At 40.1% G+C, this 144,179-nt stretch overlaps 2 protein-coding genes across 9 annotated transcripts; both read left to right on the forward strand.

Moving 5' to 3' along the window:
- Window positions 1-1,202: 1,202 nt before the first annotated feature.
- ECPAS (Ecm29 proteasome adaptor and scaffold) lies at window positions 1,203-103,067 on the forward strand. 8 transcript variants are annotated; one of them, XM_055301645.1, is made up of 51 exons: window positions 2,379-2,394; window positions 9,596-9,699; window positions 13,238-13,349; window positions 27,285-27,415; window positions 33,093-33,209; window positions 34,670-34,788; window positions 36,257-36,406; window positions 40,196-40,364; window positions 42,992-43,131; window positions 46,331-46,412; window positions 49,086-49,205; window positions 51,948-52,033; window positions 52,279-52,357; window positions 54,152-54,201; window positions 55,222-55,288; window positions 55,383-55,505; window positions 57,673-57,776; window positions 58,189-58,312; window positions 59,780-59,860; window positions 61,332-61,557; window positions 61,991-62,082; window positions 63,916-64,050; window positions 64,800-64,962; window positions 65,410-65,582; window positions 66,929-67,030; window positions 71,475-71,598; window positions 72,255-72,400; window positions 72,820-72,874; window positions 73,987-74,101; window positions 74,810-74,878; window positions 77,866-77,983; window positions 78,479-78,646; window positions 81,145-81,224; window positions 81,832-81,937; window positions 82,899-82,946; window positions 83,797-83,918; window positions 86,112-86,262; window positions 87,945-88,010; window positions 89,650-89,739; window positions 90,810-90,876; window positions 91,461-91,552; window positions 91,634-91,700; window positions 92,472-92,663; window positions 93,219-93,427; window positions 94,265-94,308; window positions 94,436-94,628; window positions 96,242-96,380; window positions 98,332-98,437; window positions 98,653-98,741; window positions 101,161-101,232; window positions 102,784-103,067. In XM_055301645.1, the coding sequence occupies exons 3-51, from the start codon at window positions 13,337-13,339 to the stop codon at window positions 102,921-102,923; spliced, it is 5,514 nt and encodes a 1,837-aa protein (XP_055157620.1). In that variant the 5' UTR covers window positions 2,379-2,394; window positions 9,596-9,699; window positions 13,238-13,336; the 3' UTR covers window positions 102,924-103,067. The 8 variants fall into 8 exon arrangements, with proteins under 8 accessions (XP_055157619.1, XP_055157615.1, XP_055157616.1 ...); XM_055301646.1 differs by lacking the exon at window positions 2,379-2,394 and adding an exon at window positions 6,648-7,247; XM_055301641.1 differs by lacking the exons at window positions 2,379-2,394; window positions 13,238-13,349 and adding an exon at window positions 1,839-1,906.
- An 18,496-nt stretch (window positions 103,068-121,563) lies between these two features.
- On the forward strand, window positions 121,564-122,520 carry LOC129495072 (olfactory receptor 2K2). Its single transcript, XM_055302417.1, has one exon. It carries the CDS (start codon window positions 121,570-121,572, stop codon window positions 122,518-122,520), a length of 951 nt encoding a protein of 316 aa, XP_055158392.1. The 5' UTR covers window positions 121,564-121,569.
- The last annotated feature ends 21,659 nt before the right edge of the window (window positions 122,521-144,179 follow it).

The following is a 144,179-nucleotide window of genomic DNA, read 5'->3' on the forward strand; positions in this document are numbered from 1 at the left end:
GCTATGTGTGCGGACGAGGCCTCAGAGAATACACACTCGGCAGTACCTGTCCACCACATTTGTCTCTGGGGAGTGGGGTGGTGAGAGTGGAAGGCCTTTTGCTTTTAATTCTGCGATATCCGGAATCATTTGAAAAATTCCCCAAAAATCACGTATAATTTCCGTATTAAAGCAATAAAGGAAAATGCAAGTACCTCGTCCGTCTAAGTTACATCTGGAATAACAATATATTCATTTTGTGAGACATTAACCAGGGCTTTACCGAGCTCTTTTAGGAATAAGTGCAATTTCAATCCATGTAGGGCCTTGATTTCTTGCTCTCATACCAAAAAAAAAAAAAAAAAAAAAAAAAACAAAAACAAAAAACAAAACAAAAACCCAAAAAAACAAAAAACAGAAAAAACAAAAAAGGCATCTGATCTATCTAACTTGTTGTGACGGTGCCATCCCTTAAAGGTACAGCGTGATGCAACCCCTTCATTTGAATTCCATTTTGCAAGGGCTTTGCAGGGACGCGACCTCATGGACGAACTTAAGCCGTAAAGTTGAATTCGGTCTGTGGAAACGATTGGCTCGGGGTGCCCGAAAAGAACGTGGGTATCACAAAAAAACAATGGCAATAATAATAAAAAAGCCCATATAAGCTTACACAGGTGTGCATACATATTCAAATATATTGAGATTCGAGGACATATACATAAATGTGCGTATATACTTGAACTCTGGGTCTCTGGGTTCCCGCAACTTTTCGGGAGGGCTTCGGGGCCCTCCGCGCCCGGCAGGCCCGCTCGGGCGAGCGCGGGGACCAGGCTGGGCCGCGGCCGCCAGCGAGGCCGGGAGCCGGGAGCCGGGAGCCGGGAGCCGGGAGCCGGGAGCCGGGAGCCGGGCCGCCGGGCCGCCGGGTCGCGGCGTCGGGCGCGCGGGGCCGAGAAGTTCGCGGGAGGCGCAGGGCGGGGCTTCCTCCCGCCGCCCGCGAGCCCGGCTCGACTTCTCCGAGTCCACGTCTCTTCCTCCGGACAGGCGTGTTCCCTGAGGTCGGCGGCGGCCGACGTGACAGCCGCGGCCCTCGCACACGGGGGCTCGGGCCCCGCCTGGACGCCGCGCCCGGCTCGGGGCAGCGCGCGCCGGCCGGCCGGGCCCTCCGGGGCGAAGCGCCCGCCCCCGCCCGCCCCCGCCCCCCCGGGCCGCCCGCCCGCCCGCCCGCCCGCCGCCTCGCCTCCGGCGCCCACCTCGCGGCGCCGCGCGCAGCATCCCCGGCAATGGAGACCGGCTCGGACTCAGGTCAGAGGCCCGCGCGTCCCTGTGGCTGCTCCGGCGCGGCGGGGCGGGGCGGGGAGGCCAGGCCGGGCCGCCCGCGCAGGCCGCCGCGTGCCGGGTCCGCGCGGGGAGCGCTCGCGGGGCGGGCGGCGGCAGGTGGGCAGGACGAGCCGCGAGCGAGGGAGCGAGCGAGGGAGCGAGCGCGGGCGGGCGGGCGGGCGGGCGCGCGAGGGGCCCGGCGGGGGGGCCGCTGGGAGGATGGCTCAGCTCTTTCTAAATATAAAAGCGGCGTGAGTTGGGCGAGCGCGGCGCGGAGCCGCAGAGCCGCCGCGCGGGCCGGGCGCCCCGGGACTCGGCCGACAGACGGCGGCGGCGGCCCCGCAGAGGCGCGCGGCGGTGGGAGCGCCCGGGCCGCGGGCTCGCGGGGGACCGCGGGAGCGCCGCGCGCGGCGAGGGGGACGCAGGCGGCGGCGGCGGCGGCGGGCGGGCCTCGTGGGCGCCGCGCGACCGGAGGCGGCTCCCGGCCCCTGCCGCACCGCGAGCGGCGAGCCCCCCGCGCCGCCCGTCCGCGCCCTCCCGCTCGGCCCCTCCCTCCCTCCCTGGCGCAACATGGCTGCGGCCGCCGCCTCCGCCTCCCAGGACGAGCTGAGTAAGTGCCACCGGCAGCCGCGGCCGCGAGTCGGAGCCGGCGCAGCGCAGGGGCCCGGGGCGGCGGCCGGGGCCGGGCGGGCGGGCGGCGGCGGCGGCGGCGGCGGCGGCGGGCGGGGGGCGGGGGGCTGAGGCGCTCGGGCCTGGCGGGCGGGGCGCCGGCGCCTGTAGGCCTCAGGTTTGCACCGTCACGTTGCGAAATTGAAACCGGAGCCCCGGGCGGAGCCACCTCTGGCCGCGATCCGCCCCGGGCCGGCGGCGGGGGCCCCGTGGCGCTCGGGTGGCGGCCCGGCCGGGGGCCTCCCCCCTCCCCCCCAGAGGGTGACGGGCTGCGCGGGCCCGTCCCGCCGACCCCGCGGTGGCCCCGGGTCCCGACTGTGTGAGGGGCGGGCGGGGGGGGGCAGGTCTGGAAACGGAGCTCTGGGGGCAGGGGAGAAGGTGACCCCCCGGAACTGAGCGGAAAGGTCAAGATCAGGCGGTGACCCTCAGGTGGAGGAGGAAGGGCGGGAGGGCCGGGCGCGGGCCGCCGAGCCAGGCGGGGCGGGGGGGGGGGGCTGACAGCGCCCGCGCACCCTCGCCGGTCCGCGCCGCAGCCTTTCGGGGGACAGCGGTGGGCGCCCCGAGCCCCCGGCCGCCGCGCCCGCCGCCCCGGTTCACCTCGATGCTTTGTGGGAAGTGTAGTTCCGGGGCGCCGCAGGCCCGCGCTGGGGTCCTGGAGAAATGGGATTTTCGTGTAGGACGCGTGGGGTGACTTCTGATCGCGTCTGGGGTGGTTAGACGCCCAGGCTCAGCTTAAAGCTTTTGTTTGCTTGTTTCCTCAGGGGCTGCCCTTCGGTTCTCGACAAAACACCCCCCTCCCACAAAAAAAAAAAAAAAAAAAAAAGATGTTAGAGACGATGGGAGTTTGTAAGTGGAACGAGGCAGGGGTGAGGTGTCGCAAGCCTTGGGAAGTTGTTGTTGGTGTGATCCCTCCCGAATTTCCATACGAAAGTAGTTTTAAACGTAGTAAAATTTCTGTTTTACTTTGGTGTTTGGCAGTTTGAAGCTGCTTTTATATATAGGTGATCTCACTCTTGCGCCCTCGTAACCTTGTAAGGCAGGTAGGTAGGTAGGAATTATCCTTGTTTTAAAGAGGAGGCAGGTTTAGAGAGGTGAAGCTCCTCGCTGCTTCCACAGAAAACTGGTGTGGCAAGAGTGGTGTTTGCTCATTTTGGAGCTGAAATAAACCGTGTGACCCTGGGCGGGATGGAGAGTCTGAGTGGACGCAGGGCCCATGGTGTGTTGAGAGAGAGAGACCTGGTGTGAGGGCCCCAGAGTTGATTGCTTCTCTGTCAGGCCCAAGCTGGAGCACCCTACCAGGCCTTCTGGGGAGATCCGTTCCCTCATTTGTTCCATTTTTTTTTTTTTTGTTACTGTAAAATACACATAACATGATTTACTCTCATAGCCATTTTTTTTTTAAATTTTTATTTATTTATGATAGTCACACAGAATGAGAGAGAGAGGCAGAGACATAGGCAGAGGGAGAAGCAGGCTCCATGCACCGGGAGCCCGACGTGGGATTCGATCCCGGGTCTCCAGGATCGCGCCCTGGGCCAAAGGCAGGCGCTAAACCGCTGCGCCACCCAGGGATCCCTCTCATAGCCATTTTTAAGTGTATATAGTTCAGTGGTGGTAAGTACCTGTTGTGCAACCACCACCACCACCACCACCACCACCACCACCCATTTCCAGAACTCTTCATCTTGCACAAGTGGAACTCTATACCCATTAAACCTGAACTCCCTCTCCCAGCCCCCTCCCCCTCCAGCAGTTGGCAACCACCATCCTGCTCTATGATTTTGACTGTTCTAGGTATCTCATAGAAGTGGAATCATACCTGGTTTGTCTTTCTGTGACTGCCTTATTTTACTTGGCCTAATGCTTTCAGAGTTCATCCGTGTTGTAGCATGAGACAGTATTTTCTTTGTTTTTAAGGCTGAATGATATTCCATTGTGTGTCTATATCACATTTTCTCATCCATTTGTCTGTTGATGGACACTTGGGTTGTTTGCACATCTTAACCTGTTGTGAGTAATGCTGCTGTGAACATGGGTGTACAAGTATCTCTTGCTTCCAGTCCTTTTGGGTATATGTGCAGAAGTGGGATTGTTTAGTCATATGGTAATTCTGTTTTTAATTTTTTGGGAGACCACCATACTGTTTTCCACAGTGGCTATATGGTTTTGTGTTCCTGCCAACAGTACACAAGGGTTCCAGTTTTTCTACGTTCCCACCAACACTGGTTCTTTTCTGTATTTTTGAAAGTAGCCATCGCAATGGGTTTGAGGTGGTCTGTTTAAATTGTTTTACTGTATGATATCTGAATTCTTGTAGTGCCACTAAGCACTTTAAAGTCGGAATTACCAGTTGGAATGGGGAAAAAAAAAACTAGAGGAAAATTGGATATCATTAATCATTTTTTTAAAGATTTTATTGTGTATTTATTAGAGCATGAGCACAGGGAGGGGCTGAGGGAGAAGCAGACTCCCCGCTGAGCATGGAGCCAGGCTAACAGGGCTCCATCCCAGCACCCCAGGATCATGACCTGAGCCCAAGACAGATGATTGACTGAGCCACCCAGGCGTCCCAAATTGGGTATTGTTCTAAAGTGGCTGACGTATTTGTGTATATGCAGCATGCTCCTGTACATCAGGTACCTGGTAAAGTGCTGGTAGTACTTCTGGTAATACTTTAATAGTACTTCTGGAACATACGGCTTCAGCAGCTACTGAAAAAGTTAGGAACAAGTAATTCCAATCCTTGCTTTTCCATTGTTTTGGTTGGTCAAGTCATCAATCATCGACCACAAATATCTCTTGACTTGGTTTCTGTGTTTCTTCAGAAGAGATTAAATGATTGGCAGCCGATACCTTAATTTAACTTGAAATCACCTACATAAGTACTGGCTAAGAAGTTTCAAAGAAGCCACTTTTAGTTTTAGAATGGCTATAATAAAAGGAGAGATGGCTGATAAAAAGATGCTTTGTAAAAAAATTTTTTTTTTGCTTTATAAAAATTTTTAAAAAAGAAGCCAAGAATCTGAATATTTGCTGGCTATTGTTTTTCACAAGTAGTGATAATAAAAACGAACTACTGGATGCCAGCATTGTTTTTTTCCCTAATATATATATATATATATTTTTTGAATATTTTATTTATTTATTCATGAGAGAGACAGAGAGAGGCAGAGACATAGGCAGAGGGAGAAGCAGTCTCCATGTGGGGAGCCCGATGCGGGACTTGATCCCAGGAACTGGGGATCATGCCCTGAGCCAAATGCAGACGCACAACTGCTGAGCCACCCAGGCGTCCCATTCCCTAATATTTTGTTGTAAAAATCTTCAAAAATACGGAAAAGTTGAAAGTGATTATTCATATGCCCATTACTTAGATCCTGCATTTGATATTTTACCAGCTTTATCACATCTGTCCATCTTTCCACCCACCTTTTACAATTTTATTTTTTAATTAAAAAAAAAACTAGTAAAATACACATAGTGAAACTCCTCGTCTTAATGATTTTTTAATCATGGTTCAGTGGCACTAAGTACTCAAAACCCATCCTTTTTTGATGCATTTCAAAGTAAATTGGAGACATCTGTAAATGTTCCCCTCGCTATTTCAGGACTAGCATTAAGTGTTTTGCATATATTTTATTTGTCAAGGTAATCCTAAGAGGTGGGTAAAATTATGTTTGCCGTTTTATGGAATGGAAAACAGACTTTTTCGGTGGCCAAGGTCCTGCAACAAGTGAGTGGTGGAGTCAGATCCCAGGTGTCTCAGACTCCGGCGTGCACTCAGCCAGGCTTTGGGCTGTTACCTCTGAGTACCAAAGTCAAGGGGTTCGTGCTCATGGAAAGATCTAGTCAGAGAGGCTGCTGACTTCTTAACTAGATGTTACCTTAGTCCAGCTATTTGATTGCTGTTTAACATGCTGTGAGGTGCAAAAGAAACACCATAGTCCACCAACAGAATTGCAATACTGCTGAGAGGAAAGAGGAAGCATATGTGTAAACAAATATGTAGGACCAAAGTGTGTGATTATGTAATAGAGGTAATGCTAAAATAATATTATCTGTGGTTCCCACATTTGCTGTTTAGGGATGTATAGCTGGTAACACTGGGTTTCTGTCGATTTCAGATCTTTGTATTTGAGGGGATACACATGCCATACATTTAAGTTAAATCTGCAGTTGCTGTCACTGGTGTGTGCCACCCCGCCTTGTGGGAGCCCCGAGGGGCAGAGCCGTTAGGTTTCTCTTGTATTTCATTTTTTATTGGTTGACTGATTGAGTAGTATCGTCGACACAGGGAAGTTGCCAGAAGGTAAGCAGGAAAGTCTTGGGGTGGGATTTTTTAGAATTTGTTATCCTTTCACAAATCTCATGTAATTGTCGCTTTGGGTCAGGTGATTTATAAAGCTAATGTTTATTGAAAGCTGTCTGTGTGTTCTAGTCACTCAGGACGTGTTACTGACCAAATCCTTACAACGCCTCTGTGAGTGTGTGTGGTACTCTCACTGTCTCAGCGGTGGAACTTTCTTGATGTTACAGAGTCTCTGATTCCACGGTCGATGTTAATATTAATACTGCTGTATTACTGTCTCTGAAAGAGAAAATGTACACTTTATAACAAGAGCAGCATGTCCCTCCCCGCCCCACCCCCCCATGTCTTACTGGCCTCCAGAAGAAATCTCCTGTAGTGTACAGAAAGTGGCAGTATTCTGCTATTCATTGAATAGAAGTAGAATTAGATTTTTGGGTGAGATGCCACATTAGAGACCAGTTAGTTTCGTCAAAGATAATTCTGGAATCTGGGTTTGTAAGTTACTTAAGCTCCTAAGTCTGTAGTTTTCTTCCTTTATATTTAGGGTGCTATAACTGTTTGGAATGGAATGGAATTCAGTGCAGGGCATGTGGGCTAGTTTTTCTTCTAATATTATCCTCTGCCAGTTCATGGAAAAGTTGACATTGTGGTTATGTTTCAGCAGTGGACAGGGAGATTTCTGACAGAGGGAAGGAAGCATTTGAGACTTTTCACCTGGTCAGCTGTTCAGTGGTTTCATATTCTGGGCTTTATAATTATAAGGCATCCTTAGCATCTGATCTTTATTGGGATAGAGACAAGCCAGGAAGGAGTACGGCCTGTAATCTTCAAGCACATTGACTCTGTTCAGTTTGACCATTTGACATAACCATGGGGAACTTCACTTGTAAAAGTTGGCCAGATCATCAACGTGTCAAATACCTTCTGAGAGACTCTCTGCCAGTGCCAGGAAGCAGAGCGGCTCCTCTGGAGGGTGAGATGTGGGAAGCTGTGTAGGTGAACGTGATTCTGCTGCCTACTGAAATAGCCCCAGAGACAGCTACCCGTGCAGCTGAGCCCATCTTTGTAGGAAGGCTAAATCAAGCCTGTACCGTTCAAATTTTGGTTACTTAGTCAAAACGGAAAGTTAAAATGGGAAATAATATTTCTGCTTTTTATCAACTTCGAATTCTTCACTTTTACCCCATTCTGTTTTGAATTATGCTTTCAATAAACTGAAATATTTAATAAAGGCCAGTGTCAGAATAGTTGGCACTGGGGCATTCGACCTTGTTCGGAAGATAGATGTTAAAATTACTGGCACCGCCAGTGTACTCAGATGGTCTGATCCACGTTTCTGGTCTCTGGTTTCAGGCCTGGCCAGTCTCTGCCTTGATGCTTGCTGTCTTATATGGCTTATTTCCCCTGCACACTTTCCAAAAGTTGAGTGACTAACTTTTGATCCCATCCTCACAGGGCTTATAATTCACAGTAGATACAGGTTTCTACACAAATAGGAAGAACTAATATGAAACATAATATGAAAAATGCCTCCCACCGTTCTTTGGACACTTCAAGTGAGAATAGCTTGAGCTAAGATATAGAGGTTGGAAAGTATCCTGCATTTTAAGGGTAAATTTCAGTCTGATATGCTGGAATAGGGGTGCTATGGCTGTGAGAAATATTGGGAAAGGAGATAAAATTTGGAGTTTGATACTTGACCCTTTCTGCCTTTTATGTTCTTTTTATAATTTGGGATCTTTAGCAAATTATTTTACATTTCTAGGTCTCGGTTTCTTTCTCACAAAATTGGGATAATACAAAATATTCAGTGTTGTTATGATTAGTGTATGTGAAAAAGCACTGTATGAACAATTAAGCTCTATGTAAGTTATTATTATTATGTAGTTGGGGGGTGCAGTAGGAGATGAAGCTGGGAAGATAGGTTGGGACCAACTTGTGTGGGAATGCCAACACAACCAGTTTGGACTTTGTTCTGTAGACAGAAGAGGACCATCAAAGGCTTTTAAGCTGGAGTGTAACATGAGTAGATCTGTTTTATGAGGATAACAGGTGGCAGTGGTGTAACACTGATTGCATGGATCCAGAGACCAAGAACAGCAATACTAATTGGGAGGCCAAGTGAAAGAAACCTAAGGTCTGAAGTGGGACAGTAGAAGTGGATTTGTCAAGGAGGTGATGCTATAACTTAGAGTCCCTAAAATAGGCAGAAATTATGGGCCAAGTAGATGAGTGTTGTTCAAGAGAGGGAGGAGTTAGAGATGATCCCAGGAATCTCACTGAGAGGTTAGCGGGGGTGGGGGGCGGGTGGGGGGGGTGGGGGGGGTGGGGGGGTAGAGAGTGTAGTCTCTAGACAGATTTAGGGAGGTGGAAGTAGAGAGAAAACAGGTTTATGTTCAACAGATAAATTGTTGAGTGAATGAGTTGAATTATTGAGACACCCAAGTTGTGTTGTTTAGGGAGACTGGAATAGTAGCTGCAATGTCCTGTGGAGTCAGAAATGGTTTTGAATCCTGGCCCTGCTGCTTTTTGATTAATATCCTTGAATGAGGGACCTAACTTCTGGGGTTTGGTTTTCTCTTCTGTTAAGTGGGATAATAACCAAACCTATTTCACAGAGTTGTTAATAAGAGTGGGAAGAGATAATGCATATTAAAAACTTGGCATAATGCTAGACGTGTGGCTTTCTGGGTGTGGGAACTTGTTCTGAAACTTGGGAGAGCGTGGGGGTGATGGTAGAGTCAGGGGAATGGGCAGATTGTTCAGGGGACAGCTGTCTGGGGGCTGTGCATATGTGGGGTGAGAAGACGACCAAGAAGAACCAGGAAAGGTCAGGAGTGTTGAGAGAGGACACAGGTTCCCAGGGTTATGAATGTTAACCATTTGCGTTCTCAGTTGTAATGTACGATAACGTGTACCCACCTACTAATACTCTTCTTATTAAAACTGTTATGTAATTATGTTTCCTCCTAATTTTCATGTAAGGCTTTGTATGTTTATGATTTATATGTATATGTACACATATACATATATGATAAAATCTATGTTGTATTGGTATTTCAGTTTTTTAGTCTTTGGTGAATAATTTTAAAGTATTAGCCTGTTACTTCTATACAGTAAATTTTATTTGTGGGCATACTCCTTACTCTTTCTCCAATATGATAATCACTCTAATTTTTTCCTCCTCATTCTGAATTTGCAAAAAGCAGGGCATCAAATTAGAGCTTAGCATAGAAATGAAAAGTGCTTTTTTGATTTCTTAATGGTAGCAATGAGTATAAATCTTTTAATTGTTTTTTTTCCTGGTGTTCTAAATAATAGATTCTTTATACAATTGCATATGTACGAGTGGATGAACCTACCATTGGTGATCCAGAGGATTTTTGTCAAGACTGGATAAACCATGTATCACATTGATTGTAGAGGTTAGTAGTTCCTTAGTTCCTTAGGATGTGTGCATTTTTTTTTGTAGTAGCATTTAAAAATGCATAGGTTATCAAGTAGCAAGTGATTTTCAACCAAGATCTTCATGGGTTTTTCTCCTTTTCTAGCTATCCCAAGAGAGTTAGTGAAGTGCATGTTAGTGTATATATTCCTGAAGCCTCTATTCTCTGTCTTTGCATAAACATAATTCTAAAAAAATTAGCAAGAGAGAGAAAAAGATAAAACTTGAAGACATTACTTACCAGTGTGCACAAGGAAAAGACTGCGAGTGTTAGTTTACAAGTAGTATTATTGTTTGCTACAACCACAAAAAATGATTTTACATGCTCCAGGAATGTCATCTTGGAGTTGTTTTATTTGTAAAAATTAAAAAAAAAAAAAGGCATTGAAAGAGGCATCATCATAGTAATTGGATATTCCTAATTTTGCCTTTTTGACATGTACTATGATGGAAAAGCCACTAAATTCTGCTTCATTCTGGGGCTGAATAAGACTGGTGTTAGTGTCATTCTTGGGTGATACTGGATGGTCCTTTGATTGAAACTCTGTAAATTCAGATCGCAATTCTCTGATACCATGAACTCAATATCCAGTGAGTACCTGGGATGTTGTGGCTTCAATCCAAAGGTGCATCTGTTGCTTTCTTCTAATTTAATTATTGCTTTCCCCTTCCCCCAGTGCATTCTGTTTTTCAGTGCGTATATTGCTGATGATGGTGTGATTGCTTAACTCAGGTGGAATTTTGAGGGATAGAGTGAATGGAATATTTCATAAATCAAAGCTCAACTTTAGCATAAACTTTGGTTTATTTTTACTATCTCGCATATCTTCATTCCATTATAGAGAAATGGAAAACTGGGAGGTTGGAGGAATTGTTTAGAAGAGAAATGAGAACATTGTTTATTTGCTCCTAGATTCTTTCTCAGTGCTTTTGGGCCTGTGACAGATGTGTTCATGAAATTTTGATATACTGATGGCAAACAGGTCAAACCACAAATGCTGAAATTTAAATAGTTAAATAAAGAATTTTCTAGAGGTTACACATTGAAATGAGCATTGTCCTAAGTAATTAGCTGCTTTGAGCGCATCTTAACTATCATACGTTTGACTTTTATGCAGTGTGAACTCTTGCATAGTATGTATTGTCCTCTAAGCTGGCTTTCATAAGCTGAACTAATCTTTCTGCTCATCAGTTTATTAACACTGATTTCTAACTGGGCACCTGCCAGCTGCTGTCTCTGGGGGAAAGGGCTTCCTTGGGAGGTGGGAGTGTTTGTGGCACTCAGTGCATCTGGAGTCTGGCACTTATTCATTATATCTAGGGTACAGATGAGGCCTTTCTGTCTCACCACTTGGCCCAGCCCTGCCAAGCTAACCCTATGACTTCTTCCTTTCCTCCCTGCTTGTGTGTGTGTGTGTGTGTGTGTGTGTGTGTGTAAGGGGGCTGTGGGGGGGTGTGTGTGTGAGCAGGAGAGAGAGGGTAGTCTTGCTTGGGGCTAGGCTGGGTTGGGAGAGGGCTTAAAGTAGCCTGACCTCATATCCAGGTGGCTAGGACTTTGGAAGTGGCAGGAGAAGAAACACTCCTTTCCTCCTCCCTGCTCAGAGTCAAGAGCGCATCCCGGTGCATAGGTTTCCATATTGGAGTATCCGCCTGGGTCCTGGGGGTAAGATGGTGGGCTAGAGGACAGGAAGTTGGTCTGTCTGGTTGCCTTAATTTTGGGAGTAAGGGGTACCAGCAGCGACTGTGTCAGCAAGAGCCTCCTGCTCCAAATCTCATTTCTTGCAGAGGTTCTTATCTGTCTCCCCTCTGGGCAACCCTGGCTGGGGGGAGGCAGCTCCTGCAGAGCCATGATGGAATGGGTCCTCTCCTCACCCCTGGCCTATGTTGATGTTTACTACTGGACTTCCTGATGTTATTTATTTATTTATTTATTTAATGATTTTATTTATTTATTTGAGAGAGCGAGAGGGAGCGCCAGAGCACAAGCAGGGGGAGGGGCAGAAGGAAAGGGACAAGCAGACTCCCCATTGAGGGAGCTGGTGCCGCTTGATCCTATGATCCTGCAGCCATGACCTGAGCTGAAGGCAGACACTTAACAGAGTCACCCAGGTACCCCCTTGATGTTCTCTTTTTGAGTATGTTTGTACTTAATACTTTATTTTTTTAAGGTGGGGAGTGGGGGCAAACATCTGTTTAAAAACCTGGGAATAGAAATAAAAATTGAAAGCATTAATTCCTGAAGAAGTATCTTGCTGGCCTCATTTGGATTTTTGTTAAGTATTAGACTGGCATTTAATGAATCTAAATGGCATATAGAACTCAAAAGATAATGTGGACTTTACTTTAACATTGGTTAGTATCTGGTTAGATTGATAGTTCACAGGATTGATCTACCAGGAAGGATTATTATGTATAAAATCTAGATGGCGGGCAGTCCAGGTGGCTCAGCGGTTTAGCCCTGCCTTTGGCCCAGGGTGTGATCCTAGGGACTTGGGATTGAGTCCCACGTCGGGCTCCCTGTGTGGAGCCTGCTTCTCCCTCTGCCTGTGTCTCTGTCTCTCTCTCTCTGTCTCTCTCTCTCTCTCTCTGTGTGTGTGTCTCTCATGAATAAATAAATAAAATCTTAAAAAAAAAGTCTAGATGGCAGCGAGGCCTTCCTTACTCTTTGTAGTTTCAGCCTCACACTCCTAATCACAGAGATTGTCAAAGTCCAGAGGTGGTCATCTCTCCATCACTCTCCCTCCCCCATCACATCTTGTTTTTGTGAATTTCCTAGAATTTAGTTTACTTATGCTTTTCTTAGGTGTTAGGTTCCCATTTCTGAAAATGGTATTTTGGTGCCACTCATGTCAGTTTGGACATGAAAACCCACTTGTTTCACTGGTTTAAATACGTACACACTCCACTTTCAAGCGTTTCAGTAATTTAGTTAACTCTGGAAGATGTGAGTCATGAGGAAGGGCTTGGCATAGAGTGTTTGACTTTCTATTCTTTCATTGGTCTATCCTCTTTCTCCATCTTTTTGTTTTCTCCTCTGCACTTTGATAGTTTGTTTTTTTTTTAATTTTTTTTTATTTATGATAGTCACAGAGAGAGAGAGAGAGGCAGAGACACAGGCAGAGGGAGAAGCAGGCTCCATGCACCGGGAGCCCGATGTGGGATTCGATCCCGGGTCTCCAGGATCGCGCCCTGGGCCAAAAGTAGGCGCCAAACCACTGCGCCACCCAGGGATCCCTCCTCTGCACTTTGTAGTAACCACTGTATCCCTTCTGATTTGAAGCAGACTAGTTCTGCCACACAATCAGACCTTCTAGAATTCCTCCCACTTTTTTTTTTTTAACCCTAAGTATTTGTCACAGTAATAAAATACATGCTGTAGACCCTTTTCCAAGAGATTCTGATGTTAGGTATTATAAATTGTGGCCAGTCCCCTCCTTTCCCTTGCTACAGATGTTAAGTGTATAAACTTCTAAATAACTTTTCTAATGCAGGAAATTAATATTTCATATATTCAACAGGTACTTGAGCAACTACTCTCTGCATGGGACTGAATTAAGTGCTGGGATACCAAGACACTTAAGTCACAGTTTCTCAACCTGAGGAGCTCTTTTAGAAGGATGGAGTGTACAAGTGGGTATTAGGTGGAATCAGATTGAGATCATGCCTCAGAGAACTGCTTTGGTCTAGGAAGAGAAGATCGGGCAGTTACATAATGTGTAGCAAAACACAGTGAGTGCCAGGAGAGATGCAGAAGAGGTCTATGGGAGTTTGTAAGGCCCAGATGGGATGTGTAAGTGTGCCGTAGGTAATATCTGAGCTGGACCTTGGGTGGGAGGACTTGGCTGTGTAGAGATGGAGAGGTAGGAGAGCTTGGGAGAGTATTCCCGGTTGGGATACTTGGCTGACTAAATAATTGAGCAGGGAAAACATGGCATGCTTAAGTGATTACAGTTTGGATCACTGTTGCCGGAGTAATGGGGGGCCTTGGTTGAGAAGATTCCTTTGGGGCTAGATTGGTCCATATTTAGGAAGGACTCCTTCTCTGATCTGATAATTCACCCTAGGCATGTGCTAGCTGCTTATTATTATTTTTTTTAATGTACTTTTATAGAGGTCCTTCTTTTTTTATCCCCTTTGGCCAAGACCATCTGTTTGTATTTGGACCCAGTTGTAAGCCGGCTTAAGCAAAAACAGGGCACTTATTTTGGGGAGTTTTATGGAAGCAGGAGGGGCCTTAAAGAACTAGAAATCATCCAGTTTTTCTAGCTGCTCTCTTTGCCTTTGTGCCCATTCTTTCTTCAGGCCAGCTTCTTCTGATTTTGTGTACCCTAGAGTAGGCTAAAGATGACCATGTCCTATCCACTGGCTTTATTCTTCTGGGTCCGGGCACTCAAGGGGGCTTGACTTTCTGGTCCCACTTCTGAATTGCTGAGGAAGGTATGAATTGAGTCAGGACCCATCCTGACCCATTGACTGTGGCCAGGGTACAGAGTCATATGTTGTATGTTGTTGTCCAGCAAGCCTTCGTATCATTGCCACTCCCTTTCTCTGCTTCCACAGTACTGCAATTTAGCATGCTGGAAGGAGCATTGGGTTTGGGGTTGAACTGGCCTGGAGTTTGAACCTAGCCCTGACACTTTCTACCTTGTAGTCTTGATCAACATTCTTGTTTGTTTGTTTTCATTCTTAATTCTAGGTCTGTTTCTTCATCTGTAAGTTGGAGCTAATATTACCTGACTTCCTTAAATACTATTTTTGAAGGAGGTACTGCATTCTAATATGTTCTTGGCTCAACTTAAAATTAGTCTTACTAGCTTGGTGACCTTTGGCAAATCAGATCTCTGGCCTGTTTTTCATCTGTAAATGCAGACAGTTAGTTGCCCCCTTGATGTGTTTTGAGGCTCAAAAGACCATATGAAACTGCTTTATGACTGTAGTGTGTATGTATGTATGAATCAGAAGAAAGTAAATACCATGAGGGAGAGTATTTCCTTGTGACGTTATTCCATTATAGTTTGGTGTATTTCTATGGTAACTTGACAGATCTTTCTCAAAATATCTTGCAGCTTTAGATTATTAATTGATTTATGATACAGTGGGTCGGTCTAGGTATTTTCAGCTTTCCATTTCAGTCTCAGCATCCACTTAAGCTCTAACCTGATTTGCAATTTACAATTTATAATTTAAAATATTCAGAAAAAATAATGTTCCTTTTAGAAAACTTAAGCAGCCTTAAAAACTTTCCTAAACCTGTTACCCTGAAATAACTGTTTTCTCTCTCTCTCTCTTTTTTTAAAGAATTATTTATTTATTTATTTATTATTTATTTATTTATTTATTATTATGATAGACATAGAATGAGAGAGAGAGAGAGAGAGAGAGAGAGAGAGAGAGAGGCAGAGTGTGTCACAGGCAGAGGGAGAAGCAGGCTCCATGCAGGGAGACCGATGTGGGACTCCATCCCGGGACTCCAGGATTGGGCCCTGGGCCAAAGGCAGGCACTAAACCGCTGAGCCACCCAGGGATCCCCTGTTTTCTCTTTTTAATTAAAACAAGTAATTTATGCTCATGAAGCAAATTAGTAATGACATAAAATTAAACAAGCCAAAAAATAATCCTCTGAAAATCTACCACATGGAGATAACCAGTACCTTAAATTTAGTGACTTTTCCTTTTTTTTTTTTTTTTGATGGTATATCTTTGCATTGCATGCTTTGTAAGGAATGTTTTTTTTTTTTGTAAGGGATGTTTTTATGTTCAAGTTGTTATGAAAAGATGATACATCTGATGAAATGGATATATTGCTTCTTCTTTCTTTGTTCTTTGTTTCTTTGTTTCTTTCTTTCTTCTTTCAACTTTTTCTGTAGAAGTGATGATGTGAGTGAAAAACCAGTGCTTGCTTTTTCTAATACTGTGAAAAAATAGCCTTTCCTCCTTAACTCAGAAGTCAAAGTTGTATTTTCTTGGAGTGATCTGAAGGATGAGTGATTTATGTGGACAGTTTTATTTGTCAGGAATAGTTACGTGTTTTCAGAAATATCAGTGGTTAATGGATAATGCTGAAGTGAGTGAAGTCCTTGAACCTTTACTGGTTATTTCTTCCTTGCGAGGGGTAGAGGGAAGGAATGTCCCTTCTTTGTCTTTACATAGAGAAACTAAAGACAGGTGAATAATATGAATTATAGAAATACTTAATGGAAGTAAATGAATATATTTATTTTTAGTAGGATTTTTTTTCCTATGTGAATATAATAGTTGACATAGTTAAACTGGAAATTTTTTTTTGTTTTGGGGATTGAAGAATTTCAGTGTTTTGATATATTTTTTTTGAGACCTAAGTTTTTTTTTTTTTTTAAGATTTATTTATTTTAGAGAGTGCGTGCACACAGGAGTGGGGAGGGTACAGAAGGAGAGGGGGAGAGAGAGAATCTTTTTTTTTTTTTTTTTTTTGAGAGAGAGAGAATCTTAAGCAGACTCCATGCCCAGTGCAGAACCCAATGCAGGGCTCATCTCACAATTCTTTTTTTTTTTTTAATGGTTTCTTTTTTTTTTTTAATTTTTATTTATTTTATGATAGTCACAGAGAGAGAGAGAGAGAGAGAGAGAGAGAGAGAGGCGCAGAGACATAGGCAGAGGGAGAAGCAGGCTCCATGCACCGGGAGCCCGATGTGGGATTCGATCCTGGGTCTCCAGGATCGCGCGCTGGGCCAAAGGCAGGCGCCAAACCACTGCGCCACCCAGGGATCCCTCATCTCACGATTCTGAGATCATGATCTGAGCTGAAATCAAGAGTTGGATGTTCAACAAACTGAGCCACCAGGTGCCCCTGAGACTAAGTTTTTTTTTTTTTTTAAGACTTTGCTTTTTTTTTTTAGTATTTATTTATTTATTTATGAGAGAGAGAGAGAGAGAGAGAGAGAGAGAGAGAAAGAGGCAGAGACACAGGAGGAGGGAGAAGCAGGCTCCATGCTCTGAGCCCGACGTGGGACTCGATCCTGTGCCAAAGGCAGGCCTAAACCGCTGAGCCACCCAGTGATCCCCAGACTATCTTTTTTAAGAGTGGTTTTAGATTTACAACAAAATTGAGACGGCACAGAGATTTCCCATGTGATCCTGTGCTTCACTCCCGCAACTCCCTACCACTGCACGGAATCCCCCATCTAACATCACTCACCAGCATGGAACCTTTTTTAACTGAGGATAAACTACACTGACATATAATCACCTGAAGTCCATAGTTTTTGGTTTTTTTTTTTAAGATTTTATTTATTTTATCATGAGAGACACAGAGAGAAAGGCAGAGACAGAGGGAGAAGCAGGCTCCCTGTGGGAAGCCCAGTCAATGCAGGGCTTGATCCCAGGACCCTGGGATAATGCCCTGAGCTGCCGAAGGTGGATGCTCAACTGCTGAGCCAACAGTAGTCCCTGAAATCCATAGTTTGTATTACAATTCACTCTTGGTGTTCTGTATTGTATGGGTTTGGACTTATACCCATCTTTATAATATACAGAGTATTTTCACTGACCTGGAAATCCTGTGTTCTCCTCTTTGTTCATCCCTCCTTCCCCATTCGTTTCTGGCAACCACTGATCTTTTTACTGCCTCCACAGTTATGCCTTCTCTAGAATATTATACATTTGGAATCAGACGGTAGATTGGCCTCTCTCACTTAGTAGTTTGCCTTTAAGGTTCCTTCATGTCTTTCTATGACTTGAAAGCTCATTTCTATTTGGCACTGAAAAATATTCTGTTGTTTGTATGTGCCAGTTTATTTATCCACTCACCTACTGAAGGGTATCTTGGTTGCTTCCAAGAGTTGGCAATTATGAATAAAGCTGCTCTAAACATCCCTGTCCAGGTCTTGGTGTGGACATAAGTTTTCAGCTCCTTTGGGTAAATACCAAGGAGTGCAATTGCTGGATCATATGGTGAAACTTTTTAGTTTTGTAAGGGACCTCCAAACTGTCTTCCAAAGACTATGCCATTTTGCATCCTCACCAGTAATATTCTTATTTTTGTTCTTCCATATTCTTTAAGGCTCCTCTTCAGCTATAAAATTCTGTGATTTAAATTTATTTCTTTATCCTTGAAACATAACTTCTTTCAAAATTTTTTTGTAAAAAAATGTATTTTTACTGAAGAATATTTGAAAAGTACATGAAAGTATAAAGAAGAAAAATTACTGCTATATTTTCTTCCTCCTTTTATATAGTTGTATCATAAAATAAAATTAGTTTGGTGTATATATTCTTTTAAAATAATGAAATCTTTCTAGTATGAAGAAAATATAGAGATTAATCTTAGAAACACTTCTGTATGTCCCACCATCTTTGTAAAATCTTTATTTTTTTCTGCTCTTAGCAAAAAACTTTTTTCTTAAAAGAAATATATATTAGAGATATATATACAGTTCAAGCCCCCTGTGCTACCCCTTACAAATGTTTTTTTCATTCTTTTTTTTTCTTCTCTCCCCTTTTACTTCTTCCTTCCTTCCTTCCTTCTAGCTCAGAGGTTGTCATTTCTGTGTTGTATGTATATTCTATACGACATATTTACATTGCATTTAAAAACTTCACATAGGGGATCCCTGGGTGGCTCAGCAGTTTAGCACCTGCCTTTGGCCCAGGGTGTGATCCTGGAGTCCCAGGATTGAGTCCCGCATCGGGCTCCCAGCATGGAGCCTGCTTCTCCCTCTGCCTGTGTCTCTACCTCTCTCTCTCTCTCTCTCTCTCTCTCTCTCTCTCTATGTCTATCATGAATAATAAATAAAATCTTAAAAAAATAAAAAAATAAAAACTTCACATAAGTAGAATCAAACTGTACACATCCTTCTGTACTTGCTTTCTTTGATCTTAGGTTTTTAGATATTGTCTTGTTGGTCCATGTGACATTTAACTCTTTTTTATTTTCGCTGTCATATGACCCTGCCACAATTTCTTTATCCATTTTCCTGTTGACTGACATTTATTTATTTAAAAGAGTTTGTTATTTATTTTTTGATGAGAGACACAGAGAGAGAGGCAGAGACACAGGCAGAGGGAGAAGCAGGCTTCCTGCAGGGACTTGACCCCAGGATCACGCCCTGAGCCGAAGGCAGACGCTCAGCCACTCAGCCTCCTAGGTGTCCCGTTGACTGACATTTAGGTCGTTTCCATGATTTTGCTTTTACAGATCCTGAGTGTATGATCAGTTTCTTACAGGTGTTCTTGTGCTGCTTGTCATTCCCTAGGAGAGTTTTTCTCCAGGACAAGGTTACATGAAACGTGGTCTGAGGACGGGAGAATTACTTTTTGCAAATTGGGGGAACTGTGAAAGAATCATTGTTAATTTAACTTTTCTTACCCTAGTAGGACTTTTTCAACGAAGGAAGAGTGTTCCTTATCTTTTTCTGACTTCTAGTTTGCAGCTGGGTTACTTTGAACAGCACTGCTTTTAGGGTATGTTACCCTGGAGTAGCATTGCTTCAGATTTGTTTTCAGAGATTGTATGGGTTTGCACTCCATCAGCAGTGAACTCAGGTAATCTCTTGGTTTGTTTCCAGTCTTTGCCAACAATTGGTAGTTAGATTTGCAGTTTTTCTGATGTGAAAGGTGCAGTATTGTAGCTTATCGTGTTAATTTTGCATACTCTTGACCAGTGTGATTGAGCATCTTTTTATGTGTTATTTACTATATGAGTCTCATCTTTGAATTGCCTGCTTCTGACCTTTTTAATTAAAATTTTGGATTAATTTGCTTTTTCTTGATTTGCAGAAATGTTTAAAGTATCCTGTGTTCAAGTCTTTTTCATTAAAAACATTGCTATTTATAACTTTTTATTTTATGGTGTGCTTTATGATATTTTTAACTCTTAACCCATTAGTCTTTTATGTTTTGTGCTTGAGTTTTAATTTTCCTTTCTCAGTTTTATTTTAAAATCTTTAAAATTCTGCTTTTTACATATGTCATTAACCTACTTGCAAGGGATTTTTAGGTATTTCTTTTCTATGTGGGGAAATAAAAATTTTTTTTTTCCAGCTTTGACTAGTTTGTTTTTTCTTTCTCTAGTTCTTCTGACGTCATACTCAGTTTTTCTTCCTATTTTTGTACACTATCATTTCCTTTTTTGAATTCTTCTTCCTTTATCCTTAAATGCTGTTGTCTTGAGCAGTCTGTCTCTGGCCTTCTGTTACTTTCTTTCAGCTTACGACTAGCATATACAAGTGCTGCAAACCTGTGCCACATCCTTGCCTCTTCCTTCTTCACTCTGTGATCTGTGACCACCAAGCTCTGACACAGTGAGGTTTCAGTAAATACCTGAAGGAGTACATGAGTGACCCAGCTAGGGAAGTTACTGCTTCACAGTGGAAGTAGGAGGGTACCTGGCCTTGCAGGAGGAGAGAATTTAGATGAACAGGGAGGAGGTGGAAGGATGAGTTGCAACTTGACACATTTGGTGTTAGCTCTGGATTTGTCTTAGCTGTCCCTTGAATGAGACAAAGTCACGTGATCTTTTGGTGATGCTCTCAAACAGGGCTCCTGTGTGTGATGTGGTATGGGTAGCATAGTGCCCTATAGAAGATGGGATGATTGTTGCAGACAGTTGCACAGGGTAGGCAAGGTTTCTTAGACTGAAGGTCAGAAGGCTCCGTTCTAGTTCTTGCACTGCTGCTAATTACCTCTTTGAACTTAGGCGGGTCCCTGAAATGCACTGTTTTTTATGTTGAACAGTCTTTCAGTCCTTTCCAGCTGTGAGTTCAGTAGAAGTCTTTGTAGTACAGGTTTCAAAAATTTTTTTCTTGGATAGTAGGTTCATGGGTGTTTATAATAATTCATGAAACTGCACACTTATATTTTGTGCCCTTTGGAAATGTTTTATTTCAGAATGAAAAAGATGATTTTATTTTATTTTATTTTTTTGAAAAAGATTTTTAAAACCCGCAAAAGACTGGGTTTCTTACATCTACATGGCACACCCCCTTCCGTTCCCCGAAATTCCAACTAGATTAAAGACTTGAATGCAGAAAGCAAAATCATAAGAGCAAGAAGAAAGATAAATCTGTAGATAACAGCAGGGATCTCCAGGGCCCACCCCCAGGTTCAGTGATTTGTTAGGAGAATTTACAGGACTCAACATATATTTGTACTCATGTCTAAGATTTATTATCATGAAAGGATAAAGAGCAAAATCAGCAAAGGGAAAAGGCACATGGAGCAAAGTCCAGAGGAAACCAGGTACAAGCTTCCAAAAGTCTTCTCCCAGTGGAGTCACACGGAGCATGCTTTAATTCCTCTAGCAATGAGCTCTGACAACACGTGTGACATCTTGTCTACCAGAGATGCTCATTAGAGACTCTGCCGAGGGCTTTTAATCAGTGCCGGTCATGTTGGCATCTTCTGTCTAACACGCGCCAAAATTCCAGGTTCTGAGAAGGAAAGCAGGTGTTCAGCATAAACCATATTATTGGACAAAGGGCTTAGGCACAGTGCCACTATTACCAGTTCTGAGAGTGGGGGGATCTCTCCTGAAATCCATCTCCATATGCCAGCCAATGGCCAGCCTGGCAGGCAGACATTTCTAAGGATAGCAGTCTCAGGCCTGCTATGTTAACTCTTTTCTGTAGAATATACAGTTTTTTGTTTTGTTTTGTTTTGTTTTTTGTTTTGTTTTACTTTGTAATCTTAGAGTAAGAAAGGCATTTCTAAGCATGACTAGAAGCTCTGAAGCCATAAAAGGAAGGAAGGGTAAATTTATATTTTAAAAACTTAATATGAAAAGAAAGTGCTGTAATCACAAGGCATACTAGGAAAAAAGTATTTATGATGTGTGGGAGAATAGAGGCAGATATTTTTCCCCAATATATAAAAGCTCTTACAAGTCAGCAATTCAAAAGAATAATGAGTAATTTGCTGGAGAAGATATTTCAAAGAACCAATAAATATTTGAGAAAATACTTTACCTCAGTGATAGGTATAAAGTAAGACAACAGTGTGATCCCTTTTCATCTATCATATTCAGCTAAGATTGCTTACAATCTTTATAAAATTGATTACTCAGAGTAGGAATGGGTATGGGGAAATTGCTACTTACATACACTGCTGGTGGTATGAATTAGCACAGACTTTTCTTTTTTAATTAAGTTTTTAATTTTAACTCCAGTATAGTTAACATACGGTTTTATACTGATTTCAGGTATACAGTATAGTGATTCAACACTCTGTACATTATTCAGTAGCACAGACTTTTTGAGGTATTTTTCCAAAATCTGTTAAACTTGATGACACACCTACCCTTTGACTCAGCAGTTCCATTTCTAGGGTTTTAACTTACAGAAACCCATGTAAGTGCATGGGTGCATGGATAAGAATGTTCTTTGAAGCATTGTTTGTGGTACTATAAAACTAGTAATAACAGGAATAGAGGATTAGGATAGACAAAGTTTCCAGGTAGCCATTAACGATTGGATTTTTATTTAGTACTATGGGAATATATTTAAGATTTTATATGTACCCAGACATTTTAGTGTTCTTTATTTGGTATTTAAAACCTGACCTGAATGGATATGTGGTTCTTTATAATCTTTGATTGTCCCACTTAGTGTGAGTGTCCATATGTTTTATTACAGAAATAGGAATGTATTTGATTACAGGTACTACTCTAGAACCAATTGGATGGATAGGGTTATTTGAAATACACAGTAAATACACCATGTTATCATTCTAAAAATTAAAACGTTCTGAGACATATATTGCTCCAAAGGTTTCCGATAAAGGATTTGTGTTCAAAGGAAAAAAAGAAAGGCAAACTGTAAAATACTCTATGTCATATTCCAGTTTTTAGGTTAAAATAATGTTAGTTTTATGAACAGGAAATCATAGCTCAGAATATATTCTCCACATATAACAGTAATTGTCTGAGGTTATTGCAATGTCTTTTTTCGTAAGTGAAAATAACTTGATAAGAGTTTGTATACAATAAAGGTCAGAATTGTAGAGAGGATGAAACTTGCTTCTGACTCTGAAGTGGTGTTTGTCATCACAACAGTATCTGGAGGATCTCTTCTTACAACTAAAAACGGAGTCTGTGTGAAAGATGAATTTGAGTGTTGGATTTTTTTTGAATTTTCAGAACTTTTGGTTACAGTCCTTTTTCTCACTATACACTTTTGGGGTCCTAGGCCTAATTTGCCTTGTCACTTTGATGAGGTTGTTTCCTGGGTTGGGTAAGGGCATAGAGTTCAGATTTAGATTATTTTTTTAAAAGATTTTATTTATTTATTCATGAGAGACACAGAGAGAGAGGCAGAGACACACAGGCAGGGGGAGAAGTAGGTTTCCTGCGGGGAGCCCAACACAGGCCCTGACCCCAGGATCACAGGATCATGTGCTGAGCTGAAGGCAGACACTCAACTGCTGAGCTGCCCAGGCGTCCCAGATTCTTTTATTTATTTATTTATTTATTTATTTATTTATTTATTTATTTATTTATTTATTTATTTATTTATTTATTTATTTATTTACGATAGTCATACAGAGAGAGAGAGAGAGGCAGAGACACAGGCAGAGGGAGAAGCAGGCTCCATGCACCGGGAGCCCGATGTGGGATTCGATCCCGGGTCTCCAGGATCGCGCCCTGGGCCAAAGGCAGGTGCCAAACCGCTGCGCCACCCAGGGATCCCCCAGATTCTTTTTTTTTTTTTTAATTTTTTCAAATTTTTATTTATTTATGATAGTCACAGAGAGAGAGAGAGGGAGAGAGGCAGAGACATAGGCAGAGGGAGAAGCAGGCTCCATGCACCGGGAGCCTGACGTGGGACTCGATCCTGGATCTCCAGGATCACGCCCTGGGCCAAAGGCAGGCGCTAAACCACTGCACCACCCAGGGATCCCCAGATTCTTTTTTTTAAGATTTTATTTATTATTTCGAGAGAGAGCAAGAGCTTAAGTGGGGGTGGGGTGGGGGAGGCAGAGGGAGAAGCAGACTCCCCGCTGAGGAGGGAGGCAGTAAGTAGGGCTCAATCCCAGAACCCACGAGCTCATGACCTGAGTTGAAGGCAGCCACTTAACTGACTGAGCCACCCAGGCGCCCCAGAGTTGAGATTCTTTCTGTGCCTCTAAAAAACAGGATTCAGGGACCATACTTGGCTAAATCTTTACTTTTTATTTTGTTGGCTTTGACAGGTTGATAAATTTAGCACTTGATTATATCAGCACTTATTTACATTTCTTTTCATAAAGCTTGAACATGATTAATTACCTTTTATTTAAAATATGATGTGTATCTAAAGATGGCATTAGAGTGTTACACTGTTCCTCAAAGAGTGTAGCAAGCTTGCACTCTTCCTCAGGTACAGTTGATTTGTTTTAGAGGGACCCCACCTGATGATGTTTGGTGCCCTTTTGGCATTCCCATATTCCCATCATAAATAATTTTATTGGATTTAGAATGCTACATTTTCTTGTCTAGAGAGTGAGAAAGTTTAGCACTATACTGGGGATACATGGGAAGAAACCGAATGGTTGTATGAAAAATGAAAGAGACATGCTTCACTTGTTTTTTTAAGCCTTTAGTACAAATTCTCTAGGTCAGTTTGTTATGAAGAATTTAACTTTCTGCTGTCTTCCACAGAACAATTCTTCCGTAGTTTCTTTTCTTTCCCCTAAAGATTTTATTATTTTTTATTTGAGAGAGAATGAGCAGTGGGGAGGGGTAGAGGGAGAGAGAAAGAGAGAGGGAGAGAGATGTAGACTCCCACTGAGCAGGAAGCCCAATGCAGAGTTCAGTCCCAGGACCCAGAGATCAGGATCTGAGCCCAAGGCCAGTGCTTAACCAACTGAGCCACCCAGGCGCCCCCTTCCATAGTGTCTGTAGCTAAAATCCCTGGGCAGTTTTTACTGCCGAAGATCTGTGAGGCACTAGGGCAGAGCCTCCTGTAACTGGCACAGATATTGTGGATTGATTTCCTAGCGACCACGTAGAATCATCTGGTCTGCTAATCTCACAGCCATCCTGCCTGCCTTTCCTCTTCCTCCTTCTTTTCTTCATTATTAATTTTAAAAGCTAAACTTTATTTGGATTTCACCACTTTTTCCCATTATGTCCTCTTTTTGTTCCAGAATCCATCCCAGGGCACCATGCTGCGGTTAGTTGTCCGGTTTCCCCCATCTCTTCTGGTCTGTGACAGTTTCTTAGCCTTTCCTTGCTTTTCATGATCTTGAAAGTCTTGAACGGTACTGGCCGAGTATCCTGTAGAAGGTCTTCCAATTTGGGTTTTTCTAGTTGTTTTACTGATAATTAGATAGGGGGTGTGGGGCTTTATGAAAAAACACCACAGAGGTGCAGTGCCCTTCTTGTCACATCCTATCAGGGATCGTGATATCCATGTGACATCAGTCATGGTGTTAGCTTTGATCACCTGGTTAAGAAATAGTATTTATCTGGATCCCTGGGTGGCGCAGCGGTTTAGCGCCGGTCTTTGGCCCAGGGCGCGATCCTGGAGACCAGGGATCGAATCCCACGTCAGGCTCCCGGTGCATGGAGCCTGCTTCTCCCTCTGCCTGTGTCTCTGCCTCTCTCTCTCTCTGTGTGACTGTGTGACTATCATAAATAAATAAAAATTAAAAAAAAAAAAGAAATAGTATTTATCAAATGTCTCCAATGTAGGGTTAACATTTTTCTCTTTTTATCTTTGGAGGCAAGTCACTAAATCTAGTCTACTTTCTCTAAGAGGGTGGAGGTAAAAATGAAGCTGTACCTTCAGCAGGGGGAGGTATCTACATATATTATTTGAAATTCTTTTATAAGAAAATGCTTTTCCCCAGGGATTTTAATCATTTAATCACTTATTTACATCAGCATGGATTCATGTAGATATATTGTATACTTTGGGTTATAATTCAATTCTGCGTTATTTATTTTCTCCTTCAAATTATTCTGGTCTTGTCCATGTTGAGACTCTTTCAGGTGGCTCCTGTAGACCTTTGACATGTTCCAGGCCCCATTTTCTTTTAGCATTCCAGATCCTTCAGATTCATCTTGCTTATTTTCACTGCCCCAGCTCCAGAATCAGTCATTTTTTTCAAGTCAGTACCATTGGAGAATGGTATTTCAAAACCAAGATTTGGGTGCAGGGTGTGCTTGTTGCTACCAGAATGTCTTGCCACTATGTTCTCGCAGTGTGTGTGTGTGTGTGTGTGTGTGTGTGTGTGTGTGTATGTGCACGTGTGCCTATGTGTGTCTTTAAAAAATTATGGAAAATTTCAAGTATACGCAGAAGTATAAATTCTTTGTATCTAACATGCAACTTGAATATTTATCTATTGGTGGCCAATCTTAGTTTCATTTATACGGCCTCCTCCGATTCCTCACCCTTCTGCACCTGATTATGATTTTTTATGAGGACCGACATGAGTCTCCTTATTTACTTATATTAAAAAAATAAAAATTGTACATATTTAAGGTGTACGGTGTGATGATTTGATATACATGTACATGTGGGATTATTACTGTAGTCAAGCTAATTAACATATCTTCTCACATAGTTACCTTTTGTGTGTGTGTGTGTGTGTGTGTGTGTGGTGAGAACATCCAAAATATACTCTCTTAGCTAATTTCTAGTACACTTTTGGTTATTTCAAATAAATCCTAGGAACCGAATTATTTCACCTTTAGATATTTCAATCTTGATCTCTGAAAAATAAAGACTCTCTTAAATAAAATTTTAAATTGAGGTATAACTGGATAGAAAGTATGAAAGTGTAGAGCTTGATGAATTTTTATCAAGATATAGATCTCTGTAACCATCACCCAGAACAAGATACAGGTCCCATCTAGCCCCCTAGAAGTCTCCTTAATCACCAGTGATAATCACCTTTAAAAACCAACATAAACCACAATATCATTATTATACCTAAAAAATTAACAGTAATTCCTTAAAAGAAAATGCCCAGTTGTTTGCAATTGGTAGGTTCCCCTGTCACTACCCCTCCCGTCCCTCATAATGTCCTGGTTACTTGTTCTGTACTTTGTCACAGTCTGGGTTTTACAGAGAACATCATGGTGGTGGTGGTGAACATGTTTCTCTCATAGCAGCTTTCTTGGTTGAGACTGGTCTCTCACATTTTGCTTAGGTGATCCCAGTATGATTAGTGGGCAGTGGTTCTGTCTTTGGAGAAACTTCTTCAGTAGGATGGCTTCACCAAGTATATATTGTCCTTGGTGTCTGATTAAAGTTCTCCTTCCTCTGCTATCTAGATCTAGATTTCTTCCAAAACTTTGTATTCTTTTCAGTATACAAATCCTTTGGAAGAAAGAAATAACTATATGTAGGAGAGAATTTTGATATTCTTGGCTTTCTTTTCCTCTCTTCTAGGGGCTAATTGACCAGGGCAGTTGTAAAAAAGTATAGTTAGCTAGTAAACCTTTTTAGTGTTGTTACCTAGTGTGTCAGAGTCATCTGCCTACAGGGCTAGTTGTGGTTAATCATGACAGATCTGCAGTACAGAAAAAGGATTATGCTATAAAAATACTTAGTTTTGGTTGTGTTTGATTTGTTAAGTTCTTCTTTTTTTCTTCTTATATTATAGATCAGCTTGAACGGGTCTTTTTACGACTTGGCCATGCTGAAACAGATGAACAGTTACAGAATATTATATCTAAATTCCTTCCTCCTGTTTTGCTCAAGCTGTCCAGCACCCAAGAAGGAGTACGCAAAAAGGTAAGCATGTTGGGACAGTTGAGGGAATTAAATGGTGAGAGTAAATGGATATATATTATGAAGTGAGTTTTCTCTTCTCTTTATTGAAATCTAGGTTTATGATCTCATTATGGCCTTTCAAAATGGAGAGTAAGTCTGGGACCAGCTTACATGATTTAAAAGTAGCTTTTGTATGCTTAGCACAGCTGCATTTAGTACCAACTGTACACTTGGCATCAGTGCCAGATGATATAATTGAGATAATTATTCTGAATATGTGGAGGCTTTTTTTTTTTTTTTGAATATGTGGAGGCTTGATCAAAAATCCATGCCCTTGATTCCAGTGTGAAAGTCAGGTGGTAATGGGGCAAAATTATTCTTTAGCATTAGATGACTGTGAATACAACCTTCATTAAAATTAAGCAAAATAAATTTTTTTTAAAGCAAGATATTGTACAGCTCCTGTCTTAGGATTCTGTAAAGTACTGTCACCAAAAGTTAGATAACTGTCACATCAAGATCGATTCTCCTTTCTCCTTTCCTTTCTCCTTTCCTTTCTGCTTTCCTTTCTGCTTTTTCCTTTCCTTTCCTTTCCTTTCCTTTTCCTTTCCTTTCCTTTCCTTTCCTTTCCTTTCGATTTTATTTATTTGAGAGAGAGAGAGCACAAGTGGAGAGGAAGGACAGAGAGAGAGGGACAAGCAGACTCCTTGCTGAGCAGGGAGGGTTCTATCCCAGGATTCTGGGATCATGACCTGAGCTGAAGGCACATGCTTAACTCACTCAGGCGCCCCAGGATCTTTCCTTTCCCTTTCCTTTTCTTTGGATTTTATTTTTAAGTAATTTCTACAACCACTCTGGGGCTCGAACTTAGAATCCTGATAAGAGTTGTGTGCTTTACCAACTGAGCCAGCTAGGCACTCCTCAAGATTTTCTTTTTAATCTAAATGTTCTACAGGGAACATTTGTCCCCTTCATTTTTTTTTTTTTTTATTTATTTATGATAGTCACACAGAGAGAGAGAGAGAGAGAGAGAGAGGCAGAGACACAGGCAGAGGGAGAAGCAGGCTCCATGCACCGGGAGCCCGATGTGGGATTCGATCCCGGGTCTCCAGGATCGCGCCCTGGGCCAAAGGCAGGCGCCAAACCTCTGCGCCACCCAGGGATCCCTGTCCCCTTCATTTTTAAAATCGTTCATTAGTCTTACTGGTGTATTTATACTAGACCTTCAGGTCTTAGAGCTGTCATCATGTTTCATCCCTTGGGCCATGCTGATTGGTTGACAATGGCTCCTTGGAGGTCTGCCCTGAGAGGGATTCTGAGGCCCAATTTGGGTTCATTGAACAAAAAACATCCTTAAGAATGTCTGTTATGTTTGCAGGAAGAGACAGGACATTCTTGTCCGGTATTTGACATGCCTGTTGTTAACACTGCCTTGCTGAATACATATTTATTTGATCTTGTCACTGTCCTATTTAAAACTCTTCTGTGGCCTTCCATTACCCTCAGGAGAGCAAGGTATAATAAAGAGCCATGGTGGTTTCTGGTTACTTATTTAGCTTCTTCAGTCTCATCACTCGTTTGGCAAATACTAAATGCTTTCTACTGTATTCCAGGTCTTAGGGACAGTGCTTTCTACTGTATTTGCCAGGTGTTAGGGGTACGCTGGTGAATGAAAGAAACATGTAGTTGGGAAGACTGGTATTAAAGAAATCAGGCAAATAGTATCCAGATATAAATTGTAATAAATGCCAAGATAGAAAACAATTCTATGAAAGAATATATTTGAGGACTTGCTTTAAACTGAATGTGGGGCATAAGGAAGGCCTCTGTGGTGTGTAGGAAGTAGCCAGAGACATGCAGAGACCATAGAAGACACAGAAGGCCCCATGCAGATGTTTTGAGTTGGAACAGCTGGTGACGCCTTCACGGAGCTGAAGGGCAGACGTGCACCCAGTGATAGGAGTGATAGGTCAGACATTGGGCAGAAGAAACAGGGATTCCAGTGGGCAGCTATTTGAAAGCTCACATGTAAATAATTTCAAGATGTGAAATTTTGTGATTGATGAAAATTTGCATTGATTTTTTTCAGTTGTGTAATTTTGGGTTCCTAACTATCAATGTCATGATGTACATTAGACTTAACCAAGATATCCCTCAAGGTAGCTGGTGATTTGTGGATAAATTGAGTGAAAGAAATAAAAGTTTCAGATTTCTCATGACATATCATTAGAGTACATTTGCTGTTTTAAGGAAAATGAGGTTTGTTATGTATAATTCTACCTTATAGCCAACTTTAAATTTAGGCTGTCATTAGAATAGCTAAAAATTAAAGACTGACCATTCCAAGTACTAACAAGGTTGGACGGGAACTCTCACAGACTGCTGGTTAGGAGTGTAAATTAGCATAACCACTTTGGAAAACTTCTTGGAAATTCTCTAAAGTGTATCATATGCATACTCCATGACGAAGCACATCCAGTCCTGAGTTTATATAAAACAAATACTGTATATGTGTGCACTAAAAGCCTACCTAAGAATGTTCATAGCAGCATTATTGGTAATAGCCCAAACTGGAAATAATCTCATGTCTATCAGTAGGAGAGTGGATAAATTGTGGTATTTTCTTACTAGAGCAGTGAAAGTGAACTGCCAGCTATGAGCAACAACATGGATGAATCTCAGTTATGTCGAGGAAAATGTTCAGATATAAGTTACAAAAATTTAAACATGGTGTTCGAAGTCAGGATAGTAGTTACTTTGGCAAAGAAATATAGTGAGTTGCGGGGGGGGGGCATGAGGTGCAGGGCTTTTGTGGTTCTAGTGTATTTACTTTATGAAAATTTATTGAGCCATACACTGAATTGTGCACTTTAGCTATGTGTTATACTTTCAATTCAAAAAGCTTATTAATGAATAAATGAATATAAATGCATGAGTATTAAGAACTGATATGGACAAGATACTATATACCCAAGGCTAGTGATTCTGTAGTTTACTGATAGGTTAATAGTTACCTAGTTGTCCATGGAGGAGGTTGGTTCAGTTGAAAAAAATTTTTTTTAAAGATTTTATTTATTTATGAGAGACATAGAGAGAGAGGCAGAGACACAGGCAGAGGGAGAAGCAGGCTCCATGCAGGGAGCCTGACATGGGACTTGATCCTAGGACACTCCAGGATCATGCACTGGGCTGAAGGGAGGCGTTCAACTGCTGAACCACCCAGGCATCCCAAGTTGAAAAAATTTTTTTATATTTATGGGTTTATAGAGGGTTTCAGAAGGTGGATAACCAAACTTAGGAAATTAATATTTAATATAATATTGTTCGAAGAAAACTAAGTCATTAATTTATTTAAAGTAAAAAAAAAGATTAAAAAAAAGTGTATGACTATGAGCATGATTGTCTTATTAATAATGATTTCCCATTGAGTCCTTCCAGGACTCAGCCTCGATTAGATAGATTGTCAGAAGAGGACTGTTTCCTTGAGCCTCGTTCCTCCTCATTCTTTCCCTGTCAGTCAGCTGGATCTTAGGTCTGCACAGTGAGGAAGTTGAGATGAAAATATGTGTGTAAGTTTTAATGCAAGTTTCTAGGTCTCTGTAAGGTATCAGTGGTTCCGAGAATGTCTCATGGTGACAGACAGACACTTCAGATGAATTGAACTCAACTATCAGTGTTGGAAAGGTTTAAAGGATGGGCTCTGGAGTCAGATCTTGGCTATGCTACCTAGTGGCTCAGTGTCCTCGGACAGGTTACTTCAGTTCTCTGGGCCTCTGTTTCCTTACCTATGAAATGGGAATGCCGTTCTACCTCTCTGGTTGTTGTGAGAATCAGATAGGAAATACAGAATGCTATGCAGAAGTGTGTTCTGCACAGAAACTGTTGATAAATGTCAGCAATTTCATTATGATTCATTAAACAGATTATAGATTTGTTATTCTTAAAATTCACATTTCATTATTGTTCTAGGTTCATTTGAACTTCTGTTGTCAGAAATTGTCTTACAACTTACTTTCTTTATTTTTTAAAGATTTATTTATTTATTTTAGAGAGACTGAGAGACCTTGAGCATACATGTGAGTGGGGGGGAGGGGCAAAGGGAATGGGATGAGAGGAGTCCTGGCTGAGGGCAGAGCCCCACATGGGGCTTAATCCCATGGCCCTGAGATCATGACCTGAGCAGAAATCAAGAGTCGGACGCTTAACCAGCTGAGCCACCTGGGCGCCCCACTACAACTCTCTTTAGTACTTGCTTTGAGGGTAGAGTGTACATTTCGGAAATGATGGTACATTTCCCACAGTGTAGACCTGGCCCTCCAGAGCAGATACCTCAAATCTGAGTCTTTCTCAGGTGAGGCTTTCTACAAATGTTATTTTTCAGTGCTCCATTTCTTCTCTTTGAGCAAGATAATCTCACTCTTAGAGTAAGAGCGGGGCCATCTGACATAAGCCTCTGGATTTTGCTTTCCACCCACAGGAATTACTGACTTGCAGATCTCTCTTTCTGTTCTCTCTTCCCACTTGAAAGACAGGAAGCTTGTTATTACTTAAAGCTCTTTAGTAGAATCAGATGATCTTCAGCATAAAGTAAAATTTCTCTAGCATTTTACCTGTGTCCTTTTGTAACCTGGGCCCTGCTGTTATCTCTTATCACTCTGCGTGTCAGTCACATGCAGTGTGTCACATTAGAACTCATTCCTTCTTGTAACCGATTCTCTGCTTGGAAATTCATCTGGTTGTCAGGATTTAGTGTTCCTGTCACTTCCTAAGTCCTCCTTGATCTGGCAGTCTTTCTGTTCTGGAAACCCACAGAGTCTTGTATGTTTCCCTTTTTGTTGTGTTCACAGTGTACCTTAGCCTGTTTGGGCTGCTGTAACAGAAGGCCACAGACTGGGTGACTTAAACAGCACTTGATTTCTCGTAGTTTCGGAGGCTGGGAGTCCAAGGTCAGGGTGCCAGCACGTTGGATTCCTAGTGGAGGGACCTTCCTGGTTGCTAGAGGGGAGCCTTCTTGTTGCTTTCTCACAAGAGGAAGAGAGACAGGACTCTGATCCTGTCATCCCCTTACTAGGACATCAATCTCATCATGGGGGCTCTACTCCCATGATGTTAGCCAAAACTAAGTACCTCCTAAAGCCATCAAACTGGAGGTTAGGGCTTCAACAGATGAGTTTTGGGGAGACACAAACATTCCACCTGTGGCCCGGTGTGCTGCAGTTATTTATTCACAGGGGCTCTGGGGGCTGTGCCTCAGTATAAGCTCATACGGGATCCTGGCTTTGGGGAACACAGCATTTTGGAGTAAGACCCTGATTTTTTAAATTCCCTTTCTGGGATGTCACATTTATGTCCTTGAAAAGCACAAAGTAGCTGCTACTTATCACATTAAGTCACAGTTGAGAAATGAATTTGTTTTAAAGGTATTAATAGGGATCCCTGGGTGGCGCAGCGGTTTGGCGCCTGCCTTTGGCCCAGGGCGTGATCCTGGAGACCCGGGATCGAATCCCACATCGGGCTCCCGGTGCATGGAGCCTGCTTCTCCCTCTGCCTGTGTCTCTGCCTCTCTCTCTCTCTTTCTCTCTCTCTCTTTCCTCTCTCTCCCTCTCTCTCTCTCTCTGTGTGTGACTATCATAAATAAATAAAAATTAAAAAAAATAAAGGTATCAATAATTTCAGTGCATATCTTTTTGTATCTTAGGTAATGGAACTGCTGGTCCATCTGAATAAGCGTATAAAAAGCCGCCCTAAGATACAGCTCCCGGTAGAGACACTACTGGTTCAATACCAGGACCCGGCTGCAGTTTCCTTTGTCACAGTGAGTGTTCCTTTGGACTACTTTCTGACTTACAGTGAGTTTTCTCTCCTAACATTTATTAGATGTCGTCAATACATGGGCAAGTTTAGGATTTCACTTTAGACTAATTTTAAATGAAACATGAGAGGTTTTTCTTCAAATGACACACTGTTTTTCCACTGAAGTGGTAGGAGCAGGATATAAGGCATGGACGTTTCTGCTGGGCAAAGGAAGGTTGGTGAAATGACTTGTCAGGTATGCAGATATACAAAGGAGTGATTTGATTCTTAGTCAAAGGTTGTATGAGGAGAGAGAAGAAAGGGTTGTGCAACATAGGCATGGATAAGCAATAATAGAAGAAGGAAAAGAAAGGGTAAGTGGCAAGGATAGGAAGCTGAATTTTAAAATCTGTTAAAATTTCTGTTTCTCATATATTTAGAAAGATATCCTTTTTAAAAGTGAAGTAAACTGAGGCTGGTAAGAAATGTTCCCATTGAATTGTCGTGTTCATGAAAAGTAAATGTATAAAGATGTTGATGCCTTGTGAAGTCAGATGATCTTTTTGTGGCCCTAGCATTGAGGCTGAATCTATCGAGTTCTATCTGACATCTGGATTCCAAACCTTTGGAGCCACCTACTGGTCCAGACATCTCTCTTTACCTACTCTGGACATATAGCTTCATTACAGATGTTCCTTTCTTCAAGCAAATAGAAACATTGTGTGTCAGTAAAACTGCCAAATAGAATGTCTTCCAAAGAATAACCTTATGAAGGCTGTTCTAAAGTGAAGAGTCCTTCAGAAAAGCAAATCTTTATCTTATGCATAGTTCCGGATATACATTTATGAGTTTGCTTAAAATGCAGTGTTCATATGGATTCTAGGGATACAAACATACCTACAGCACTCCATTTCCCTTGGTTCATCATCCATTGGTCAGTTATCAGTGAGGAACCAGAGTGCTGCCTTGTACCAAGGTGGCTGTAGTGACTGACCAGTTGGGAAACAGTGGCCAAGGCTTTCACAGGGGGTCTCCCCTTTGCTTGGAAGGATTAATGCAACATGCCGGGAGCTCTGGTGCTAACATGTGGTATATAGGTGCAGATAGGCCAAATGCTTACTTTTTCTTCTCAGTGAAAATTGCGTATTTGCATGCTTTATCCTCCCCCCAACTTTGAGGCATAATTGACAAAATTGTATGTATTTAAAATGAAAAAACATGATGCTTGATACATGTGTGAGTGCTTCAGATTAGGTCATGCTCCCTTACATGAGCACATCTTAAAGCAAGCATTTTTAGTAAGTAGGGCTAGCATTCTTCCTGATATGTAATAGTTGATCAAGCTGTAGTAAACATGTGATAAGCATATGGAGAAAGAAGGTGATTTCTTTGCTATAACTCCCTGAGTTATCAACCTTGTGTTTTCATTGAAATCCTAGAGCATTTCCTTCACACTCACTTGCTTTTCTCTCATTGCATTAGAATTTTACGATAATTTATGTTAAGATGGGCTATCCTCGCCTACCAGTGGAAAAACAATGTGAACTGGCCCCTACGCTTCTTACTGCCATGGAAGGGAAGCCTCAGCCACAGCAGGATAGGTATGGTTTCCTCAGTTATCTTATCTCCCACCTGCATGAGTCAACAGCTACCTTTCATAAATAGAGTCACACATTTGGTTTTACTTGGGCCAGTGTGAAGGCTTGAGCTCTTTCAGCTGACAAGTGATTGAATTTTTTTTTTTTTTAAGATTTTATTTATCTATTCATGAGAGAGAGAGAGAGAGGCAGAGACACAGGCAGAGGGAGAAGCAGGCTCCATGCAGGGAGCCTGACGTGGGACTGGATCCCGGGTCTCCAGGATCACGCCCTGGGCTGAAGGTGGCACTAAACCACTGAGCCACCCAGGCTGCCCTGATTGAATTTTTTGTGTTACCTCAACATTACTGTTTTGGTAATTATCAAATTTCTTGATGTGAGCATATTGAAAGGTATGCAGAACTAACAACATGTTTCTCACTCTAGATGCATTTATTTTGCCAATTATTTTGAAGAAGCTAATTTCACGTGATTGCACAAATTAGTTATAAAGTGCTTTTCATCAAAACATTTCTATCTTGGAGTATATGAAGTTTTAGAGCAGTTTTCTTAAAGGAACAGATCACTTGTTTCTATTAATATGGGAATTGGAGGGGTGAAAGATTTGCATAACACTCTTAGTTTCAGATTTGGCTCTAAGTACTGTAGTGTAGCTTGGTCAGCATCATCAGGAAGAGCGCAGAAACTGGAGGCAAAGTGGAGTTAAATGATGGTTTACTTTGCCTTTTAGAGGACATGTATTTTTAAAAGAGAGACTGTAATATGGATATTTACAAATAAAATTAATAAACAGTACAAGCACTCTTTGAAGTTTTCATGTGTAATGAAAGAAGGAATTTCTGTTATATAAGTTCACACGTTGGAAATTTTCATATTCAAAATAGTACCATGATCGGTTTTTATTTTTATTTTTTTTATTTTTTTTTTTTATTTTTACGATAGTCATACAGAGAGAGAGAGAGGCAGAGACACAGGCAGAGGGAGAAGCAGGCTCCATGCACAGGGAGCCTGACGTGGGATTCGATCCCCGGTCTCCAGGATCACTCCCTGGGCCAAAGGCAGGCGCCAAACCGCTGCGCCACCCAGGGATCCCATGATCGGTTTTTAATTTCTTTAGATTTAGAATAACTTTAACTGTAGAAAAGAAAAAATTTATTGAAGGAACATATTATAAGTTGAACTATACCTAAAGTTTAATAGAAAATCTCTTTTGGTAACTTTAGATACTAACACTGAGGGCATATTATAAACATTTTTTCCCAGTGTGTTTGGTGATGACCCAGATTGATAAAATGGCAAAGAAACAAAGCTAGGCCAGCTCCTAAATTAGGACTTTGTAAGTTGGTGGTTTTGAAAGTGCAGGGCCCTTACACTTGCCACTTTTTGTTAGTGATTTTTGTTTTGTCTGTTATGTGCATGTATAAAAGACTTATTTTTAAAGTAGTTGCAATAAATGTAATTGTTTTTTCAGCTTAATGCATCTTTTAATACCAACCCTTTTTCACATGAAATACCCTGTTGAATCATCAAAATCAGCTTCTCCGTTTAATCTTGCTGAGAAACCAAAGACTGTGCAGCTGCTTTTGGACTTCATGCTAGATGTCCTTCTGATGCCTTATGGGTAGGTTAAAAAAGAAAAACATAGCAACCTTGTTATTGACTGCTTTCACTGTGTAGGGTTAAGTACTATTTTATTTTATTTTATTTTTTTTTAAATTTTTATTTATTTATGATAGTCACATAGAATGAGAGAGAGAGAGAGGCAGAGACACAGGCAGAGGGAGAAGCAGGCTCCATGCACCGGGAGCCCGGCATGGGATTTGATCCCGGGTCTCCAGGATCGCGCCCTGGGCCAAAGGCAGGCGCCAAACCGCTGCGCCACCCAGGGATCCCTTAAGTACTATTTTAAATGGTTCAGCTTTCACTTGAAAATGTCTGTGTCTCAGGTTTTCATTTTTGCTGTAGCCCTGACCTCTTCTAAACCCCAGCCTCACCACTTGTTGACCTTATAGGTGTGGAGCTGCTTTAGGATTTCAGACTCAACCTGTCCCAGCTGAAATCAGTCTTTCCCCATAAAAATAGTTCCTTTTCTTTAATTGCTGTCAGTGCTGTGATGGTTCTCTTAGCCTCGTTGGTGTGCAGTTAAAAAACGCCTCCAGCCCTCCTTTTTCTTGTTGCTAATACCAGCCCCCTGATACCCCTTCCCTGCTAACTGACTCGTCCCAGAACCACTCTCACCACTGCCCACTGCGGGCTAGCTTCATTCCTGCTCAGCTCTCTTCATGACTTTCTCACCAGCTGCTTTTCTCTAAAACTCTATTCCTGCCAAAGGGATCCCTGACTTTATTTTTTATTTTTGTAAAGATGATTTATTTGATAATTTACTATACTATCAGGATCTAATAAGCCTACTCATGCTTGAGTGGGAGAGAGGGGTAGAGGGAGAGGGACAGACAGACTCCTCTAGGGGGTGGGACTCCATCTCATGACCCTGAGATTAGGACTTGAGCAGAAATTGCTAGGTATCCCTGATTTTTAAAACACACATCTTACCAGGTCATACCTTTAAAATCCTTGGGGTATTATTTTCCAGTTGTTATATACACACATGCAGTTCATGTATTCTCCTGTGTCCTTGCCTTTCATGTTTTAAGAGAATACAGTTCTCTGCTTAGAATGCCCATCAGAAAAGAAGGGAAGAAAGAAAGAAAACAACAGCCAGAACAACCACTTTGTAAAAGCATCTCAGACTAGCTTATAGGTGTCAGGTGTGTGTGTCTCTGTCATAAATTTCCTGTCCTGGGCAGAGGATGCTATTTTCCGGGTCCTTTTTATACTAACCATACATCTGTATTGCCATGTTGTGTGTGTGTTTTTTTTTTTTAAGATTTTATTTATTTATTTATGAGAGAGAGGGAGAGAGAGAGAGAGAGAGAGAGAGAGAGAGAGAAAGGGGGAGAAAGGGAGAGAGGCAGAGACACAGGCCAAGGGAAAAGCAGGCTCCATGCAGAAGCTGGACATGGGACTTGATCCCAGGACTCTAGGATCACACCCCGGGCTGAAGGCAGGTGCTAAACCACTGAGCCACCCAGGAATCCCCTCGTGTTGTGTTTGTATCGTATTGCTGACAAGTCCATCTTCCCTAATATACTTGGGGACTCCTTGAAGTCAGAGCTCTGGTCCCTTCAGTGGCCCAGGTTGTGATCTGCTTCTAGGCTACTGATTCTCTAGGTTGTTTTGCTTGAAGAGATATTTATCTAAAATGCTGCTTTCATTGTGTTTCTTCCCTAGTCATAAGTGTACTATAAGCTTAGCGTGTGGAGCCTCATATCCTCTGTACCCCCATCCAGACACAGGAGGGCTCATGCTGTATAATTTCTTTCCTTTCCGGTTTGCTCCCCTTCTACCTCTAGTGTGGTGGTTTTATTTTTCAGACCTTAAAACACTTCCACTACCTCTGCCTGTTCACTTTTAGTACCTGTCATATCATTTCTTATTTCTTGGTAGTTTCTTTGTCATGTGATAACATGTCAAAGCTGTCATATGTGTTGCTATTATCCCAACCTGCTCCAGATGGCAGAGACTCAAACTTCCTGGTATTCTTCTGTCTCGTGCTTAGAATGGTGTTTTGCATAATGTTAGCTGTTCAGTAATTACTGATTCATTTACTTACTGCCACCAGTCTTGGTTTAACTGAGAAATAAATGAAAACCTCCTTTTTATAGTTGTTAAATCAGGACGCAGCCAGAATTGGCAGGTGATGATGGCTTTGGTAAATAAACTTTGAAATCCAAATTTAACTTAGGCACACAATGTCCTCAATCCAGTTTTTCTTAACAAATCCAAATTTAACTTAGGCATATAATGTATTCAATCCAGTTTTTCTTACAGTGGGAATTTGCCTTTTTTTTTTAATTTTTTTTTTTAATTTATTTATGATAGTCACAGAGAGAGAGAGAGAGAGAGAGACAGAGACACAGGCAGAGGGAGAAGCAGGCTCCATGCACCGGGAGCCCGATGTGGGATTCGATCCCGGATCTCCAGGATCGCGCCCTGGGCCAAAGGCAGGCGCCAAACCGCTGCGCCACCCAGGGATCCCAAAAAGCAATTTCTTAATCCTTTATTTATTTTTATTTTTATTTTTTTTATTTATGATAGTCACACACACACAGAGAGAGGCAGAGACACAGGCAGAGGGAGAAGCAGGCTCCATGCACTGGGAGCCCGGAATTTGCCTTGTTTTTATAAAAATATTAAAATGATTCCTTAACACGTTTTTTTAAAAATAGACTTAGGATTGAATGGATATAGCATATAAGTAATGTGGAATAATTTACTATACCATCAGGATCTAATAAGTGTTTTAATTTTTATTATAGCAGATATTTCATTTTCACATCCAGTCTGATAATTCATCAGCATAGAAATTTATTAGGGTTTGAAGGGACTTGAATCAAAATTTTTTTCAAAGTTTTCCTTTGTAGATGAGAAATACCAGTTTAACTGAATCAAAACAAATTTACCAGAAATCTTATTTTTAATCCATAGAAGCTAAAAATGAAAATAGAATGGTAAATTAATAAGCAAGTGGCTGCAGAGGGCTTTGAGCATACAATGGGAAAATCTAATTGTTATGGCTTTTCCTCTTCTAGTACTTTTGAATTTCTTTTCCTTTTGGGGGCATTTTGTGCTTGTGTAGTAAGTGGTTTGGAGGTTTCAGTGGATTTTCTAATGCAGGGATATAAGGAGAACTAAAGGTGAATTGCAACTTAACAAAAATGGGAATGACTAAAAATGTTCTGTGCTTCAGGTACAGAATAATGTTTTTTTTTTTTTTTTTAAATCCTTCTTATCATCAACTAACCTTTCTCTGTATCTGTCAACCCAAAACTCAAAATGCAGTAGGTCCATAGTAGCTCTTGAAAAGTTGTTTATAAATTGAAAGCAAAATATATTTTTTTAAAAGATTGTATTTATTTATTCATGAGGGACACACACACACAGAGAAGCAGAGACACAGGCAGAGGGAGAAACAGGCTCCATGCAGGGAGCCCGATGTGGGACTCAATCCTGGGTCTCCAGGATCACACCCTGGGCTGAAGGCAGGTGCTAAACTGCTGAGCCACCCAGGGATTCCCAAAAGCAAAATATTTATATTCATTGTTGGTAACTGTAATAGTTCATTTGTAACCAAGATGAACAGATGGACGACTGTTATGGTTAATTTGCCAAAGGTGTAAATACCTTTTTTTAGATACCTTCAGAATTTTTCTTTATGGTGAAATTTTAATTTCAGGTATTCTAGAAAAATTCTCTGGGGGAAAAGTATACGATTGAATATATTAAATGTGCATGTACATGTTTATGTAGGTGTTTTAATAAGGAGATTAAGTGTCTCTTTCCTTTTCAGATATGTGTTAAATGAATCCCAGAGTCGCCAAAATTCATCTTCAGGACAGGGTTCTTCTTCAAATAGTGGGGGAGGTTCTGGAATACCACAACCTCCCCCAGGAATGAGTTTTTATGCAGCTAAGCGAGTTATTGGTGATAACCCATGGACACCTGAACAATTGGAACAGGTATCACTTCTTGTTCATAATGGAACTTCACCCCACATGCTCGCCCCTAGGAAGTCCATGGAAGGATGTGTAACATAATTCCCATGCCTTCAGTCTCTCTAAAGAAACATCTTGGCAAGGACTGATGACCTAATGTGTTCTCTTCATTGTGTCAGTTATTTGGTACAGCCCCAGAGACAGGGAGGAGTGGGAAGTGCTCTTTAGTTTTTCCACCATTATGTACATAGTTCAAGGGTGAAATACAGCCCACTTAGAAACTGAGTATGTTTAACTTCTTTCATTTTAGCTTTTAATTATGGGTTTAATAGTCACCCGGGCTATTTTGGTACAGTTAAAATGCAGTTTATCTTAGATGGTTCAGCTTTTTAGGGCTGTGTATTTTAGGTAAAGTGAAGAACTCCTATATTCACATGTGACAGTATGGGAGAAAAGCATGACTCCCTTTTCTCTTTCTTCCTGGGAATTGAAAAATTGGCATTAAGCATTTTATTCTGAATTTAAACAGGACACAGATGTTCTCTGAGCAGCTTTTATAAAAGACTGGTGCTCTCCAGAGAAGTTGCCTCAGTGTGTCTGTGTCACCAGGCACCTCAGGGAAGAACAGATGAGCTCAGTATGTAATTATTTTGGAATTCAAGCAACGTGGGTCAGTCTTCCAGTCCTCCCTTTCTCTCTCCGTGGCAGTCTAAATGATTGGATATTTTTTCTTTTTGGGAATGTAAGTGACCGCTGATCAAAAAAAGTGTTCCCCAGGAGAGGGAAAAGGCAGGTGGGGCATTGCAGCCACTCACAGATTTACAGAATGATTTGTTCAGTGAGGGTTATGCTTGATTAGATTTGTATTTTATAGATTTTTTTTCTCCCTCCTCAAACCATGATATAAGTAAGAAAGGTAAATGGTAGTAGCAGCTTCTCTTTATTGAGTTTGAGCTATGTGACCGGTACTATGCTGAGCACGTGGAATACAATTGTCTTGTTTAATCCTTAAAACAACCTAAACCTAGCTGAGATAAGAGAAATCGTTTCATTTTGTAAAAGGAACTGAGGTTTTGAGATGTATCACCATCTCACTTCAAGTGCTAGGCTTTGAATTTAGGTCTCCTGAGGACTAAAGCTCTACGTGCTAGAGAATAATTGTTAATATGAAATTATAGTCTTGTGTTGGTAATTATTTGCTAATTTTCAAGGGCCTATCCGTGTTTTTTGTCAGTTTTATAATCTAGTGTGGAAATGAACTATTTAGTTTCAAGGATGGAATAAAATAGTTTTTATTTAAATAAAATGGTTTTTATTTTTTTCTCATGACAAAATGATAATATAAAGATTCAAGTAGTACAGAACACCACAAAGAGAATGAAAAATGACCTGGAATCCTGCCACCCTAGTGTGTCATTCTACAGCCTACTGTGTGTGTGTGTCTGTGTGTATATATATATGCAAGTACAGTTTTACATGATACATTTTAATGCATTTTTATATATTGTACACTTTATATATTGTACATTGTACACTTACATACATTTACATATAATACAGTATTTGTGGTTTACTTTTTTCATTTAACAATATATAAGTTTTTTTTTTTAAATCATCTTTTTAAATGTTTTATATAAAATTAAGTGTAAACCACATAAGATTTTAACTTGTCTCTTGATGGACATTAGCATTATTTTCTGTTTTCTTTGCACTTTTTTTTTTGTTTATATCTTTATGTAGCTAATGTCCATAACTGTATTTCTGTGGCTTCAGTAAATGTTTGCGTCTTTTCTATTGTAGCTCTTGCGACAAGTAAGTTGTGTTGACCAAGGGGAGGATAGACAAGCATTTTATGATCTGTTTATATACCTTTTTAAATTGCATCCATTGTCATTTAATAATTATAAATTCAGTCTTGACTCATACATAAGAACTATTATGTAATTGATTTTTAAAGATAAAGGTAGTTTCCAGATATATTTGCTCTAGAGTTCTTTGTTGTGAAATTCATAGTGCCTTCACATCCCGTGAAGTTCTAATTAGAATCCCTCTTCAGTCTGTGTTTCATTTCAGCCATTCAGTTAGATTGAATACTGTTTGGTTAAAATTTCACTTGCCTTGACTGGAGTGTGTCTAACATCCTATTGTTTTCAATCTGTAAGAATGTTGAGGACAGAATGAACATGTTAACAATAGGGTGAACTCTGTGGAATGTGGTTTAGTTTTTTTTGAGCTGTCAGAACAGTCTATGAACTACTCTGTTCATAATGTACCACACTCCTACCTTTAGGCTCCAAATTTGGACTTCATTTCAAGGCTTTATCATTCCAGAGAGACTGTAACCTAAGTAGGAAGGCTGGGTGTCATAATGGTCTTTGAGTTGGAGAGACTTGGCTTTGAATCTTGTTTTCATCACTTACTATGTGTCTGAGTCTCTTAAGCCTTGCCTCAGTTTCCTTGTAAGAAGAATGAGTATAATCTTACTTATGTCATAGACTGTGAGGGTTAAATGAAATCATGAATGTACATTACATACAGTTCCTGGCACATTTAAGCCTAAACAGGAGCTGCTCCTGTTGCTACTGTTAATGTTTGGTTGGTGGTATTTGTTTCTTTGATTACAGTTTTTCCCTCCCTTCGTTTATCTGCAGTGCAAACTGGGGATAGTGAAATTCATAGAAGCTGAACAGGTGCCTGAACTCGAAGCTGTTCTCCACCTGGTGATTGCTTCTAGTGACACACGCCACAGTGTAGCGACAGCAGCGGACCTAGAATTGAAAAGCAAGCAAAGGTAAACTACATCCCTTTTCACCTTTAAAAAATAAAAAGAAGCTATATATATATATATATATATATATATATATATATATATATATATATATATACCCTTTTCACCTTTAAAAAATAAAAAGAGGCTATATTTCTAGATGCTCACTTGACACATATTTATCCTTTCAGGATTTTCTGTAATGAGACATTCAATTTCTGAGATTATGAAATGTACCTAATTTGTAATAAAGACAGTTTGCTTATTAGGAGCAGGAGTCTGTGTTAGACAAAGAAGAAAAGCTGTTTGGAGAAGCAGTTTTAAATTTGAATGGATTAGAACTATTACCATAAGAAGTGAGACCTTTGTCGGCGAGGTAAATGGACTTAAAGAACTAATGTTAAGAAGAATGCCCAAATCCAGAGATGCTTCATTTTTTATTCTCCCTCTTAGTTAAAACGTTTAAGATTGTTTTTAATAAAGGATATGTAGGTTTCAAGACTAATATGGTAAAAATCAGGTCCCATGAAAAGAGGTGCTGAATAATCTTATGTCACACAGGAGGAAAATACAAATTCTAATAGGCTCAGAGAAAATATTTTGTGTGAGCAATAAAATCAATACAAAATGAAACACTGGTGTACCAATTTGTACCTATTGGTAAATAAAATTGTGTAACAGTTGAAACTCCATTTAAGTTTCTATTGAAACTGCTATTTTTGTAGTCTGTTGATTGGCATTATAAACCGAAATAATTTTTGGAAGGCACTTTGCAGTATGTAATGAATCACAAAAATATTTATAATCTTTTATGTAAATCTTCTGGGAATTTATCCTAAGACAGTCATTCAAAAGAAGAAAAAGGTTTTATATAGAAACATGTTATAGATTTACTCATTATACCATTTCCTGTAATTTTAAGAAAAATGGAAACAAATTCAAATTTCCACTATTATATGGAAATGGTAGTAAATTAACTATGTGTCTCTATATGGAATATTATATATCTGCCAAAATAATTATGAAAGTTATAAAGCAGCATGTAAATTATCCCCAAGTAATGGCAAATGAACACATTAGAATACAAAATAATATGTGTATTGATTTAAAACATGAGATGTGTGAAGCCTGAGAAACAGCATGAGAAGTTGAAGTTATGTGGTTGAAAAAAAATCCCAATTATGGAATAGTTATGTTCTTCATTTGTTTTAATGCTTAATGTAGTAACATGCTGAGAGGCAGTGGAGTGTATATATTGCATTTTTCCTCTTCAAAGAAACCAATAAAGGGGGTGGAACCAAGTAAGGAAGTTAAGTTCGTTGTGTCTTTGGTTGTGTGGTTACATGTCAGTAAGCCGACAGCACGTGTGGTGGCAGCTGGGAGTGGTGTACCACTGTAGGTCAGGTGAGGCAGCCTAGAGGAAGACTGCGTTGTTATGGAATTAATTCTGGTCATGCCCCTCGCTGGTGGAGTTTGGAAGACTCTTGTAATCTGCCAGGGTTTACACTCTGTGGAATAAGGACTAGAATGTACTTTAACATTTCCCTCAGATCTAAAATTCCTTCATGCTGCTTATCACTGCATCCTCCTGGTATCCCTTTCAAAGAATTTATGTGGATTTGGAGTATCAAAAAAATCTTTCTTTAAAACTTCTCATTGTGTTTGAGCTGGCCCCACTCTTTACACCATGTAGTGCATTGGATTGTTGGAAATGTAAATATGGTGCAGCAGTATTCCAAATCGTTTTGATTTTGTCTGTTAAAACAAGTGTACATTTTTTTCATATAAAGAGTGTAACATTGTTAAGAGGTAAAGAGTAAGTTGAGAACAACATGTAGATATTTTCCGCTTTTGTTAAAAGAAAAATTCTGAAGTCTCTTTTCAAGTGATGCTTCTCTTTATTGATCTACTTACCTGCTATACCATCCACCTATTTTACATGCATAAGAAGACTAGGAAAAGATACACCAAAGTTAGCGGTTACTGAAAAGGAATAGAGAAGGGGGTATGGTACAGATTATAAATTTCTATACATTTCTGAATTTACACAACAAACATGTAATCAAAAAAACTAGAAAACTAGCAAGAGGAAAATTAGAAGACAGTGAAAATTAACCTTATTAGTTTTTAGATGTTTTTACTATTAAGTTTTCCTTTGTTTTACTGAAATGTGTATATGTTGTCAATAATCTCTACACCCGACATATTTATAGAAGAGAAACAAAGATAGAGCTTGAGGATTAGTTAGTAGCAGTCATCTGAGAAAAGTGAGTAATAACTAAAATAGAATCATGGAATGAACATCTTTGAGAATAGTGGAATTGTGGATATCTGAGGAAGAGGCAGATTGTTAAACTATGAAAGGAAGATGGATTAGAAACACTGTCAAAGCAGCATCATAAATTGTGTTTGCACAGATAGAGCATAGCTTGAAGCAGAACCAATGTCAAAAGGCAGAAGATAGGATGGTGAAATCTCACTGAGTGAGTGAAACGCAGGATTGCTGTGTTGCTAGGTTTATAAAATGGCTGGGAGGGGCTGCTGGAGAGAGAGGCTGGGTGCCAATCATCAGTCAGTGCTGTATTCTGATTTACCTGACAGTGGGGCCCAAGTAGGAGCAAGTCTCAGTGACTAATGGCATCATGCCTGCTGTGTAGAATTAGGTGATAAAGCTGCAAATCTGTGTTGGCAGATAAGGAAGAGAGGGAGGCTGGGGATCATAGTGACACAATGTAAGAGAAATGGGATGTGCTGCCAGCTTCTTAGGGCTGTGACTTTAATGGATAAATTTTTTTTTTTGGTCACTTTCTTTATCACTGTTGAATTTCCAACTAGTTAAACAGAAGAATGATGCTTGCCTCAGTTCTCTCTGAACAGGTGTACTGTAGCTCTGCCCTGTCAGAGCTGCTCCAAGGCATTGGCGTTGAGAGTGAAATATAATCCAGTTTTTTTGTGTGGTGGCAAGTTAGGGCGTAGATGTAATGATCTATTGAATCAGGGTGGGATAAGTGACTTCCTGTATTTCTGTTTAAAAACTAACTTTGATCTAACTTATAACCTAATCCCTTTCCTTCTCTTCTACAATGTCAGTTGCCTAGTTCATTTGTGTATTTCTTCTAACATTTTCCTTTGGTAACAAATATTGGGGCTGTGTATTTATTTGAAATCATTGAAGTGAGACAGAAAAAATAATTTTAACAAGCTGTGTTGAAACCTTCTGTAGCTTGATTGACTGGAATAATCCTGCCATCATTAATAAGATGTACAAAGTATACCTTGGAGATATACCACTGAAGACAAAAGAGGTAGGTTGTTTTGGTTTATTCTCACATCATCATAAAAAGCATTTGGTTGACATGAGCTCCATATATTTGAACTTTTTCTCCTAGTTATTTTGGCTTAAACTGAACCTATCCTGTAGGAAATACTAATTTTAAGCCTTGTAAGTCTGGGTGGATTAAAATTTCTTGGTAACTTAGTTAATCTGAGCTAATGGTTTTAATTTCTGTGCTTAAAAAATGATGGTACACTGTCTAGATTAGGGATCCACATACTTTATCTGTCGGTTTTTGAGGCTTTGCTGCCCCTGTGGTTCTGAGGCAGCAACTATTCAACTCTGTCCTCACATGAAAGCAGCCACAGGCAACAGCAGCACATGAAGGTGCGTGGCTGTATGCCAGTATGACTTCATGATTACTGAAATTTGAATTTCATGTAATATTCACATATAATGAAATATTATTTTTTTGATTTAAAAAAATCATTTGAAAACATAAACACTATTCTTAACTCATAGGCTTTATCAAGACAGATGGTGGGCTAGATTTGGCCCATTGGCTCCAGTCTGTTGACCTCTGGTCTAAAATCTAGGACAGTAGATGGGTTCTTCTGAAGCCTCCAAGTAAGGTGTTTGCTTAATAAGCTAAGTTCTGTTTAGTTCACTGTATTTGAAAGTGTTCTCAAGTCCAAATGCAGACATACAAGGACTAATTAGTTTGCTTGCTTGCTTTTTAAACTATAAATAGTTGTTTTAAAAATCATAATTCCCCCTCCCCCATCATACTGTTTTCCAATTAGATTGAATGTGATGTGGTAGAAAGAACAATGAATTGGGAATTGGGAGCCTCCCTCTGGATCCTAGTCCTGAATGGCTGCACATAAATGTACTGGGGAGGAGAGAGTTGGTTAATCACAGAGCTTTTCTTGGCCTCATATTCTTTTTTTTAAATATTTTTTTTAATTTTTATTTATTTATGATAGGCACACAGTGAGAGAGAGAGAGGCAGAGACACAGGCAGAGGGAGAAGCAGGCTCCATGCACCAGGAGCCCAATGTGGGATTCGATCCCGGGTCTCCAGGATCGCGCCCTGGGCCAAAGGCAGGCACCAAACCACTGCGCCACCCAGGGATCCCTTGGCCTCATATTCTTCATGGAGAAAACCAAAAGGTTTTGATTAGATCAGTGGTTCCTAGAATGTAGTCTATGCACCCTTGTTGGGTCATAGGGAGGTTTTTTTTTTTTTTTTTTTTTTTTTTTTTAAACTGTATTGATATTTGCATTGATGGTGCACAAACAGTGATGGGTGTAACTGCTGGGGTCCTAGCACAAACCAAAACTGTGTCACTAAATAGTACTAGTAGTTATTGTGTTTTTTAAACAGCACTCATGTAAAAAATTAAAAGAGAGAGATGAAAGCTCAGCTTAAGAATATCTTTGATGAGGCACTTGAGTGGTTCAGTCAGTTGAGTGGCTGACTCTTGGTTTCCGCTCAGATCACAATCTCAGGGTCATGGGATCAAGCCCCCGATCAGGCTGTGTGCTCAGCATGGAGTCTGCTTCAGATTCTCTTTCCCTTTCCTGCTTGTGCTTGTTCTCTGTCTCACTCTTCTCTCTCTAAAGTAAATCTTAAAAGAGAATATATCTTTGATGAAGCACTAAAATTATCTTACCTGTAGACAGGGAAACTGTAGATATTGAGATGGTATTTGGCAGACATGTTCTCTAAAATGAAGAAATGAGGTTCCAAGAAAAACAATTCACGTGGTTTATTGGCAATGGTAAAAGTTGGACTTTCAAGCAAAAATTAGAATTTAGGGAAACTTGTATCCATCAAAATGAGCCTGACACTTTGTCAGTACCTACAATTTTTCTGATGAGATTGGTGGTAATAACGTGGGATTTTAACAAATGTTTTGTAATGAAATGCTTAACTCAATGAGCTAGTATTTTCCAAATGACCAGTGATGTTACAGAAGCATTATAAGGGTAAGGGGACTATTCAGAGGGCAGGATAGATCATTGGAATTTAGTATAACACAGTATGCAAAAGTTCTGTGATAGTTTCAAATCCAAATTGTAACTAACCATAAAGAAACTATCATTAAAAAAAAAAAGAAACTATCATTTATTAAGTTTTGGTGTAGGATCAAAGAATATCTACAATTACCTGAAAAGTTAAAATCATCCCCACTTTTCCAACTACCTGTCTTTATGAAACTGGGTTTTTTTTTTTTTTGGCCCCCACTCAGTGCTAGTTTTTTAAAATGTAATTTAACCAAACAACATGCTACAACAGAATGAATGCAAAAGAAGATAAAAGATTCCAACTCTCTTGTATTAAGGGAGACAATTAAGATATTTATAGAAAACATGGAATAGTGCCACTCAGTACAGTTTTTTGTTTCGGAAATTGTAGTTAACTTTCTTAAAAATATGTTATTTACAAAAATATATAATGGATTTATTAATATAATCTTAAGTGAATATTTAAAAAATTTCTCAGCTGTAATTTCTAATATAGCAAATATTGATAGGTGTTCCAGTATAAGCAAAAAGCTCTTTGGAGTATTTCTTAGTTTTTAAGAAGGAATCTTGAAACAAAAGTTTGAAAGACCACTGATTTAGATGACCTCTCAAGAATGTTTCAGTGCACAGTAATTTTGAACTGCTAAGTTATAATTAAACATATTTTTAACAGGGAGCAGTTCTGAAACCAGAGCTGAAGAGGGACCCCGTCAGTACAAGGGTTAAGTTAAAGATTGTCCCCCATCTCCTTCGTTCTAGACAAGCTGCAGAAACGTTCCCAGCTAACATTCAGGTAATTCATTGTTTCCAAAGAGACATGGCCTGTTTACAACTTTTATGTCTGTTTAATTACAGAAAGAACTGCATTAATGGATATTCAGGAGGTATGTTGATGTATGTAGCAAGATTAATGAGATTCCAGATTTTTTTTCTATCTCCAGTTTAGCTGCAGATGTGGTTAAAAATTTTTTTATTATAGAATATATACTATATATAGTTAATATTTGACTTAAATGTGATGACTGTCCTTTCAAACTAGTGCTTTGCTGGGTGGCTTTTCTCCAGAAATGTTTTTCTTAAGCATCCAAGTTTCTGGGTGGGTCTGTTAAGTGGAAAATGTGTCCGCCTTAACTGAACCTCTATGCGATGGCAGTGGCCAGATTCTCTTGATTCTGCTTTAATGTCTTCACCTCCCTATACCTCATGCTGTTGATACATGAGACTGTCACTTCTCATTTGGGTTATGACAGTACTCTTCTATCTTGTTTCCCTTCCTCTGGCCTTAAAGACAGAGTATTTTCTCTATTGCCAGCAGAGAGTGTTTTGTTGTTGTTGTTTTTATAGTTGGAAATCCTTGTAGTCTCTGTTGGTGTGGGATATGAGTCCCTCTGCAAAAGCTCCTGCCTTTTATCTGAGTGGTGACCAGCTCAGCTGAGGTGGCAGATAGATTTGAGTTAAATTTTGTCAGTTATTTGCTGTTGATCTTAAATAAGCTTCTGTGTGTTTTTAAAAAAAATTTTTTTAAAAAAATCTGTGAAACGGGTATAATAATAGCAGCTACCTCATCGTAATGTAAAGACTGAATGGATTAATAGAAAGGGTAGATCACAGTGTTTAGGCCTCATTCTGTTAAGTTCCTAGTAATTGCTGAAAAGTTAGCAGTTACTTATCTTTGGTCTCCTGTCTCACCACCCCCTTACCCTGTGCTTATGCTCCAACAGAAGATTGTCTTTTAAATACACTGTTTTCATGGCTCTGTGTCTCCACTCATGATGCTCCCTTTGCTTGGCAGAGCTCCCCTTCCCCCTTTAGCCTGGTAAACATCTACTCATGTTTCAGGATTCACTCCAGTGTGCCACCTCCCATCTCAAATGTTCCCATTTCCTGTCACTCTTCTTTTTCAGTCCTAAAGTGAGGACACTCTCCATTGTGTTTGCTGTATGGTGGACATAGATTCCTGTCTTAACACCTCTCTCTCTTAAGGCTTATGTTGTTGAAGTGATTGCTTCTTTCTCCTAGATGATAAAACTTTTATTCCCCATATCTGGCACTCTAGTACTTGACTACCTTAAAGTATTCTCTTCTGTGTCTCCATAAATGTAAAATTATTGTAGAGCTTCTTTCCTTTCTTTTTCGTGATTGGTGTTTTGTAATTGGTGTTTGCCAGCACTGTTTCCCAGGTAGTGTCTTGATAATTTTGGGTCATAAAATTTGGTGATAGTAACACTACATTACATACTAAGCAGCTAGAATTTTATGACAAGATATTCATAGACATCCTATAGGTGTGTGCTTTATTTGTAGTTATTTATATGTTTTCAAAATAAATCTGGCTAAAGCTTGGTATATTGAAAGACAAACTCAGCAAAGACAAATTCACTGTCCCTCACACATATTCTTGGTTATATTCCTGTCTTTAATGATTGTATTACTATTTTCCTACATAATTGGCCCTACCCCCTATATTTTTCCCCTGTCAATAGTAGAAATCCTTCAAGGTATCATTCAGATGAGACTTTTTTTTCCTGATACCAATGACTTTAACTAGGGATCTGTTACCTCACCTTGATTTTGAACATATGAAAGCACCCAGCATAAGTCTTTGCATGTAATATGTGCACCATGAATTCTATTTTTTCTAATAAATCTTTAGTGTTCTGATTAATCTTTTTGCTTCTTTTATCTTACCATTTTATTCTGTATAATATAGCATGGTCGGATAAATTTTCCAGAAGTCTTTTCCAGAATAAGGTAGCATGTGATTTATATTGTCCTGTACCATTTTTAATGTATATGTAGATTTTGATCCCTCAACCAGATCAAGTGCCTTGGAAGCAATACTTGTCTCTTTGTATCTCACAGTACCTGGCATTGTGTCAGTTACCTAGCAGAGGCTCAGTCCTGTTCAGTCACACATCATTGTTAAGTGAGATCAGAATACTGCTAGTAGTTTTAGGAGCCAGTGTGAGGAGATTTTTTTTTTCCCTAAGTGTAAGACTATCTTAAAAAGTAGGAATTTGAGGAGTTTAAATTTCTTTGACATTGCTATACAGGACTCACCTATGTGATCTTTTGCCACCTAGACCTGGCTAAACAATACAGGGAATGCCTGTATCCTGACTGTACGCTTGTAGACTGCTTTAATCTTGACATTTTCTGTGAAGCTTTTATTATAATTTGTTTGGAGTGGCTAACTCCGTATGTACTGAACGAACCTAATATTCCCAAAGTGGCTTTATCTGCTAAAGTCCCCTGTGTGATACAGAGTGGCAGACCAAAGGGCTTTCTGCTGGTAGACCCACAAGTTTTATGGACTTTTAAGATCAACCATTGTGTTTGTTATGCCTCAGACTACTGATTGGAGCTACAGACGGGCTTCCTAAGTTGGTCAGCTAAAATGATTATCTGTATTAAAAAGAACTGCATTAATTTTAAATAATGAGAGGTAGTGCCCAAGATTGGCTGTTGAATCATATTTGAGAATAGCAAACTGCTATTATTAACTGGTGTTCTTGACATTGTCCGTTTCTCATAGGTGGTGTATGATGGACTTTTTGGTACAAATACAAATTCAAAATTGAGAACATTATCCCTGCAGTTTGTGCATCACATTTGTATAACGTAAGTTTTTAAAATTATTTGACTGTAAAATTTCAAGCTGTTGGGAGTGACGAAATAATTCAAGTATTTCTTTCTTACCCAGAAAGAAACCATGTTTACTCATCTTAAAATAATTTTAGGTTTTAATAGATTATTTTAACTTATTTCAGTTGTGTCTCTAATTATTTTAAATCATCATCTGAAAAGATACATTAGTAATGAGATTCTTATCTTGCTTTGTATATGTGTGCTATTTTTTTTTAAAGTTGTCCAGAAATCAAGATTAAGCCGTTAGGTCCAATGCTTTTGAATGGCCTCACCAAGCTAATCAATGAATATAAAGAAGTAAGTGACTTGTTTTTTAAACACTGTTAACATTTTATATTTTAAAATATTTTCTGTTATTAACCTTTCTGGTCTACATGTTTGTTTAGTTAGTTACAGTTTGCTAATTGTTCCATCATTTCTTAACATTTTTACTTGAAGTGGTGTGAATTTTAGAAATTACTGCCAACTTTTGCTGTTTTGTTTTTGGAAATAAGTTAAAAATGTGATTCAAATTTTGAAGGGTCTTATCGCTTCTTTAAATAACATCTTTTAAAGCAATTGCATTTTATTCCGCTTTTAGGCACTGTGCAAAAATGGAATGGAAAAAATTACATTTTATTTTATGATTTGTTTCCATATGGATCTTTATTTGGATTTGCTTATATTTAGAAATAGTGTTCTTAAGGACTGAGTTTTTACCAATTCAGAATTCTATAAAAACATGCATTCATTAAGTTTTTGATTCCTTAAGCTAAGTGGGATGAGGAATCTTTGGAATGTAGGTTTTTGAATCCTGTTTGTCCTTGCTGTGTCACTCTTACCATCTTCATTAGTTCAGGTGAATTTGCTAAAGGAAGTAATGTTTCAAGAACTGTAGTTAGCATTATTTTCCTAAATCTTAACTAAACATGAATGCATGTTTGTAGTAGTATAGTAATTAACATTCTGCCATTTGGAGTTAGAATTGAGTTTGAATCTTGGTTTTGTTCTTTGATGAGTTAAGTTCTTTGGAGGTCTGTTCTTTATTAGATAAATGAAAATATCTCTTCGTTGGGATAGTGTGAAGATTAAATGAGATAATACACAAAAGTTATTCAGTGCACCGAATGCACTCTAGTAGATATTTTTAGTGAAAAGCTGTTCATTCAGGTGCAGTTGTACTTTGGGGGTGTCGTTAGGCCTGGCTCTCCTGTCTTCTTGAATAGTGCCTGCGTGGTTTTTGAGGCCTGTGGAACCTTTCAGATTATTTTTATGGCATAGATAGATGTTTGGGATGGTTGGTAGAAATAAAAGTGCTTTTGGGCTTTTAGGGGAGAATCTGTATATTTAAAATAAATTAGAGAGGCCAGATAACCTGTAGGGCCCTAATCTGTGTACCTCCTGGAGGTACCTGCATGTTTCCCCAACAGATGAGTCCTTAAGTGTGCCTATCCAGGTGTGGAAGAGTGAGTCTTAATGTTAATTGTATGAAATTCAACTCACAGAGCTGTTACTTTGTTTTGAGTAATCAGACTATTGGTTTTCATAAAGCAGTGTAAAATTCTGTCTATTTGAGGAGGAACCTCACTCGCTTGATGACTATCCTTTAGTTTTTCATAATGGAAGATATAAGTGGAAGCCTTATTATCATGTAGATTTTTAGGTAATTGTTCCCCAGCTTTTTGCAATTTTGGGGGGAGAGATATGGAGGATCCTAGTCTGTGTGAGCAGTGATGGATTTTCTAAGTTAAACTTTCCCCAGTGTGTTGAAGATGAATTTTGGTGTTTGCAGGTTATAGTGTTGAAGATATCCTGAATTTAGCACCAGCTAAGAGAATTCTTTCATATATAACCTCTGCATTTTTCCTTTTGAAGTGAGCTGGAGAAGCAAAGTTTTTTTTGTTTTTCCTTTTAGTAGTGCTGTGATTCTGGGTTTGGACTTTTGTTTGTTTGTTTTGTTCACATGCCAATATCATGTAGTTAGGCAGAGTGAGACCAGGTTTAATAAGGAGTAGAATAATGCATGTAATTGCAGCAAAAAGGTTTTGCCGTTTACTGTATTTTTTGTTTTGTCTGTTTTTTGTTCTTTTTTTTTTTCTTCCTAATTTCAAGGACCCTAAGCTACTGTCAATGGCATATTCAGCTGTTGGAAAACTCTCCAGGTGAGTAAACTCTTCTTCAGTGAGAGATATCCTGCGGGTAAACTAAGAAAAATTACATGGTATTTAATAATGAATGGAGAATAAATTTGTTGTGATTTTGAAAGGAAATGTATTTAACGGCCATAGGTTGTTTAGGAATGTTTTCCTTATAGAGGAAAAATGATGTGAGACACTACATTTGAAGATATGTTTCTATATTAAATGGTAGTCTTGAAATGAGATTTTGAACTGGATTGTGTCTTAATGGGTTACTTTTTCTTATACCCTGGAGACATTTGATTGACCTTAAGTGTTCTTGTTGCTGTTTACTACTAGTCTTTATAATCACAATCATCAAGGTTTATCTCTTGACTCTCTTTTCTGATAGTGCTATATTATGATTCTGGGTGGTCCTGTTTCCAGAGGTGAATTTTTTTCTTCTGCTTATAGTATGATTTCCTCCTTCCCACTTCCTCCTGGTTTCCTCTTCCTTCAGTAGATTTCAAAGCGGGGAGTTAGAGGTACAGCACCCTCAGTGGCACTATATGGTACTTCCAGCCGTGACACAGGTCCTGGATTGGCCTGTATAGACTAGCTCTTGCTCTTCTTCTGTCTGTGCAGGGAACAGATCTTTGGGGCTCAGAAAAAAGCCACCCTAGATCAGCTGATACAGCACTTAGATGACAGCCTTTAGTTTATTTATTTATTTATTTATTTTTTTGACAGCCTTTAGTTTAAATAGTGGTTTGGCTTTAGTTGTCTATTTTTCTTATATTAAAATCAGAAATGTTAACTGAATGCATGGAATATTCTAAAGGGAATTTCTGGATAGTGTGTATTTTAATCATGAGTTACTTATGTTAGACAGTTGAAGAATTAATATTTACTTTTAAAAATATTTGGCTCTTTGGGGAGGTAATCTAATGATGTTGACATGTTTAGAGATGAAAATGCAATTCAAGAAAATTTGTGTTGAGTTACATTTTCTTCTAGCCTCTTGAAAATTTATGATTGTAGCAATGGTCTTATATTCTCTTACAGTCGAATGCCCCATTTATTCACTAAGGATATAGCTCTTGTGCAGCAGCTTTTTGAAGCCCTATGTAAGGTAGGGAAACACCCAGCAAGTTTATGCTTTCCATTTGGATCCTGACCTGGAAACCTGACAGGGAGGGAAACACTATTTTTTATCATATTTATAGGAAGAGCCTGAGACTCGGCTTGCTATTCAAGAAGCATTATCTATGATGGTTGGAGCTTATAGTACTTTGGAGGGAGCACAGCGAACTCTCATGGAGGCACTTGTGGCTTCGTACTTAATAAAGGTAGGTCCATTTGTGTGAACTGTGATGGTTGGTGATAGAGATATTGTACATTTTTAAGAACAAAATTTGAATTGCTTTTCTTCTTAACTATTTTGACAAGAGGAATATTTGCTTTCACTTGGACTGTGATTTATGATTTTTAATTCTTAATGATGAGAATCTGGCTTAGGGGTGGAAGAGAGATATTCTTTTTTTTTTTTAATTTTACGTAAATTCAGTTAACATGTAATGTATTATTGATTTCAGAGGTAGAGGTCAATCAATGATTCATCAGTCATATAATACCCAGCACTCATTACAAGGAGTGGTGATATTCTGAGGTTTTATGTTTAAAGCCTTTCATGTTGGGAAGTGTTCTTGATGTTGTGTCCTCCAAGTTGGAAGTCTTTTGTCTTAACTTGGTAGCTGAACACTACAGTCCATTAGGGTGGTGTTCTCCAGCCAACACCAGGGGAAAAGCAAAAGGAAAAAAAGACAAATTTTATACCTTAAAATGGAGTCCGTAGGAAGTAAGCCAGCACTATCATATGTAGTCTTCTTCCTTCTAGATCTTTTTATTGGCTATCGTGGGAGTTTGTAGAAAATTTTGAGTATCTATATATACATCTGTATATATAGTATGTAATGTACAGTTAAAAGTAATATGTATTTGCTATAGTCAGTTCTTTGTCTTCCATTTCTAGGAGTAGAAAGAGGGAGATTAGAAGAAGGAATGATGTCGAAAAGTATTGGTACAATTAATATTTAGTTGTCCTACTGAAATTTGGCTGATGTATTTATTACACTGATATCAAGGGAATTACTAAAGGTTTAAAAGGGTATCTGGTTTCTATTGAAATATGACAGGATTACTGTGTACACTCAGGAAAATTGTTAAATAGATGAGTTCCATTGTCAGAAGTCCTGTATGTGGTTCATAGTCATATAGCATACAGTGCACATGGTTCATTGTCCTATACCATAGGCAAAGAAGTGTAGGCTTATTTGGAAGCTCATTAGAATAGAATACCTAATTTTTTTCCCTAGGTACAAGGATATGTGATGCTTGTATATTGCACGTGGGTGCTGGTTATACATATGCAGATCTAATCATGTAGCAGTATTACTAAACCAAAGCTAATTTGTCTTTTCTCAGACTACATTTTTTTTAAAGATTTATTTATTTATTCATGAGAGACACACAAAGAGAGAGAGAGAGAGAGAGCGAGAGAGGCAGAGACAGGCAGAGGGAGAAGAAGGCTCCATGCAGGGAGCCCAACGTGGGACTCAGTCCCAGATCCCAGGATCATGACCTGAGCCAAAGGCAGGCTCCCAACCGTTGAGCCACCCAGGCATCCCTTTTCTCAGACTACATTTAAAGCAACTAGACTCTAGGCTAAATCACATTAACTAGTCCTTAGTATCATTGCTCTTTATTACAACTCAAGGAATGCTTAAAGAGCAGGAATACCTCAATGAATAGCACAGTATCTATTATTTAATATCCCTCTCCTCTCACTGTGTTAGGTTTGTGACTAGGGGAATGACTCGAGGGGAAGGTGCATGAGAAAAAGGCTTTTCAGAATAAAGATTCTTCAGCTGCTTCTCTGGTTGAACTTTGTATTCATTGATTAGTTTATTAATCTGTTTAGGTGAACTGAATATACTCATGTAGTTGAAACTCCTTTGGAGTCAGTTTAAACTAGAGCTAATCTGAAAAGCGTGGAGATATGTTGCTTCCAATGTGTAGAGATTCCAAGTAACCTCTGTTTGTGTTCCCTGCCTCATATCTTCATTTCATTCACATGACTGACGGTTTGAGAGTTGGGGAACCAGACGCTGTTCACAGCGACCGTGGCCCCAAAGCTGGGCTGAGGATGTGCGCATATAGAGACTCTCTGGCTGTGGCCTTTGTGGGTCTTCCTGCTTTACTCAGAGGGGCCTTTTAGCTCAGAAAAGTACTTTTTAAAAGTCACTGTCCCAGAGACTTTTAAATAACTTGAGTAAAGATTTCCAAGTGATTTGTCTTGATTTTTACTTCAATATACTTCTTAAAAATAACGGCTTCAGTTTTGATTGTTTACAACTAAGATGACATACTTGACTGGAATGAACTATTAGTAATTGGATTCTTCTCCTTTTTTTAACATCTGTATGTGTTTGTGTGTGTTGTTTATGTGTCAAATAGCCCGAGGTTCAAGTTCGACAGGTGGCTGTGAAGTTTGCTAGTACGGTGTTTCCCTCAGATCACATACCTTCCAGATACTTGCTCTTACTAGCTGCAGGGGATCCGTAAGTTTCAAAAGCTCTTTGTTTGAACTTGGGCTCATTTTAAATTATTTGAAAATTACTAAAATTTGTATTGTTTTCATTATCACTCTATGGAATTTAGAAGCAGTTTGTTCAAGAGTCAAAAAAATATGACCCTTGACATGGCACAGAGCTGTAGTTATACCCTATCTTGTTTATTTCTGTGGGTAAATTTTAAAGATGCAAGCCACATCACTTCCAATCTCAAGACATTTCCAAAAAGAAGTTGTCTCTTACAATATATTTTATGACTCTCTGCTTCGATAGCCAAGAATATGTTTAAGACATTTTCTCAGATTCCAAGCTGTCAAATAAAATGACTGTTCATAATCATCAAACAATCTTTCTGCCGTTATTGTGATTTATTTTTTATTCTGATTTGTCTTTCTGTAAGACGGGAAGAAGTTCATGGAGAAGCACAGCGAGTATTAAGGTGTCTTCCTGGTAGAAACAAAAAAGAAAGTGCTTCTAAGCAGATGCCTTCTTTCCCAGAAATGGTGTATTATATCCAAGAAAAGGTATGGCATTCAACCTCAGGTAATTAGTTTGGGTCATATAACGAATGATGAAAATAAACATGAATTTTTTTAGGTGACACCTTTAAAATGTTATCACAATGTTGAGTTGTAGTAAGGTTTCTAACCGCGGTAGTATTTATACTAAGTGAGAGGAAGAAAATACAAAATGAAGAGAAAAATATAATTCTCAAAATCGATCTGTTTTGCCCCAAGCTGAATTACTTAAATTCCCTTTATGCTCCTCAACATTTTGGTTGGGTTTAAAATGGGTTTAAAGATTTTCTCCATGGTATGGCATGCTGAAAAATGCCTGCTTTTTTAAAAAACACATATTTTTAAGGATATTGTTTAGAACCTGTAAGTTTAAGGATGCTTGAGGGAACAGTTTAGATTTTTTCCATTGTGATCACAAGAAACATCGCATCTGTTATTTCGAAGCCTCCTGTGTCTGTGCAGTTCTCTCTGCTGGTAGGTCAGACAGACTGCCCTGACCCCCCAGTCCGATCCTATCCCACTCTTTTTTTTTTTTCTGTCCCACTTTTTATGTCAGTGTTTTTTTGAGTATGCTGGTGGTCCTAGCTTTTCATTTGGATAGGCATCTTGAGGGAGTTGGAGGTCAGGACTAAGTAGCTGTGGTTTTTTTCTCTGAGGCATAGTCATGTTTGTGGTCAGAAGATGCTTTTGTGCTCCTGTTTTCCTTTTGCCTCTGTTGTAATGAAAATAACTGGCATGCAGTGGCCTGAGGTGACTGTGTTAGTAATAGATGCCTAGAGCAGCCTTATTTATTTTTAAGATTTATTTATTTATTGGAGAGAGAGAGAGAGAGTGCAGAGATGTATGTGTGCCTAGGGCGAGGGGGCAGTGGGAGAGGGAGAGAGAGAATCTCAAGTGGACTTCCTCTGAGCGTAGAATGTGACTCAGGGCTCAGTCTCATGTCCATGAGATCATGACCTGAGTTGAAACCAAGAGTCGGATTCTTGGTTCAACTGACTCTCAACCCCCTGAGCCACCCAGGTTTATTCTTTTTTTTTTTTTTTTTTTTTTTTAAGATTTTACTTATTTGAGAAATAGTGACAGAAATAGCAAGAGAGACTATGAAAGGGGGGGGGGGGTAGGGAGAAGCAGGTTCCCCAGTGAGTAGGGAGCCCAGTGCAGGGCTCCATCCTAGGACTCTGGGATCATGACCTGAGCTGAAAGTAGATGCCAAACCAACTGAGCCACTCAGATGTCCCTTATTTTTTTTTAAACAAGCCAGTAAAAACAGGAAGGGGAAAAGGCACCATACGTGTCATTTAGGGTTTGAGGGACATATGCAATCAGTATGATTGGTGGAAAAATATTTTGATTAGAAAAAAAAAACAGTAGCAAACAGTAATATCGTTAGAAATGCAGTTATTTTTGAATTGAGGAAGGGCACACATGCTTTTTGTTTTAGTAATGTGTTTGTTTTCGGCTTATTTTTATTAGGCTTCCCATCGAATGAAAACTCCAGCTAAGTACATGACTGGGACCACTGTCCTTCCATTTAACCCAGCAGCCTTCGGAGAGGTAGGACTTGGACCTATTCCTGTTTTGCTCTCTAAACATTGTAAAAGATAATGTTACATCCAAAGAGATGTCTGAATTTTTTTTGTGTTCTCAGTAAACCCATATTGTGATGTCATTGTCCTTCATCAGATTGTTTATTAGAAAAACAGTTGTTGGTAATTGCTAATGTTTTAATTTGTAGTGAAGTCTGTAAATGTATTTGTCTCAGTGAGATTCTCTTTGTGGAAGAACTGGGTGCTCCGCATTGATTACTATTGTGATTTTATAGCAAATTAGATTTGAATTTTTTTTTTTAAGATTTTATTTATTTATTCATGAGAGACAGAGAGAGAGATAGGCAGAGACACAGGCAGAGGGAGAAGCAGGCTCCATGCAGGGAGCCCGATGCAGGACTCGATCCTGAGACTCCAGGATCACACCCTGGGTCAAAGGCAGGCACCAAACTGCTGAGCCACACAGGGATCCGCCCCCCCCCCCCTTTAAAGATTGATTGATTGATTTTTAAAGATTTTATTTATTCACGAGAGACACAGAGAGAGAGCAAGAGAGGCAGAGACACAGGCAGAGGGAGAAGCAGGCTCCATGCAGGGAGCCTGACACGGGGCTTGATCCCGGGACTCCAGGATCACGCCGAAGGCAGCCGCTAAACCTGCTGAGCTGAAGGCAGGCGCTAAACCCGCTGAGCCACCCAGAGGTCCCCCTTTTTTTAGATTTAAAGCCAATGCTATGTTGAAGTTGTTTGGATTATCTGTTGTTTAGGTGGTTGACTTGTACTACTTAAATGACAAGAGGTAATCTTGTTCAGAGTGAGTAAGAGTACCTGCAATGGAATTACTACCTATTTTAACTGTCAAGAAGGAGCTTCAAGAGGACTGCTTGGTAGCCAGTTTATATCAGAGGTTTTCATGGTGTTGTCTTGACTCTTCTTTAGATGCTTTGAATCCATTTTCTCAAATCCTTATGTTGGTGGATATTAAATACGACTGGAATTTCACAGGAACAGATGATTGGCTCCAGGATTCTGTGTGTGTGCGTGTATGCGAGTGCAGGGGTGGGGGGCAGAGGGAGAGAGTCTTCAGCAGACTACCTCCCTGACATGGAGCCCGACGCCTGGCTCCATCTCGTGGCCCTGAGATCACGACTTGATCTGAAATGAGTTGGAGGCTGAATAGGCTGAGCCACCCAGGCGTCCCTGTAATTGTTTAGACTTTAAAAGTTGAGTTTGCATTTTAACTCCATTAAACTCCACTAAAAACACTCTGGATTTATAAAAGCTTGTTATGTAAATCGTGCTCCATTATGGTAATTTCAGTTAACATCCTGAGTCATATTTTCCAGCTTTTGTGAGAATTTGTTGAATAGCTTTATGAGGGAGGACGGGGGAATGAAAATGGGAGACCGTCACGTTGAAGAGCACCCTCCCACACTGATTTTTGAGGAGCTTGTCTGGTATTCTTCCTTCTGCTTTCAGATAGTCCTGTACTTGCGCATGTGCCTAGCGCACAGTGCAGGAGTGGTGCCCACCTCCCAGAGTTTGGCTGACATGCAAGACCACGCCCCAGCCATTGGTCGTTACATACGGACTTTGATGTCAGGCAGCCAGGTGACATCCTCATCATCCTCTTCCAAGAGTGGAGAAACCAACCCTGTTCAGATCTACATTGGCCTGCTTCAGCAGCTGCTGGCAGGTGTTGGAGGTAGGAGGTCCTGCTGCTGAGGACAGATGTTAAAGCACTTAAGCAAAAATCTAATTTTAAACTCAGCTAAGAGTTTATAGCAAAATTATTGTCTACCTTCACTACTGTAACTGAACGTTATTAGTCTTTGTTTCTTTTCTAAACTTATTTGCTTCATCCTTGATAGACTCTATTACTCTTCTTGGAAAGAAATGCTAACAATAGAGAATGTTTTACTTTGGAAATGGGTGGGAAGAACAAGGCATCTTTTTATAGATACTGAGTCCGTAAATTTGCTGTATTGGATCACATACTACATTTAAGTTGATTTTTGTTTTGTGGAACTGGGGAATGCCTCATAAGGCAGTATTCTTATACTTGAAAGGAATTTAGTGAGCTCTGTGTTTATTACTTGTCTTGAAGCAAAAATGGTTGTGAATTCTTTCTTACTTAGGTTTGCCAGTCATGTACTGTCTATTGGAAGCTGTCTCTGTGTATCCAGAAAAACTGGCTGCCAAATTTGTAGACAAAACAGAATGGATAAAGGTACATCCTATGCATGTATATTTCTCTTTGATTCTGTGTATTTTACTTTAGCCTTATAATTTGTTTCTCTGCTAGTGTTCCTGTGACCTTTCCTGCCTTTAGGTCATCTTGAAAACTCTTCTCAAATACTTCCTGGAAACATGTAGATCAGTGTATCTCAGTGATCCATCTACATGACAGGGAGAGATGCACTGAGAATCACATAAGGGAAAAATATATATATTCTGTTTTAAGAGTTATAAAAATAGGTTTGTGTAAAAAAAATATGTAAACTGTCACCCACCTATCCAAATCTCCCAACTTGCTACCCCTTCCTCTCTCACTTGACAAACATGTAAGTCATCACTTATTTATAGATGGTGTACTTTCTAGAGTTTATTTATGCATATACACACAAACTAAAATAAGCATTTTTAAATTTTTCTTCCTTCTTTTACATGAAAGCGCAGTTTTCAGTTTTATTTATTTTTTCAAGTTTTATTGTTTCAAGTTTTTTTTTTAAATTCTAGTTGTTTAAAAAAATTCTAGTTGGTTAACATATAGTTGTAATTTTATTATTTTAATGTTTCAAGTTTTAATTTAGCTTCTCACACTGTTTTGTACCTTCTTTCACTTAATATGAGAATGTGGAGGTATTTTATAGAACTATAGAAAGAACATCCTCTTTTACAACTTCATTTTTTCCATTGTATTAATATGCCATAATTTATTCTAGAACCTTAGTGATGGTCATTTAGGGTGCCTTCACTCTGCTACAATGAACAATCTATCATTTTGAATATAAGGAGGTATATTTTTTAGATGGATTCCCCAGAAGTGGAATTGAGGATATAGACTTTTGCAATTTTGATAGATAGTACACATCCTCCAGTACTAATTTACACTCCCACCAGCCACATAGGAGGGTGTTCTTGTCTCGTGGTCACACCAAAAGCATTGCCAGGTTTAGCAAATAAAAATACAAGGTTCTCAGTTAAATTTGAATTTCACATAAACAATGAAAAATTTTTTTAGTACCAACATGGCTCATACAGTTTCATATACCTCTTGGGCTGTATAAAGCAGTTCTTTTTGGAAAATGGAACTTGAATTATGGTAAAATGTACAGATTATCTCTTAGTGTGAAAGCATAAATGTAATATATCCAGAGGTGTGAGTTTTGTGCTTTTCTGGAATATCTAGTCTCATGAAATTGCTTCTGGTTTCAAAAGGATTTTTTATTCCTTATGAGTATTTGCTGAGTGTAAAATGATCTGAGAGTTTTTGACTTTTGATCATGTAGATCAGGGGTCATCAAACTGTGGTCCCTGTACTGAATTTGCCTTGCCTCCTGTTTTTGTAGGGCCTGCGAGCTAAGAATGGTTTTCACGTTTTTTAAATGGTTGAAAAAAAAATCAAAAGATGAATAACATTATCTGACAAAAGAATGATAGTTTCAATAAAGTTTATTGGAACACAGATAACTCCCTTTATTTCTGGATTGTCTGTGGCTGCTTTTGCACTACAGTGGCAGAATGGAGTTGTTGCAGCAGAGACTGTGTGGCCTACAAAGCCTGGTTGGCCGTTTACAGAAAACATTTATTAACCTCTGTTTTAGTCATCTGTATTAATTCTGTCCTGTATTTTGTGTTTTTGATGAAAATGCATAGAAGCTTTTGGCGTATAATTCAGCTTTTATTTTATTTTAAATCGCTTATTGTGCTCCTTTTTCACAGATATCAATAGATTGAACAATCCAGTGTATCATTTATTCTTTTAATTTTAAATGTCAGATGTTGTCAGTAGGAAGATGGTTGTAGATCACGTGTATATTTGTTTCTCTACACCACTCAGAGTCTGATGAATAGCAGTAAAGAAGAGATGCGTGAACTGGCAGCCTTGTTTTATTCTGTGGTGGTATCTACAGTGTCGGGAAATGAGCTGAAGTCAATGATAGAACAGCTTATAAAGACCACAAAAGACAATCATGTATGTTATCAGTTTTGTCTTCATTCTTTTTTATGGGAGATGGTAGAGCTTTCCCAAAAAGCATCTGATACGTGTTCTCATTTCTAAAAGGAGCTTCTATGATTGTGAAGAATAAGTGAGATTGATAATACATGGATTCGTTCAGTCCAGTAAACAAATTTGAGTGCCTTGTATCTGACAGGCACTGTGGCGGGTGCTAGGGGTACAGCAGGGAGCACATACCCAGTACTCCCAGGTGCTGAAATCCTAGTTCCTTCCTCCTTCCCCATTTCCTGCCACCACCTATCATATCATCGTGCCTGTTCTGTCAGGAAACCCATGCTTTCAAGTATTCAAACTTCCTCTTTGTGTTTCGAGGTTTTAACAATTAGAAATTGTATCTGCTCATTGTATTTCACTGGCAGTGGGGAGAAATTATGCTTGAAAATTATGGTAGTGTAGTTACATAAGTGCTCCAAGCTAGAAGAAAGCATGGGTGCTACCGGGAGCATGCAGAAGAGTCACTTCACCCAGATGTGGAGTGGGCGTCGGGTTAGGGGATGACTGGAAGCGAATCAAGACTCTACTTGCCTTCTCGGAATTCTTGACTGTTAGAAACTCTAGGTTCGTTAACATTCAGTAGAACCTCAAATGATCGTTTTGTTCTCTGGCCTTATGTTTTATTGGCAAGATGGCTGTAATAAACATAGTTATTTCAGTGCATTCTTGCATATGTGAGAGAGTGACAGCTATCTTGTGGTTAAATTCAGAGCCCAGAGATACAGCACGGATCCTTGCTTGCATTGGGATTCACGGTAGGAAGATACTTGGCCAAAAAGAAAATGAGAATGGCAGAGCAACAAGACCTGGAGACAGATGCCGATTTCCTGCCGGAACAAGAGGCGCTCATTCAGAATGCCACGGAAACGATAGGTATGTCATGTGTCACTTGCTCATGCTGACTTGGATGCCATAGTTTCTGAGTTAGGTTAAAATTTATTATAGCATTTCAGTTTCTTTTGACAGCATTGCACTTTAAAGGCACAAGTCTTTGCAGAAAACCTTGCTTGATGATGGATGTGTGTTTTTAATAACAGTGGAAGTACTCTAGTTTTTCTGTACGTTTTTTTCCTGTGTGTTCTGGTACAGCAGATGATCGCATTATGGGAATAAACATAAACGTTTACAAGAGGACAGTGCTGTATGCCTTGTTTCCATGTTTTATTACTGAGTGAATGTTAACAAATTATCAACTAGAAGGAAATGTAGACTTTGATTTCATTTTACCACCTTGAAAACAGTCTGGAGTTCCTTGCCCTTAGCCCTGGGCCCCAAGAGCAATAGTGTATTCCTCTCAGTTTTGTCTCACTGTGCTCACAGGCTCGTTTTTGGACAGTACGTCGCCCCTCCTGGCAATTGCTGCTTGTACAGCCCTGGGTGAAATCGGCAGAAACGGCCCCCTCCCGATCCCCAGTGAGGGATCTGGCTTCACCAAATTGCATCTTGTAGAAAGTTTACTGAATAGAATACCTTCCAGTAAAGAAACAAATAAGGTAAGTCTCTCTTCTTTCCCCTTTCTTTCTGAAATTATTGCGCTTCATAGATATATAAATGAACAAATACACAGTCGTAATGAGGACACATGACAGTGCAGCTGGAAGAAGGATTTAATGTAAAAAAAGACTGAGTCTAGGCGACTATTTAGTTTTGAGTTAGGGGTTTTTTTTTTTTTTTTTTTTTTAGATTTATTTATTTTCACGAGAGACACAGAGAGAGGGAGGCCGAGACACAGGCAGAGGGAGAAGCAGGCTCCTCGCTGGAGCCTGATATGGGACTCGATCCCAGATCCTGGAATCACACCCAGACCCAAAGGCAGATGTTCAACTGCTGAGCCACCCAGGTGTCCCGATTTAGGGGTGATTTGTACGACTTCTGCACATGCAGCATTTGGGCCAGTGGCTCCAGTTTAGGCCCACAGCATTAGGATTTGGTAAGGAACTAGCTGCATGAGGTAATTAATTCTTCTTTCATGCGAAAAATGGATAGTAAAGTGTTAAATAGTTTTACCACTTTTGTAATTTTAGACCAAATCTAAATCTTAACCTCTGATAGTGAATTTGGTTTTAAGAAGTCTGGGCGTTAGTAAGCTGTGTGAGTAATACCTGAGAAGGACATTTATCAGTTTTTAGTTTCCAGTAAACATTTTTGTAAACTAAGACATATTTGTGATCAGAGTACCTCAGTGTTGAATTATAACATGATTTAATGAGCAGATAAGTCAGTTTACTGTAAGGTTAATAAACACATAATCTTATTTTTGATCTAGCAAATATTTAAAATTTCCAAAGAATATCACACTGTAGTTTTTGTTAGCTATTATTAATTAGTGATTACCAACCATTGTTGAGCACTTGTAATGTGTCAGGTGTATGCTAGATGCTTCCCATACATTTATTGAATTATCCAGGACTAGTGAAGTAGGTACAGTTGTCATCTCTGTTTTCCTGGAGGAGGAAACACAGTCACAGAGAGGTGGAGAAAATTGCCTAAGGTCATATACCTTTAAAGGCTGCTAACATGGTTAAGGTCTGATTTGATCTTAGGTCCTGTCCTCTGGCCCAGAATCTACATTTATAAATAGTTTGAAGGGTAATAAACTTGGTTAAAGGCTTTCTTCTTTCTTCTTTTGCAACCACGGATCTTTAGTGAACTCAGTTTTATGTCTTTTTACCTCTAATGTCTTAGAGATGTAATTCTGTAAAATTAGATCCTTTAAAAAAAACTTGCATGCATAAGTGCTTTAGACAGACTGCCCTCCCTGTCATCTCATTTTGGAAACACTGTTCTGGGATAAAACTGTTACATACTTTGTTTAAAAAAAAAATTTCTGGTTTTCTAGATGAAAGAACGAGCAATCCAAACATTGGGATATTTTCCAGTTGGGGATGGAGATTTTCCTCACCAGAAACTCCTCTTGCAAGGTCTGATGGATTCTGTGGAGGTATTTATATTGCTATCTGATTGTTAGTTATTCAAATAAAAGATATTTTTTAGCTGGGGTTTTGGATGCTGTGAGATTTTATTTTATATTTTATTTTTAAAAGATATTTTCAAAAAAATTAAAAAAAAAAAAAAAAAAAAAGGGATCCCTGGGTGGCGCAGGGGTTTGGCGCCTGCCTTTGGCCCAGGGCGCGATCCTGGAGACCCGGGATCGAATCCCATGTCGGGCTCCTGGTGCATGGAGCCTGCTTCTCCCTCTGCCTATGTCTCTGCCTCTCTCTCTCTCTCTCTCTCTCTCTGTGTGACTATCATAAATAAATAAAAAAAAATTAAAAAAAAAATAAAAGATATTTTCATCTATTTGAGGGAAGAAGAGAGCAGGAGTGGGGGTGGGCAGGAGAAAGACAGGGAGAAGCAGTCTCCTCACTGAGCAGGGAGCCTGATGGAGAACTTGATCCCAGGACCCTGGGATCACAACCTGAGCCAAAAGCAGACACTTAACCGCTTAACCAACCCAGGCGCCCCTTCATGCTGTGAGATTTTAAATTAAGCCTTTATGCATTTATTCACCAAGTACTTACTGAGTACCAGCCTTGGGCTTATACCACTTTGGTAGGCAGAGCATTGACTAAATCATGTATGTGGGAAAGTCCTTGCCTTTTAGTTTTTGAGTAAAACCCAGTGCAATATGGGTAGAAGTGGAGACTCACCTCGTCAGCTAAGTGTGGGAAGTGGGTGCTGGTATTCCAGTTGTTCTTGAGTCAGGTGGCCAAGCTTCTGTCATCTGGAAAATTTTTATACTAGTTGGGAAGACCTACAAGCAGGCAATTTCTAGCTCTGTGTCATAAGTCTTAACATGACCTGATGTAGCCCCTCATCTAGGCTTGATTCTCATTACTTGCTCACATTTTTGTACACCAGCCTCTTTGTCCTTCTTTGCTTTGAGATTTTGAAAGATGAATACTTCATTTTTAGGGTTGCTATTGATCCCTTTGAACTAGAGTAGACTCTTTAGATATTGAACTCTAATAATTCTCCATACTTTTTCTTCTCAGCATTTGTCACAGTTTCTAATTGCCCACTAGACTGAAGGCAAAGTCTGTTTTGATCTTCACTATGAAGCAAGTGCCTTGCAGTGTGATTGGTAGTAGGAAGACCTTAGTAAATGTGGGAAGAATAACTGAAGGAAAAGACATTTGCATGTAAGGGAGTAGGCTCACAGAGGAGGGTGTGAGTGCTGCTGTCTGGGAGGCTTGATATACAGGTTTTTGGAGGCAGGGTTGCTACTGGACCTGCAAGGATGGGCAGGAGGCAGGAAGCAGGTTGGGCTTGAGAACTAAGGCCTCTGAGTGACAGAGCCAGTGTTAGGATCCAGGACTTAAGGATCCTAATCTAGTATTTTAATGTGAATTAAAAAAATTTTTTTTATTATTATTTTTTAATGTGAATTTTTAAAAGAATGAACTATACTTCTCCCCGGTGTCATTGGCATCGCAACCACTTGGGGAAAAGCTTAAGGTGTCTGCTTTCTTATCTTCTTTTTTTTTTTTAATTTTTATTTATTTATGATAGTCACACATAGAGAGAGAGAAAGAGAGGCAGAGACACAGGCAGAGGGAGAAGCAGGCTCCATGCACTGGGAGCCCGACGTGGGATTCTATCCCGGGTCTCCAGGATTGCGCCCTGGGCCAAAGGCAGGCGCCAAACCTCTGCGCCACCCAGGGATCCCTCTTCTTTCTTTTCTTTTTCTTTTCTTTTCTTTTCTTTTCTTTTCTTTTCTTTTCTTTTCTTTTCTTTTTCTTTTCTTTTCTTTCTTTCTTTTCTTTTCTTTTCTTTTCTTTTCTTTTCTTTCTTTTCTCTTTTCTCTTTTCTTTCTCTCTTTCTTTTCTTTTCTCTTTCTTTTCTTTCTTTCTTTCTTAGAAAGAGAGTGCATGTGTGTGCACGCAATGAGGGAGAGACAGAGAGAGAGGGAGAAAGAGAATATTAGGCTCCATGCTCAGCAGTCTCTCTCTCTCTAAAAAAATGAATGAATGAATGAATGAATGAATGAGTAGTTTGTATTGTTAAGTTGCTGTTGAAGCTGTTTTTTAAGAGTTTGGAAGTACAGAGATCCATGAAGACCTGGAAACATGATGGAGAGATTAAAGGATAAAAATGGGAAAAAGGAATCAGAAGCAAAATGTATTCGCAGTAATCTAGGACAAATTATCATGGAAAATTTCAAATATTCACAAAAGTAGACATAATAGTAATATAATGCCTCAGTTACCTGTTTTTATTTCATCTGTTGATCCTTTATTTTTGGAATATTTGAAGCAAAGTCTAGGTATCATATCATTCAGAAATGGAGTTTTGTTTTTGTTTATAATGCCAGTTATGTTACTAGTAACAATGGGAAACTTTTTAAAATAGGCACATTGATTGAGTCCTTAGTATAGGATCCTCTATGTAGACATACCTTTTCTCTGCTTAGAGTTGCCAAAGAAGCTTTTGACCAGGGAAATTGTAGTACTGAAGAAGCCCTGAAATTCTGTTCCTCAGAGTAGGAAGCATCTGGTATCAGCATGTGACACCTCATCGAGATGAGAACATTTGGTTGATTGAGCTTAGGAATGGGTGGCTACACCATGGTCGGTGTTTGGTAGATTCTCCCAAGGTCACTCTTCCCATGCTCCTCGTGGGGACTCTCTGATCTTCAGTCTCTTCTTACTCCCCATATTCGTAGTTGTTTTCCAGTTTATAGTAAACAGAGAACAAGGCCAAAGGGAACTAAAACTGGTCCAATTCCACGTTGAGTCAGTGATTCATGCTTGTGAAATGTGTTAAAATTTTTCTTTTCTTTTCTTTTCTTTTCTTTTCTTTTCTTTTCTTTTCTTTTTCTTTTCTTTTCTTTTCTTTCTTTCTTTTCTTTTCTCTTTTCCTTTCTTCTTTCCTTTTCCTTTCCTTTTCTTTTCTTTTCTTTTCTTTTCTTTCTTCTTTTCCTTTCTTCTTTCTTTCCTTTTCCTTTTCTCTTTCTCTTTCTCTTCCTCTCTTCTCTCTTCTCTCTTTTCTTTTCTTTTCTTTTCTTTTCTTTTCTTTTCTAAGATTTTATGTATTTGAGAGAGCTTATCAGTTGGGTGGGAGCAGCAGATTCCTCACTGAGCAGGGAGCCCAACCTGGGGCTGCATCCCAGGACCCTGGGTCATGACCTGAGCTGAAGGCAGATGTTTGACTGACTGAGCCACCCAGGCACCCCAATGTGTCAATATTTCTAAACCAAATTAAAAAAATTGAGGGGCGCCTGGATGGCACCAACTCTTGATTTTGGCTCAGGTCATGATCTCAGGGTCGTGAGATTGAGGTCCCGTGTCAGGCTCTGTGCTGGGTGTGGAGCCTGCTTAAGATTCTCTTTCTCGGGATCCCTGGGTGGCGCAGCGGTTTGGCGCCTGCCTTTGGCTCAGGGCGCGATCCTGGAGACCCGGGATCGAATCCCACATCGGGCTCCCGGTGCATGGAGCCTGCTTCTCCTTCTGCCTGTGTCTCTGCCTCTCTCTCTCTCATTCTATGTGACTATCATAAATAAATAAAAAATTTAAAAAAAAAAAAAAAAAAAAAAAAAAAAAGATTCTCTTTCTCCTGCCTCTCTCCTCCCTTGCTTGCTCGCTTTCTCTCTCTCTTTAAAAAAAATTATTAAAAATTTGATAATACACTATATAGTATATATACTATATTCTGCACTATATAGAATTTTCTTAATGTTTGATTTTTGAAACAATTTCAAACTTACAGTGCAGTTGTGAGAATAATCCGAGCTCCTGTCCTTGTTTGGATTATTAACTTGTATTGAAGCTATCTAGCTCTCCATTTATCTCTGTACTTCTACACTCTTTAATCCAGAGATGCCAGATTTTACCATTTTACCATATTCTCTCTCTTTTTGAAACCAATGGAGAGTAACTTGCAGACACTGTGTAATTTCACAGTGCACAGAGGAGGTGGTAATAAGTCATAGTGGCTGCTGTTTACTGTGCTGTGACTGCACACCTCATGTCCGCTAGAAGCTTTACCTCATTTCCTTCTTATGGCCTGACGAGGTGGGCCGTGGTGTCATGCTTACCTTACAGAGTTGAGGCTATTTAATTAAGTGTATGTAGCTGGTGAGAGATTAGAATTTGCCCTGAGATCTGTGTGGCTTCCCAGTCCATGACTTTTTCCTCCAGAGATTAAAAATCCCTGCTCCGTGGTTCTCTGCTGAGGGTGAAGAGGGCAGCATGGGGTGAGAGGAAGATTCTTATTTCCACCCCTCACTTGCCCTCTGAGCCACCACCTTAGGGGAAAGCAATCTAGACAAGAGTCAAAAAACACAGCATGTTGACAGACAAGATCTTAAACAGCCTTTTTTGTGGAAATGGCTGTTTTTGGAAAACGTTCTCTTCAATTCATGGCTTCTGTTTCCGTTGTTGCAGGCCAAGCAGATAGAACTGCAGTTCACTATTGGCGAAGCCATTACCAGCGCTGCAATAGGAACCAGCTCCGTGGCTGCCCGGGATGCCTGGCTGGTGACTGAAGAAGAATATACGCCCCCTGCTGGTACCACATGCTCAGCTAATCCTTTCATAATCCTCAAGTAGCCCTTTCCGATCTTGGTACCACATTTGAAGCAAAAAACAAAATTTATGTGTTCCATTTTAACTCTTTTTCAAATATTTGTACATGCCTTATCAGTTTGGTTCAGCCAAGAGAAATAGTTGGTTCAAGGAGAGTGAACCTAGCATAATGAATGAGAACTTTTTTTTTTAGTTCTTTGGAAGCAAGGAGGGAGTTCTAGGTATTATCTTCAAACTTGTACTCTTTTCTGGAGGACTGGTATATTTAGCCACTTTCAGAAGTCAAGGCAGAGTTACATTTCCACGTTATGTGTCCCTCAGTCCTTTATCACATAGTGAAGCCTTGGGATGTTCTGCTCGTGCTCCTCATACCTCTGCACTGCAGGTGCACTGGTTCTTAGCGACCCCACGGGTGAGGGAGTTGTGTGGCTTCGGGCCCCTTGTTAGAGATCCTGGGATTTCACAGGTCTTGTGGTTTTGAAATGGACGATTATCCGTCCTTCAGCAACATAAACACTGTAGTCATTTAGATTTGAATATGATCTCCATTGTTGTATTGAGTAAATACAGAGGAAAATTTAATATTTCAGGATATTTTAGTCATTTAATTGCTGCTTATCATTCCTTTCTTCCCCCCAGGAGCCAAAGTGAATGATGTGGTCCCCTGGGTGTTGGATGTGATTTTAAATAAACATATCATCAGCCCCAACCCACATGTGAGGCAAGCGGCCTGCATCTGGCTCCTTTCCCTTGTGAGGAAGCTAAGTACCCATAAAGAAGTGAAGGTAAGCCATTCTAGAAATGTGCTCAGCACTGCTGGAAATCAGTTTTGAAATATTATAATGAAAAGGTGGTAGGAAGGAAAGTGTTTGAAGGTGAGGGCCAGTGCTGGTAGTGAAGGCCATTAACCAGTAACAGATATTTTGGAAGAAGCTGTGCATGAGGGAAGGCAGCCTGATGTATATTGACTGGAAGATGATTCGAATCTTGAAGGCATAAAGTCAGGTGGTCAGGATGGGAGGCTGAGAGTGTGCCTTAGACTGTCTGTAAACTTACAGCCTTGAGGTAGCTTGGCTGTCTTCAGAGACAGCACAAGAGGGTTTGTGGCTGCCTCAGGTCTGAAGAATCTAATGAGGTGTGTGTGCCCTCCCTTATCTTCTAGGAGGTAGAGTTTGTTTTCTAAATGCCTGTTTTCTTCTTTCAGTCTCACCTGAAAGAAATTCAGAGTGCATTTGTTTCCATTTTGTCGGAAAATGATGGTAAGTTATTGGTAAATATTTGATTTCCAAACAAACTTCATTAAGCTTGTATTTTTAAGTTTTGAAAAATCTAGGTTAAGGAACAAAAAAGAAGGGCACAGGAAAGTAGATTCTTTTTGATTGATTTGATTAATTAGATCATGTTCTTCAATTTTACGTTTAAAAATGGAGCCAAGGCTGTCTTTAACATCAGTACTTCTAAAAAAAAAAAAAAATAACATCAGTACTTCTAAGTAATAGCCTTTTTCTATTTTTGGTTTCTTTTCTCTATGTGGCATAAACCTGGAGAGAGCAAATGTGTTAGACATTTAAATGGTAGCTTTGTTTTATAAATTGTTTTAAACATACGGTTTTGTATTGACTTTTTATTTTAAAAAAAATGGGATGTGGTTATTTTGGAATCCCATGAGGCTACTGTACTTTTCATGTGTATGGTTGGCAGTGTATGGATCCTCTGTCACTTGCACTGCACACTGAGGCCCAGCAGTGTTTACTTGGTTTGTGAGTTGGATCTTTTGTGCATGTAGTTTTCTTTTACGGGGACCTTTGGTACTGTCACCCCTGAGACGATTTAATGTTTTAACAAAATAGGCAGATTATGTTTTTTTTTTTTAAGATTTTATTTATTCATGAGAGAGACAGAGAGAGAGGCAGAGACACAGGCAGGGGAGAAGCAGGCTCCATGCAGGGAGCCTGATGCAGGACTTGATCCTGGGACTCCAAGATCATGCCCTGTGCTGAAGGCAGGCGGTAAACCACTGAGCCACCCAGGTATCCCAGATCATGTTTTTTTGTCTTTACTTTGAAAACACTTTGGATTTCTTTTTTTAAAACATTTTTTAAAAAAGATTTATTAATTTATTCATGAGAGATACAGAAAGAGAGAGGCAGAGACATAGGCAGAGGAAGAAGCAGGCTCCTCACAGGGAGCCCGATGTGGGACCTGATCCTGGATCCTGGGATCACGCCCAGAGCCAAAGGCAGACACTCAGCTGCTGAGCCACCCAGGTGTCCCCATTTTGGTTTTCTGTTACAGCTTTTAAAAAAATGTGACGATGTCCAGAAGACAGATTTTCCTTAAAGTAATACTGTTTTGTCTGACTTTTGTGCAGAACTTAGCCAAGATGTTGCCTCAAAAGGCCTTGGGTTGGTATACGAACTGGGCAATGAACAAGATCAACAGGAATTGGTTTCTACACTTGTAGAGACACTTATGACTGGCAAAAGGTACAGTTGGAGTTGTACATTTCAGATTTAAACATGTACAGCAAGCTTTGCACATACTGAGCATATGCACTAGAAGAGGGAGAGGGAAAACATCCAAGTGATGTTCCTGTTTGTTATGTCTTTAAATTAGAAGTCAGTGATTATTATGCGGTGGATAGCAGTTTAATTATTCAGTGGATACTGTTTAGACAGTAAAGTAAACTAAACTACTGTTCAAAAACATGCCAGTAGGTCAAGCTTTGTAGGTTGAATGATCTTACGATAGTCAAGACATTGGATTACAAAAATACTGTAATTGCCATTAGCTAAATGAAAATGAAGACGCAGAGGGGAAGCTCACATGTCTTTCATAGTCTGATCTGTGAAGAGGATGAGAAGGGCAACATTATAATTGGTGACTGCTTTATGTCACCAACCTTCCTTCCAGCAACCTTCCTTGCAGGGAGGATAGTTTTTAATGGGTGACCACATGTAATGCAGTTTAATTTCATGTGGAAGGTCTTTTATATCTCTTTGTTCACCCTAAAGTTAGTTCTACAGAATTCTCAGGCTGATGGGAAAGGATTTAGTTGACTTTTACATCTTACACATGGTAGATCCTTGCTATGGAATTTTATTTTTATCAGTTTATCAAAGAAATGAATCAATTAGTTGAATACTGGTATGAAAATTTTGAGGCTAATTTAAAGTCTTATTGTTTTGCTTTAGAGCTAAACATGAAGTTTCTGGAGAGACAGTGGTATTTCAAGGGGGAAGCCTTGGCAAAACACCCGATGGGTAAGTGTGCCAAATCCATTGATCACTCATCATAAATACCTTTAGTCTGGTGAATAGAACACTCACGACACTGATTTCCACCCTCCTGGAAAATGTTATGTGTTAGGGAAGAAGGAAACTTCTGGGGAGAAGGCTCAGATTGGGGTTCTTGGAAAATAGCCTCTGAGGTGGAGGTTTGTCAGCTGGAAGCCAGCTGATGAGTGCCCCAGGCTTATCACCTGGAGGAGTGAGGAGGCAGGAGAGGGCCTGTGGCCCAATGAGGAACTGACCTGCCGCCAGCACTTAAGAAGACCCTAACCTCTGGAACTGGGCTGGGTTGGCCCTTCAGAGTTGTCCTGCTTTGAGGGGCCAGAACTTTACGTCTTCTCATTTGCCTTTACATCTCCTTAATGACTAGCTGTTGGTGATGGGCTTTGCTCTGGGGGAGGACCTGACCTTGAACTGAGGGCAGTTCTGGTAGCTTCCAGCCAGCTGAGTCCTGAGGGACAATCTGGCAGCACACCTGGGCATCCACTACACCTTGTTTTTTGGGGGTCGGGGGGGAACTCTGTTTGGTATTGTGGGGTCCACCAATTTACCATTTCAAATTAATTCCTGGAGCATATCTCCCTCCTTTAATCAGTATTCCATTGTGGTTTTATGCTAATGCTTTTCCTCTAAAAACCCTCAGGTCAAACTGTGAAGCTGACTGGGTCTTACTGGGGCATCACAGAGCCCTGCTTTAGTGTCATCTAAAACCTCAGAAAGCAGCCATTTGTTCTGTCCTTGACTTTCTCCCATAGTTCACTGTTTCCACATCAAAAGTTATTTTTGTTCCACTTACTCTCCCTATAGACTTTTTTTGAGTTTTCTTTTACAGAATAACTAACACAAATGATTGGCTATTTGAATAAATATTATTCGTTCAGAGGAAAGTTAACAGAACTCAGAAGGAGATCTCAAGATTGGGTGCTGCAGTCCTACAATTTGTATGGAACCACAGCAGATCCCTGAATAGCCAAAGCCATCTTGAAAAAGAAAAGCAAAGCTGGAGGGATCACAATTCTAGACTCCAAGCTATATTACAAAATTGTAGTAATCAACCAGTGTGGTACTGACACAAAAATAAACACATATATCAGTGGAACAGAATAGAAAATCCAGAAACCTGTGATTATATGGTCAATTAATCTTTGACAAAGCAGGAAAGAATATCCAATAGGAAAAAGACAGTCTGTTCAACAAATGGTGTTAGGAAAACTGGAAAACTATGTGTAAAAGAAAGAAACTGGGCCACTTTCTTAAACCATACACAGAAATAAGTCAAAATGGAGTAAAGACCTAACTGTGAGACCTGAAACCATAAAAATCCTGGAAGAGAGCATAGGTAGTTAGTAAGCTCCTTGACATTGGCCAAAGCAACTTCTTTCTAGATTTGTCTCCTAAGGCAAGGGAAACAAAACCAAAAATAAACTATTGGTACTACATCAAAATAAAAAGTTATTGCACAGTAAAGGAAACAGCAAAACTAAAAGGCACCTGACAGAGTGGGAGAAGATATTTGCAAATAACATATCTGATAAAGGGTTAGTATCTAACATATATAAAGATTTTATCAAACTCAACACCCAAAGAACAAATAATCCAGTCAAGAGATGGGCAGAAGACATGAACAGACATTTCTCCAAAGAAGATATATAGATGGCCAACAGACCTCTGAAAAGATGCTCAACATCATTCACCGTCAGGGAAATGCTAATCAAAACTATAATGAGATATCATCTCACACCCATCATAGTTCAGAATGGCTAAAGTCAACAACACAAACAACAGATGCTGGCAAGGATGTGGAGAAAAAGAACCCCTCTTATACTATCAGTGGGAATGCAATCTGGTGCAATCACTGTGAAATACAGAATAGGGGTTCCTAAAAAAGTTAAAAATAGAACTACCCTATGATCCAGTAATCACACTATGGGTATTAACCCAAGGAATACAAAAATACTAATTCAAAGAGATACATGCACCTTTTTGTTTATAGTAGCCTTAGTTTCGATAGTCAAGATATGAAAGCAGCCCAAATGTCCATTGAGATAAGATGAATGGATAAAGAAGTAGTGACACACACACACACACACACACACACACACTCAATGGAGTATTACTCAGCCATCATAAAAGTGAAATTTTGCCATATCCAATGACATGAATGGAGGTAGAGCATAATGCTAAGTGAAATAAGTCAGAGACAAATTCTGTATAATTTCACTAACGTGGAATTTAAGTAACAAAACAAATGATCATGGGGGAAAATAGAGAAGAAAACCAAGAAACAGACCCTTAACTATAGAGAACAGATTGATGGTTACCAGAGAGGAGGCAGAGGAGGGGAATGGGTGAAATAGGTGATGGGGATCAAGGAGGGCACTTGTGATGTGCAGTGTGTGATTTATGGAAGCGTTGAATCATGGTATTGTACACCTGAAGCTAATATAACACTGTGTTAACTAACTGGAATTAAAATAAAAAAACAATCAGGGTGCTGTCGCTTAGAAAAGACTTTGAATTTTCTTTAAGGGAGCAACTCTGTCGGGACCCCTCTCATATCCGAGAGCTTTCTCTGTATCTTTACTAAATAAACTTCTATCCCTTTACTTTAAAAAAAAAAAAAAAAAGAAAGAAAGAGAAAGAAAAGGAAAGAATTTTCTTTAAGGGATCTCCTAATTCTGAGAGAAATTAGTGTACAATGTAATGAATTACTGAGCTGCTTCCCAGATGGTGAGGGTTCCATCTTCATGGGAATCACAGAGGCCTCTGGATCATTTACTTGGCATTGTCCATAATTGATTTAGGTGACTTTTTATATTCCTCTCAACCTCATTCTTTTCCTCTGTGGTGATAAGATTGCAAACATAATTTTAAAATGTTCTGGTAATATTGATGATGTAACTTTCACTAGGCTGGGGGCAAAGAAATAATAATTTTATGCTTTTTTGTTTGTTTCCAAGCCAGGGCCTCTCTACTTACAAGGAGCTCTGTTCTCTGGCAAGTGATCTTAGTCAGCCAGATCTGGTATATAAATTTATGAATTTAGCCAACCATCATGCAATGTGGAACTCTAGGAAGGTAAGTTGCTATCACTGGATGGTTTTTATTATTTTTATTATTTATTTTTTATTTTTTTTTAAAGATTTTACTTATTTATTCATGAGAGACTCAGAAAGAGAGTCAGAGACACAGGCAGAGGGAGAAGCAGGCTCCATGAGGGGAGCCTAATGTGGGACTCGATCCCTGGTCTCCAGGATCATGCTTTGGGCCAAAGGCAGGCCCTAAACCGCTGAGCCACCCAGGGATCCTGGTTTTTTTTTTTTTACTTCTGAAATCAAGCCTGCTGCTTTGGCAGAGAGTGGCAACTAACTGATAACGCAGTGTGTTTTCAGAAGCCTGGGATTAGAGAGAGCCAGACTACCACATGGCTGGTAAAGCTGGGACACCTAATATATCAGATTCTATTCAGGGACAAGTTTGGGAGAGAGAACTTTGTGATCTTCATATATTTAATATGTTAACATTTTAACACAGTAGATGTATCTGAGTCACTTTATCTTCTTACCTTTTTAGGGTGCTGCTTTTGGTTTCAATGTGATTGCCACCAGAGCCGGAGAACAGCTGGCTCCTTTTCTGCCTCAGCTAGTTCCTCGTCTTTATCGTTATCAGTTTGATCCTAACCTGGGGATTCGACAGGCCATGACAAGTATTTGGAATGCATTGGTCACTGACAAATCAACGGTGAGTATCTGTGAACCCTTCTCCAAAATTACACATGGGATTTAAACACAGTGCTCATCGTCCTTTCTACTTTGTATACTTATTTGTTTAAACAAACAAGCTTGCTTTCATTCTTTGCTTTCTCCCTTCTTTTAAGATGTTAAAGATGCTTGTGGCAACATTTATTAAAATCTCAAAAATAGAAATAATCTAAATGTCCATGGGATGGCTGGCTAAGGAAGTGGCAGTGTATTCACACAGTTGGAACACTGGGTCGATAGGTTACCATCAAGACCGTGGAGACCAGGTCATAGTTCTGCCTTCAAGGAGATCACTTTGTTGAGACAGACAAGGAAACAGGCAATTACCATATGTGGTTTTCTCTTATCTGGCTGCTTCTCATACTTGATTCCACTTTGAGGTATTAGGATTTCTCAGGGCTTGCCTCTGAGTACCTTTTACTGTCTCAGCGTTAATCTGTTGAGCTCATCCATTCCAGTGGATATAAATGTCATCTTAATTGTGATGGTTCCATTCTTATGCTTTTGGCTCAGACATGACTTTTGTTCCTAACTTGCACACCCACCTGCCTGCTTGATATCTTCACTTGGGTGTTGTTTCACAATGCCTTAGACTTAATTAGACTTAACATGTCCAGAACAGGACTTAAAAAAAACAGCCTTTCCCTTCTCTTCTCAGCGTTCGTCCATTTACCCATGCCAGGAAACTTGGTGTCATCTTGAATTGTGTTTGTTGTGTCCCTACTTTCCATTGAATCTAGTAGCAAATTCTGTTGATTCTGTTTCCAGAATATCTCCTGAACCTACTCTTCTTTCTGTAATTCTTTCCTGGTGTGAACAGTGTGTCATCTTTCTCTTCTCTTTGCCTTACTTCATTTAATCAGTAGTAAGAGTGATTTAAAAAAAAAAATTGGATTGTGCCATTTTGGGTTAAAATCCTTTAGTGGCTTCATAGTTCACTTTAAGTAAATTGATCCTTACCTTATCTTTGCAGTCTCTCCATAATGTGGCCTTTTCCACTTCTTCAGTTTGGTGTCAGGTTGAGTGTGCTCTTGTTCTGGTGATAGGCATTTGAGAATTGAGCTTTGAAGGCTCTAGGAGGAAAGTATTTGGTACCACTGCGTCAGTCAAGATCTAATAGGCCAGTTGGCTTTACAGATTGAGTCCAGTGCACAGGCTGACGCTCTCGAGATGTATCATCTCCGTATGAGTGAAAGGTGATAGATGAGATCAGTCTGTCTCACTGGAGAGATGAGATGGTATGGATGAGATCACTATTGTTAAATCTTAGGTGGGTTATTTACTTTCCGGTCTTGGTTTTCTTCCATATAAGTGAAGATCACAAAACTTTTCCTACTTACAAGAGTAAGTACTTTTACAAGAGTAAAAGTGGAAAAGCCTTAAGTTTGTTTTTTTTTTTTTTAAAGATTTTATTTATTTATAAGAGAGAGAGTGAGAAGTCACAAGCAGGCATAGTAAGGGGTAAGGAGAGGGAGGGAAGCAGACTCCCTGTTGAGTGCAGAGCCCGATGAGGCTCGATCCCAAGACCCTGAGATCATGACCAGAGCCAAAGTCAGATGCTTAACCAACTTAATCACCCAGGCGCCCCAAGATCAGTGTAAAAACTGAGCCTACCAAAAAAAAAAAAAAAAACAAAAAAAAAACTGAGCCTACCATAAGGTATTTGTTGTTACCAAATTGTTAAGTGTGTATTCAAACGAAACAGGCTTAAAAGATTCAATCCTCTTTCATTCTGAACAGTCGTAATACTTCTTGATGTGCCAGACACTGCATGTTACCAGGGATGTGAAGACAAGTGAAATGCTATCCCTGTCCTTGGTTGAGGTCTCAGTGTGATGGAGCAGAGTGGTTATGTACATTCTGAAATGACATGCTTTAGAAGGTGCTGTGGGAACACAGGGGAGAGTAGGCCAGTCTTCTCTGCAGAGGTGATGGCTGATTTGAATCTTGAAGGACAAGTAGGAATTAGCCAGGCAAGCAAGAGATGGAAGGGGATTATAGGGAGAGGTAGTATATATGAAGGCATAAAGGCAAGAGTGTACATAACTTTGGAGCTAGATCAATCACAATGGGTTTTTTTAATCTATGTTGGGTGGTTGGATTTTATTCTCATGTACTGAGGAAGACAAGAGAATCCAGTTTGCATTTTAGAATGATCTTTCTGGCAGCTGGCAGCAAGCAGAGTGTGAAGAGACTTGTGGGCTAAGATGTCTAGAGATGCCTAGTCTGTTACGTACAGAGACATGGTCAGTAAAGTTGAGAGATTAATAACTTGACTGCTGATACATTTTTTTAAAAATTTTATTTATTTATTTGAGAGAGCAAAAGTGCACACAAGTGAGGGGAGTGGCAAAGGGAGAAGCAGGCTCCCCGTGGTCCTGAGGTTATGACCTGAGCTGAAGACAGACACCTAACCAACTGAGCCACCCAGGCACCCCCAAATTTCACATATTAAATGTTATCCTTTTCTTTCATTAGGTGGATAAATATTTGAAGGAAATTCTTCAAGATTTGGTTAAGAACCTTACCAGCAGTATGTGGCGAGTTAGAGAATCCAGGTACTGTTTTTGGAAATACAAGACTAGTCAAATGCAACTGTTTTTTTTTTTTTTTTTCCTTCAAGTTTCCAAGCTTTATACTTTATGCAAAAGAAATAGCGTTACTAAAAAACATATTTTTAGTTGGGTTAGACAGTTATCTTTAAGGTTCTAAAAATAAAAAAACCAACTCTAGGCAGTGGTTAATGTAAATTGTCTTAATTTATATGACATAAAAGATCACTTGTTAAGTTAGTAGACGTCAAGATAGATACTGTCATGACTTTGTAGGGTATCATTTTTTTCTATATTTATATGTAATTTTTTCATTGCCTGTTACATACTTGTCAGTGTGCTATGTGGGGGTACACCAGTAAATAAAAAATGATGTATTCTCTAAGAGGCTGTGTTAGAGTTGTGGGTCACAGACATTTGGTGAGTGTAAATGCTATATACCTGTGGTGCATTTAAGGCACCAAGGAGAGAATGGGCGTTGCTCTCCAGGAGTGAGGTGCCAAGAACTGGAAATGTAGGCAGAATCCATATTCTTATTTGGTGTGAATATTTCATAGTAGAAGATTGAGCTTTCTTGATCATAAACTTGAAAATCAAATTGTTTATTTTTCAGCTGTTTAGCGCTCAATGATTTATTGAGAGGAAGACCCCTAGATGACATCATTGATAAACTTCCAGAAATTTGGGAAACTCTTTTTCGGGTGCAAGATGATATCAAGGTATTATAGACATAAGTCTGCCTTCATTCATAGAATAACTTTAACTGGGATTGTTGAAATATGTATGTGAGGTGTTTCAAAATTCACTCTCTAGACAATTTTAAGAGACTACAGTTTTCTCCTAAAGTTTCAGTCTTGATGTGTTCGTGAGGTTGGGTATCCTTAGATCTAAACTGAATTGACTTTTTCTTAAAGGTCGCTACAGCCTTTCTTTCACTAGCGATTTCATGATGCTATTGATTAGGACAGATAACAGTTTGGAAATAATCCAGACAACTTCTGTCTGATGAGTTTTATGAATTGGATCAGTTATTTCCAAATAATGGGACCAAGTCTTTTGATTTTTTTTTTTCCTGGGCAATCTAAATTTTAGATATTTCGATATCTCACCATCAGAATTAGGCACTTTAATTTTACTTTTTTTTTCTTTATTAGAAATTTTTAAAAGTCTTTTGGAATCCTCACAGAGATATTTATATGTTTGCATTTATAATACATTTCGTTTCTAAACTGTATTGCTTTTTTTTTTTTTTTTAAGATTTAGTTTTTTAGAGAAAAGGAAAAGGAGGGGCATGGGGGAGGGAGCAAGGGTCCCAAGCATACTGTGCTGAGCTCAGAGCCCCAAGTGGGGCTTGATCTCAGAACTGTGAGATCATGACTTGAACCAAAACTAAGAGTTGGACACTTAACCAACTATTCCACCCAATCTAAGCTATTATACTTGATAGCCATATTTTCGTAAGGTCAAAATAGGTCATACCTAAAAAAATATTTGCCATTATAAAATGTTCCTTAATGGGCAGGGAACCTAATAAAACACTATTTTTTTTTTTTTTTTTACCTGGTATGGAAAGTAGGATTTTTTTTTTCACTAAACTGTGTAGAGTCAGAGGCATTTAAATGTACATTGAGCGGTGGATGGGAATAAAAGTAATCGGTATCATACTTTCCTCATTTTTAGGAATCTGTACGGAAGGCTGCAGAACTAGCTCTGAAAACTCTGAGCAAGGTGAAAACTCTTATATTGGGAGTGAAGTGGGGCAGGGCTTTGTCCTGTTATCAGGACAGCAATGACTTATTTTTTCTCATATAAATAGACATTGAGTTACAGCAACATGAAGTAATGGGTTTCATGTTATGGTTCAGTGTTCTTACAGTGAATGGGGAACTGGGTGCCATTATGCTAGAATACTAGTGTTTTTAGCATAGTGCGTGTCTGGTCTCTTTATATGGTCAGCTTCTTTGGGCCTTTGCATAAAGTATGACTTTCACTTGACCCTGAAGAACACTTTACTCACTTAGTTCAAGCCACATCTACCTCGCCTCTTACTGTTGCTGTGGTTTTGTATTCATCTGCCTTGCAGATGGGGTTGGCAAGCTTTTTACAACTAGTTTTTTACTTGAACTTGATTTTGTGGTATTTCAGGGACTTCTACATTCTAACTATATAACTTGCCATAGATTACATCATTAGTAAGTAGTAAAAACAGATTTTAAATCCAAGTGTTTCTTATTCTTGATTTGTGTTCCTAATCACTGTGTTATGCTGCCACCCAAAGTTAATGATGGTGATACCTTAATCCTTCTGCAGAGTGCTTTATTACACATTTTCTCACTTTATTTTCAACCATTTCATGTCTTACAAATGAGAAGACCGAACTGTAGATAGTAGAAGGCATTATCCAATTCCCTGTTATTAGCAGAGAACTCTTTTTCTGTTTTTCCCTGAAGTGTCATAGAAAGTTGATTTACTTATTCTTTTCTATGGCTGTGGGAAGTAGAAAGTATTGTGTTTGATGAATGCTTTATTGGATAAGAAGAGGTCAGTTTTACTAATTTCCATGCTCTGTGTATGTCAGGTTTGTGTGAAAATGTGTGACCCTGCCAAAGGAGCAGCTGGCCAGAGAACCATTGCTGTCCTTCTACCTTGCCTTCTGGACAAAGGAATGATGAGTCCTGTGACAGAAGTTCGAGCTCTCAGGTTTGAATCAGCTGACAAAATGAATGGATTTCCTTAGTTCCTAGCCAGTCAGCAGAAATGGTGTTTCTCTGAGTGTTAGATTCTTGGAAATATGGAGAGAATGAGTTGAGGGGAATCCATTGAAGTGAGTCAGGAGCATTTGGTGAAAAGCTCTGAGGCAGAACATTTTCACAGAAACATTATCATGGGGACGTTGCTTTGGACCACATCCTGCTGTTCGGCCTTGACTTTGTGTAAGGTGTGTTGTTGTGGTGCCATCAGTCTCTGCCCCCAGCAAGCACATCTTTCTGTTATGCCACAGGTCTTTGGGAGGTTTATTATTGGTTTTATCATTTAGTAATATTTCACCAGTTATTAAGTTTAAAATAAACTGTACCACCTGCAACAATAGAATATTAAAAGAATACTCTTACATGTTTAGGCATATATGGCTATTTTGTAAAATTCAACAGTGAGGAATTCTAGTTTATATTTTTTGTTTGTTTTTAAACTAGAGTCCTAGCTAGGAATTTTATCCATCATTTTATTTCACTCTTAAAATTAGGTTAATGAGTAGTACCAGCAATATTTCATACTAATAGTAACTACTACTAATAGTTGATGAGGAAAGGTGTTTTGTTTAAATTAATTAATTTTAGGGAGAGAGCTTACAAGCAGGGAGAGGGGCAGAGGAAGAGAGAATCCTAAAACAGACTCCCCACTCAGTGCAGAGTCCAGGGCTGGATCGCAGGACCCTGAGATCATGACTGAGCTGAAACCAAGAGCTGGCTACTCAATTGACCTGAGTCACCCAGGTGCCCCAAAAGTTGTTTTTGTTTTGTTTTTTCTTATTTTTTATTTTTAAATTTATTTTTATTCATTTTTAAGGATTTTATTTATTTATTTATGAGACACACACACAGAGGCAGAGACACAGGCAGAGGCAGAAGCAGGCTCCATGTAGGGAGCCCAATGTGGGACTCAATCCCGAGTCTCCAGGATCAGGCCCTGGGATGAAGGCAGCGCTAAACCACTGAGCCACCTGGGCTACCTTGTTTTTTTTTTTTTAAGAATTCACGTAACAAAGGCAAAGGAATAATAAAAAAGATATTACTGATTTGCTGTTCTCCATAAAATAATATTAAGTAAAGATCATTAGTGGCTTCTAAATCCACTGCTCAAAGGTTGTTGGGAAACTTTAAATGGATGGTCAAGCCAACCAAACTTGAATTCACTAATCATTCTTAATAGCACAAAAACGAATAAGCAAACATTACATGCATCCTAATGTGATGATATACACCACCACCTAGAAAAAATTCATGTTAAAAAAAAAATTGAACCTGAATCTGATTTAGCCTGAAGTTCTGTATAAGAGATAGAGGAACATGTTAAATGACACCATTGGAATAGTTAGTGAGGACAAATAAATTATGAGAAAAAAGAGAAGGGATGACATTGTTAAAAAGGATTTAAGAAATGCAGTAAATTGCAATGTGTGATATGTAGGTGGACTCTGGATCCGATTCTAACAAACCAACGTATTATTATTTTTTAATTTCTTATTTTTTTTTTGAGGGGGGAGCAGATGGAGAGGGAGAGAGAGAATCTTAAGTGAGCTTCAAGCCCAGTGAGGAGCCTGATGCAGGGCTCAATTTCACAACCCTGAGAGATCATGACCTGAGCCAAAATTAAGAGTTGGACACTTAACTGACTGAGCCACCCAGGCACCCCCCAACAAATCAACTCTTGAAGACATTTGTGAAACAAGGAATTTTGAATATCAGATTATATGAAAAAATTAGTATTTTCTAGGCATAAAAGTGGTATTTTGATTATAGTAAAGAATTCTCACCTCTTAGTGTCATATACTGAAGTTTAGTTAGGGGATACTTCAAGATAACGTGATGTGTAGGGGGGAAGTGTCCTTGTATGTATGGAGGAGATAAAATGAAACAAAATTGGTCAAAAGTTGCAAATAGCTGAACTGAGTAGAGAATATGTAGAATTTAATTTGTGATTTTCTCTTCTTTCACATATGCTCAAAAATTTCTATAATACACAGTAAAGAAAAAAATAGCGCTAAGACCAGACATTGCATCCATGTGAATGTATTCCTAATACAATAAACTACAAAAGGTCCTCATGATTAAATTTGTAGAGCTTCTAGCTTTTGTCAAAAGGACTTAGGAGTTGTGTTCTCTGTGTCTGTAGCATTAACACCCTTGTGAAGATTAGCAAAAGTGCAGGAGCCATGCTGAAACCACATGCACCAAAACTCATCCCAGCTCTGTTGGAATCCCTAAGTGTACTGGAACCCCAAGTTCTCAATTATTTGAGCCTTCGGGCTACAGACCAAGAAAAGGTGAGTTGGTAGCACAGACATCTTGGTGAGTATCAAGGAGGGAAAAGCCTTGCTAAGGTACTGAGTTCCATCGGAACAAGCTTTCCAGTGTCCTCAGACAAACGCCGTGACTCGAATGATAGTTTCACCATGCTTGAAATAACTCGGCTCCCATGACTACATGAAGTGTATTTTTCTAGGGGTAGGAGGGAGCACGAGGAAGGTTTGCATCCTGTTTTGTGACTTGGATAAAAACTAACACTTCCATTCCAAAAATGCATTTCCAGTTTTTTGTATATATTTATTTTTTTAGGGGTTGGTTTTACACTTTCAAAGTAGACCACTCCTGCTCTACAAGTAAAGAGGATTTGTATCTAGACTTTAGCAGAGTCCAGAATTATTCCGCTTTTCATATATACTGTAGTTGCCTCAACTGATCAAAGTTCTTTTAAAAAATTGTAGATGAAACATTTACTGTGAAAAAATAATGCAGAAGGATAGAAAGTAATCCCCTAGGAGTCCCCTCTCCGCTACTGGTGTGGTATCATTTCTGGAAGGTACCTACCGTCAGCAGTCTTCTAGGTCTGTTTTGAAACTCCTGTGTAGTCCTAGGCTACAAACCCAAACACACACACTGGTTTAAAAATAGACTATGAATGTTCTGCAATTTGTTTTTTGTTATTAACAGTATATCGTATCTGTAGGTAGAGCTGTTCCATTCCTTTTAATAGTATTCTACAGTGAGGTAGTTTCAGATTTTTGTTAGATTATGCACCATCAAGGGTTGTGCCTCTTCTGTTTCCTCCACCCTTTTGCCAGCGTTGAATAGCATCAGTCTGATAAGCAGGAATCTCATTGTTCTGATTTGCACCTTCCTGGTACTAGTGCTGCCCATCGTCTTCCCGTACTGTGTTAGTCACTTACATTGTGTGAATGGTGTGTTTTACTCCATGCCTCTTTTGGTACTTGTTGATGTTTTTACGTAGGTCTCTGTTTATTAGGACCGTCACACCTCTGTCATGTACATTGCCAATGCTTTCTCTCAGTTTGCTGTTTGGTTTTTACTTTGGCTAAACTGGCTCTTTCCCTTTGCCTCTCATGTTGCTGTTTCTTCTTATTCATCATTCTTTCCTTTTCAACAGTGGACTTGTCCTTCCTAGGTTCCCACAAGTGTTTACCTGTGCTCAGAATTAGGAAACAAGGTCTAGCCCAAACTTGCAGCCTTAAGCTAGTCACTTCTCTAGGCCAGCCTTTGCTCATTACTATGTATGGTTAGTTTGCCTCTCTTGCTAGCGCCATTGTTAGACTGACATACCTTTGTAGATATGAAGACTCTTTACAAAGTTACAGCAATAAATGTATTTTTTTATTGCTTAGATATAATTTTTCAAAACCTTAGATGGAAATTTATTTAGCCTGTTCCATATTTAGTGGATGGAGAACATGAGGTTCAGGAAGGCCGATGACAGTGCCATATTGTGTTAATTTCTAGCTATTGTCTGAACTTCTCACCTGCAGTGAGGTGCTGCCTCTGTAGGTAATTGTTGAATGCAGTTCAAAAGAAGTTAGACTTGGACCTATATTTGACTTTGCTTTATTTATATATTGTTAAAAAAAATTTCTTCTAGAAGTAAAGCCCCATTTTGGGTGTGTGTGGGGGTTCTTCTTAATTGATGCTGAGTGATGTGAATTTGTGTCTTCAGGCTGCGATGGATAGTGCTCGACTCAGTGCTGCCAAGTCCTCTCCCATGATGGAAACAATCAACATGGTCAGTGCCTAATGTAATAAGAAAGTTTGTTTATTTTCTTATCTTAGGGTACAGTTTTTCTCTCTTCACAGCCAGTTATGTGAAATAGATTTAAGGGATGAGTCAAGCTGCTATGGACTCCACTTTTTTCTTAGTGTAATTCTTTTTTTCTTCTAGATTACTAAATGGAATAAATCATTTTTCAAATACTAGAATCTATTAGTCCAGATTTGTGTTACGTAGAAGAACAGTGTATTAAAAGATTTCTCTGTAAATCTATTTATATGCCTTTGGCCTACCTGTTTAGAAAGGTTCACATAGTTGTCTCTGCCTGAGCATGTCTTTGGGAGGACCTAGGAAGGTGTAAGCTGGAGATATTCAGTGAGGATAGGCAGCATAAAAAATAGGGAAAGAGAGCTGAGCAATGTTGGAATGTTGTAGTAGTAAGAAGTAGTAAGAAGGGATTTGTAGAAAAGAGCTGCTTGGCACTGAGGTTCTAAATTCTAAACATCCTGGAGTCTGGGGCTAGGGTTCTCTAAAGTCTAGAGCCAGCTCTGCTGTGCATACCCTGGAGTGTAACTGACAACTCATGAGTTATTGGAAATTGTTTTCTTAAGCAGATTGTAAGGCTGGACAAGAGATTTTTTTTTTTTTAAGATTTTATTTATTTATTCATGAAAGACACACACACACACACACACACACACACACACAGAAAGAGGCAGAGACACAGGCAGAGGGAGGAGCAGGCTCCATGCAGGGAGCCCGACGTGGGACTCGATCCCGGGTCTCCAGGATCATACCCTGGGCTGAAGGCTGCGCTAACCTGCTGAGCCACCCGGGCTGCCCCAAGAAGATATTTTTTAGTGCCTTGTCACCAAAATTTGGTCTAAGGATTATTGAGGGGAAAAGAAGTCTTAAATAGGAATGATTAGCAAACACCTTACAGATATGCTCATTAATAATAGAATAGATGTCATTGCATTTTTTAAAAACATAGTATAGCAAATTCAACTAAGAAGTTGACTTTACTAAGATGGTTTGGTAGAGCAGGCCCGTGGAAGGTCAGTTTTAATCTCTGTTTTTTTACACCAATCTCGGGTAGTGATTAGTCTCTGGTAGACTAATCTTTAGTCTGGTGTAAAAAAACAGAGATTAGTAAAGGGGAAGAATAGGCCTAGAGAAATCCTTTCTTCTTAGGGAGTCATAATGTATTTTCTTCTTTAGTAAGTCAGTGTTTTCATGATTTTTTTTAAAAAGGATTTTTATTTTTTTGAGAGCATGTGAGCTGGGGGAGGTACAGAGGGGACGGAGAAGGGACATGCAGACTTCATGTAGAGCACAGAGCCAGCCAGACTCAGGGCTCGGTCTCACGACCCTGAGATCATAACCTGAGCAAGAATTAAGTCGGGCGCTTACCAACTGAGCCACCTCGGTGCCCCAATTTTTGTTTTGTTTTTAATGTTGAACCACTGACGAATGGTTTTTCTGTTTGTAGTAAAATGATGGTTTTTATGTTGAAATCAGTGCAGAATGAAACCAGCAGTTTTTCATGTCAAATCCAGTGCGTACATACTTGACATGGCAGCTTTTAATTGATGATGTGGTATTGACTTCATCATTTTCTAAGGTTAACCTTATGTTTATTCTTTTCCCAAAGTGCCTGCAATATCTTGACGTGTCGGTGCTGGGTGAGCTCGTTCCTAGATTATGTGAATTGATCAGAAGTGGTGTGGGTCTTGGAACTAAGGTAAGTAAGTGTATTTTTCACAAGAGGAATTTGCATCTCCTTTAGTTGGGGCCATAAAAATATAACTGCCATCATGTTTGAAATTCATATTTCTCTCTAAAATTAATAATATTTTACATTAACCATTTTGTTTCTCTGGTTGCACTAATAACTTAAAATATGTAACTCACTCAGAATAGAAAACATGTGACTTATTCAATAAATAGTGTCTGACTTTTTTACTGGGATCATTTCTGTCCCTGGTTGCCACGTACATGCCCTTTGGGTCCCCGCCACAGTCAGTTATTAACGGAAATGCTCATGTAGGTATCAGGAACCGGTGGTTTTAGGTGGTGATTAGCATTTTCACAGAGGCCAACCGGTATTTGGCTAGAAAAATGTCTTCCTCTCCAAGATCTTTCAAGGGTCAAACTCTGTCTCCACACTTTAAAAGCCAACTCTTAGTTTTTCTCCTGACAAAATTAATACTTGTATTTAAAAATTTAGCATTTATAGATCAGGAAAAAGTTAAAGATTGTCCATTAAAGTTTAGCACCCAGATGTAATTGCTGTTTCTATTCCAGTGTTTTCTTCCAGTCTCTTTTCTGTGCACGTATGTGTCTGCTACACCATCCTTTTTAATGGCTATAGGGTACTCTGCTGTGTGGCTGTAGCATCATTTATTTTAGTCCATCAAGGAACATCTGATTGGTTTTCAGCTGTTTCGATATTAAAGCATTGTGATGAATGTCTTTGGACACATCTGAAGCTATTTCCTTTGATTAAATTTTTAGAATTGGAAATGTTAGAACAAGGATGGCTAAGATGACCTATGTGACCATCCCAAAAGATTCAGTTTTGTTTCTTACCTGTAGCATGTCTGAGAGCACACATCTTTCTGCTGGAAGCCTTGAAAGAAAATCTTTGCATTGCTAATTTAAAATAAGGACCTTCCTCTTTCGAGATTGAATCCTGCAGGGACTATTAGGCTTCATATATTTCTCATCTTTAAATCATTGACACATAAGACAAAGGGTTTGAGAGACCATTGTGACCATCAAATTTAGACCTTTGCCTTTGTAACCCTGTAGGGAGGCTGTGCCAGTGTCATTGTGTCATTAACTACTCAGTGTCCTCAGGACCTAACACCTTACTCAGGTGAGTTTGTCAAAATCATGTGTGGTGATACTTTGGTATGGCCATGTCTTGTGTGACAAGGTTTTTAAAAAAATTAAATATCATTCAGACACACTTGTGATCTTCTGTATGGTTTTTCTCCCTTTAAACTCCCCCTTCTACCTTTGTTTCTTTGTCACATGCAGGAGGTGCAGGGATGATCAAGTTTAGCAAGTGTTCCTATTTTTAAAATATTGGATTAATTCTTACTGGTTATAGGGAGGTGAACGTATCTGCCATTTTGTAGGATTTGTTTACCATTTATACCTAACTTTACGTCAGTATTTTTCTCTTTTTGGATTGACTCCCATATAAGGCTAATGAACTTTATATACTTACCTCTTAATTTTTACAACTTACCCCACAATATTCTAGACACAGATTAGTGTTTAATTTTATATTGGATGAAAGGAATAAGTGAATATTACACGTGTGACATACAAGGGTTCTAAACTAGCGTGGAATAAATCAGATATTAATTGCAGAGTTAGTTTGTTTTGATCCTGGAACTAGAGAAGAACATTTGGTCAACCAAGTATCGGGTTTTTCTTCATTATTTCTGATAGGTAAACTTATGAGTGCTTTGCTTAGTGGCTTGACAGATCGGAACAGTGTAATTCAGAAATCTTGTGCGTTTGCCATGGGCCATTTAGTTCGGGTGAGTTGAATTTCTTACTTAATAAAGTAATTATACTTTGATAACTATAAAGAAATAAATAGGGATTGTTTTCGTTTTCAGACCTCGCGGGATAGCAGCACTGAGAAACTCCTGCAGAAGCTCAATGGCTGGTACATGGAGAAAGAAGGTACCCTTTTATTTTCTATTATTTTTTAAAAATATTTTATTTATTTTATTTGAGAGAGAGAGAGAGAGAGAGTTAGCGAGAGAGAGCATGAGTGGGGAGGAGAGGGAGAAGCAGACTCCTCCCCTCTGAGCAGGGAGCCCAATGCAGGGCTTGATCCCAGGACTCTGAGATCACAACCCAAGCCAAAGGCAGATGCTTCACTGATTTCTCTTCTCTTCTCTTCTCTTCTCTTCTCTTCTCTTCTCTTCTCTTCTCTTCTCTTCTCTTCTCTTCTCTCTTCTCTCTTCTCTCTTCTCTCTTCTCTCTTCTCTCTTCTCTCTTCTCTTCTCTTCTCTTCTCTTCTCTTCTCTTCTCTTCTCTTCTCTTCTCTCTCTTCTCTTTCCTTTTTAAGATTTATTTATTTTAGTGAGAGAGTGTGTGAGTGGGAGGAGGCATAGGGGAGAGGGAGAGAAGCAGACTCCATGCTGAGTGAGGAGCCGGATGCAGGGTAGGGCTCCATCTCATGACCCTGAGATCATGACCTGAACTGAAATCAAGAATTGGACTGAGCCACCCAGGCGCCCTTTTATTATTTTTAATTTAGTTGTTAACAATATAGTAAAACGATACAAATCAGCTCTTGCCTTCTGTGATATTATGTGCTTTGCTAGGAGAATTTGATTGATTTTACTGATTTGTTTTACTGTGGTGCAAGCTGAGCAATCTGTTTAGATCAGTTATCCTAACAACAGTAAATATCATAAAGATTATTGTATTTCTGCTCCTTTTTAGAACCTGTCTATAAGACCTCTTGTGCTTTGACCGTCCATGCTATTGGACGGTACAGCCCTGATGTACTGAAGAACCATGCCAAAGAAGTGCTGCCTTTGGCATTTCTGGGCATGCATGAAATCGCTGATGAGGAGAAGTCAGAGAAAGAAGAGTGTGACTTATGGACTGAAGTGTGGCAGGAAAACGTACCTGGTTAGTAAACAGCGCCTGTAAATTCAACCACAGCTGGAGTTTCTACTCCTATTTTTCATTTATAAAACTCCGATAGTTACTTTCCCAGGACCTTAACAGCATGTGTCCTGTCTGGTTTTAAGCCTATCCAAATTGCTGCATTCTCAAGGTTGATACTCAGCTCTTCTCTCTCCTCCCTCATTGCTGCCCATGTGACAGAGCAGAACCTCTGCCCAAGCAAAGAAGAGCTTTACTGACTTGAGTTGGGAATGAATGAGTGGTAATTTTATGTTGTCTTAGGGTATTATTTTAGAGTGATGCTTCTTCATTCCATACTTTACCTTCACATGTATAAACAGATGATGACCATGACACCCTTCTGTGACATATTCAAGTTTGTAAAGTTCTGCTGCTGTAAAGATGTATCACAGCACTACCCTCTTTCAGAGTGGTGTGATCTAACCATTGGGAATTACTGTTGATGGTCACTGACTTTTTTTTCAGATTTGGAAAAGAAAAACATTAATTTTTTTTTGTCACTTAAAAGTTGCTTTAATTTTGCTTTCCATAACCTAGGTTCCTTTGGTGGCATTCGGTTATACCTTCAGGAGTTGATTACCATTACCCAGAAGGCTTTGCAGTCTCAGTCCTGGAAAATGAAAGCCCAGGGTGCAATTGCCATGGCATCAATTGCAAAACAAACCAGCTCCCTAGTACCTCCATATCTGGGAATGATACTGACCGCATTACTGCAAGGCCTAGCTGGAAGAACATGGGCAGGAAAGGTAAAGGAACCATTCATGCCCAGTTAAATTTAAGGTATCCTTTAAAGGATTATGATTTCATCTTTCATTTTCTTTAAAAAGTAGAATCTGGTTTTGTGGGATGTCAGATGGATTGTTTTTGTGAACCAGATTTCCTAGCCAATGGGAAGCTTTGGGTAAACTTTGCCTGCTTAAATATGCTATTTCATCAGAGTGTAACCCGTGTGTTTTTGAATACACGGGGATTGTAATAGTAATGCTGGGGATTGATTTTTATGTATCATGTTCAGCTTTCTAAGAGAAGTCTTAATCACTTGGTCGCCATTTTGTCCCTGTTGACCTTATAAACAGATCAGGGTTGGGCACATGTGAAATTGAGTAGCAAGGCTGGCTAGCTGTGTCTAAATTTGGAGCTGAGGGTGCCCATTTCTGAAGCCTATGAATTAGTCACATTATACACAGAGGTGGCGGTGGGATAACTATAAGTGAACACTCAGTGGGAAGGTGAGATTGTGGTAGTATATCATGATCTGCTTGATGTCACAGTCAGTAGTGGCCAGCACAGTGCTGTAGAGGAAGTGGTGGACTGGGAATCAGAATTCCGTGAATGACACGTCCACCTGTTGACCTTGGGCAAGTCAGGTCTCTAGGCTTTATGAAATGGAGATGAAGACACTTGTCCTGCTTTTGTGGTTTGGAGTAAAACTCTATGGACATGCTCGTTAAATAGTAAAATGACTCCGGTTAATTTTTGTCATCATGGTTATTAAGTATTCCTGTGGTAATGTAGTCATAGTGCATAGAATGTAAATGACACACGTGTTCTTAACAGCATTCCCTCATCTTTCAACCCTGTAGGAAGAGCTGTTGAAAGCCGTTGCCTGTGTGGTGACAGCGTGCAGGTAAATGTTCTTTCAGTGAAGATGCCATTTCTTAAACTGAACCTGAAAGCTGAAGTCTTTTTTTTTTTTTTTTTTTTGAAAGCTGAAGTCTTTATTAACTGTCCTGATGTTTTTGTGGATCCTGTAGTGCAGAGCTGGAAAAGCCTGTGCCCAATCAACCCAGCACAAATGAAATTCTCCAGGCTGTTCTGAAGGAGTGTTGCAGAGAGAATCTTAAGTACAAGATCGTAGCAATCAGCTGTGCGGCAGATGTCTTGAAGGCCACCAAAGAAGACAGATTCCAGGAGTTTTCTGACATTGTCATACCTCTCATCAAGAAGGTAATGATCACCTGCCCGTATCCTTTCAGGTCTCCTTTATACTTAAGAACTAAAATTTAAAGAGGAAAGAAAAGGTAGGAAGGTTTTCCTGGTATTCTGTTTACAAATTTTACTAGGATTAGTGTGGCTGCAAATAGCAGAAAATCCCAAAATATCGTGGCCTCAAACAAGATAGACGTTTGTCTGCCAGGTAATAGTTTAGGGGTTCTGGCTCTTCACAGCTGCTAGCTCCGCCGTCCCTGCAGTGTGGGCAACAGACCACTGTCGCAGTGGTCCGTGGTGTAACTGCCTTCCAGGTGGTGATGGCAGAAGAGTGAAGAAAGGATGAAGGGTCCAAGTAGGCACGTCCGTTCTCTCTCGGGGAGAATTCTTGGACATTCTTGGAGCTGCGTGGCACTCTCCCTTCTGTTTCGTTGGCCGGTCCCCAGCCAGGTAGCCGCACCCTGCTGCGTGGGAGGCTAGGGAAGGCGTCCTCTAGGCTTCCATTTGCCCTCTGTGGCAGGAGGACAGAGTGAGTGGTTTTTGTAAACAGAGCCGAAAGAGGAGTTTATTTCACGGGTTTCAACCTGCATGCCGGGAAGCTCGAGGCTGTGGGGGCTATGAGTGAGCTCCAGGAGTGAGTGCTGGAGCGAATGAACAGTCTCTGATGTAGTGATGATGTGCTTTGCCTTTTAAGCATGTGCAGAAGGCACCCCAGGCATCCTAGAGTGAGCACACGGGGCTCGGTGTGTCACCGCTAATTGTCTCTGCCATATATTGAGGGACTTTGATCAAAAAGACTTTGGTTTCATTTGGAAAATGAAGTCCTCATTTTTAAAGGTTAGGCACTTGGTCAGGGAAAGAAGGTTGTGGTTTATCATTTATTTTTTTGTGAAACATGAAATACTTTTTATTTCTTGTATTGCTGCTAATCTGCAGTTTTGTTTCACTAAAAAGGCTGTTTAAATTATTTCTGTTACATGATGATTGTATGTGGATTTGGGAGACTTGTGTTTTAAATTGATGATATCACCAGCTAGTTGGATGAGTCACTTCTCAGCTCATTTTCCTTTCTTATTAAGAAAGAGTTTGGAGGGATCCCTGGGTGGCGCAGTGGTTTGGCGCCTGCCTTTGGCCCAGGGCGCGATCCTGGAGACCCGGGATCGAATCCCACGTCGGGCTCCCGGTGCATGGAGCCTGCTTCTCCCTCTGCCTGTGTCTCTGCCTCTCTCTCTCTCACTGTGTGCCTATCATAAATAAATAAAAATTAAAAAAAAATATTAAAAAGAAAGAGTTTGGATTTAGATGATTACCAAATTCTTGGATCTTTAATCCCATGTTCTACTTAAATGTTATACTTTTTATGTTATACTTAAAATAAGTGTACTTATGGTATTTTTTTGGGGGGGTCACCTTTCCTCTAACAGATTCCTTTAAAGGATTTTCCAAATTCATTAGAGAGGTATAGTATTTCTGTAACAAATTCCTTTTACAAACAGGAAAACCCATGCTAGAGAATTTTGCATTTAATTCTTGGTTAACATCTCCTCTGGCACCGTGATTGTTTTGTAGTATACCTGTAATTTTGAGGGAAAATAAATTTTGCTTTCCTTTGCTTTAATAATACATCCTAGAATTCACCTGAAAGCACTGGTGTTCGGACAACCAAAAATGAAGATGAGAATGAGAAGGAAAAGGAGCTGCAGCTTGAGTGTCTGCTGGGAGCCTTTGAGAGCCTGGGCAAAGCCTGGCCCCGAAATGTGGAGACCCAACGTAAGCACAGAAACTACATTTGAAGAAGTGCCGTAACCATAGGTTACTGAGTGGGAGAGGATGTTCTTTGCGACAGATTATAATTACTATTTCTTATAGAGCTTGACTGATGAGTAGTACGAATCCAGTGTAAATTGCACTCCTACCTTAGCAGGTGATCTCTGACTACTGTGTCTGGTTGGTGAGGGCTGTTCCTATAACAGAGCACCACTGACTGGGTGGCTTCAGCAACAGAAATGATTTTTTTCATGGTTCTGGAGGCTGGGAGCCTGAGATTAAGGTGTTGGCAGTGTTGGCTTCTTCCTGAAACCTCTCTCTCTGGCTTGTAAATGGCTGTCAGTGTCTGTGACCTAATCCCTTCTTAGAAGGACACCAGTCAGACTGGATTAGGGCCCACCCTGATGACCTCTTTAAAGATCCCATGCCTGGCTTTCGGTACAGTCACATTCTGATGTACTCTGGCATTGAGACTTCGACCTGTGAATTTGGGGACACAGATCAACCTATAACAATCATGATAAATTTGATGTAGATAGTTTGGCCATTAAAAGAATTCTGTTAATCTAAATGCTCTGTTGTGAGGAATCTGTATGAGTGGGTTCTTTTTATCTTGAAATTAAAGACCTTTGTTTCCAGATCTTCAGTAAACAAGTGAAATCTGTATTTCACGAAGAAACTTTCTGAGAGATATTTAAATTGAATGTATATTTCCAAAGGATTAAGTGAATAACTACTAAACCTTGGTTATTGATTTAGGTTGTAGTTAGTTCTGAGGGCCTTAGACTCGGGACGATGCAGCTCCTAAGTTCACCTCGTGCTGGCTGTGTACCCTGCTGAACATCTGTATTCTCAAACATTATCCAGAGCATTGCTGGTCCTTCGGGATTGGATATGTCTAAACTCAGACTTAAAGCTGTCTCTGAGCCTTGCTGGTTTTTGTGTGAGTGTTATCCAGTATTTGCTCTGTATTGGAAGGACTTTCTGAAAGACGGAGATTTGTTAAATGGTCTTATTTCTTGGTATCATGTTGAGGACTACAGCTGAAGCCCACTTTATTTGATACCATTAGGACTCCTGACTTTTCTTTATAGGTAGAAAGGTTAAAGTAGGGAATTCTATGGAAATGCCAACAGACACACACACACAAAGTGGTTTATTTTCATATAAGGTGTAGGAATGCCCACTCATATGCATTGAGGGGTGGGCCATGGCCTTTGAGAGTTTAACTGTTCCATATTGGCTTCTTATGTATATCTTACTTGTAACATGGCATCTATAATTTCTGGGTTCTGTTTCTTTAGAGCAGAAAAAGAACTTACAGTCTCTTAGGAAATAAGTGCAAAACTCTTGACTTTTACCACCATGCAATTTTACATTTGTGAACCTTAGTAAATTTTGCAGCATTTAAGGAATGAGTACTTTGTTGAGTTTTGTACTCTTTTTCATGAGTTAGCATAATATTAATTATATAATTATAACAAGTACAGTTGGTATAACATGTTTGGAATAAAGTGTTTTGCCTCATGATAAGCCTGCCCTGTGCAGAAGCTTGTGAGTGTCCAGAGTTGTGTTCTCTGCCTCCAGAGTTCTGCTTTCTTTGGCGATCACTTGGGGTACCTGACAGGTAGTGTCATTAAGATTCTGTGTTAGTTCCTTGGAGAAGGAACATTTATGAACTGTTATGTAGGACCCTTTATGGGGGTGGTGGGGGATGGTCCTCATCAGGGAAACTTGGGAATTGGGTGCAAAGTCATGCTGAAGTTTTTTTGAGATTTCATGGCTTTAATTAAAGGCATTTGTAATATTATTTTTTTCCCGCTCTCCTTTCTCTGTCCCTATTTCCTTTTCTGCTCCAATTTCTCTCTGTCCTCCCTTCCTGTGTCCCTCACCTGCTCTGTCCCTTGTTCCTGCACACTTGCTGTCCCGCTCTGGACCATTCTGTTTTCCCCAGGGTGTTACCGTTGGGAGCTGTGCAAGCTGATGTGTGAACGGCTAAAACTGAGCACGTGGCAAGTGCAGCTCGGAGTCCTGCAGTCAATGAATGCCTTTTTTCAGGGGTAATTTTCTTCATAGTTCAGTCCTCTCTTTGGCCCTCCCCCCCCCCCCCTTAGCATCTTATGGCTGATCAATGGAATTCTTTTAAATCTTAGAACTGAAAAACTGAAGTGACATTATAAAGTGATGCATGCAGATAGAAATTGTTTGTGCCAGACAGGTTTTGGAGTGTTTCTGAATAGCTACCAATTTGTATCTTGCTTTTTGATTTGTATAGATTAATGCTTTTGGAAGAAGAACATGCAGATCCTGAGGCTTTGGCTGAAATTCTCCTTGAAACTTGTAAATCAATCACATATTCTTTAGGTGAGTGTGATGAACTGAGATTGTTAAGAACTTGTCCTAATTTTAAACCTCAAGAAGTGAAGCTTCAGAGATACTCCCTCCCTTCTGCTAGGAGCTAGATTTATGGAACAGCTGCTGAACTACTTCATATACTTGACATGTGTCCCCAGACTGTGGTGTATGTATATGTGTGTAGTGTGTGTGTGTGTGTGTGTGTGTGTGTGTGTATATTTTTTTTTAATCCTTTTTTTTTTTGGAAAAGATTTATTTTATTTAATCATGAGAGGCAGAGAGACACAGGCAGAGGGAGAAGCAGGCTCCATGCAGGGAGCCCAACGTGGGACTTGATCCCAGGTCTCTAGGATTACACACTGGGCTGAAGGTGGCGCTAAACTGCTGAGCCCCCTGGGCGGCTGACACTGTGGTATATTAATCTAGAACTGTAATTTAGGATTTTTAACCCCTAGATTAGGAATATATTTGTGATACAAATTTTTTTAACTTTTATTTGGAAATAATTTCAAACTTACAGAGAAGTTGCAGTAATAGTACATATAATACCTGTATATCTTTTACCCGAAATCACCTGTTAATATTTTGTCCCATTTACTTCATCATTTGTACCTCTGTATACATATCTTTTTTACTTGAACCATTTGACAGTATATTGCCCTTTACTCCTGGGTTCTTCAGTGTGCCCTCTCTGTTACAACCACAGTACAGGTAACAGCTGTAGGTAGGATAACACTGATGGAGTGAGTTTAATCAGATTTTTATCATTCATATTTCAGGTTTCCGTTTGATTCAACAATGTTCTTTTGTAGACTTTCCCCCCTCCCCTTCAGCAAGGCATCCAAGATCATTTATTGAATTTAGCTGTCCTGTCTTTTTAGTTTCCTTGAATCTAGAACACTTCCTCAGCCTTCCTTTATCTCACATGACATGGACAATTTTGAAGAAAAGCCCTTCCCCCTGTTTTTAACTAGAATGTTTCTCATTTGGTGTTTTTTTTTTTTTTTTTTTTTTTGTTTATGATAGTTACAGAGAGAGAGAGAGAGAGGCAGAGACATAGGCAGAGGGAGAAGCAGGCTCCATGCACCGGGAGCCCGACGTGGGACTCGATCCCGAGTCCCCAGGATCACACCCTGGGCCAAAGGCAGGCGCCAAACCGCTGCGCCACCCAGGGATCCCTTGGTGTTCGTTTGATGTTTCCTCATGATTAGATCCAGGTTAGGAGTTCCCAGCCGGGCATACTCTGAAAGTGATGCTGTGTCCTCTCTCCTCAAGAGGCACATAGTGTTCATCTGCCCTGCTTGGCGATGTTAATTTTGATTACCTGGTTAAGGTACTACTCAGTTTTCTTTATTGTATAGTTACTATTTTTCTCCCTTGTGTCTGATTAGCTGTCTTTGGGAAGACTCTTTAAGACCAGATGCTCCACTCCTCTTCTAAACTGTGTCTAACCAGCAGAGAGAGCAGTTACCCCAAGACCATGCAGATACACTGCTTCTCTTCAAAATACCCTCTTTAGACTTAGCATGCATCGATGGTTTTTCCCTGAACCAATTTTTACTAATGTGATTTTCCAACTCTGGCAGTTTCTTCACTATCTGCCACTTGGCAGTTGGCATCCTCTTGTAAACAAGATCCCACCTCCACTTACCTCTTTATTTATCTGTTAGCAGTACTGATTTGTGCCCCCCCCCCCAGTTTATAATTAATTTTTGCTCAGATTGTTCCAGATTTGGCTCCTTTAAACTGACTCCTATGTCTTATTGGCAGGTCACTGTCATCCCTTTAGGCACCTCTGTACTTAGTAGCATAAAAATGATGTTATAAGCTCATATTGTGCTTTCCTTGCCTCAGGTATGGTTGTGTATTAATTTTTTTGGTAGACAGTTTCACTCTGAACTAGATGCTGTGACTAGAATAGACACCAGGGAATCCTGTTTCAGTTGCACCTCTTGGAAGTAGCATTCTTTCGAATAAAAAACCGGCAGCTAAGACACTAGTCTTTGTCATGTCCCTGATTGCCCTTAACCATCGGGGTTGTGTGATGTTCTCTGATAAAATGCGCAAGTCATGCAAACCTAAAGACCTTTCTTAGGCATCATGTGAAGACAACTCTGTGTTTGAGGTAGTGTCCTCAAAGGTAATGTCCTTTGATTTCTCTCTTCTAAAATGGGTTCTTTAATATTGCCATTTGTTGTGATGATTGGTATATTTGTGTGACAGTTTTTTTAAAGAAGAAATATGGACATGTAACACATTTTAAGTATTTGATGGTAATGAGCAAAGTGAAGCTTACTTAAGAACAGATGTTATTTCTCCCTGAATTTGTAATTTCTAAATATCTTTCTTGCAGCAACACTAGCTTAATCTTGGAGGTTCAGTTTGTAAGGCATATAAAATAATGTGAGCTATTTGATTTTCTTCTTAGAAAATAAGACCTACTCATCTGTGAGAACAGAAGCTTTATCTGTGATAGAATTACTGCTTAAAAAACTTGAAGGTGAGTTTTTGATTCTTCTTATTGGAGGATCAGAAAGCCAGAATCCTTTATGGCAAATGTTCTAGGAATGTTTTTCTGTTTTTATTTTTAATAAGCATATATTCTGAAATACACATTAGTATATGTACCTTTGAGTAAATATACAAAGCTAGAACCTTTACCTTTTATTAAGTGTTTAAATTTGATACTCTTTTATTTTATATACCTGTAATGTATTATGAAGCTATAGTTATCTTAAAATAATCAAGTTTTGTTTCCACCATGACTCCTGATTTAATCTGGGTTACTTACGGTGTGTAGTTGACAGTGGCCAAGTGGAGCTAACTATACACATGTGAGCAAAGAGTGATAGTGAAGAGTGCAGTTGGGAAAACATTTTTAATGCTTATCTATACAGGTCATCAAATTTGACAGCAGTTTTCTTAATCTTAGGTTTTGTTGTTTTTTTTTTCCTGTTTTCCATTTTTTTTTTAAATCTTTTATCAATAAGCAGATTTCTTCTAGTGGTAAAAGAAAATGCTCTCATTTTCTCCAGCAGTGTATTCCAAAGGAGGCCGCTTTTCTCTCTCTCTCTTGTTTTTTAATTATTCTAAGCCCATAGATCTGGCTTTACTCCTGAAGAGAGAGACTAGGAGAAGATGGAACAGTTTTCTCTAGAGTCTTGTATATTTGCTATTTCTACTGCTCTCTTTGCTTAGCAATTAAAAGACCTTTTGTAAGCTTCCATGAAGCAGGCCTTTTAGACTCAGTAACGCTACACATCTCATTATCTCCTTTTCCTTGTTGAAATAAAAGCTAGGCACCGAGTCACATCACTGAATTTTCACAGCCAGATATGTACGAATGTATTGTAGATGAGGAAAATGAGGCCAAGCAGCAAGACAACTTGTTTGAAACCGTATCAGTAGAAAGTAGCAGAACCTCAGACAAGATTTAGGATCTGGTATACTTTCTGAGTTTCTAAAATTTTCAGTATGTGTATAGATCTCTGGTGCTTTAAAGAGCATCGTAATAAAGTCATCTGTTCAGACTGACTTTGCAATTGGGAAATTAAAAAAAAAAATTTATTTATTCATTCATGAGAGACACAGAGAGAGAGAGGCAGAGACACAGGCAAAGGGAGAAGCAGGTTCCCTGTGGGGAGCCCAGTGTGGGACTTGATCCTGGGACCCCGGTTTCCCTGAGCCAAAGGCAGGTGCTCAACCACTGAGCCAACCAGGTGCCCCAATCGGGAAATCTATTGAAGATTATTTTTTGCTGAGCATATTTTATAAAGAGTTTTTTTTGTGTTGTTAATGGCTTTTTAGTTACTGTGTGCTCCAGGATCCCTAGATTGCCTTTGCCCACCAGTAACCCCTGACGTGCTCTCAGATTATTGTCAATAATTAGGTTTTGAGACAACCACCGAACTGATTATCACATACAGGACTTTTATCATTTATTGCATTTATTTGGGGGATAGGTTGTATGAAGGAAAAGCAGAAATAATAGCTTTAGTTTTTGTGTTTGCTCATTCTGTAAGGATTCTATTTTTCTTCTTTTTCTATTCAGAATCTAAACAGTGGGAAAGTTTGACATCTGAGTGCAGAGTGCTCCTTATCGAGTCATTAGCTACTATGGAGACAGACAGCAGACCCGAGCTGCAGGAGAAAGCATCGTTACTGAAGAAAACACTTGAAAATCTGGAATAAATTAGAAGGGGAAGAAAGAAACAAGTGCCATGTTCATTGGGGGTTGAAATGGTGGTATTCTTTGAAAAACCAAGTGGGGAAAAGTAAAGTTTAATCTGTAGCATGCATCATTCCTTGGCTGAAATAAAAAAAAAAATGCCTTAAGTTTTGTTCCTTATTAGCTTTATTTTTCTTGATTTTTTAAAAAGTGTCTTGGCCAAGTGAGCTTAATGGGACCTCGGATGTTTGAGAGTTGGTTATTGGTGAAACTGACAGAAATAGGAAAAGAATTAAAGCAGTAGAGTTGCAGAGCAAGCTGGATTAAAGTCTTAGAAGTACATCCAAGTTAAATAAAGTTCTTTCAGGAGGGGACTCTGTAACTCAGTCCCTTGCTTTACGCCTGTAGAAATAGACTAGGAGATGACCTGACTTCCCATCTAAGGCCTGTGCTGAGGCTGGGAGCCAGATATAGATGCCCTGCCCAGTGCACTTTGTTTATAGGCTGCTGTCAGTCAGCGTTGCCATTGGGTTCTTGCGATTGAGAAGCTGAACACTGTCATTTGTTTAGATGATCAGTTTTTAGAAAGTGATTGTTTAGCATCTTCGCAGGTTGAGAGAGACTTTGGCCTCCAAGTGATAATTCTGATCGTCCTTTCACAGGCAGGTGAAAGCAGATTAGGACAAGATTGCTTGTTTGTCTGGATCTATGTGTGGTTGCATATTTTGCCAAAGCCAGATCGACAACAGAATCATGACTGCTTTGGTTTAGACCATTTATAATCTCAAAGCTGTAAAGACCATTTAAAATTTTCCACCCATTTTTGTGCTGACAGTATGACTCTAGAAGAGGAAGGCAAGCATCTTAATTAACCATTTGGGAATAACATATCACTCAAAGTAAACAATTGTAGCTAGGGTTTATTTTTTTATTTTTTGCACTGCTCATTCCCCTGCCTACGGGCGTAGGGTCAGGGGAAAAACTAAATCTAAGACAAGTACTTATGGTAAACAGAACTCTAGCTCACCTTGGATTCCAAGCACAAAATTGGTTTTACAGTCAAGACTGACCCCTTACTGACATTAACACAAGGATGGAAAAGTCCATGGTTATTATTTTTGGTGATCTCTACAGACATTATATTGACTGTGACTGTAATAAAAATGACTTCTTACATCCTAACCCAGAATAATTGTATGTGTGTGTGTGTGTGTGTGTGTGTGTGTGTGAATGAATATAAAATCTTTAACTGAAATAAATGTTATGTGAAACAATACACAGCTCTTAACTATGTGTAATGTATTTTGATCCCTCCTCCCCAACACTATTTTAAATGTTCTTCAGACCCACTACATTCATATCCTGACTTTTAAATTGGTTGCAATGCACAGTTTGAAAAACCCTGCCATAAATAGGACTTAGGCTTTGGCTGGGTGTACTGTGTTCTGGGTTCACTTCTGATTTGGGAAGGGGGTTTACGAATGAAAATCTAGGTGTTTATTATCAAAACATCCTCCTAGCGGGTACGAAATATGATTGTGGGTTTGAGTAGCCTTATGAATTGAAAGAAGCTTCTCATGGACTTCCACCAAGAATGGCTTTTGCTTGGGGGCAGGGAGGAATCAACTTTGGGTGTTTTTCAGAAAGCTTGTGGCTTCATAGAATTTTGGGGTTTTCCAGATCAGTATTTCCCGCTCTGCTGAGTGCCCTCTGACTTTGATTTACAGGACCTGGGACACGCCTCCGAGGTGAGAAGGCCACGCGGCCGACTGTTGTCAGAAAGTTAAGAAGATCAGGGCGAGAATTGTGCTCTAGGCCCATACGGACTGTTAACACCTCATCGAGTTTTAGGCTTTTCAAACTTTTTGTTATTTACTGCTGGGAATTTCCCATGGTGCTCAGAGTGGTGCTGACACCAGAACCGTTGTGCGCAGTGCTGTTTTAGTTCATTTATTGTCACTTTCCATAAGCACAAGTCTGATTTACACTCTTAATGCCGTCATCTCGACCAGCCGAGTCATTTGCACAACTAGTAGTGCGAAATCATGTTCTCCCAATGCAGCTTGTGTTGGGTGTACACGTATTTATTAAAAGGATTCATCACCGGGAATTTGTGGGATGTTCATACTGGCAGATGTGTGGCCAAAGGACCCATGTGTGTTTAGGTCTGGCTCTCGTTTCCCACAGCTATCTGGAACTGATACCTATTACTTCTTCCTAGAACATTCAGTGCTACTTGTCCTATAGGCCTCGGATTCAGAGAGCTGAATTACTGAATGCCTTATTCCTGGAATTCAGGGTACCAGCTAGAGTGTCACAGGTGTATCGGTGTGTGAGGAGGGACCCGAAGTTTGGCAACTGGGAGCCAGAACAATGAAAGTAGTATAAAACTGTGTTTTTGGTGATAAAGAGCAGCAGTTTCTTTAATGAACGTTTGTGTCCAGTTTACAAGTGCCGCTGGGTCTGCCTGTGACAGTCTACCTGCCAGTGAAACGGACTGCCACCAAATCCCCCCTGCGCTCCCCTTCTGTCTTGTGTGTGCACCCACAAGAGAAAAGAAAAGATGTGACCTTGTTCATCTATGCTGTAGTAGCGACTACACTGTGTGAACGCTGGCCTATGAGGGGCGTTTCTGCGGCTGCTGCCACAATATATTCATGCTGCTTGTGAAGTGCAGGGAGTCATTTGGACGTTGGAACTCATTGTCATGTACAAACCGTTGTTAAATGGATGTATATGTAACAGATTTTTGTATTTTATATGTAAGATCTTCATAGAATCCTTTGCAATATGTGCTGAGCTAGTGATGCATGGGATTATGTTATTTGAAAGAATCCTTCTCATGCCTGAGAAGATACTAAGTGGTAAATAAAGGCTGCATGATCAGTGCTTTGGAAGTAGCACATTAATTTTTACTGGTTCTCTAGGAAAAGAGTTCAACTTCAGGGAATTGACTAGTTACACTTCAAAAACCGAAAGGGGCCCTATTGCCTGTCGTATCCTGAGCTCTCTCGACTGAGCAGACATTGTTGGTTTAACTGGAAGTTCCAAGGTCAAAGCAGAAACAAAGGCAGGACGCTTGAAATGTCAAATACTTGGAGAAAAGTCATCATTGGAAGTCTTTGTGTGGGTTTTTGTTTTTTCAGGAAAGTAATTCAGATCAACACACAGACAATAGGCAGTACTACTTTTGACCAAGATATACATGGCTATGAACATAAAATATCAGAGGTACAGGCACGTCCTGTACTATACACTGCCAGGCAAACCTTGACCCTGTGGAACATAGGCTTAAAAGGTGCAAGTTACCTTGCTTTACCTGTAGTAGCAGCTAACAAGCCTAAATCATTCCCTTCTGCTTCCTTTTTCCCTAAAAGCAGGTTCCAGATTGATTGCTTGGGTTAACAATTGGTTTTTAAAAAGTGGAAAATAATCTACAAAAATTGGAAATAATCAGCCTTTTCAACAATGCTTACTTAAAAATGTAAGTTTATCTTAAGAAATGACACATTTCTTTTACATTTAAGGACCATTGATAAAGTTGCCTTTAAAAAGTACAGGGAGAAGACAGATGGTTGAAGGACACTTAATTTTTGTTTGGGCATTCCTGAAAAGAGTATCTTAAAACCAGTTTTGGGTATTAGCAGTTAGATACATAATTCTATTATGTAATTTTTGATTCTAGACCTATCTTCCAATACAAAATCTCTCCTAAACGTCAGATGAAGCAAATACTTTTTTTAAGGGTTTGTTTTATTTCAACACTATAAAGATTTTTACTGTTTTTAGTGACAGGTTTATTTTTATTTTTTTATTTTTTTATTTTTAAAATATTTTTTTAGGTGCTGAAAATATTTAACACCCATTTCTGTAATATATAGAATGGTAGAACTTTAACATCTCATAGATGATTGAACAAATTGAAGGGAACAAAATATTTTCATTAAAATCAAGATTTTTTATTCTTTTTTAATTTTTTTTAATTTATGATAGTCACACACACACACACAGAGAGAGAGAGAGGCAGAGACACAGGCAGAGGGAGAAGCAGGCTCCATGCACCGGGAGCCCGACGTGGGATTCGATCCCGGGTCTCCAGGATTGCGCCCTGGGCCAAAGGCAGGCGCCAAACCACTGCGCCACCCAGGGATCCCTCTTTTATTTTTTCCTCTCCTATAATTCTGTTTTGTTTCTTAAATTCCACATATGAGTGAGATCATTGTCTTTCTCTAATTGACTTATTTCACTTAGTGTAGTATCCTCTAGTTCTATCCACATCGTTGCAAATGGCAAGATTGCACTTTGTGATGGCTGAGTAGTATTCCATTGTATACATACCACATCTTTTTTTTTTTTTGTATATTTTTTAAATTGGAGTTTGATTTGCCAACATATAGCATATCACCCAGTGCTCATTCCGTCAGGTCCCCCCCCCCTCAGCACCTGTCACCCAGTCACCACATCCCCCTGCCCACCTCCTTTTCCTTTTTTTTTTTTTAATTTTTTTTTTATTTATTTATGGTAGTCACACAGAGAGAGAGAGAGAGAGGCAGAGACATAGGCAGAGGGAGAAGCAGGCTCCATGCACCAGGAGCCTGACGTGGGATTCAATCCCGGGTCTCCAGGATCGCTCCCTGGGCCAAAGGCAGGTGCTAAACCACTGCGCCACCCAGGGATCCCCCCACCTCCTTTTCCACTACCCCTTGTTGGTTTCCCAGAATTAGGAGTCTCTCATGTTTTGTCACCATCACTGATATTTCCCACTCATTTTCTCTCCTTTCCCCTTTAATCCCTTTCACTATTTTTTGTATTCCCCATATGAGTGAAACCATATAATGTTTGTCCTTCTCCGATTGACTTCCTTCACTCAGCATAATGCCCTCCAGTTCCATCCACATTGAAGCAAATCGTGGGTATTTGTCGTTTCTAATGGCTGAGGAATATTCCATTGTATACATAGACCACAGCTTCTTTATCCATTTATCTTTCGATGGACACCGAGGCTCCTTCCACAGTTTGGCTATTGTGGATATTGCTGCTAGAAACACTGGGGTGCAGGTGTCCCGGCTGCACCAGTTCACATTCCCATCAACAGTGCAAGAGGGTTCCTCTTTCTCCACATCCTCTCCAACATTTGTTTTTTCCTGTCTTGTTAATTTTCCCCATTCTCACTGGTGTGAGGTGGCATCTCATTGTGTGCACCACATCTTTATTCAACCGCTAATACACATCTGGGCTCTTTCCATAGTTTGGCTTTTGTGGACATTGTTGCTAGAAACATTGGGATGCAGGTGCCCCTTTGAATCATTCCATCTGTATCTTTGGGGTAAATACCTAGTAGTGCAATCACTGGGTCATAGGGTAGCTCTATGTTCAACTTTTTGAAGAACCTTCATACTGTTTTCCAGAGTGGCTGCATCAGCTTGCATTTCCACCAACAGTGTACAAAGGTTTCCCTCTCTCCACATCCTCTCCAACATCTGTCATTTCCTGACTTGTTAATTTTAGCTATTCTCACTGGTGTGAGGTGGTATCTCATTGTGGTTTTGATTTGTATTTCCCTGATGGCAAGTGATGTGGAGCATTTTTTCATGTGTCTATTGGCCATGTGTATGTCTTCTTTGGAGACATGTCTGTTCATATCTTCTGCCCATTTCTTGATTGGATTATTTTTTCCTTGGGTGTTGGCTTTGATGAGTTCTTTATAGATTTTGGATACTAGCCCTTTATCTGATATGTCATTGGCAAATATCTTCTCCCATTCTGTTGATTGTGTTTTAGTTTTGTCAACTGTTTCCTTTGCTGTGCAAAAGCTTTTTATCTTGATAAAGTCCCAATAGTTCACTTTTGTCTTTGTTTCCCTTGCTTTTGGAGATGTCTAGTAAGAAATTGCTGTGGCTGAGGTTACAAAGGTTGCTGCCTGTGTTCTCCTCTAGGATTTTGATGGATTCTTGTCTCATTTCAGTCTTTCATCCATTTTGAGTCTATTTTTGTGTATGGTGTGAGGAAATGGCCCAGTTTCATTCTTCTGTATATAGCTATCCAGTTTTCCCAACACTGTGAAGAGACTGCCTTTTTTCCATTGGATATTTTTTCCTTCTTGGTTGAAGATGAGCTGATCATAGAGTTGAGGGTCTATTTCTGGGTTCTCTATTCCATTGATCTATGTGTCTGTTTTTGTGCCAGTACCATACTGTCTTGATGATTACAGCTTTGTAATACAGCTTGAAGTCTGGGATTGTGATGCCACTAGTTTTGCTTTTCTTTTTCGAAATTCCTCTGGCTATTTGGGATCTTTTCTGGTTCCACACAAATTTTAGGATTATTTGTTCCAACTCTGCAAAACATGGTATTTTGATAGGGATTGCGTTGAATGTATAGATTGCTCCCGGTAGCATAGGCATTTTAATGATATTTGTTCTTCCAATCCATGAACATGGAACGTTTTTCCATTTCTTTGTGTCTTCCTGTATTTTTTTCAGGAGTACAGATTCCTTGCTTCTCTGGTTAGGTTTATTCCTAGGTATCTTATGGTTTTGGGTACAACTGTAAATGATATTGACTCCTTAATTTCTCTTTCTTCCATCTCATTGTTAGTATATAGAAATGCAACTGATTTCTATGCATTGATTTTATATCCTGCCACTTTGGTGAATTCCCATATGAGGTCTAGCAATTTTGGGGTAGAGTCTTTTGGGTTTTCCATATAGAATATCATGTCATCTGCAAAGAATGACAGTGTGACTTCTTTGCTGATTCAGATGCCTTTTATTTCTTTTTGTTGTCTGATTGCTGAGGCTAGGACTTCTAGTACTATGTTGAACATCAGTGGTAATAATAATGAACATTTCTGCTATGTTCCTGGCCTTAGGGGAAAAGCTCTCAGTTTTTCCCCATTGGGAATGATATTCACTATGGACTTTTTGTAGATGGGTTTTATGACTTATGTTCCCTCTACCTCTACACTGTGAAGAGTTTTAATCAAGAAAGGGTGCTGTACTTTGTCAAATGAGATTTTCACTGTTTTTAGCCTCCATGATTTCCAGTGTGATAACTGGTCATTCAAATTGTTTCCCTGGATGTGTCCTTTTTTCTTGGCTTCTTCCATTATTTTATTTTTGGATTTCAGCACTTTAACTATGATATGCCAAGGTGTACTTTTCTTTGTATTTATTCTATTTGAGGTTTGCTTAGGTTTTTAAATTTCTAAATTTTTGTGCTTCACCAAATTTGGGATATTTGGGGCCATTATTTACTCAAAAGTTTTGTTTGTTTTTTTTCTGTGCCATTTGCTCCCTCCTCTCTTCTTGGGACTCCAACTAAAGCTATGTTAAGTCATTTGATACTGTTCTAGGGGCATCTGGGTGGCTCAGTTGAGTGGCTATATCTTGATTTTTGACTCAGGTCATAATCTCAGGGTCCTGGGATCAAGCCCTGCATCAGGCTCTGAGCTCAGTGGAGAGTCCACTTGAGGATTCTCTTCCTTTTCCTTCTGCTCCTCCCCCTGCTTGTGCTCTTTCTCTAAAAAAATAAAATAAAATAAATCTTTAGAGAAAACATTTGATACTGCTCTAAAGATCTCTGAGGCATTTAAAAAAATATCTGTCTTTAAATTCACTGACATTTTGTTTGCTATGTCCATTCTGGTATTAAATACCACCCTGTGAATTTTTATTTCAGCAATTGTTTTCAGTTTTAAAATTTCCACTTGGTTCTTTTTTATTTTTTTAAAGATTTTTATTTATTTATTTGAGACAGAGAGAGACATGAGAGAAAGCATGAGTAGGGAGTGTGAGGGGGAGAGAGAGAGAAGCAGGCTCTCTGCTGAGCAGGGAGCCCAGATGCAAGGCTCAATCCCAGGACCCTGGGATCATGACCTGAGCCACACAGGCACCCCGGATTCTTTTTTATATTCTTTTCCTAATATTTCCAATATTTTCATTCATTACAAACTTAAAGTTCACAAAACATACTTATTTTTTTTAAATCCCCAGGGTATTTTATTTTATTTTTTTAATTTTTATTTATTTATGATAGGACACAGGAGGAGAGAGGCAGAGGGAGGGAAGCAGGCTCCATGCACCGGGAGCCTGATGTGGGATTCGATCCCGGGTCTCCAGGATTGCGCCCTGGGCCAAAGGCAGGCGCTAAACCGCTGCGCCACCCAGGGATCCCACAAAACATACTTATAATATTTTTTTAATTTTTTTTAATTTTTATTTATTTATGATAGTCACACACAGAGAGAGAGAGAGAGTCAGAGACACAGGCAGAGGGAGAAGCAGGCTTCATGCACCGGAAGCCCGACGTGGGACTCGATCCCGGGTCTCCAGGATCGCGCCCTGGGCCAAAGGCAGGCGCCAAACCGCCGCGCCACCCAGGGATCCCCATACTTATAATATTAATAACAGGTTTTAAGTTCTTGTCTGATGGTGACATATCTGGGTCATCTTGGATTTGGTCTCTATTGGTTGCCCCTCCCCCTCCCCCCACTGCCCCACCTTTTCCTGATTCTCCATATGTCCAGTGTTCTGAGGTTCTTTCCTGGACGTTGTGTATGTCATGTTATAGAGAATCTGGACTCTATTAAACATATTCCTCCAGTGAGTTGCTTTTCTTTTAGCAGGAAATTAACAGGCTTAGACTCAAACTGCAAACTATCTTACCTTTGGTGGGTGGCAGTTCAGATGTCAGTTCTTTTTTTTTTTCCCCCTCAGAGCTGATTTCAATCTCCTCTGCAACATGTGTGGTTTTAGAGGTCAGCCAGAGACTGGGGCAGAGTTGACACATAAAATGTGGAACTCCCCTCTCTTTATTCTTTCCTGAGTTTTCCCTTCACTTCCCTTCTTGGGCTCTGCCTCCCTCAGGCCACAAAGAAGTGGTTTTCAATGAGAATGTCAGCAACTCTTGGCTCCATTTTGGCTGTTTCACTTCAGACAAAGCCCCCAAATCCAGGAAGCTCACCGTGTGTTGATCCCTTTCATATTTTAGCTCTTTTCCAAAATCTACCTTTGTTGCCTCTGTGGAGTCCTAAGAGAATTAGTTTCTGCAGTCTGTCTAGAGATTATAGTTGTTATGTAAGAGGGTCAGTCTTCTGGGAAGTTTATAAATTACATTAAAAATAATTATACTCCTACCATATGATCCAGCAGTCATACTCCTTGGTATTTACCCATGTGAATTGTAAACTTGTGTCCACATAAAAACCTGGATGTTTATAGCAGCTTTATCCATAATTTCCAAGACTTGAAAGCAACCAAGATATCCTTCAGTAGGTAATGGATATGTTAACTGGAGTATCCAATGGAATAGTATCCAGCACTAAAAATAAATGAGCTATCAAGCCTAAAAGAGACATGGAGGAACTTAAATGCATATAACTGAGTCAAAGAGATCTGAAAGGCTAAAATACTCTATGATTCCAACTATATGATGTTCTGGAAAAGGCAAAACTATGCAGATAGCAAAAAAGATCAGTGGTGACCAGGGAGGAGTAAAGAGGGAGGATGAATAAGGCAGAGAAGTTTTAGGCGGTGAAACTATTCTTTATAATACTACAACGATGGTGTGTGATGCCATAGTAAATCCTACTGTTAAACTATGGACTTTGGGTGATAGTGATGCATCCGTTTAGGTTCACTAAATGTAACAAATATATGACAAATGTTGATAGTGGGGGAGTTTGTTCATGTTTGGGGGCAGATATGGCAAATCTCTGTACTTTCTGCTCAACTTTGCTCTGAAGCTAACACTGCTCTAAAAAATAAAAAATAAATTACACTTTAGATAAATCTAAGGACAAGATTTTACAGGTTTATTTTGGATTACAAAGGTAATGCTTTTTGCACACATAACAAAACTTTTTAAAGATGAAAAAGAAAGATCACAGGGTACATGGGTGGCTCAGTGGTTGAGCGTCTGCCTTTGGCTCAGGGCATGATCCCGGGGTCCTGGGATCGAGTCCCACATCGGGCTCCCCGTGAGGAGCCTGATTCTCCCTCTGCCTGTGTCTCTACCTCTCTTTCTCTGTGTCTCTCATGAATAAATAAAATCTTTTTTTTGAATAAATAAAATCTTAAAAAAAAGAAAGATCACCTATATGCAACTAGCCAAAGATTACTGTCTTTTATTGTTTATAATTATTATTATTTTTTTAATTTTAGAGAGGGAGAGGCAGGGACAGAAGAAAGGAGAGAATCTTAAGCAGGCTCCATGTAGCCTGGCAAGGGGCTTGATCTCACAACCCTGAGATCATGACCTGAGCCAAAATCAAGAGTTGGACTCTTAACTGACTGAGCCACCCAGGCACCCAGTATCTTAATAATTTAATGACTACCATTCTAGGAATATTAATAATAACATAATTATTAATAAATTAATGAAATGTTACTAATGTTTAATTAAATCTATTTAGTGTTAAGCTACTATTGACTTTCTGATGCTACATTAGGAGGAGGATCTTCTGCTTCTGGACCTCAGTTGCCTGTGGGTAACTGAAACAGCAGAGAGGGAAACATGGTTAGGGGAGGATATAGCTTGTCACAAACATTACCCTTAAGTAGTCTGAATTCCTGACCCAGATATCCATGAGATAAAAGAAAATGGCTATTGTTCAAAGGCACTAAGTTTTGGTTACTTTGTTATGCATGTGCCTGATGTTGGGTGGGGTGTTCTGGAAACGGTGTTCAGTCTACTTGGTTTAGTGTTCCAGTCTTCTCTATCCTTGAGAGGTGTCTAGTTATGAGAGCTGAGTATGTTAAAAGTTTTCAACTATTACTGTTGAATTGTCTATTTCTCCCTCTAATTCTGTCAGTTTGTTTCAAGTCTTTCGAAGCTCTGTTTTTTTTTTTTTTAAAGATTTTATTTATTTATTTGACAGAGCAAGAAAGCATGAGCAGGGGGAGGAGCAGAGAGAGAGGGACAAGCAGACTCCGGGTGGGGAACCTGATACAAGCCGCAGTCCTGCAACCCTGAGATTGAGATCCGAGCCAAAAATCAAGAGTTGGATGCTCAAACGATTGAGCCACCCAGGTGCCCGGGGGGCTCTGTTTTTATATATATACTATAATTGTTATGTCTTCTTGATAGATCAACCCTAACATCATTACTAAACACAGGCATACTTTTTCCTGTTTCCTTGTCTTATTTTTTTGTTGAGGATTGGACATTTAAATAATGTTATGTGGCAACTCAGGAAATCGATTCCCCGCATTCAAGAGTTGTTGTTATTGCTGTTTTCTTTTTGAGTGATTTCCTGAACTAATTCTGTAAGGTCTCAGTTCTTTATTGTATGTGACCACTGAAGGCTCTGCTCAGTTAGCTTCGTGGTTGGCTAGTGATTACACACCTAAGTTCTCCATTCTGGTAGCTACTCTTATTTTTCCATTACCCAAAGCTCTGTCACCCAAGACTTGTGTTTATATGACTTTAGTGGAAATTTTGGGAGTAATAGAGGAAGGAGAAGATAGCTAAGAACAGCCAAAAATCTAAAATTCAATATGACATATCAGTATTTAAATATATCCTTAGCCTTCCCTGCAACTAGACATTTCTCATTGGCTTGTTTCTCTTGATTCCTATAAGTCTCCAAGGTTTCTAGGCTCTCTTCCTAAGACTCTCTCCAGTCTCCTCTCGTCCAGTGTTTCAAATCCCTTCTGAAGAAGCCAGGATGGAATTTTACAATCCTATAACTTCGTTTTTAAATAGAATAATTTAATTACCTTTATCATAGTCTTTTCCCATTTGCATGAGCCCAGGTCCTGCTTTCACAATGAAACAGCCCCCAGAGGTATTTTTCTAAATAAAAGAACCACACAACCAGGAGATGAGATAATGATGCCACTCTTCGGAAAGTTGAATTAGCTAGAGTCAGTTTTGCTATTAAATAGCAGTTTTTCCTTTAAGTTCTTTTGTTTGGTTTGTGAGAAATGGTTCTGTAAGTCTCTTTCACCTCTGTCATCTTATATAGAAACTTCTGCTTCAATTTTGAAGGTATTATTTTAATATAGTAATTTTGTGTTTTTACTAGAAAAGAATTATTATTTATTTTTTTGAAGGAGGAGTGGGGAGGGGTGCAGGGAGAAGGAGACCGAAATCTTAAGCAGGCTCCATACCCAGTGCTGAGAGAATGCAGGGCTTGATCTCATGATCCTGAGATCATGACCTGAATCAGAATCAAGGGTCAGACGCTTAACCAACTAAGCCATCCAGGCACCCCTCAGAAAAGAATTATTTTTATTCATTGATCAAAATAACACAGGTGGACTCTAGATTTTGCATCAGGATTCATTTACTTTACTGCTTATGTCACTACTGTTATTAAAAATATTATTTTTCCCTTCATGTAACTTCTGCACTGTTCCTGTTAGAGTCATTCTAAGATTCCTCACAATTTTAATATAATTGATAATAGCAATTTTTTCTGGTCTCTAAGTTTTCCAACTTGGCCACAAGCAAATTATTGATTTTTATTTATTTCTCTGTTATTAGTTTAATAAACTATTGCTAGGGAACAGTTTTAATTGGATCTCTTCTTTTTAGACATACAACCATACAGTTTGCAAGTGATAATTTTATCTCCTTTTCTCCAATATCAATGCCTGTTATTTCTACTTAATATCCCATTGTCAATCTTTTAGAGAAATTATTGTTGCGCTGTTGCCTGGTGATAGATTTACTGCAAGCGCTGATGTTTAGGAAAGTAGAATTTCGAGATCAATCTTATTAACACTGTGAAGTCATTAACTCCCTGTTGTTTCCTGTGTTCTACAGTCAGACAAGCCAATGGGGTGTATGTAGCAGGTTTAACCATTTCAAGCTTATCATGAATAGGCACTCAAGTCCATTATTCCCAAAATGTCATTCTTCAAACTAATTATTTCTATTTTTAATTCTTTTTTAAAAAAGATTTTATTTATCTATTCATGAGAGACACAGAGAGAGAGAGAGGCAGAGACACAGGCAGAGAGAGATGCGGGGAGCCCGACGTGGGACTTGATCCTAGGACACCGGGATCACGACCTGAGCCAAAGGCAGATGCTCAACCACTGAGCCACCCAGGTGCCCTCTATTTTTAATTCTCACATTATTCCATCTATTTCTTACTTCTTTTCCTAAGAAGGAAAACATCTGCTTATTCATGTGGTATGACCAAGTTCCCCTGCTCATTCTTTATCTGGGGTGTCCATTCACCCTTGGCGATCCGGAGCGTGGGGACCGTCACAGGGACACAGGATGGATGGGAACTGCGACCTCGCCGAAGGAATGTGGTAATGAGTGTACCTGCTCTTCACCCACGACTGCAGTAAACTCCCCCCCGCCCCCAACAGGCTCGGGGTCATTGCGCCCTGGGAAGGCCAGGCTGGTCCAGGCCAGTGGTGGGAGGCGCAGGGGGCAGCAGGGATGCAGCCCCGGGAATGCACTGAGCCTCGCAGCCCAGGGTGACGAGCCCCGGCGGGGACGGGGACCGGGCCGCGGGGACCCCCAGGGGTCACATGAGATAAGACAGGAAACACCAGCCACGTGCCGCACCGGACGGTGTGCCCAGAGCCGCGGGCCAGAGGGACCCCCAGGTCGGCGGGACGCGGGCGCTACGGTGGCGCCTGCAGCCGGCAGGGACACGGGGGCTGCAGGAGCAGACGCACCCGAAGGTCCCGGTCGGCGAGGAGAAGGGCGCTGGGCGGGTCACCAGCGGGGAGCTCGGGACCACGGCCTCCGGGGCTGCGCTCACCCGACCGGGCGGCGGGGCGGACGCGGGCGCGAGCCCTGCACCTGCGGGGGCCCGTGGGGAGCAGCGGCGCGGGGAGAGCGCGAGGAAGAACCGGAGGAAGGGCCGGTGTCCCTGCCTCGGCCGGGGGGCCGCGAGGCCCTCGTTTCCCCGCACAGTCTCCCCACCGAGGCTCCCCTGCACTCCGCGGTGGGCGCGGCAGGTTGGCAGGTCGGCGGGGCGCTGGGCCTGGGTGGTCGGGGTGGGGCGCGGCCCCGCCTGCGCGCCTGGGTCCTCGCGCCCCGCACGTGCTAGCGGAGGGCGCCAGGCGGAGGGGGCGGGGCTGTGGGCGGGGCCCGGGCCGTGGGCGGGGCCGGGCATGAACCGCGGCTGGCGGGGGCGGGGCCTGGGCGGGGCCGTGGGGGAGCGGGCCCGGGGCGGGGGTGGGGCCTGGGCGGGGCGGGGGCGGAGCTGGGCATGAACTGCAGGCGGTGGGGCGGGGCCACGGGCGGAGCCTGGGGCGGGGCGAGGGCGGGGCCGGGGGCGGGGCCGGGCATGCACCGCAGGCGGTGGGGGCGGGGCCGGGCCAGGGGCGGTGGGGGTCCCAGAGGCCGCAGGACAGGCCCCACGCCCCGGCTTTGCACCCCTGCCGCCCGCCCGCCTGCCCTCCGGGGGCCACCGCGTCGCCGCCCCCTGGGCCTCGGGGACCGCCCGGGGCCTGTGACCCCCACCGCCCACCGCCGCCCCCCAGGACTTTGCTCCGGGAGCCCAGGCCCCACGTGCAGGGCCAGCCCCTCGGGAGCCCACTTTTGACGCGCGTGTTTCCTGTGGACTCTGACGGTAAGTCGGAGACGTTTTGCCCCCGGAACCCCAGCCACGGCAGTGTTCTAGAACAAGGATGTTCTCCTGCCTCGCCACCCGCTGTCGTTAGGCAGCTCAGGCAATTGCACTGACACAAGCTGCGCTCTGCTCTACAGCCCATATTCAAGGTTCGCCCCTTGCCCTGTTAATACCCTTTAGAGCCACTCCCCCCCCCCCCCCCCCCGCTCTGATACTGAGTGCTGGCGGGGTCGTGCCTTGCATTTGGTTGTCATCTTTCTCTAATCTCCTGGAACATTTCTGAGGCTTCTTTGTTTCCTGACCTTGACAGTGTTGATGAGTATAGGCTGCTCATTTTCAAATGTCCCTTAATTTAATTTTGTCTGGTTTTCCCTTGTACTTAGATTCGGGTCACGTATTTTTTTTTTTTTTAAGTATTTATTTATTCATGAGAGACCCAGAGAGGCAGAGACACAGGCAGAGGGAGAAGCAGGCTCCATGCAGGTAGCCCGACGTGGGACTCGATCCCGGGTCTCCAGGATCACGCCCTGGGCTGAAGGCGGCGCGAAACCCCTGAGCCCCCCGGGCTGCTCCGGGTCGTGTATTTTTGGTGGGAATACGGTAGACGAGATACTATGCCCATCGTGTTAGAAGGTACATGGAGTCAGTTTGTCCCGTGGTTGGTGATGCGAAGGTGCTTGTCCTCCAGAGCTCCTCGCTGTAAAGCTGTTAGTGTCTTATTTTTGAAATTAATTCGTAGTTTGTGCAGTGATACTCCGACACCCTGTAAAATACCCTGTTTCTCATCCAACCTTGACCTTGGACAACTATGAAGCTTACATTTACCTCCTATAACATTTTACGTGTTCTATTACTACAACAACCCGTAATGATTTTCTAATGACATCATTCTTTCATATTTATTTTTTGGCATCCTCCTGTAAGGAAGAACTTTCCTTACTTTCAGAAGAACTCATGCTTTCTTATTTTATTCTCTGGATTATAATCTATTTTAACCATTTTTTATTTTGATGCTCAAAATGATTTGTCTCAGATTTGGCCAATGGGAGCCTCATTGGACGGGTTCGTACCACCTTTTGAAATATTCCTGTCATTCTTGGCATACTTCCTGGTATTCCAGTGCAGTAAGCTACTCTTGTGACTTGTCTTGTCCTTTTCCTGCTCCAGCCTTGGAAAGGGGAACTACATCTCTTTTTAGGTGAGAATTGTATTTAGAACCAAGATCCGAGTGCTAGGTCTGTCTTTAGCTCCTGAGGATTCATTGTTTTAAGGGCCTCTTCAATATATGCATTGAGTAAAATTTCTGATCACTTATTTAGCACAAGTGCCTTAAAGAGTAAATTTTGATTCCTTAAGCCCTGAAAACTAGGAAGTAGTCCCACAAATGAAAAAAAATGTATATCTTAGAATTCTAGGGATTTTTTTTTGTAGACTGTTAAATACAGAGACTGTTAAACACTGTTCAATATACACTGTAGTCATTCAAGAAAAAAAATCTTGATATAGCAAGGATGGACAGGGAGGAATAGAAGACTTTGTTTTTCTGAGTTCCTTGAAATTATTTTGGAGAACTATGGCTCACTCTGTCTCAATTTTTAAAAGTTTGATATAATTGGATCATTGGGACATCATCCCTCAAGGATCTGGAGTTTCAAACCTGTGCATATTATAGCTGCTGAAATTTAAATTGCTCAGGGACAACAGGTATTCCCCCCCCACAACAGATGATTTAAATTTATGTAGTATGTCAGTTGCTGTCCTTTGGCACTTTTAGTTATGGAGGTGACAGTAAATACTTCTGAAAGAAATGAATTGCAATGTTGATTTTTTACATAATATGTTTAGCATTTTTAACATGGATACATTCATTCTTTCTTGCACGTAGCTAACTTTATGAAGTTCATCCTAAAACAATATTTTATTTGGAGTTGGCAACAGGGAATTCAGATGGGATGACAAATTTTTCCTGGTTACTTTTTTTTTTTATTAAAGATTAAAAAAAATTTTTTTAAAGTAATGTCTACACACCCAGTGTGGGGCTCAAGCTCACAACCCTGAAATCAAGAGTCTTAATGCTCTACTGACTCAGCCAGGGCACCTTTTGAAACAGTAGGAAAATATCATGTCTCAGGCAACTGGGCTGATTTTTCATTTTTCATTTTCATTGCACATACACGCACATGCTTAGTTTCTTTAAAATAATCTCTATGATATAATACAATTTTTTTGTACAGAATTTGTTAAATATAAAATCTGGCAGAGAAATCCCTATGAAAGGACCTGTTATCTAAGAAACGAATGAGAACTACCTACTGTGATGTAGGAAAAATGGAACAAACTCTGCTCGAGTACCGCAGAGGAAAGGCAAACTGATAGGCATTCCCTAGAAAACCAACAGCCTACTGGGTGGGAGCAGATAATGTTTGGACTTAGTCCCCATGCAAGCTGCTTGGGGACTGACGACTAAGACAGGAAACAACGGAAGGGCTTGCTAATAGGCTAGGAATGAGATACGGTGGAGCAGAAGTCACAGAGAATAACATCCTATGATGGAAACTATTGGGGAAAATCCTATGCTCCTGCTCTAGGGGCATGATACAAGATATTGCCCCCCAGGACGAGATTGTTTCCACCATCACCCCACTTACCCACTTTTGAAATATGGGGAATGGGGAGATGAAGGGTAACACTGCAGAAAGGGAGAAACCACGAAGGAACCCCGGCGATGAGAAAGTGAGGAGCGAAACACCGTAAGGTGAACCATGTCACGGAGGACTTTGCCTATGAGAGAAAGAGCAAAGGTAGGATGGCAGTGTGCACAGGGAACACGGCCAGCCGGGATGGTTCAGAGCCAGGATATCTGAAAACAGGAAGGAAAGGACTAGTAGGGAAAGGGAAACGATCAAGGGTGATAAAGAGCGGTATCAGTGCAGAGGCAAGGTACTTTTTTGTCTTTTCTTTTTATTAATGTGAAGTGTCATGTAAAACCCAGATAGAATGGACTGGAATGTAAAAAAAACCCAAACATTCAGCGTCTTGTTTATACCTAGATGATCTATAATCTTTTCCAAGAGACTTTAAGAGAGCTTAAAAAGGGAGCTTAATTTCTGCATCTTCCAGATCTTCATGGGTTTTAATATATGAGAAGAGTATTGCCTGGGAATAATATTTAGCAAGATTTACGTACTCACGAAGGTAGGGGTCTCAATGAGGAGTGAGACTGTGCTGTGGATGTGTCGGTGTTTAAATAAGGTGGCTCATTTTGTGTGACTTGTAAGCTGGTACTTAAATATAATCAGAATGGGTACTTCCAATGCTTTCAACAGTGTCATCATTTTTTTGAGACAAGTGTATGGACCTCCATGCTATTCGCTGGAAAGGAAGGAGTTTATTTAGACCCAGAACAAATTCATTTATTTGCTTCTTTCAATATCCCTCCTCTTCTGACACTGAAGATCATTACTGGTTTTTATTGTACAAGCATGTTTTCTTTCTTTCTTTTTTAAAGATTACTTATTTATTCATGAGAGAGAGAGGGGGAGAGAGAGAGAAAGAGAGAAAGAGAGGCAGAGACACAGGCAGAGAGAGAAGCAGGCTCCATGCAGGGAGCCTGATGTGGGACTCGATCCCGGGACCCTGGGATCACGCCACAGGCTGAAGGCGACGCTAAACTGCTGAGCCATCGGGGCTGCCCCAGACATGCTTTCTTTGCTTCACTTATCTGGTTTACTTTTTAATCTATGCCCCATTTAGTCAGTGTTCACTCATATTTTTTGTTGCACAGTACTTTCAAATCTGTACTGAAAAACTTCTATGCCAAGCATAGGAGAACGGACTGAAATTCAGGTATGAAATATGTTTATTCTTGTTTTCAATTTCTTTTCTAAATTTCGTTGTGGAATAATCACCTTTTTATGTAGATCAAACCTGTTCCCCCTCCCTTTAGAACCATAGATAAGGCTTGTGATCACTTGTAGCAAAATTGTGTTTATAATAGTGAAAATAAGTTTGAAAGTCTTTTCCTAACTGAACACGATGCTCGATCCATTTCTTTATGTCCTCAGATGAACTGAACACAATAATAATATTAGAATAACTACAGGTGCGGAAAAAAAAAAAAGGAAATGAAAGGAGGAAACCTCACCGTTTGGAGCTTTTTTTTCCTGGAGGGTTTTTCTAGATACCCGAAGTTAGAGATTGTTCTCTTCGTCTTCAGCCTTGTGATGTATCTGATAACAATCTTGGGCAACAGCACTCTGATCTTGATCACTGTCCTAGATTCACGCCTCCAAACCCCCATGTACTTTTTCCTTGGAAATCTGTCTTTCATGGATATCTGTTACACATCTGCATCGATTCCCACTTTGCTGGTGAACTTGCTCTCATCCCAGAAAACCATTGTCTTTTCTGGGTGCATGGTACAGATGTATTTGTCCCTCGCCATGGGCTCCACAGAGTGCGTGCTCCTGGCTGTGATGGCATATGACCGTTACGTGGCCATTTGCCACCCACTGAGATACCCCATCATCATGAACAGGCAGGTCTGTGTGCAGATGGCCACTGTCTCCTGGGTGACGGGGTGTGTGACCGCCCTGCTGGAAACCAGTTTCGCCCTGCGGGTGCCCCTCTGTAGGAATCTCATCGATCACTTCACGTGTGAAATTCTGGCCGTGCTGAAGTTAGCTTGCACAAGTTCCCTGCTCATGGACATGATCATGCTGGTGGTCAGCGTGCTCCTCCTGCCTATTCCGATGCTCTTGATTTGCATCTCTTATGTCTTCATCCTTTCCACTATTCTGAGAATCAGCTCAGCAGAGGGAAGAAACAAAGCTTTTTCCACCTGTGGTGCCCACCTGACTGTGGTGATCTTGTATTTTGGGGCCGCCCTGTCTATGTACCTAAAGCCTTCTTCATCAAGTTCACAAGAAGTAGATAAGATCATCTCGCTGCTTTATGGACTGCTGACCCCAATGTTGAACCCCATAATTTACAGTTTAAGAAACAAAGAAGTCAAAGGTGCCGTGAGAAAAGTACTGGGCCAGACACCATTGTATCAAACACATGAAAATCTCTGACCAGATGCCAGCAGTTTTGTCATAGGTGTGCTCCTGGCCCAATTCACCACAGAAAGTCTACACAGTGTCCCCATCCTTCGCACACTGGTTTCACCCTTAGCCGTGTAATTTTACAGTTGTGAGATATGTGAACACCGAAGTGATTGCCCATGGACAATAGTGGGTTCCAGTTTGCATTTGGTGATATTTCCTGTCTTTTGCGTTCCATGGTTGGAGAAGTTTTGGGCTGTAGCATCCTCACCCACTTGGCCCTGAAGGAAACTTGGATGAATTTAGTCAGTGAATGTTGGTTCCGGAGGAAATTTGTGTATGTTCCCTGCCTTTGGCCGTTTCTAGAATGAGGTGGGAGCATAAGGAACAAAGGAACACATAATAGAGATTGGCCTTGATTATGCATAATAGAGAACATTCAAGAAAAATGAAAAGACTCGCTGACCCATCACACAGTTGCAGAACTGGAACCACAACTCTCACCCTTGTGTCTTTGTGGGGCTTGCCTCACTGTGGTGGTTCCCTGATTACCCTTCCTCATTCAAAACTCCTGAGTCAAGCTCCTGGCTTTCTGGACTGAAGCATCTAGTACCTATTTGAGTTGCTCACCTGCCAACCTTGCTTTTGTAAGCACATAGGTACTTGCATAAATTCTATCTGTTTCTTTGCCTGTATACCACCCATATGCCAAGTCTTTTTGCGTGTCTCTGTTTTCCTTATTGGATGATTGACTTTACAAGGGCAGGGAAACCCGTTATATCTTTCATGCTTCCAGCAGTCATCTGATAAACTAACAACATTTACCAGCCTTAAACTAATCCCTTTGAGAAGTAAGTACCACCTGTGACAACGATGAAGGAACAACAGAGGGCAATGAGGTGTCTATCCAATGGCTACAGAAGATGAGATTTATATTCATTGCTTTAAGACTTTTATTCATATAAAAATATTGCTTGTTAAAAATGTAGACCCTCGGCCTCTACTCTCTGATATTCTGATTTAGTAGCTCTTGGAGGGTAGGGTCCTGATAGTCTGCATTTAAAATAGATCCTGAGAAATTCTGGTAGAGATTATGAGATGACCATACTTGGGGAAACGTTGTTTCCAGCAAAAATCTACCATTCCAAAATAAAAGTAGGATTAGTTCCCCTTTCTCCCCTTTTGTCTTTTAATTTTGTTTTTCCTTCCATCGTTCGTGCCTCCCTGTGTACCTTCTCATTTGCCTACTTCTACTTCTTTTTTAAAATTTTTATTTATTTATGATAGTCACACACAGAGAGAGAAAGAGAGAGAGGCAGAGACATAGGCAGAGGGAGAAGCAGGCTCCATGCACCGGGAGCCCGACGTGGGATTCGATCCCGGGTTTCCAGGATCGCGCCCTGGGCCAAAGGCAGGTGCCAAACCGCTGCGCCACCCAGGGATCCCTGCCCTACTTCTACTTCTAGGGTAGAGAGTAGGAGAGGGTTTTGAGTGGGGGAAGGGTAACTCACTTGACATATTTCGACATATGAAAGACCTAAAAATTTTTAGTATTGGATGTTGAGTTCTGGATTATTTCACTTGTGGACCATTCCCTTGGATCCAGGGCTTCCGTTACATGTTCAGGAGTGTGTAACCCACACAACAAGAGATGTGAAGTAATCACACAGCAAAACTCTGGCAATGCTGGGGCACCTGGGCAGCTCAGTCGGTGAAGTATCTGACTCTTGATTTCAGCTCAGGTCATGATCTCAGAGTCATAGGATCAAGCCCCGAGTCAGGGGCTGTGCTGGGTGTGGAGCCTGCTTCAGATTCTTTCTCTTCCTCTCCCTCTGCCCTTCCCTCCCTCTAAAAAAATTCTGGTGATGCAGCAAGGGGACAAAATTGATGCCCAAGAGATATTTGATAGTGGAGGATATTGATGCCAAGAGATGTTTAATAGTGGAGGATGCAAACAAAGACTTGAGTAAATGGCTTTGGGGTAGCAGAGGAGAGCTGACCAGGAAGCTTTCATCTCAGAAGTAATTATTTTTCTGCCAAGATACCTCAACCTTCACAACTAGATACCACATTCATTTCCGGTCATTTCAGAGTCATCGTCAAGTGGCATTCTGTGGTAGAGTTTTGTTCCGGTAGAGCTGGATTTATGTTGGAGTAGAACGGATTATCTGCCTCCCGCAATTAGTTGTAGTATCTGTGGTACCAAATATAAACAGAAATAACCAAAGTTATAGAGATAGCTGAGAATTTTACTTTGAAGAGTGAATTACGAGAACTGAAAGACACAACAACTTAGCAACCTCTGTAATTAGTAACCAACTTTGACACAAGGGACGGAGCAAATGGTCATGGAAACAAGAATCTCAGAATGGGATACAGACCCAAGTGGGACCAAAACAGATTAGAAGTGACCCAGATGTCAGAAGAGGACTCATGATGGGACCCGGGCAGATCTCTCTGTAGCAATTGTTGCCCAAGATATTAGGAGTTACAGTAGTGACAGTCATATGGTACGTAAAGTTGCTATGAAAAACAAAGTGAAAAAATAAAGAAAAGCAAAGTGAATATAAATATGATTTATATATTATAGGCAATACTAAAGTTAGTTATTGGTAAATGATGCATTCCTTCATTTGGATTAGATTCCATCTCAACCAGTGCTAATTGCAGTCATAACTTTTGGAGTCTCAGGTATGGGATCCTTTTCAGATATTGTTAAAAAGAGGAATATATTTGACAGAGAAGGTAAAATGACATTTGAGAGAGAGCCAGTTCCTGAATGATTACATAACCAGATATACGCTGTAGAACAATCTGACCATGTTACTTCCCTGCTTAAATCCCTTAGTGGCTTTTATTGCCTTAAAAGTTGAAGTCCTTACGATGACATTTAAGGACATTCTTAATCGAATTATCCGCCACTTACATCCTTTGCTCTAGGAACACACAATTCCTTTTAGTTTCATGAAAGTTTTGTGTTATATCTTGCTGCTTCTTTTATTAGGAACAGTTATCATAATTTGTAACTTGATAATAATTTGTGGGTTTGCTTGTTTAATAAGGGTTGCACTAGTGTGCAGTATCAGTTTCATTAACTTTGTATACCTAGGGATTAGCACAAGGTCAGGCACAGAGAAGGCATTTATTTAGTGTATACTTTTTGTGAAGGGCCAATTGCCCAGTAAACGTCTGATGAATAAAAATATGCATGTAATAAACTTTTGATGGCTATTCAATGAGGTACTCGATTATTCCTGAAAATGTCAAAGGTGACTTCTAGGTGTCAATTAAAGCTGGTGGTGGGTTGAAGGGTAAATCATGAATTGCGTTTTAGACGTGTTGAATTTGCCATGATTTTGAGATATGTAAGTAGAAATATCAAGCAGTCAGTTGTAATTAATGAGAAAGATCAGCCTGGAGATACAAACTCGTGACATATTTGCACATTTGTAGCTAAGTGATGAACGTGGTTGGCATGAACTGAGGGAGAGAGTATACAGTAAGAAAATTGCCTAAGAAGAAACTAGAGAAACACTCCTATTTAAAGCCCATCAAATAGGAAAAACCAACAAAGGGGCATTGAAAGGGAGCGAACTCTAAGTAGGAAGAGGGCAAAAGCCAGGACTCAGCTTCCAGTATTGATCAAGATGAAGTAAGCACACACCATCCTGTTCCTCCCGCTGAGTGCAGTTAAAGACTCTAAGCACCCAAGTGTCCATCGACTGATGAATGGACAAAGAAGATGTGGTGTATATATGCAATATATACAATAGAATATTATTCAGCCGTAAGAAAGAATGAAGTCTTGGCATTTGCAGTGACATGGGTAGACCTAGAGAGTATCATGCTAAATCAAATAAGTCAGAGAAAGAGAAATACTATGTGATTTCACTTGGGTGAAATTTAAGAAACAAAACATATAAGCAAAGGAAAAAAGAGACAGAGAGAGAGAGAGAGAGAGAGAGAGAGAGAGAGAGAGAGAGAAATCACGAAACAATTCTTTAACAATAGAGAACACACTGATGGTCACCAGAGGGGAGGTGGGTGGGAGGATGGATGAGCTGATGAGGATTTAGGAGGGCAGTTGTCACGATGTGCCCCGGGTGATTTCTGGAGGTGTTGAATCACGATATTGTACACCTGAAACTAATTTCCACTGTATGTTAACTACACTGGGATTAAAAGAAAATAAACATAAATCCATCCATCCATCCATCCATCCATCCATCCATCCTCTAGACGGAATGTGTGGAACAGCTACCTGAGGACTCTGAAAAGTAAGATAGCAAGCTGACCCAGGAAGGAAACTACCTTGCAAGCTACCAATGAACCCATGGCGACTTTCTGTCTCGTCTCCTCTTCCTCCCCCAGTATCTCTTGGCCTTGACTGAAGGGAGGCTGAAACCCAAACCCATACACTGAGTTCAGACAGAAAGATAGAGAGCTCTCCTGGAGACATTCTCTTTTCTTTTTTGGTCTGGAAAGAGAGAAATGGGGCTCCTGTACACCAGAAAGAGTAAAGTACATTCCCTGATTTTTTTTTATGCCTCTTGCCCAAATCCCCAGTACCATGGTGACAGTGGCAGCACCAGCAGTGGTGGCTGTGTAGGCACCTGAAATCCTTAGGAAAGAACACTTCTTCCTGACCGGAGGGACGGTGGCTCCCAAGAGCATGGGAGGAGTCCTTATTGCCTCTCTTCTCTCTCTGTCCTCTCACCGTTTGGTGCCTGAAGCTGAGACTTCCAGCTTCTAGAACTGTACAAAAGTAAATTTCTTTACTTTGCTTATGTCACCTGGTCTTTGGTATTCGTAGTGGTAGCCTCAGTAGATACCGCATGGCCCCTTCCTCCATCTCCAAAGCCAGCAAATGAGTTAAGTCTTTCTCATATTGCATCGCTCTGACCCAGCTTGGGTCATCATGTCTTTTTCGAACTTCTCTCTTTCCACTTCCAAGGATCCTTGTGATGACACTGGGCCAAGGCAGGTAACCTCTGTAAGGTCAGCTGATTAGCAACCTTAATTCCATCTGCAAACTTGATCTCCTTTGCCATGTATGTAGATGACACATTCTCTTTATCCACCCATCCATCGATGGACATTTGGGCTGCTTCCACCTCCTGGCTATTGAGAATAATGCTACAGTGAACATGGGTGTGCAGATACGTCTTTGAGATTCTGTTTTCAGTTCTTTTGGATATGTAGCCGCAAGTGAGATTGCTGGATCATGAGACAATTCTATTTTCAATTTTTTTTGAGGAACTTGCATACTATTTTCCATAGTGGCTGCACTACTTTACATTCCCACCAACAGTGTGCAAAGTTTCCAGTTCCCCCCATTCACATCAACACTTGTGACTTTCTGTTTTTTTTTTCTTTTCTTTTTTTTTTCTTTCTTTTCTTTTTTTATACATTAACCATTCTAATTGATGTAAGGTTTGGACTTGCATTTCTCTAATGATTAGTGATGCTGAGCATCTTTTCATATACATTTTGGACATTTGTATATCTATAGAAATGTTTATTAAAGTTTTTTGCCGATTTCATTTTATTTTATGGTCTCTATTATGTCCTTGATTAAATGGTAAGTTCTTTAACATGGTACCTTGGCTCTCTTAAAATTCTTTTTTCATTAGGCCTTATTTTCTAGAGTAGTTTTAGGTTCACAGGAAAACTGAGAGGAAGGTACAGGGATTTCCCATATACTCCCTGCTTCTGTCCCCACAACTTCCACCATTATCAATACCCCACAGTGGAGGGGTACATTTGTTATTCAGTTGATGAAACTACATTGACACATTACAATCACCCACAATCCATAGTTTACATTATAGTTTACTCATGATGTTGTATATTCTGTGGATGTGCACAAATATATAGTGACCTATAGCCATCACTATGGCATCATTCAGAGTATGAGACTTCATGGTATTTGCAGTGTATAAAATAGAGGAAATTTCTTAAGCTTGAGAGTGATATTATCTTTGGATCCTTTTATGAGTACTTTGAATCACCTCCACCTTTCAATATTTCACTGTTACTCATAAGTAGAGATTATTTCACTTTTTTTTTTTTTAGATTATTTCACTTTGAAGGCACTTCAGACTTCCCTTAGGAGAAACTTCTGAGAAGAAAAGGTCTCTTACTAATAAGTCTTAGTTGGATTTTTCCAACTTTGCTCCTAACCTGCTGCCTAACCCATGGGGCTGAGTCCCACAGCGTCTTATTTAACTGCGTGCACTTCCAGGGCATGAACACCCCTCGGGTTCTAAACTGTAATGAATCTTGGTTAAAACACAGTTCCCTCTAGGGCAGTGAGAACTAGTTTGTGACTTGTACCTGTGTAGTGGGAATAGTGTCATAATGAAGAACTGAGATGCTGCAGAGAAAGGAAAGCATTACGACTGTCTTGGTTAGGTAGGTTTTGTCAACAAAGGCATGCTCTTGCACTACTTGAAGAGTTAAGTAGCTGCTTCTCCCAAAGGCCCAATGGGAAGATCTCAGAGGGGTGATGGAGAATATGGAATAAGAAAAGTAGAGTGGTGTGCATGCATTTTACTGCCCCTTGAGCAAAAAAGTATCTTCCCAGTGTAGCTCTTTTCTTTTTTCTTTTTTTTTTACCTCCAGATTAACCAATACAACTTTCCCTACTTTTTAAAAATTAAAATTTTCCCTATGTTTCCCTCTTTTTAAAAAAATAATAAATAAGTCCTAGAGATTTAATGCACAGTATAGTGAATATACAAACCAATACTGCATTATAATCAAACTTGCTAAGAGGCTAGAAGTTAATTATTCCAACCACATTATGTGATGTGATAGAGGTGCTAATTATCACCATGCTGGAATCAGTACCATACAAAAATCTATCAGATTAACATGTTGTACACCATAAATTTACACAACATTGTAAGTCAAAGATATTTTAATAGGAAGAAGGAAAAGCAGTCTTTAGGAAATAAACCTAAACATATTAAAAAAAAACCCAGAGAAACAAAGTTTAGAGTCAAATGCCTTTGCTTTCCATAAATGGATCCACTACTTGCTTGTGGTGTGTTTAATGTTTCTCCAAGTCAAGTCACTGAAAACAATTTTATAGAGTAACCCAGGAAGCAGAGCCATGATGTCATCCATTAAAAAGTTATTAAATCTTAAGTTGCATTATATAATAATAAGAGCACATCTTAAAGAATAGCTAATCTATTGGCAATGAAGACAAACTGTCATTTATTTGACTTCTGTGTTAGAACTGAATTCAATTTACTATTTCTAATATTATTGTAAGAGCTTATTAGAACATAAGACTTTCATGGCAGAGACTGAATGGATAAAGAAGCTGTGGTCTATGTATACAATGGAATTATTCCTCAGCCGTTAGAAACGACAAACACCCACCATTTGCTTCGACGTGGATGGAACTGGAGGGTGTTATGCTGAGTGAAGTAAGTCAATCGGAGAAGGACAAACATATGGTCTCATTCATTTGGAGAATATAAAAAATAGTGAAGGGGAATAAAGGGGAAAGGAGAGAAAATGAGTGGGAAATATCAGAGAGGGAGACAGAACATGAGAGACTCCTAACTCTGGGAGATGAACAAGGAATGGTGGAAAGGGAGGTGGGCGGGGGTTGGGGGTGACTGGGTGATGGGCACTGAGGGGGGCACTTGACGGGATGAGCACTGGGTGTTATGCTATATGTTGGCAAATTGAACTCCAATAAAAACAAAACAAAACAAAGCACACACACACACACAAAAAACAAATCTTTTTTTCCACCAGAGTTAACAAGTCAAACGTGAATTCTCTTTCACACTATCTGTAAAATTCCTAACGCTTTTAGTCTTAAAAAAAAAAGCCACAAACTAGAGTATGAAATTCATAAGTTCCATTAGTCTCAGCCTCTCACATCAACATTTACCCCACTTGTATCTATTTTTCATTCTTTTCTCCATTCACCCATACCTTTCAAATTCTCCCCAAAGTTCAAAAAAGACAGTCTTCTCTCTAAAAAATAAAAAAGAAAATAATTAACAGCTCATAAAACTCTCCCAAATTGCCTACTTCCCCCCAACACTTTTATTTTATTCATTTGGGTATACTTATATATTATATTGTGAGACATTTTATTTTTTAAAGATTTTATTTATTTATTCATGAGAGACAGAGAGAGAGAGAGAGAGAGAGAGAGAGAGAGAGAGAGAGAGAGGCAGAGACACAGGCAGAGGGAGAAGCAGGGAGAAGCATGTAGGGAACCCGACATGGGACTCGATCCCAGGTCTCCAGGATCACACCCCAGGCTGAAGGCAGCACTAAACCACTGGGCCACCGGGGCTGCCTATTGTGAGACTTTTTTTTTTTTTTTTGGTGAGACATTTTAAATGAGCTTTTTCATTGGTATTTTGTCAACTAACTGAGGAGAAATTCAAGGCTGGATGCCTTCCGTATGTATGATCAGAGCACTAAAAATATAACACAAAATTCTAATATTTCATATTAGAGATGGCTTTTTCAGTGAAGTAGGGCAACTGCACTCATCCACAGTGAAACAAGTGGCCAGTGGTGAAGTGTAGAGTCAAGTGAGTCAAGAATCCAAAATAATCACATTCCAAATACTCAGTGAGATACAGATGTGTGCCTTCCAAATGCCTATATTTTATGAAAGGCAGTGCGTTACTGACAAAGCAGAGCTAAAACAAATATTGAAGAACAAAGCTACTAATTCTAGACCAGGGATACACCTCCTGGGCTGTGTATGTATGTTCTCATCTATTGCTCCTCATCCATCTCCCTGCCGGATCAGAGCTGCAGCAGTGGGAGGGGTCAACAAGTCTGCCATTTTTAATCAGAGCAGGCTGCTACTCCAAAGCTCATGCTTTTTGCACATTCTTTAGAGTCTCCTTGTACCCGAAATCCTCGTTGAGACAGCCCTTCTGCCTTCTAGAAGAATGCAATCTGACCGGTTTCTATAAGGTTGAGAAGTAAATATATCACAAGGGCATAGTTCCGTTTCCACAAGAGGGTACAGGTCAGAAATCCTGGCATTTCTCCTTCCTGTTTTCCCCTGTGAGCTGTTACCACAGACTTGGGGTTGCTTCACAATTCGTGGTGCAGGGTGTAAACTTGGACCAAGCTGTGAAGGTGCAGTCATCTCCACGTGGGACCGTGCATTCTTGCACAAGTGGGGGTGTGCCATTTGTCTGCTTGAGGCGTTCCATCATTTCTGCTGACTGTTTATCACCAGAGATGCAGGTGACCAACATCCTGGGAGTCAAAGGTCCCACATCAGTTTCAAGAGCTAAAATCAAGATGTCAGCAGGGCTGGTTCTTTCTGGAGGCCAGGGAGGATCAAGTACCTCACCCTTTCCAGCTTCTAGGGGCCGCCTGTATCCATCACTGCTAGGTTCTGGCCCCAGCTTCAAAGCCCACAGTGTAGTATCAGCACACCACCTCCTCTCTGTCCCTCTGCTTCCTTCCTGTTTTTCCTCATGACCCATGGTACAGGAAGACCACTTCCTTGATGTTGTGTGAATGGTGCCCAGAACCAATTAAGGCTGGTCTCGTTCTACTCCATCTGGGTCAGAGAGCTTTGCCTGCGATGTTTGTTAGTTTTAAAGGAAATGTACCACCTACTCGAATATTCTGAGCAGTCCTGGGAGGCTCCTTCCACTATCACATTGCCCGCCAGCTGTGCTTCAAGGGGAAGAGTTTTAGTAGCTCATCAAAATTCTTTTTAATTTCCTTTCTAGCATTTGCTGTCTTGCAGCCACAGGCAGAAGTTAGCACGATGGAATTTACATCTGGAGAACAGCATTTCCAATTTAAGAGAGACATTGATAAACAGGGGCTATGTCATATTTTATGCACATCTTTTCCCAAGTACATTTTCCTTGAAAAATTACTTTATCTTCTATTATATTTTTAAGTTGCAGAGTCAACGAAGAAATACATTCTTGTAAAAACCATTAAAGCAAAATGCTTTAGCAGACTTCTCCCTTGAATATACCCACTTTCCATCCCAGTACCACCCTCAGAGTTAATTCCTCTAATCCGACCTTTCTTAGGCAATACTCTAGGAGTTCTCAAACTTTGCTGTGTCTATGAATTACCTGAAAAGCAAGTGGTAAGCAAATGGCCTGATTCCTCAGCCCTACTTTAGAAATTCTGGTTCAGTAGGTTTGGGTGGGAAATGAGAATATGTTTTTCTAATTAGATCTTAAATTATGCTGATGTTGCTGGCCCACAGATCACATTTTACTTTTGGCATATGGTATGGAAGTGGTGTAGAAATATTTAGTGTAACTTTATGTATATGGTGTTATGCAAATGTTGCACTGTTTGTAATTTGCTTTTAAAAATTAATAATGTGTCTTGGAAACAGCATCATGGCAGTACATATGGGTCTATCATCTTCTTTTAAGCTCCTACAGAATATCATGTATATTCTTCTAATTTATTGGGTGCTTACTATAATTTATTAGGATTTTTTTCTTGCATAACTATTTGTGTTGATACTTGTTGGTTTAATGTTTAGTTCTTAATGTTCTTTTTATTAACTCAAACCCAAGCATCAGCAGAGAGTATATGTCTTCTGTTAATATATTCACCCACATTAATTATTATATTAGTTTCATCTTTTGAACAAATCTTTCCTCAGAAACTTCTCCAGAGACCTCTAACTTACTATAGTCTTTACTGGCCACTCTCTAGACTTGGTATAGAACTATGGTCTTTATCATTGGCTTGGGGATTGCTTTTCCCTCTGACTCAAGTTGTGTTTTCCAGTTCCTGATTTGTTGTCTTCTTCCTTCCTTCTTTGTTATTTTAAGCCTGTCTCTTAAATAGAATAGAGTTTAATTTTAACCTCCCCCAATCTGTGAGTCTGTCTTCTAAAATCCATATTACTTACTCATATTTATTGTTATTTTACAGTTAGGCCTGTTTGTACCCCTTATTTGCCCATTCTTGCTATTCTTTTTTTTTTTTTTACTTCTCTCCCCATCCCCACTCTGTTGTTTATTGAATTGATTATTTCTTTATTTTCTCCTGCTGATATATTAGAAGTAATGCCATACACATATTTAAGCTTATGTTTTCTAACAATGTCTATCAATCAATTAATACCTACATCTGTATAAGTTAGTTAATGCTATTATGATGTTGTGTAATAGGCTATCCCCCAAATAAACCAAAATAATAGCAGTCTTTTTCACCATTCATGTATTTGTGCAGTGGCTGAGGTTCAGTTGATCTAGGTTGGGCTTGGCAACATAGCTCTGCTACTCATTGTAGCTCTGTCGGTTGATTGGAATGACTTTGTTTCAGACTGTAGAGTCTGGGTGGCTGTGCTCCATGTGTCTCTTATCCTCTCCTTGGAACACCAGGCTGGGTTATGTTTTAATAGCAATGGTGTAGGCACAAGAGGGTAAGCTTAACCGTGAAGCCCATTTTAAGACTCTGGTTGATTCATAGCTGCTAACAAGTCACATGTCCTAGCACAGAATAAAAGGATAAGGAAATATACTCCAAGACAACATGAGAACATTGCAAAATTACATGACAAAGAGTATGGTGTATGATCCTACTACTAAGGAAAGAGAACAGTTAGAATAATGATCCAGTTTACCAGGACGTTCTTCCCTTTAACAAGATGAATTTTAAAAAAAATTCATACAATCCCTCCTTTTTTCCTCTCTGTCATCTCCTATGTTGATATTGATTTTGTTATTTGATAGTCATTATTCTTAATTAAAAAGATGTATACTTTTTGAGATAAGGACATCCAGGTGGCTGCATGGATCTGAGTTTCTGCAGGCAGTGCTATGATGCGCTGATCAGAATACCCATGAGGAGTGAAGGACTCTCAGCTGTGGAGGTGCTGCCCGCCAACCATTCGCAACTCTCAGACGCCATCCGGGATGGCCTTGACACAAGTCAGCTGCCTTGCCAAGGCCATGCCCTCTTCCCAGGTGGTCTCCTCCAATGACTGTTCGTATGAGGGTGTCAAAGTCCAGTCCTTTTGGATGGATAGTTCTCAAGTGTAATCCAAGTTTTGGAACTCTTCAGAGGATCAGCTAAGACTTCTGTTGATAGGGTATCACTGCTCAGTTTCTGCTTAATCTTACTCCCTCATCCTCCCTTTCCTTCCCCATGTGTTGATTCTCAGAGCACTCCCAATTAAACTTTCAAAGATATCTTGCCAGAGAACCCATCCATGAGAGTTGATGTGGGTGGTCCAAAAAAAAAAAAATCCCAAACCAGACCCAAACAAAAAACACATGCTGGGATAAGATCCTGGAGCAGAATCACGCATTACCTGACTGGCAAAGAGGACTATTAATGGTATAGGTGAGCCCCTGACAAATATAAGCAGTATAAGCAGTGGAAAACATCCACTGTTGGGTAATTGGGACAATGGATCAGTGGAAAGTAATGCATTAGCAGGTACGAAGTGTGAAGCAGGTGATAAAAATGAGAGAAAAAGCAACCATAAGGGTAATAAAATTGAATGTTTATTGCTAAACTCAATCGACCCTTGGAAAAAGATAATGAAAAGTTAAGAAAGAATAATTGAAATTACAAGCTAAATGTGAAGCCAGAGGGCCTATTTGGTATCATAGGCAAATGTTCTCATAGCCTATAGCTAGAAGGCAGAGAAAACAAAGGACCAGGGTCACAGATTAATTGTGAATAGTTGAGTTCTAAACCAAAGCAGGTCTTTAATACTAGGGTTGGGAAAGAATAGGACCCCAATATCTTGGATGGGGACAGTGATATTGACGCCTCCTAAAAATTGTGAATTGTCAGATGTTTCTGAGTCTTTGAGCCTGCAGAAGTGACCTGCTTTACTTATAAAGGCTAGAATTCCTTCCTTGCTTGAGGATGATGCAAGGATGACTCTCCCTTACCTCCATCAGGATGTACCCCCATTTCCCTTCATGACCCAAAGCCAATAATTAGGATTAAGTTACAACATTACCCACAGGGGATGTACTGGAGACAGAAAAGCAACAGAATCTCAAAGGACCTGTAGTATTTAGCTAGCATGTTCCAGCAAAAGCTAGGAGAACACGGGGTTGGGTTTTGAGTGTCCCTGATGAAGAGGAGAGGATCCAGATTTAAGGTAGAGGAAAGGAAAGTTCATCAATTTGAGAGCATTCTCTCAGGAATAGGATATATGTAAATAATATATAAATGTTTCTTACTTCCTTAAAACATGCAGACTCTTTCAATGAGAATTTTGTGTTGGTGTGAAAATGGTACAGATTCACTATTGTGCCTTGTGGTTTTTACAATACAGAGAATATACACGGCAGTAAGAATTAATTCTGTTAAGACAGATGGGGCTGCTCACCTTTTCCCCCTGCATTTTGGAAAAGGGAATGTTGAATAGAATAGTCAAGTGTGACTGGCTCCATCAAAATATATTTCCAAATCATTACATGGAGGGAGCCTTTACTTTGAACCTTTTGAAAATGGCAAAAATGGGAAAAGAAATGTACATAATCTCTTCAATGGTCAACTTAAGGAGAATTATATACTACAAACATATCCATATACAGTGGGGTTCTGATATTAATTTACAGCTGACGTGTAATTATGAGTGCTTTCTTTATTCTATCGGGCTTAGATTTCTCTTCTCAAGTAATTTAGGTTCTGTTGATGCTTTTCTATATAGTGGTCATGAAGAAGTTTAATTTGCATGACATTTTTGAAGACATTGAGATAAAGTACCAGTGAAGGAAGATTTCTTCAAAATAGTGAATGGAATGTGAAGGACAATAGAATCCAAACAAAGAAGGGATCAGAACTCCACATACATTTTTGGTGAAACAAGGAGAGAATGAAGATATGAGAGTAGAAATGTTGGATGGACCTGGGGACATCAATTGGGTCCAGCAAGGGGAAATTCTTTTGAGCATGGCATTCTAGGGTTGTTAACCAAGTGCCCCTTGGTCATCCGAATACTTTCTTGTTGGGTTTCATGGCATTATTTGTTTTCATGATCCCCAGATGACCCACAGATATCAGAAGCTTCTGGAAAAAGCTATGATCATTTAAATAGAAAAAAACGAACTTCCCACTTCAGGGGCTGTGGTGGAAAAAAAAAAGCACCAGCAATTGCATAGAAGTGTGAAGAGCTCTGGTGCCCAGAGGTTACCGATGCTAACAGATGTGCAAGAAGAACACTGAGAATAGGAGTTCTCTTAGGAGGAAAAAGCTGGGTATTGGCTCAGAGCAAAATGCCATGTTATCATAATCCAAGTTCTTGGTATTTCTTCTAGTTGGTTTGCTCTGGGGAGCAGTAGGAATCTCTTTCCATCTCCTCCTCCTCCTCCTTCCCCTTCTTTCTCTCTCTTTCTTTCAAAACACGTATTTATATTTTGCATTATCTCTTTCCACATGCCCTCATGCCATTTCCTCCTGCCTGAATATGGATCTTTCTTAACACCCTCTTTTTAGTTGAAAGTAATTTTTGTATCTTGTTAACATAAATAAGTTCATCCCCGAAGACCAATTCCTGGATTATTTAAAAGGATAAATTCATTAATGCCTTCTAATTTACTTTTTTCCCCCCAGCCTGATGTATTTTGGATCTTAGGCTCCTGCTAATTTTTATAGGTGCGCTAGGAGGCACTGTTGAGTCTTAAATATCCCAGTAATGTTTGCCTGGTGTGAATTAATGCTGAACTTGCAACTCCTTTCATTTATGTCAGTATTTCGCCTTCTGTGCTAGCGGTAGGATATGAAAAAGATTTGCTTCCAGCGCAGAAAAAAAAATAATGATGATTTAAAACAGTGCTTGTTGAAAGTTAGAGAACGAAAAATGCATACTTGTGAAGGAGTACTGATTTTTTTCTTTTGGAGTTTTGGGGTTATAAATTCACATTAGCGATACAGCCAATATACAAACCACAGTTGTAGCAACCAGAGAAGGAAACAGGATATGGCCCCTTTTGTAAGATGCTCATAATATTCCCAAGGAGGCAGGAGAGAACTCCATTCATCTGCAGTTTATTCAGAATGTTCTTTTCTTTCGCTTGTCATTTTGGAATGGATTTAACTGCTGGATTTAATGGATTTAACTGTTGCTAAAAAGTTATAGGAACAACAGCCTCGTAGCTAGAAATCATCTGTTTCTTCACAAAACAAGTTTGCCCAGATCAGCCATGTGACCTGCCCCAGCAGTGCCCAGCCCTCTGACCTGAGTCCTGTTGGAACAGCGTCTCTTTGGGACTGAGAAAGAATTCATGTTCTCAGTCCTTCCTGCTATTTCTCTCGTTTGGTGCCTGCTGTAACGTTGAGTCCTTTTTCCTTTTCAACCAGAGACAGCAAAGTAAACCTAAAAACCCAAATCCTTTCGACTGAGACTTCAATGGGCAGATTTGGGATAAAATAAGCCACAAATATTTGACCAGTATCATGATATACCATTACACAATAAAAACAACAACAACAACAACAAAAACAACAAAACAACAAAAAAACTGATTAGGGGCAATTTGAGTTTTCTCATTGGTAAAGCTAAGCTAGTTGTGTGAGCATTTAAACTGTTTTCAGTATTATCCCAGTTGAACCTCAAAAGATTCTTAAATTTATGTTTGCTTTTTTTTTGTGTATGTTAACAGAATCAGATCTGTTTTTTTCCTATGTGGAGTTAATACATTTTTATCAGTTCACAAATATATTAGGAATGATGAGCTCTCATTAATTTGCATTGAAAAGCATTGATTAAAAATACACCTTTGTTTATGTAGTTACTAAGTGCAGCTAGTTATTTATGATTCTTGTTCACCTGTTGTCTACACTCTACTGAGGCACCCAGTATATCTAAATTTGCTTCCCATTCCAGTGGGTTGCTAGTCCTCTGGCTCTCTTGGGCCACTTGTTTGATTCTCTGAATCTCAGATTGATGAGGATAAAAATACTTTCATCAGATGATAATGGCTTTGTGGAGATTAAATAATGCGCTAACGTAAAGTGGTCAAGGTAGCAAAGTATTCAGTGGAGTCCAGCATGCTGCCTTTTTCATCGACTTAAGACCAGTGATTATGTATTGTTGTATGTTCCCATATCACCCCGGAGAAATCTCACAAGGGTGAAGAAAATAATACAAAACAGTATGCACATTTCTTGCACTACAGTGTCAAAGAAAAAGCATATCTACTATCCCAGACCTAGAATAAATTTGAGCTATTTATAATACATGCTGCACTCTAGAGTATTTTAATCAGTCTTGTGAATGACTTTGAATCAAAGAAATAAATCAAATAGACAACAGAAGTAGAGCCTCTATTTCGTTAGTGCCTCATATTCATGCTTACAACATGGCATTTTTGAAAATTTCTGTTAAAAAATTTTTTTTGAAAAGATAATAGGGCTCAAAGCCCGAGAAGTAAGTGCAAATGAATATAAGTAGATATAAAGCACTCTACTACTCATAACCCTTCCTAAAGTCAGCTTCTGCTACATTCTTGAGTACCTTTCTATTGAGAGTGGATAGATAGATAAATGGATGTGGATACGGACATAGCTATAGATGTAGATATAATCTTTTCACTCATTGGGATATAGCTTTAGGATAAATTACTAGAAAAGGAATTGCCACACGAAAGGCGATGTGCATTTATAATTTTTATACCACCGAACTGCCCTCTGTAGAGGATATTTATATCCTCCCCCCATATAAATATATATATATATATATATTTATCATTAATGCCTATATCCTTTTTTTGTTTAATTTTTGTTAACTGAGGAAAAATTGGTATATAACATTGTTATATACCATTAGTTTCATTATATAATGTTATATAACATTAGTTTCAATGTACAACATAGTAATTTGATCTTTGTACATACTACAGATTGGTGACCCCAGTAAGTCTAGTTACCATACAGTTGGCCCACTTCATGCTTTTCGCACACCCTCCAGCCCCCTTCCCCACTGTTAACCACTGATATGTTCTTTGTATCTTTGAGTTTTGTTTTGTTTCTAAATCCAATAGTGAAATCACAGTTCTGACTTACTGAGTTTGTTTGTTCAAATTCCACATTAAGTGAAATCATACAGTTTCTGACTTACTTCACTTACCATAGCCTCAACAATGCCTATATTCTTTAGCAGTACTATTTATTACATTTTGGATAATAATTTGATAGGTAAAAATGATATTTCAGTGCAGTTTCAATGAAGCACTTTTTTTTTCTTTTTTTTTTTAATTTTATTCATTTATTTATTTATGATAGTCACAGAGGGAGAGAGAGAGAGAGAGAGAGAGGCGCAGAGACACAGGCAGAGGGAGAAGCAGGCTCCATGCACCGGGAGCCCGACGTGGGACTCGATCCCGGGTCTCCAGGATCGCGCCCTGGGCCAAAGGCAGGCGCCAAACCGCTGCGCCACCCAGGGATCCCATCAATGAAGCACTTTTATTATGAGTGATATTAGTTATGTTTTAGGATTCATTTTTGTTTTTTTTCCTGTGAACAACCTTTTCATATCCTTTACATATGTGAAATTGGACTCGTAGTCTTGTTTTAGGATATTTAAAAATAGGGGCACCTGGGTGGCTCAGTGGTTGAGCATCTGCCTTTGGCTCAGGTCATGATCCTGGGGTCTTGGAATCAAGTCCCACATCGGGCTCCTCGCATGGAGCCTGCTTCTCCCTCTGCCTATGTCTCTGCCTCTCTCTGTGTCTCTCACGAATAAAGACATAAAATCTTAAAAAAAATTTTTTTAAATATATTAAGAAAACAAGACCTTTGTAATTTGAGTTGTGAAATTTTTTCCAGCTTTATGTTTATCTTTTGGCTTTTCTTACGTGAATTTTCATATGCAGGCACTTTACATTTTTCTGTAACCAAATCACTTCAGGATTATAAAAACATAGAATTTGTCATATATTGAATTCCCATTTGTATTTGCTGTATTTAGAAAATTGCATTTTAAGATAAGATTTTCTTTTTTTCCTGGATTTCCTTTTTCTTTTTCCTTTTTTTCTTTTTCTCTTTATGCTAAAGAAATACAATAAAAATATCCTAAAAATGTTGGAGGCGACCAGTAGGGGTTATAGAAATGGATTGTATTAAAGATCACAGAGTATTGAAGACTAGTGTAAGGCATCAGAGCTCATTTGATATCTTTGGAGGCCTTGCCTGGTGAATAGAGATGAATGATTTTAATTGGCACATTAGTTTTTGCCTGTAAATGAATGCTTCTAAAAGCCTAAAACTAGTTTTTCTTTTAATTGATTCCTTTAAGACAACTTTAGTTTGGTGAGAACCTCTGTGAGGTACTCTGGCACTGGCTTTAGGCATATCCTGTTTGCATGGACAATTACTTTTTAGCATTCCTGGGCATGTCTGTCATAGATGATGGGCATATCTTGTCTTTTCCAACAGTACAAAGTTACACTCTTTTATTTAATTGTTATTATTATTATTTTATTTAAATTCAAGTGAGTTAGCATATAGTGTAGTATTGGTTTTAGGAGTAGAACTTAGTGACTCATCACTTACATACAACACCCAGGGCTCATCCCAACAATTGCCCTCCTTAATGCCCATCCCCATCTAGCCCATCCTCCCACCACCTTCCTCTCCAGCAACCCTCAGTTTGTTCTCTATAGTTAAGAGACTCTTATGGTTTGCCTTCCTCTTTGTTTTTATCTTATTTTTCCTTTCCATCCCCTATGTTCATCTGTTTTGTTTCTTAAATTCCACATAGGAGTGAAATAATATATTAGTCTTTCTCTGACTGACTTATTTCACTTAGCATAACACCCTCTAGTTCATTCATGTTGTTGCAAATGGCAAGATTTCATTGTTTTTGATGGCTGAGTAATATTCCAGTGTAAGTACATACCACATTTTCTTTATCCATTCGCTATCAGTTGATGGACATTTAGGCTCTTTCCATAATTTGGCTAAAGTGCTATAAACACTGGGGTACATATGCCCCTTCGAATGTTACCGGAGTTGTTCATTTTGGCCATTCTGACAGGTGTGAGGTGGTAATCTCATTGTGGTTTTGATTTGTATTTCCCTGATGATGAGTGATGTTGAGCATCTTTTCATGTATCTGTTAGCCATTTGTATGTCTTCTTTGGAAAAGTGTCTATGTCCTCTGCCCATTTCTTAACTGGATTATTTATTTTTCAGGTGTTGATTTTGATGAGTTTTTTTTTTTAAGATTTTACTTTATTTGAGAAAAAGAGCATGAGTGGAGGAGGGGGGAAGAGAAGGGGTAAGAGGGAGGGAGAAACAGACTCCTAGTTGAGCAGGGAGCCTGATGCAGGGCTTGATCCCAGGACTCTGGGATCCCAACCTGAGCTGAAGGCAGACACTTAACTGACTGAGCCACCCAGGCACCCCGATAAGTTCTTTATAGATTTTGGATACCAATCCTTTATCCAATATGTTATTTGCAAGTATCTTCTCCCATTCCATGGGTTGCCTTTTAGTTTTTAGTTTTGTTGATTTTTTTTCCTTTGCTGTGCAGAAGCTTTTTTTTTTTTTTCCAGAAGCTTTTTATCTTGATGAGGTCCCAGTAGTTCATTTTTGCATTTGTTTCTCTTGCCTCCAGAGATGTGTCTGGTAAGATGTTGCTGTGGCTGAGGTCAAAGAGATGTGGCTTATTATTCCTTCTAGGATTTTGATGGTTTCCTTCTTACATTTAGGTCTTTGTCCCATTTTGAATTTATTTCTGTGTATGGTGTAAGAAAGTGGTCCAGTTTCGTTTTTCTGCATGTTGCTGTCAAGTTTTCTCAACACTGTTGAAGAGACTCTTTTTTCCATTGGAAATTCATTTTTTTCAGAGAGGGAGAGAGTAGGGGGGAGAGAGGCAGAAGGAGAGAGAGAGAGAGACTCTTAAGTAGGCTCCATGCCCAGTGTGGAGCCTAACAGGGGGCTCGATCCCACAACCCTGAGATCATGACCTGAACCCAAATCGAGAGCTGGGCATTTAGCCGACTGAGCCACCCATGAGCGCCTCCATTGGATATTTTATCCTGCTTTGTTGAAGACTGACCATATAGTTGCAGATCCATTTCTGAGTAGTCCATTCTGTTCCATTGATCTATGTGTCTGTTTTCATGCCAGTACCATACCGTCTTGATGACCACAGCTTTGAAACACAGCTTAAAGTCTGGGATTGTGGTGCCTCCCACTTTGCTTTTCTTTTTCAACATTACCTTGGCTATTTGCAGTCTTTTCTGATTACGTGCAAATTTTGGGTTTGTTTTTTTCTAGCTGTGTGAAAAATGCTGGTGTTATTTTAATAGGGATTGCATTGAATGTGTAGATTGCTTTGGGTAGTATAGAAATTTTAATATTTGTCCTTCCAATCCAAGAGCATGGAATGTTTTTCCATTTCTTTGTGTCTTCTTCAGTTTCTTTCATAGGTGTTCTGTAGTTTTTAGCTAGTATCTTGTCGAGAGTTTTTGTATCCATGTTCATCCAGGATATTGGTCTATAATTCTCCTTTTAAGTGGGGTCTTTGGGTTTGGAATCAGGGTAATGCTGTCTTCATAGAATGAGTTTGGAAGTTCCCCCCCCCATTTCTATTTTTTGGTACAGCTTCAGAAGAATAGATATTAATTCATCTTTAAATGTTCGGTAGAATGCCCCCGGGAAGCCATCCAGCCCTGGACTCTTGTTTGTTGGGAGATTTTTGATTACTGATGCGATTTCTTTGCTGGTAATGGGTCTGTTCAAATTTTGTATTTCTTCCTATTTCAGTCTTGGTAGTTTATATGTTTCTAGGAATTTACTCATTTCTTCTTGATTGCCCAATTTGTTAGCATATAATTGCTAATAATATCCTCTTACAATTATTTGTATTTCTGTGGTGTGGTTGTGATTTCTCCTCTTTTCATTTGTGATTTTATTTATTTTATGCCCAATTTGTTAGCATATAATTGCTAATAATATCCTCTTACAATTATTTGTATTTCTGTGGTGTTGGTTGTGATTTCTCCTCTTTCATTTGTGATTTTATTTATTTGGGTCCTTTCTCTCTCTCTCTCCCTCCCTCCCCCCCGTTTTTTTTTGATAAGGCTGGCTAGGGGTTTATCAGTTTTGTTAATTCTTTCAAAGAACCTTTCCTAGTTTTGTTGATCTTTCTACTGTTTTTTGTTTGTTTCTGTAACTTTTATTTCTGCTCTGATATTAATTATTTCCCTTATATTGCTGATTTTTGGCTTTATTTATTTATTTTTTCCCCCAGCTCCTTTAGATGTAAGGTTGTGGGTTTGAAACTTTCTTGCTTCTTGATGGAGGCCTGTATTGCTGTACACTTCTCTCTCTTTTTTTTAATTTTAAGATTTTATTTATTTATTCTTGAGAGACACAGAGAGGAAGGCAGAGACAGAGGCAGAAGGAGAAGCAAGCTCCCTGTGGGGAGCCTCATGTGGAACTTGATCCCAGGACCCTGGGATCATGACCTGAACCAAAAGCAGATGCTCAACCACTGAGCCACCCAGGTGCTCCCAAAACTACAAATCTTAAAGGACCTGGCAAGGTGTGGACCCACTCCCAGGAAGAGAGCCACATTCAATGCAATCTTTATGTCCTCCAGGAAGGAGAATGTTTTCTCCCAGGGGATCCCTACACCCTACACCGAGACGCCTTGTGCCAACCTTACCTTACACATTGCTCTCTCTCCTGCTCTCTCTGACTTACCTCCATGAAAAGGG

The sequence above is a fragment of the Nyctereutes procyonoides genome, unplaced genomic scaffold, assembly GCF_905146905.1.
Source record: "Nyctereutes procyonoides isolate TBG_1078 unplaced genomic scaffold, NYPRO_anot_genome, whole genome shotgun sequence".
NCBI classification, from domain to species: Eukaryota; Metazoa; Chordata; class Mammalia; order Carnivora; family Canidae; genus Nyctereutes; species Nyctereutes procyonoides.

Bases quoted from the DNA above. Each gene is read 5' to 3' on its own strand.
- LOC129495072 (XM_055302417.1), top strand. From the start codon at position 121,570: ATGAAAGGAGGAAACCTCACCGTTTGGAGCTTTTTTTTCCTGGAGGGT.
- ECPAS (XM_055301640.1), top strand. From the start codon at position 1,867: ATGGCTGCGGCCGCCGCCTCCGCCTCCCAGGACGAGCTGA. The intron at 74,102-74,809 runs GTACAGTTGGAG...GTTTTGCTTTAG, and splicing joins ACACTTATGACTGGCAAAAG to AGCTAAACATGAAGTTTCTG. The intron at 91,701-92,471 runs GTACCCTTTTAT...GCTCCTTTTTAG, and splicing joins CTGGTACATGGAGAAAGAAG to AACCTGTCTATAAGACCTCT.